Source organism: Physella acuta, unplaced genomic scaffold (genome assembly GCF_028476545.2).
Source record: "Physella acuta isolate Inbredline_101_S28 unplaced genomic scaffold, ASM2847654v3 ptg000897l, whole genome shotgun sequence".
NCBI classification, from domain to species: domain Eukaryota; kingdom Metazoa; phylum Mollusca; class Gastropoda; family Physidae; genus Physella; species Physella acuta.
In genome coordinates, this window is record NW_026732414.1 from 3,935 (window position 1) to 148,113 (window position 144,179).

At 38.7% G+C, this 144,179-nt stretch overlaps 6 protein-coding genes and 1 long non-coding RNA gene across 22 annotated transcripts in view; 3 read left to right on the forward strand and 4 right to left on the reverse strand.

Annotated features, from left to right (window-relative positions):
- Window positions 1-26,517: 26,517 nt before the first annotated feature.
- On the reverse strand, window positions 26,518-45,220 carry LOC131952960 (uncharacterized). Its single transcript, XM_059315902.1, has 6 exons — window positions 45,083-45,220; window positions 37,410-38,166; window positions 30,775-31,110; window positions 28,178-30,385; window positions 27,599-27,628; window positions 26,518-27,453 (listed from the first exon to the last, which is right to left on the reverse strand). The coding sequence occupies exons 1-6, from the start codon at window positions 45,218-45,220 to the stop codon at window positions 27,416-27,418; spliced, it is 3,507 nt and encodes a 1,168-aa protein (XP_059171885.1). The 3' UTR covers window positions 26,518-27,415.
- LOC131952965 (CDP-diacylglycerol--inositol 3-phosphatidyltransferase) lies at window positions 45,181-54,325 on the forward strand. 6 transcript variants are annotated; one of them, XM_059315917.1, is made up of 8 exons: window positions 46,417-46,809; window positions 46,950-46,980; window positions 47,138-47,231; window positions 47,756-47,890; window positions 48,082-48,235; window positions 50,376-50,457; window positions 51,787-51,868; window positions 52,572-54,325. In XM_059315917.1, the coding sequence occupies exons 3-8, from the start codon at window positions 47,192-47,194 to the stop codon at window positions 52,757-52,759; spliced, it is 681 nt and encodes a 226-aa protein (XP_059171900.1). In that variant the 5' UTR covers window positions 46,417-46,809; window positions 46,950-46,980; window positions 47,138-47,191; the 3' UTR covers window positions 52,760-54,325. The 6 variants fall into 6 exon arrangements, with proteins under 6 accessions (XP_059171899.1, XP_059171895.1, XP_059171896.1 ...); XM_059315916.1 differs by lacking the exons at window positions 46,417-46,809; window positions 46,950-46,980 and adding an exon at window positions 45,181-45,314; XM_059315912.1 differs by lacking the exons at window positions 46,417-46,809; window positions 46,950-46,980 and adding an exon at window positions 45,367-45,479.
- On the reverse strand, window positions 54,318-102,529 carry LOC131952961 (sodium/glucose cotransporter 4). Of its 5 annotated transcripts, none has more exons than XM_059315907.1 (16): window positions 102,395-102,529; window positions 91,049-91,147; window positions 90,770-90,894; window positions 81,392-81,460; window positions 81,115-81,219; window positions 79,517-79,576; window positions 78,661-78,765; window positions 77,795-77,903; window positions 74,650-74,730; window positions 74,131-74,363; window positions 72,303-72,438; window positions 70,130-70,385; window positions 67,576-67,738; window positions 61,132-61,353; window positions 56,985-57,111; window positions 54,318-55,520 (listed from the first exon to the last, which is right to left on the reverse strand). In XM_059315907.1, the coding sequence occupies exons 3-16, from the start codon at window positions 90,848-90,850 to the stop codon at window positions 55,309-55,311; spliced, it is 1,959 nt and encodes a 652-aa protein (XP_059171890.1). In that variant the 5' UTR covers window positions 90,851-90,894; window positions 91,049-91,147; window positions 102,395-102,529; the 3' UTR covers window positions 54,318-55,308. The 5 variants fall into 5 exon arrangements, with proteins under 5 accessions (XP_059171890.1, XP_059171888.1, XP_059171887.1 ...); XM_059315905.1 differs by having other exon boundaries at window positions 91,039-91,147; XM_059315904.1 differs by having other exon boundaries at window positions 90,770-90,958; window positions 91,039-91,147.
- An 886-nt stretch (window positions 102,530-103,415) lies between these two features.
- Window positions 103,416-115,857, forward strand: LOC131952962 (replication factor C subunit 2). 2 transcript variants are annotated; one of them, XM_059315910.1, is made up of 9 exons: window positions 103,416-103,653; window positions 106,144-106,255; window positions 107,189-107,295; window positions 107,731-107,832; window positions 109,106-109,206; window positions 109,703-109,860; window positions 112,065-112,130; window positions 112,632-112,826; window positions 114,269-114,322. In XM_059315910.1, exons 1-9 carry the CDS (start codon window positions 103,532-103,534, stop codon window positions 114,281-114,283), a joined length of 978 nt encoding a protein of 325 aa, XP_059171893.1. In that variant the 5' UTR covers window positions 103,416-103,531; the 3' UTR covers window positions 114,284-114,322. The 2 variants fall into 2 exon arrangements, with proteins under 2 accessions (XP_059171893.1, XP_059171892.1); XM_059315909.1 differs by lacking the exon at window positions 114,269-114,322 and adding an exon at window positions 114,932-115,857 and having other exon boundaries at window positions 103,421-103,653.
- A 2,599-nt stretch (window positions 115,858-118,456) lies between these two features.
- LOC131952964 (uncharacterized) lies at window positions 118,457-124,707 on the reverse strand. The gene is made up of 8 exons (XM_059315911.1): window positions 124,689-124,707; window positions 122,949-123,121; window positions 122,451-122,661; window positions 121,596-121,673; window positions 120,996-121,131; window positions 120,071-120,242; window positions 118,868-119,037; window positions 118,457-118,609 (listed from the first exon to the last, which is right to left on the reverse strand). The coding sequence occupies exons 2-8, from the start codon at window positions 123,060-123,062 to the stop codon at window positions 118,471-118,473; spliced, it is 1,020 nt and encodes a 339-aa protein (XP_059171894.1). The 5' UTR covers window positions 123,063-123,121; window positions 124,689-124,707; the 3' UTR covers window positions 118,457-118,470.
- Window positions 124,708-124,887: 180 nt separating this feature from the next.
- LOC131952967 (protein moonraker) lies at window positions 124,888-141,744 on the forward strand. Of its 6 annotated transcripts, none has more exons than XM_059315925.1 (19): window positions 124,888-125,018; window positions 125,216-125,675; window positions 125,793-125,905; window positions 126,050-126,278; window positions 126,459-126,617; window positions 126,916-127,118; window positions 127,873-128,094; window positions 128,298-128,505; window positions 129,898-130,004; window positions 130,098-130,207; window positions 131,256-131,360; window positions 131,988-132,015; window positions 132,163-132,248; window positions 132,531-132,642; window positions 134,633-134,761; window positions 136,053-136,122; window positions 136,218-136,278; window positions 136,377-136,610; window positions 139,457-141,744. In XM_059315925.1, the coding sequence occupies exons 2-19, from the start codon at window positions 125,483-125,485 to the stop codon at window positions 140,505-140,507; spliced, it is 3,420 nt and encodes a 1,139-aa protein (XP_059171908.1). In that variant the 5' UTR covers window positions 124,888-125,018; window positions 125,216-125,482; the 3' UTR covers window positions 140,508-141,744. The 6 variants fall into 6 exon arrangements, with proteins under 6 accessions (XP_059171908.1, XP_059171910.1, XP_059171909.1 ...); XM_059315927.1 differs by having other exon boundaries at window positions 125,415-125,675; XM_059315926.1 differs by having other exon boundaries at window positions 124,888-124,993.
- LOC131952969 (uncharacterized) overlaps window positions 136,967-144,179 on the reverse strand; it is a 9,686-nt gene continuing 2,473 nt past the window's right edge. The window contains exon 2 of the long non-coding RNA XR_009388579.1: window positions 136,967-137,571. This is a non-coding gene — a long non-coding RNA (uncharacterized LOC131952969). The remainder of the gene's footprint in view (window positions 137,572-144,179) is intronic.

A 144,179-nucleotide genomic window follows, 5' to 3' on the forward strand; every position in this document is an offset into this window, starting at 1 on the left:
TTCAAAACTGCAGCTTAAAATGAGCTTTTAATTTTTTTTCTACCCCTTTTGGCGCCCCCCTAGGGTCGGCGCCCGGGGCGGCCGCCCTCCCCTGGCTACGCCTCTGCCGGGCGCCGGGAGGGGTAGCTACGCCTCTGACTCACTCCAGCAGTCTGCAATCAATAGTTAATTTCAGTTTGGACTACCTAATTAAATGCTATTAATATTATGTTCAACATAACTACAATCTACATAATTCATATTAAATATTTTTAGATGAATTATAAAATTTAAATGCGTATACAACCTACACATTACATTTAATTAATCCAAGTTAATTTGCACTCTGAATATTTAATACATAAAAGTATTAACAAATTCCATGCAAATATATATATTTGTGACTTTTTTCCTGTTTTTTTTTCTTCCTACAATCAAACTGAGCACTATGCGTTTATGTTATGAGTGTTGTTTGTTTTTTAATTGTGTTTTTTTCTGTTACCAAGTTGGTACATTTAAAAAAAGATTTACCGTGGCGAAGCAGGGTATGCAGCTAGTTCTTATATAACACTTCGGGGATGGCAACTCGGGATATTGACAAGATTTTTAATCAGTTTTTAAATACATGCCCGGTTCAATTTAGTGAAAGATAGAAGTAAACTTAGAGCTAAAAAAGTGGATATGTAGCCTACCAAATTCAAGTACGGTCATAACTTAAAGTGCAGGTGTAGCAAACAAGCTGCATTGATATTTGAATGGTGGATATTTATTACTATTTTAAAAATGTCCATTAAGCCAGTCTCAGTCATGTTGTCAGATTCGAATACGAAATTTATTTCAATGAGTAGAACAAGGCACGTTAAAGTAAAATGGGTATTTTATTTCTCAAATAAAAAAAAAACTTGCACTCATCAAGTTTCAACACCTAGCCTACAGTTAGAAATAAGCCAACAAACATACCAGAGTAAGGTAGCCATGAGCCACTCAGTTTGGATGGAGCCATCTAACAACTGGCTTCATACAACACTTTCTTCAGGTTGCTCAAAGGCTGATATGTTTGAACAACAAACAAGTGTAAACAAAATTGGCTGCACTTCATTTTATTTTTGAAATATTTGAATATCAAACTAGAGGTGAAGTGTGTCAGGACTAGATGCTTCATCCCACTTCAAATGGTAGACAATTACATTCATACAAAAACCATATATTGCATTACAATTTGAACATCTTAAAGATATCAGTTCTTTTTCAGCAAATAAATAAAACATTCAAATTCAAAAGCCAAATATATTCTACTAACTCTGGTCCAATTTATCTTATTCAAATTAGGACAAAGTATTTTAAATGCCTCTTTTAATGCTTATTTGAACAATTATATTCATTTAAAAAAATTACTCCTCATTTTGCAACCAGCTGAAAATGTAAAACATTTAAATTTTATGAAAAATATCACCAATTTACAAAAATTTTTTATATAAAATAAAACAGATTGGAAATTTTGAATTATAATCTTCATTGTTTTTTAGAGACAAAAACAAGTGAAAATCAAATGACAGTAAAACAAAATTCATAACCAAGTCTGCTTATCATTGAAGTTAAGAGTGGACATTGCATGTTACAAATAGCACATGGCAGGTATTTGAAATCAAACAGCAAATAAATTATTCCCTTGTATTCCCACAGCTCAATGCTTGACAATTTTAGAGATAAAAGGCACACTGTTTCTTGTGCACGCCATTCATTTCATATTACATTTGACCAATAGTTTTCATCCACACAGCTGTTTCAAAAAATAATATTCTTTAATTAATGCTACAATTTTATATATACTGGTATCTTGGTCTGGAAAAAGCCATTTGAAATATCTTGTAATGAAAGGACCTTTTGGTTTTGATACCACTGGACTAAATTGGTTTAACGTAGACATTCAAGCACATAAAAACATTTAAAAATGTTTTACAAGCCTAGTATAATGTTTGAGCATACTTTTGCAAGTTTGTACAAAGTATTATGTTATGATTGTACGTACCATGCATTGCTTCTACTGACAGATTAAAACTTCGTAACCCAGATACAGATAGACCATAAAACAAAGTCAGCAATTATTCCTTTCCCCTAATATCAAGCATGAGCCAACAACTTTTCAAGCATTATATCAAATGCAAAAACATTTCAAAACAAACAGTCACAGCACACGTAATTTTTCCTTGTGCACGTAAGCAAAGTGCATGATCATTCTAGCTATCCAGCTATAATAGTTGACACAACAAAGTAGCCTCCAATGTTTGAAAAATGAACAAATATGTGTAGAAATGGGAGAAATAAAAACAGTGATTGTTGTCATTGCTAGGTTCTGTGTAATGAATAAAACTTTCTTTTAAGGAATGATTTATTTCATCAAATTTTGATGACAGGGTGAATAAACTAGCATAGTGCGATGCTAGTAGCCATTTCAACAACCACATCCATTTCAACAACCACATCCATATCAACTAGCACACCAACCCCCTGCCAACCCAGTAGTAGACCGAAAGAAACTTGGACATTTGAATGCCAAATTGATCAACAGAAAACACTCTCTAAAACTTGTAATGTTTCTCCTCAAGAAATTCTCTCCAGACAACAATCATCAGGGTTATAAACCAGTGGAAACCTTGGAGCACATCTCTTTACTCAGGTTTATAAACCAGTGGAAACCTTGGAGCACATCTCTTTACTCAGGTTTATAAACCAGTGGAAACCTTGGAGCACATCTCTTTACTCAGGTTTATAAACCAGTGGAAACCTTGGAGCACATCTCTTTACTTTGTTATCACCCTGTCTTAGCAGAGCAAAGAGAAGATACAAGTTGACAGTACTTCATTAGCTGCTGACTAAATAAATAGATAGTCAACAGTTTTATTATTACACATTCAGACTATTTGACTTGTTCCAATGTACAATTGTTTACTTTGGCTAACAATAGAGGAAATCAAGACTGTGGCTATTTCCACCAATGGACTTAAGGAAATATAAACACTGTTAAAAAATTATATTAATGCAATTGCATTATAAACAACAACAACAAAAAAAAAACCTATCCAAAACCCTAATTGGTTCAGAAACCTTGATAGCCACTATCTATACTATTGATTCATGTTGATGAGAGTTTTTTTTTATGGAGTTACTTCTTTCATGGCATACTCTGTACATATACATTGGATGTTTGAAAAAAAAAACAAAAAAAAAAACAACTTACATATTTGATCCAAATTTCGATTTCCTATGCAGGTCTCATGTACAAGCCACCATCAACATGTATGTATATCACAAATGTAAATTTCTAAGCCTATTAGATGAACCCTGAGTGTACAAGGAAACATAGCATTAGTGCAAGCATCACATGAAGTCGCGACAGAAAATGCCAAGCAAAAAAAAAAAAAAAAAACACAATAGGAGAAAATCTCATCAAACGCTGCATGTTGAAGATGGTGAAGTTAATTCTTACATGTCCGTAGATGTTAAATAACACATTTTGATTGAAATTAAGCTTTCACCATTTTTTGCTTTTCAAGTTGATAAATCAACAGACGTGAGTTCGTGTTCGCAGTTGCTGGTCTTTGTCTATATTCATTCAGATGATAGCAAAGAAGAGTTGTTCTTTTGTGAAGATAGCATGGAGAAAATAAATAGTTTTTTTTTTTTTAAATTGGATGATTAAAATGGGTTAAAACGGCTGTGAGGGTTTGTACGGATAGTGCATCATCTATGTTTAGGTCAAAATCGAGCTTTCAGAAAGCAGAAAAGATTTAGCTCCCTAACCACTGCCCTCACCAATCGCCATCAAGACTCCATTGCTAGTATAAGTGGTAAATTATATACAATCTGGAGCCTTCAAAGTACTGAGTAAAGACCTGAATAAAGATCACGAGGTTCTGCAGTGCGCTGCTGTCAAACGAATTGTTGTGAATCGTGTTTTTGAATTGAAATCTGAAATCAAATTGTTCTTGGAAATGCAAAGGAAACAAGACCTTTTGGTATACTTAAAACGACATAGAGTGATTGGAGAGAGTATCAAACCTAGCAGATGTGTTCGAACATCAAGATAAGCATAACCTGAAGCTTCAGGGAAAATGAACGAATATTATAACTTTCCATGATAATCTCGGGGCATTTTTATCAAAGCTGCAAAATCGGCGAAAAAAATAAATCTTGGAAATATTGTAAATTTGAGAAACTCTGCAGTGTGGTAGATGAATCTAATTGTTAGATAATTAAAATTTTGAAAGAAGAAATTTCTGGGCATCTTGAATCAAGTGAAAACGAACTGCAGCGCTATTTCTCTGAGCTGAAAAAAAAAGGATTGACGCATTATCCATTCTCTTCTTCCTGCATTCACGATGAATTACAAGATGAATTCTTTGATTTGTAGAATGATTCCGCGTAAGATAAAAAACTGCACACTCAATTTTGGTGTAGTATTCATCATTCATACCCAAACGTAAAATTGATTGACTTTTCGAGAATAGATTTTCAACACTATTTTTCGATTAAAAACAAAATTAAGATAATGATAATGACATAGGTTGGCGTTAACAAAAAATGTTTTAAAAACTTAACCACGAATGTTTAGTGAATAGTATGCAATTTTACTCATGGTATTAAAACAGTTATCAAGAGTAGTTCATATTGAAAGTCTTCTAGAAAATGTTATTTTAGTGCTTATTGATTTCCATAATAATTTCGGCTTTTTAATTCGATGGGGGTCGCGGGTCACTTAATTTTTATAAAAGGGGGTCGCCACTCGAAAAAGGTTGGGAACCACTGTGCTAGAGGAAGTGGTAATTTATTCAAAGTAATTAATTATGAAAATGTGGACATAAAAGTTGATGCAAACTGCAGTGTTCAGATCGTGATTTCCTGGCAAAAAAATTGGCCATAGTAGTTATATTAATTTACATGAATTAAATGTACATATAGTATATAGCACATCTCTGTAAGATCAATTGTAGATAGTATACCATGATGTTTAATGTATGCATTGCACAAAGGTTTTGTTTATGGATTAAAGTATAGCCAAATGTTTGTAACTTAATTCCATTAAAAGTTTGTTAGTCAAGTCAAAGTGATAGACATTCCATCATGCACAACATTTGTACTACTTGTAATTTATAGAAACAACATATTATATATTATCTACATACATACAACATTGAAAAAGCATTATACATTGATAATAGTATTAATAGTCCAAGTTTATTATATGAGGTTAAATAGCTTAGCTCAATACAGAGGTATGGGGGGGGGGGTGGATACATATGTCCCCTATGGGTGTCAAAATGGGTTTAGAAATATTAAAAGCTCATTTTAGCTGCAGTTTTGAATTAACAAAAAATGGGGGGGGGGGGTGTCAAATTGAAAGTTTGTCCCCAGTCGCTTGGAGGGATCACTATGCCTTAAATGACAAATAGAACCCTGTATTAATCCGTGAAAAACATCTGGAAATTACAGCCTTTATTTACATGGTCTTAATAAATTGTATTGGAAAAAAATCATGTAAAATATAAAGCACTGTCATACAAAGAAATCAATCCTATCTATATTTAGACCAACCGAATACATGGAATAAAAGAATCAAAAGAAATGACTCCAAAGTGAAGTATATAACAATACCCCTCAGGTCTATTCTGCCCTACTTGACCAAGTCCCCACTACTTCCTCCTATCAACTGACCAAGTCCCCACTACTTCCTCCTATCAACTGACCAAGTCCCCACTACTTCCTCCTATCAACTGACCAAGTCCCCACTACTTCCTCCTATCAACTGACCAAGTCCTCACTACTTCCTCCTATCAACTGACCAAGTCCCCACTACTTCCTCCTATCAACTGACCAAGTCCTCACTACTTCCTCCTATCAACTGACCAAGTCCCCACTACTTCCTCCTATCAACTGACCAAGTCCTCACTACTTCCTCCTATCAACTGACCAAGTCCCCACTACTTCCTCCTATCAACTGACCAAGTCCTCACTACTTCCTCCTATCAACTGACCAAGTCCCCACTACTTCCTCCTATCATCTGACCAAGTCCCCACTACTTCCTCCTATCAACTGACCAAGTCCTCACTACTTCGGACTTCCTCCTATCAACTTAGTTCTTTAATTATTACCACCTCCCATGCTTTAATTACTGGGAAGCTGCAATGTAGTACTAGTAGCCCTTAACCCACCAACTGGTTCAAATGGATCTTGTTGTGTGGAGTTTGCCATAAATATATAAAACGGCACATAGTACCTTAACCCATCAATAGGCTTGAAAAGTCTGATATCAAACTAAAAATACTAAAATAATTTTGCAATCTTGTCCTTATGTCTGTGTGTGTGTGTGTCTGTAAACACGATAACTTGAGTACCATTACAGCTAGGTTGATGAAATTTCATATATAAGTATATTATTAAAATCGGAGATCCGTATTAACTTTTGAGCGATTTCCGATAACCGGAAGTGGTACTTTTTCTACTTTGAATTTTTCAAAAGCCTATAACTTGAGTACTATTTCAGATAGATAAATGAAATTTTACAAGTAAGTAAAATATCTAATTCTCTACCTTCTGTCAAATTTTGAGTAATTTCTGTTGACCGGAAGTAGTAATTTACGCTATTTCCGATTTCTCAAAAAAAAAAACCGCATGTGAATTTATAAAGTACTAATAATATTGCGCACTATTGTGCACATTTTTTGGTGTGCAATTCTTTTTTCAACGAGATTTTATTCTACTGTAAAAAGTTTAAGTATTTAAAATGGATTAAAAATCATGTCTATAGCCCGAGTCCCATCCCCCTGTTGTTTATATAAGAATATTTGATAAAGTTTAGGGGGGATCACTCCCGGTTTATTTAAAATTTAAAGTACTGAAAAAAAAGCATGAATTTGAATTGATAAAGTGCAATACTTTAAATACTGCCTTTTTTATTTATTTTATACACTGAACGTACTGTTTACTAATTATTAATCAACTTTCCGTTTGCTAACAAACTGGGTTTTTTATAGTCATTCACTGAATCAGGCGCGTCAGCCAGCGCTTGTACGGGGTGCGATGTGGCGCCACGGGCTAAACTGTGGGTGAACGGGGAAAAAAATCACAGGAGAAAAAAAAACAGAAAAAAAAGTCAGTTTTTGCTAGGAAAAAAAAACGATGGAAAAATTTTATCGGAAAAAAAGTCACAGAAAAAAAGTCACACAAATCTGTTTAGAAATATTTTGATTTATTTGTTAATAATTGTAAAATTGTGTTAATTGTTGTGGGTTGTATTTTTCGATAGCATAAATTATTTATAGACGTTAAAAGCATTATGGTTTATAAAAATTGTAAATAAAAATACTCTAAGATAAGTTACACAACAATCTCAATTTGTTACGTATTTAGTTAAATACGCGGTAGAAAAGTTAACTATAAAAGATATTTAGGCACATCATTGTGTTTTGCAGTAGGCTATTCTCTGGTCGGCCTCCCCTTAGTAGGCATTGTCCGAACATAGTGTTGTTGACGTTTTGTGTCAATGACAGCCTTTGAACCTTGTCGGCTCTCTGTTTTGATCCTAAGTTTTGTTATGTAATGAGCGTGATAAATGTGGGCAGTAAAGGTGGTTGAACTAAGCATAATTACTGTTGCGATGAGTTGAGGGCAGTAATTGAGATGACCTTACCATTTCACGGTAATTTAATTAAAAAAACACTATGAAAACCGTGGACATTCTATTAAATTAGGTAGTCCAAACTGGCGAAAAAGTGCCTTTTAGGGTCAGTTTTTGCGGTTTTCAAAAATAAAATTTCACTACTTCTAGTTGTCCTATAAGAATAAAAATTATATGTCAATAAAGTTTAAGCCTTTATCTGTCCGTAATCTGGTATTTTTATTTCTCTAACACATGTTTGAATGTGTTTTATATTTGTTTGAAAAGTATCAGTTACGTCAACAAATTTCACCGTTTTGCGTGTACCGATCTACCCCACACTGTTTCATTTGGTTGCGGCTTCGCGACGAAGCATCGCAGAAGCATAATCTTACTTAATGTTATTTTAAAGAGCGAATTCTAGTCTATCGTTTGATGCATAAATTGAAAAAATAACTTGCTTATTTCATTTTAAAAAATCAGTTTTTAAACTTTAAATGACGATATATACACGAAAACAAACTAATTCTGTTTCAATCTTTACACCGATGTAAAGTTCACTTTTATTTTTATAACTACTTTGTGTTGTAAATTCAAGTCTTTCTGATTTACGGTCGCGAAGCCGTGCCCTCAACAAGCATATAACCCTCGAGTCAACTTTCAGCCCCGAGTGAGTAGTTTTTAAAGGTTGACGACCGATGATGCTAAACGGATTTTACCCTTGCTAGAGCCTTCAAACAATTGTAAGTATCATTTTTAAAGTTTCATTTCCATTTTAATAAATGAATTTTAAGTTTAAATGTCAGTTTGGTTTAATTAGCACACGTTATTAATGTAAATTTGAACGCTACTTGTCCACGGTTTTAGCGTGTGAACTACGCTTGTACAGATGGTGTGTTTAAACGTGAAGCTATTTAATTCAGGACATTCTAGGGACTTAAAATATGGTTGCACTTAACTATTAGATGCTAGTGCTTACTAATTCTTTAAAATCTATCGAATGGGATTAATTATAGGGTCGTATTACTACAGTTTATCTGGACTATCGCGTCAAAATTATGAATCGACAAATTCAAAATGGCCACCAGACATTCCTGGTTACTATGTGGACGAACTCAATTTTTTTTTACAGGGAACGAAGGTTAAATACTTAAAAATATTAATGAAACACAAAAGAAATTTATAATTATAATAACTATACATTTTTATCATTTTATTTAAAACAAAAGACACTACATTTTAAGGACTAATGTGATCAATTTTTAATTTTCTGTTGTGCACTCTGATTCTGATTCCCCTGCTGAATAATGTGGAATGGTCTGCGCCAGTCTCCTTAATAAAATGTACCAGATCAATTTTTAGATGGTGGTGCAATTTATTAAGATTGTACATGTGACTTAAATTTAAATGTTATATTAGTTGTAAGTGTAAGTAGTACTAGTAGTATTTCTCATTAGTTATTTATTTTATATGTATATAGTAACAATGAAGGACATGAAGGACAGTTAAGTTGTCCTATATGATGTTGAGAACTACAGTATGGCATCTTCATCATTGGATATCTCAATCAGTGTGGCACAAACAACGAATATTTCATTCAATAGAATTAATGTTCAAAATATACTATCAAGTATAAATTACTTTAAACAAAAAGGTGTTTTCAGGCTTTTTCATGTTTCCAGCTACAGTCATAGGACAAATAGTAGGCCTACACAATAGGCTAGTAGTAAATCTAATTATATTTTATTAATCACTAAATCAATTATTTATTTCATAGCTGGAGACATTTATGGTGGCCTATCCAGAACTTTCCTTACAAGGGAAGGGAAGAAGGTCAAGCCCCCCCCCCCCCCTCCTACAGTTCCCAAAACATATCACTTACTCTTGATGCTCCACAAGATCAAGGTTGAGGGAAACAAGACATACAAAGATGTGGAGTTGTCGTTTTAAAAACTGTTCCCCCAAAGCAGTTATCAACCCGATAGGTTTGAATGTAGCAGCAACTACTGCATTACTTGTAGGCATCACGTCTTTATTAGATTACATTACTCCACTAAATTTTGATTCTGTTTCTCCTGCTCTAAATAACTGTTGCATTTTTTAAAAATATTATTTTAACTCATGTGAATTTTGAAAATAATGAACACATTCTTCCTGTTAATGTTACCAACAAAATAGTTTTAGGATTATTCTATGTCCAAAGCAAAAACAAAAAAAAAAAATTTTTAAAATGAAAATAAAAGTGACCAAAACGCATTTTTAATTATTTTTTTTACCTTAGAAAGACTCATTTTAGATGACTGAAAAAAATCGGGCATATATATTACAAACTTTGCAGTAACTTTACCAATTTCTACACTTGTATGTTATTTAGTTTAGAAAATATGGGTTCTCAAAAATGGCACTTTTTGAAAATCAGTTTTTTACCAAATTTTGCTTTTTTAAAAAACGCATAACTTTTTTATTTATTAAGATATTTTTATAAAATTTGTGGCATAGAACTTACAATTAAAAGTTCTTTCATGACATACTCACTCCAGAGGCGTAGCTAGGGGAGGGCGGCCGCCCCGGGCGCCGACCCTAGGGGGGCGCCAAAAGGGGTAGAAAAAAAAATTAAAAGCTCATTTTAAGCTGCAGTTTTTAATAATAAACAGTCAAAGTAAAGAAATTTAATGGCTGAGAGCCTTTGCATACTGATTTAACTGTTTTTCACATTGATTGTGTAACTGTAAAACATATATCCTTAAGAAACAGTGACCGGAAAAACCGCTTTCCAGCTTTCCTAGATAGGGGTTGGGGCGTTTTTTCGAAGACTAAAATCGGAAAAATTCACTCAGGATTAGGGAATAAATAACCGATATTACTCAGAAAAGAAACACATTGAACTAAAGCGTATTTTACGATTGTGTTACATAAAGAAAAAGTTGACAAAATCCGATCGTGAATTAAATGAGTAGGCTGTGTGTCTTGACCTACGCGGAAGCCCTGAGACTGAATTACCGAACCTCTTTTTCTCTTCCACTTTCCCCATGGACTTCACACAAGCTCCTGCATAGTGCTGTTATTTTTTGTCTTCCTAATATTGTGTCCTAACCACCACCTTTTCATTCTCCGCTGTCTTTAACCTAGCTCCGAGCCATACAGTAAAATATTCATATTCAGCTATAGATCCTTATTAAAAATTTTTGACAATGCATTTGAATTCCACATCGACTTGGAATGTCAATACGCATTTTATTGCTGCTTGATTCTAATCTGAACGTCATGGACGTCAGCTATTATCATTAAACCGGTTATTATTGCTGCTTCATCCAGTACAATTAGTTCAGAATTTGTTGTTGGCTGTGTGTGAGAAGGCAGCGCGCATCTGATAAATCCAAGACTTCGAGCTGTTGTGTCCGTTGGATTCCAGTTTGTTTCCTCTTGCTTGTTTCATTATACAATCAACCAGTCAATGAAATACCCAAATCGTATTCCAATGTGAACAATACTTTTTCTATTGTATGTTAATTGTATGACCCAGAGGCGTAGCGACCCTTCCCGGCGCCCGGGGACATACTTTCAATTTGGCGCCCCCTTGGGAGCAAATTTTCGATTTGCACCCCCCCCCCTCGAAGTTTTCATTTGCACCCCCCCTCAAACTTTCAATTTGGCGCCCCCCCCTAAGGTCGGCGCCCGGGGACATATGTCCCCCCCCCCCCGCCCCCCTCGCTACGCTACTGGTATGACCCAGAGGCGTATCCAGGTTTTCGTTGTAGGGGGAGCGAAAAGAGCAAAAAAAGGCGCCGAATTTTTAACGCGTTCTATATACGTGTATTATATATATATATATATATATATATATATATATATATATATATATATATATATATATATATATATATATATATATATATATATATATATAATTACTAGCTGTATGTCATTACTTCGCTATGATGTAAAATAAATTGAAAGTAGCACTCTGAAGAAACAAGAAAAAACACACAATCTAGGCCGACAAAACAAAAATTGTTTTAATCTAAAAAAAAAAGAATTTTTAAAAAAAAAATCTACCCTCTACAAGCAAAAACAATGAACATAACACTATCTGTTTTGTAATTCTTGTAAACAAAATTCTTACATAATAATTCCTGGGAAATTATTTAAGACAAGTGAAATAGGGGAAATAATCACTCTCTTAATATAAATATGTATATATCTACACATTTAATTTTAAATGTCAAAACAAATAAATAATTACTTTAGAATATAATCAAATTGTTTAACACTATTCGTGTTTAAAACATGTTTTTGTCTATAATCATAATTTAAAAGATCGTCATCATAAATGCTAAAGTAGTACAGCATAATGAAAGTTTTTAAAATCAGAGTTGGTATAAAAACATGCTTTTCGATACAATAGAAGACATTCGGAATAAAAGCCTACATTTAACTAAACATCCGTCTTTTAGTTCAGATCATATATTTTTAAATAACTACTGCTTCTTTGTGTTCTTTAAAGGTCATTTTTAACATAGTGATAGCTATTGGTTAGATCACTGTATTGATCACACACCTTTTTACTGGTAATTGCAAAAACAATATTCACAGAGTTTTACGTTTAAAAAGCTATTTTTTTTGGCGGCATGGTACTTTGGTACATCACTACGCGTTTTTCACATGTACTTAACATATCAGTTCGGGGTGGGTTGGGGGGGGGTTCAACTTCATTCACCATTGTCCGGTCACTTTAGGTCAACTATCCAACCCAGTGTATACCTAGGTGTGACATTAATGTCGCTCTACACAATTGTAGTGGTGAGGTGTGTGTGTGGGGGGGGGGGAAGATAACCAACTCAGAGTGAACATAGAGTCAGTTTTTAGATGACTGTTCTAAACATACATATATATTACACAAATATATATTACAGAAATAGATTTAAATAAGTAGCAGTGGTATTATGACAATCTTTTTTTTACAGAGGGGAGGGGGGTTGTAACTGTTTCATATAATTTGTAATCGTAATCAATATCGCCCAAACTGTAAGAATACTACTACTTCATCGTGATGACGTTGTTGACCTTGTCAAAATTTCCCCACCACTACGTAGTTAGCTCATCAGTAAATTTAAATAGAGTTGCCACATCAGTTGTATTTGTTTCTGTATTGTAGTATTTATAAAATTAATCACACGATTCAAACTGTATATATAAAGTAATTATGTGTGAAGTTTTATGTATAACATTTTCTAATTCAATTATTCGTAAGCAAATACATTATACAGTTGCCTTAAACTTAACACCCCTCTTGCCAAGTGTACTACCTGTAGAGGTTTTTTAAACATTGCAATGCATCGTAATGGTTATTTTTAGAATGGCAAACTGATGCAGCTGTTAATACGTGTTATAAACGTAGACACTACTAGACTAGTACAATAATGCTTAATTGCTGCATGAAAAGAAATCTTGTGATTTACATAGATGTGCCAACTAAAAATATTTTTTAACAAATATCATTGTTTAAAACTTTGAGTTTAAAAAGTTTCCAAAAAAGGCGCCACTTTGCTGAAAATGGCCAGAGGGGGAGCGGCCGCTCCCCCTGCTCCCCCCCTGCGTACGCTACTGGTATGACCTTAATCTAACAAACTTATAATCCAAATATGTACTATATCATAACAGAGACTGTTCCAAAGATAAAACATAAAAAGACTGTCCTAAACAAATTAGCTTCGCTACAATTTTTTTTCTGACTTTACTAATCATCATTTGTAAAGGATAATGTATCTTAAGGGGAATTTAATTGGCGTCGAGTACAGTTTTAGGGAACGAAAATCATACAGCGTAATTATTAATTTTTTTCCAGACTGCCGCACATACACACATATATATGTAGGGCTTATGTGGGGTGGGCGCCAAACTGAAAGTTCGCCCCGGGCGCCAGAGGCGTAGCGACCCTTCCCGGCGCCCGGGGCGAACTTTCAGTTAGGCGCCCCCCCCATATATATATATATATATATATATATATATATATATACTAGCTGCATCCCGTGCTCCGCCACGGTAAATCTTTTTAAAATATACCAACTTTGGAACAGAACAAAACAAACAAAAACAACACAAAAAACACAACCACAAACGCAACACAACCACAACCACAATACAACCACAACACAACCACAACACAACCACAACACAACTTGCAACACAACCACAACCACAATACAACCACAACACAACCACAACACAACCACAACACAACCACAACACAACCACAACACAACCACAACAAAACTACAACACATCCACAACACAGCCACAACACAACCAAAAAACAACCACAACACAACCACAACACAACCAAAAACAACCACAACACAACCACAACACAACCACAACACAACCACAACACAACCACAACACAACCACAACACAACCACAACACAACCACAACACAACACAACCACAACACAACCACAACAAAACTACAACACATCCACAACACAGCCACAAAACAACCACAACACAACCACAACACAACCAAAAACAACCACAACACAACCACAACACAACCACAACACAACCACAACACAACCACAACACAACCACAACACAACCACAACACAACTACAACACAACCACAACAAAAACACAACTACAACACAGCCACAACACAACCACAACACAACCACAACGCAACCAAAAATCAACCACAACACAACCACAACACAACCAAAAAACAACCACAATACAACCACAACACAACCACAACACAACCAAAAAACACAACCAAAAAACAACCACAACACAAACACAACACAACCAAAAAAAAAAAACACAACCACAACATTAGAATCACCACCAAACCGTTTTTTTTTAGTCATGCAAATGAATGTACGGCAAGTGGTGTTTACTTTTATGGTTCTAAGAAAACACATTGGCAATGTAATTAGAATTACCACCGAAAAACACGCTTTTCCCTGGCGTCCGCGCCCAGAGAGAGTCTTTCCAGCATTCTCTATACTATAATTATAAAATTTCACCATCTGTTAACACCAAAAAACAAAAACAAAAAATAGTGATTTTGAGAAATCATAGACTAATTAGAAAATAATATAAATAATCTTAACATTTTTCTCTTTTAATTATGAACCTTAAGGGGGGACCAGTACTTAAAAATCGCAATTTCATTATCTTTTTGCCTATGTATATTTAATAGTCTAATGCAACTCTAACATCCCATCAATTACTTGAACTAATCTACTGTACTCAAAAATGTGTTGAAATACTTATTTTAGTGTTTATAGATGCCTAGTTTTGATAACATTTTATTTTTTACAAAAATAAGCATTGACACTTTTACGCCTACTCCAAATTTTCTAGAGAAGAAATATTAAAAACTGTCTTACAGAATACAGTGAAACTTGCACAGTCTTTACAATATAGGTTGTTCTTCAAACTGATAGAAGCTTTTAATGATACCTTTCTTTATTTAATTTTTATGGTTGTTTAAAGTTCATGTCTCTCCACAAAGACTCTTTTTTCTAAGTGACTTTGAAAAAAATTCATATTTTAAAAAGTTTGTGTTTAATCTAAACATCCTTCTATCAGTTTGTTCTGTAACCATTTCTAAATGTGGCTTTTACTTTGTGTATTATTATGTCTTATACGTACTGAGATTTTTAGCATACAAAATTGCATATAAAAATACATATAAACTCAACTTTTTGGGGTTCAACATTTGTTCTCAACATGTTTGAGATATGTTATCTTTAAAACATATCAATATCTTTGTTTTAGCTATGTAGACAATGTTCAATTGCTGATCTTTAATAAAATAAAAATTAAGTACCTGTCCCCCCTTAACATAGACTAATCAATGCGGTAGTAATTAAAAAAAAGATTAACTTAAATTATTGTTGAGTTAAATATATTTTCGAATTACCTCCCTTGAAAAAATTACCACAAAAAAAAAGTTGAATTAATTAGCTTTTTCGACCTACTTTTATGGAAATGTATCCATTTTTTCTAGGAATACAAACTAAACTGATATTTGACATTGATCTTTTTAATATGTTTTAGCAATGTGCAAATATTTAATATTTTCATAACGTTATGCAAAAAAATAAACACAGTGGCATTTATAAAATAGCTCTATGCCGTTATATAAACGAATCCTACTCTATTACTTATAATAAGACACTGCGGTGCACTGAAAAGCACAGCATGGTGCGAATGATTACTTTTATCGTTCTAAAAGCTATAGCGATGACGGACGGAAGGAAGGAAGGAAGGAAGGACGTGTGTTTGTGTGTGCGACAGTCTGGAAAAAAATTAACAATTACGCTGATTGTCGTTCCCTAAAACTTCACTGGATGCCAATTAAATTCACCTTAAGATGCCGAAACAAATAAAAAGTAGAAAATCAAAAGAGCTTAGAACAGTGGGCTCCATCGAACCCGAGAGGTTCGTTAATTCAGTCTCAGGGCTTTCGCGGAGGTCAAGACACACAGCCGACTCAAAGGATTCACGATCGGATTTTGTCGTTGTGGACGATACAACTATTAAGGAGGGTTCGGTGATTGCGAATATGAAACTGGTTGGGTTCGGTACTCCAAAAAGTTAAGAACCACTGTTTTAGAGTGTATTTTGTAGAAGGTGCAAGCCTTATTTGGTCTACTTTTGGTCGTGTCTTTAGAACAATTTCGATAATAGTAGGCAAATATTTCAATTTTGAATTATCAGTTAGGTTGAACAAAGTAATAATCAGTTCGATATTCTAATTTTCTTCTCTCTTAAAATTTTGGCAAAGAGTGTCTGAGGTAGATTGTAATGACTGACGAGAAGCCGCGTTGGTTGTTAACAGCCTTTATTATGTACAGACGCCATGATGGCAAGAGAGAGAGAGAAAGTGGCCAGAGACAACTATATATAGATAACAACATGTAAGGGACATCACTCAAGATAACAATATAAATATAATACTAATACAGAGAGTGAGTTCCCTTGACCTCACAATTAACTCAATCTATTACATCCCTTTACCCTTAGAACACAATAACACATCTCTCAATAGAACAATTGATAGTATCCTAAAATCACCAATTATATTGTAACATGAACACTATGGTAGATTACATCCTTACAAACAATGCACAATATGCTACAACATAATCAAAATACAAAACAATAATGTCAAAGTCCTTTTGACCTTTAAAATCATAGGTCTAACTTATTTGGGACTTTGATTGTCCTGTTTGACCTTCTCAGTGGCCTTTGATTTGGTGACTCAATATTCTGACCATTTGGATTCTCTATCTCAGGAGGTCTAGGATTTAAATCATTAACTCCAGAATTTACATTTTCTGACTCCAGACAACTTGGTTCACTCATATCAACAGAACTTGGTTGTGGAACAAACTGAGTTGGTGTGAACTGTTCAGATCTGGTGGGATTGACAGATTCACACTTATTATCTGCACAAGTTATTTTTAACTGGTCTGCATGTCTACGGACAATAAGTCCATCATTTGTTTTTACTTTATAAGACACAGGTCCTGTACATTGAACAATTTGACCTGGTATCCATTTTTCCTTTCTCCCATAATTTCTTAGATACACATTCTTATTAACACCAAATTCTCTTTCAATGAATGTCTTGTCATGATTTAATGGAACTATTTTTGAATTGGCATCTGAAAGTATTAAATGGCAAAAATCTTTTTTCTTTTCTTTTGATGTTACCCTTTTAGTTTCTGTAAGTGCTAATGATGTTAGCAAAGTTGTTTGATGATCACATTCCTTCTTACTAATGTATTTGAAATTGCCATATCACCATAATCATTTATTAAGTTACAAATACTTTGTTTAGGCAACTCTGACTGATAATGGACTGTATCTTCTCCATCTTTTATATTATCTTCACAAAGGTTTTTATTTCTTATTTAATATGGCCTTAAGTCATCATTCACAGACTCTTCAGGCCAACCATTCTTACAGTACTCATATACTTTTATTAAGCACTCATCTTTTTGTGTTTCTCTTTTAATATCATTCACATTTATATTGGAGTTATCCATGATAGTGAAGAGAACAAATACATCTTCTGGTACATAGCTCAGGCTTTGGTTTTTTAAAGGTAATCTACTAAGACCATCTGCACTATTCTCAGATCCAGGTTTGTATTTCAATTCATAATTGTATGCAGTTAGTGTGATAGCCCATCTTTGAATTCTTGGTGAGGCATGCTCAGGTAGGGTTTTGTTTTCTCCAAATAAACCTAGCAATGGTTTATGATCTGTAAAGATGGTGAACTTCCTACCAAACAGAAACTTATGAAATTTCTTAACACCAAAAATGATGCCTAAGCCTTCCCTATCTAACTGAGAATAATTTTTCTCAGCCTGGTTCAAAGATCTACTGGCAAAAGCAATGGGTCTGTCACCCTTCTCATCCATGTGGGACAAGACTGCTCCTACACCATCTGGTGAAGCATCACATGTTAATATAAGTCTTTTCCCTGGGTCATAGTGAGTTAGTAAGGTGTCAGCAGACAAAGCCTCTTTTGCTGTATTAAAAGCAGCTTCTTGTTGTTTACCCCAGTGCCAAGTTGCATTTTTCTGTAGCAGCTTGTACAGTGGTGATAGTTTACCAGACAGATTTCCTATGAACTTTGCATAGTAATTTATCAAGCCCAAAAAAGCTCTTAGTTGTTGGGTATTTTCAGGTTTGGGTGCTTCTTTAATGGCTTTTGTTTTCTCAGGTTGAGGTCTGATACCTTGCTTGCTTAATATATAACCAAGAAAACTAATTTCTGTCAGCATGAATTGACATTTATCTTTGTTTATCTTTAAACCTTTTTCACCAACAATTTTCAATACTTTATCAAGTGTTTTAAGATGTTCAGTGTCATTCTTACCAGTTATGTACACATTGTCAAAGTACACACAAACATTTGGAATATCCTTAAAAATACTGTCCATGACAGCTTGGAAAATTCCAGGGCTAGATGATATGCCAAAACATAGTCTTTCATATTGGTAGAGTCCTTTATGTGTGTTTATTGTCGTATAGACTTTTGAATCTGGATGCAGTTCTAGTTGAGTGTAAGCATGACTAAAGTCTAATTCAGTGAATTTGTCTCCTCCTGCCAAATTCAAAGACATTTCCTCAATGTTAGGTATAGGGTACCTATTTAGCTCTATTTGCTTATTCAGTGTAGTTTTATAATCTCCACAAATTCTTATAGAACCATCCTTCTTTAACACTGGCACAATGGGTGTCGCCCAATCGGAATAGTCTACCTTCTTTATGATGCCATTAGATTCCAATCTACTTAGCTCATTTTCAATTTTATTCCTCATTGCATAAGGTGGAACTCTAGCTTCGCAGTATCTTGGATTTGTATCTTTAATGCTTAACTTCACTGTTCTATCATTTAGTAAACCTGAGTTACCAAAAACACATTTATTTTCAGATATAACTTTATCTAGTGAAGTAAGACTAGATTCTTTTACATTCTTCAATGAACAAATACTCTCCCAATTTAACTTAAGATTACTTAACCAGTTCCTACCTAGTAATGGCGGTCCATTTCCTTCAACCACAAGAAGAGGAAGTTTAACACTTTGACCATTATAACTTACATGAACCATACACTCTCCTATTACCGGAACATTGTCACCAGTGTATGTTGTTAGACACTTGTGACACGGCTGTAGAGACACTGATCCTCCTGTGACAGCGTCAAAATCTTTCTTTGTGATGACTGTTAGTGATGCTCCAGTGTCAAGTTGGAAGCTGATGCTCTTACCGTTGATATTAACTTGTACATTGATGGGAGCATGACTTATTGATTTCACAGAGAACAGGTTGAAATCCGGCTGCAAATCAGTTTGAGAATTTTCACAGGTAGAGTGGTTCATTGGTTGGGTTAGGTAGTCTTGGTGAGAGTTAACATAGTGCTGCCTTTGGTTGCGGTACTGTCTTGACTGGCTAGATTTAGCAACAGACGAAGACTTTGCAAAGCAGGCCTTGGCAATGTGACCTTGCTTACTGCACTTATAACAAGTTGCAGACTTGAACTTGCACCGATGAGATGCATGGGGACCTTTGCATCGATGACATTTTTGATAATTATTACTAGATTTAGATCTAGGATTTGAACGAGCAGGCTGTTTAGCATAAGTTGGAATGCTCTGATGGGGTTGATGTTTATTGACTAACCTGCTGTTTACTGCATGGATCTCTGAAGGTGCTAAAGATCTCGCCGCATCTGATGACTGCTGGAATGACATTGCAAGTTGTATTGCTTTTTCCAATTTTAGATCTGACTCGAGCAGCAACTTTCTTTGAATATCAGGGCTGTTTACACCTGTCACAAACTTTTCACATAGTCTGTCAGACAGCGTTTCTCCGAATTCACAAAATTCACTTAAATGACGTAAAGCAGCAACATATTCTGATATTGACTCGTTTGGTTGACGAGTCCTACTGTCAAATCTAGCTCTACATAAAAACTTTGATGGGGTAGGCGCATGGTGCTCTGTTAGCAATTTGCTCAGCTCGTTAAAGCTCTTGGTAGTTAGACTAGCTGGTGCGCATAAGTCTTTTAGTAGCCTAAATTGTTGAGGCCCTATGACTGTTAACAAAATAGCTCTCTTTTTGGCTTCTATCGTCACGTTGTTTGCTTCTAGGTAAAAGCTTAACCTCTCTAGGTAATCTTGAATGATTTCATCATTCGCATCAAATTCTTTTATTTGGCCATACAGCGCCATAATTCTAGAAATAATTAGCTAATAAGCTCTAGCAAACCTCTTTTTTGCGTAAGTAGGTGCTCTTTCTAGTCGATGTTTATCCTTCGTCGCCAAATGAGGTAGATTGTAATGACTGACGAGAAGCCGCGTTGGTTGTTAACAGCCTTTATTATGTACAGACGCCATGATGGCAAGAGAGAGAGAGAGAAAGTGGCCAGAGACAACTATATATAGATAACAACATGTAAGGGACATCACTCAAGATAACAATATAAATATAATACTAATACAGAGAGTGAGTTCCCTTGACCTCACAATTAACTCAATCTATTACAGTGTCGCTTCCCGTCCACCCGCTCCGACAGTCTGCTATTTTACTGATCGGATAGCGATACAAGAATCAGTGATATTTATTTTTCTTTAATGCAGTGATCCAGGCAAGATGTAATGCAATCAAGTAAAAGTATCTGATCTATCACGATCAAGTTGAGAAAATCGTAAGAATCGTACAAAGAACTAGTCGCGTTATTACTTAGCAAAACTGGGTGCTGAAATCGTACATTAAGTGTTAATACAATTTATTTCTTTTCTAAGTGTTAAAAGAATTATCTAGCAACCGATCCAGTACAAATCCTGCGATTTTTGTTAGTGAAAAAGCGCCCCACCATCTTGGACAAAAATGGTAGAGCGGATTTTAAACGTCACTATCTCTTTTTTATGTTACACAATCGTAAAATACGCTTTAGTTCAATGTGTTTCTTTTCTGAGTGATATCTGTTATTTATTCCTTAATCCGGTGTGAATTTTTCCGATTTTAGTCTTCGAAAAAGCGCCCCCTCCCCCCATCGAGGAAAGCAGTTTTTCCGGTCACTGTTTCTTAAAGATAAATGTTTTACAGTTACACAATCAAGGTAGAAAACAGTTAAATCAGTATGCAAAGGCTCTCGGCCGTTCAATTTCTTTACTTAGACTGTTTATAATTCAAAACTGCAGCTTAAAATGAGCTTTTAATTTTTTTTCTACCCCTTTTGGCGCCCCCCTAGGGTCGGCGCCCGGGGCGGCCGCCCTCCCCTGGCTACGCCTCTGCCGGGCGCCGGGAGGGGTAGCTACGCCTCTGACTCACTCCAGCAGTCTGCAATCAATAGTTAATTTCAGTTTGGACTACCTAATTAAATGCTATTAATATTATGTTCAACATAACTACAATCTACATAATTCATATTAAATATTTTTAGATGAATTATAAAATTTAAATGCGTATACAACCTACACATTACATTTAATTAATCCAAGTTAATTTGCACTCTGAATATTTAATACATAAAAGTATTAACAAATTCCATGCAAATATATATATTTGTGACTTTTTTCCTGTTTTTTTTCTTCCTACAATCAAACTGAGCACTATGCGTTTATGTTATGAGTGTTGTTTGTTTTTTAATTGTGTTTTTTTCTGTTACCAAGTTGGTACATTTAAAAAAAGATTTACCGTGGCGAAGCAGGGTATGCAGCTAGTTCTTATATAACACTTCGGGGATGGCAACTCGGGATATTGACAAGATTTTTAATCAGTTTTTAAATACATGCCCGGTTCAATTTAGTGAAAGATAGAAGTAAACTTAGAGCTAAAAAAGTGGATATGTAGCCTACCAAATTCAAGTACGGTCATAACTTAAAGTGCAGGTGTAGCAAACAAGCTGCATTGATATTTGAATGGTGGATATTTATTACTATTTTAAAAATGTCCATTAAGCCAGTCTCAGTCATGTTGTCAGATTCGAATACGAAATTTATTTCAATGAGTAGAACAAGGCACGTTAAAGTAAAATGGGTATTTTATTTCTCAAATAAAAAAAAAACTTGCACTCATCAAGTTTCAACACCTAGCCTACAGTTAGAAATAAGCCAACAAACATACCAGAGTAAGGTAGCCATGAGCCACTCAGTTTGGATGGAGCCATCTAACAACTGGCTTCATACAACACTTTCTTCAGGTTGCTCAAAGGCTGATATGTTTGAACAACAAACAAGTGTAAACAAAATTGGCTGCACTTCATTTTATTTTTGAAATATTTGAATATCAAACTAGAGGTGAAGTGTGTCAGGACTAGATGCTTCATCCCACTTCAAATGGTAGACAATTACATTCATACAAAAACCATATATTGCATTACAATTTGAACATCTTAAAGATATCAGTTCTTTTTCAGCAAATAAATAAAACATTCAAATTCAAAAGCCAAATATATTCTACTAACTCTGGTCCAATTTATCTTATTCAAATTAGGACAAAGTATTTTAAATGCCTCTTTTAATGCTTATTTGAACAATTATATTCATTTAAAAAAATTACTCCTCATTTTGCAACCAGCTGAAAATGTAAAACATTTAAATTTTATGAAAAATATCACCAATTTACAAAAATTTTTTATATAAAATAAAACAGATTGGAAATTTGAATTATAATCTTCATTGTTTTTTAGAGACAAAAACAAGTGAAAATCAAATGACAGTAAAACAAAATTCATAACCAAGTCTGCTTATCATTGAAGTTAAGAGTGGACATTGCATGTTACAAATAGCACATGGCAGGTATTTGAAATCAAACAGCAAATAAATTATTCCCTTGTATTCCCACAGCTCAATGCTTGACAATTTTAGAGATAAAAGGCACACTGTTTCTTGTGCACGCCATTCATTTCATATTACATTTGACCAATAGTTTTCATCCACACAGCTGTTTCAAAAAATAATATTCTTTAATTAATGCTACAATTTTATATATACTGGTATCTTGGTCTGGAAAAAGCCATTTGAAATATCTTGTAATGAAAGGACCTTTTGGTTTTGATACCACTGGACTAAATTGGTTTAACGTAGACATTCAAGCACATAAAAACATTTAAAAATGTTTTACAAGCCTAGTATAATGTTTGAGCATACTTTTGCAAGTTTGTACAAAGTATTATGTTATGATTGTACGTACCATGCATTGCTTCTACTGACAGATTAAAACTTCGTAACCCAGATACAGATAGACCATAAAACAAAGTCAGCAATTATTCCTTTCCCCTAATATCAAGCATGAGCCAACAACTTTTCAAGCATTATATCAAATGCAAAAACATTTCAAAACAAACAGTCACAGCACACGTAATTTTTCCTTGTGCACGTAAGCAAAGTGCATGATCATTCTAGCTATCCAGCTATAATAGTTGACACAACAAAGTAGCCTCCAATGTTTGAAAAATGAACAAATATGTGTAGAAATGGGAGAAATAAAAACAGTGATTGTTGTCATTGCTAGGTTCTGTGTAATGAATAAAACTTTCTTTTAAGGAATGATTTATTTCATCAAATTTTGATGACAGGGTGAATAAACTAGCATAGTGCGATGCTAGTAGCCATTTCAACAACCACATCCATTTCAACAACCACATCCATATCAACTAGCACACCCAACCCCCTGCCAACCCAGTAGTAGACCGAAAGAAACTTGGACATTTGAATGCCAAATTGATCAACAGAAAACACTCTCTAAAACTTGTAATGTTTCTCCTCAAGAAATTCTCTCCAGACAACAATCATCAGGGTTATAAACCAGTGGAAACCTTGGAGCACATCTCTTTACTCAGGTTTATAAACCAGTGGAAACCTTGGAGCACATCTCTTTACTCAGGTTTATAAACCAGTGGAAACCTTGGAGCACATCTCTTTACTCAGGTTTATAAACCAGTGGAAACCTTGGAGCACATCTCTTTACTTTGTTATCACCCTGTCTTAGCAGAGCAAAGAGAAGATACAAGTTGACAGTACTTCATTAGCTGCTGACTAAATAAATAGATAGTCAACAGTTTTATTATTACACATTCAGACTATTTGACTTGTTCCAATGTACAATTGTTTACTTTGGCTAACAATAGAGGAAATCAAGACTGTGGCTATTTCCACCAATGGACTTAAGGAAATATAAACACTGTTAAAAAATTATATTAATGCAATTGCATTATAAACAACAACAACAAAAAAAAAACCTATCCAAAACCCTAATTGGTTCAGAAACCTTGATAGCCACTATCTATACTATTGATTCATGTTGATGAGAGTTTTTTTTTTATGGAGTTACTTCTTTCATGGCATACTCTGTACATATACATTGGATGTTTGAAAAAAAAAACAAAAAAAAAAACAACTTACATATTTGATCCAAATTTCGATTTCCTATGCAGGTCTCATGTACAAGCCACCATCAACATGTATGTATATCACAAATGTAAATTTCTAAGCCTATTAGATGAACCCTGAGTGTACATCACTTATTTCCTACACAAAAATTGTACTCTCCATTCAAGCCACAATTGTCATAGCAAATATTTAAGAGGGTAGGGAGGATGGGGAGGGTGGGGGCACATGGGAAGGGTGGGGAGGGTAGGGAGGATGGGGACACATGGGAAGCAATAACATTGACCAAATCATTTTAAGATCAACACTACCCAAACAATGGCTGGTCAGAAATTTAAAAGCAATCATAACAAAAAAACAAAGATCTACTTTCTTATACATGTCATATGTAGAGTTGATGTGGGCTAGAAGCTCCCATGTTGGCACCCACCTCAGCAAGAGAAGTAAACATTTCTATTTGTGCTTCATCAACTCCCATCAGATTTACTCACTAATCAATGTCTAACAGCCTACCTACAGTTCTGGCCAGTTTTAAAATCATGATGAAAAGGCTCAAGTAACTCATCTAAAATTTGTTTTTGCCAGCAACCTAATATGTCCTGCATAAACATGCACCACAAATGTGTGCATTTATTTACCCCCCCCCTCAGTTGTAGTTTAAAACGGATCAAAGAACAGGGCTGCCTACCCCCAAAAGCATTTCAGTAACAAAAGCATTGAATTTCTGATCGGCTCCTTTCTGTAACTTTCTAATATAATTTTTTTACCTACCTTGGAGAAATTTCTGGTATGCTAAAAATCAAAGAATACTGACAATTAAAAAATAAAGCCAAATTCTGAATGTAATATTTTATTTGACCCCAGGAAAATTGTATTAAGAACTAAGCTCACATTATCTTTGGTGGTTGGAGCATTTGACTGCTACACTTTTTACACAAAAAAAAAAGATTCAGAGAAGTTTAATCAAAATATTGTCTATGAATGACCAGTCTTTCAATAAATTCATGAAGTCAATTCAAGTTTACAACATACTCCTAACAACCCACGCCTAGGGGAAAGAGTAGTTATGGAAGTGTTTCCTTTAGATTTGCCTTAAGAAACTTTGGAGGTTTAACAACAACAAAATTAATTTTAACTAGCAATAATTTAGATTTTTTTTTAACGGAAGGCAAATGCGTAACCGATCATGCTGCATAATCGTCAAAATAATAAAATTACGGGCAGAAGCATAAGTAGGCAGACATGAGTCACAGGACTGACCAGCTGGATGTTGAACAACAAACTGGTGAGTCACAGGACTGACCAACTGGATGTTGAACAACAAACTGGTGAGTCACAGGATTGACCAGCTGGATGTTGAACAACAAACTGTTGAGCATTGAGCTGTGCCTACAAGGACATAAACAAATGGGGCAGTGTTTGTGATCAGTGTAGACAGTCACAGCTTTCTCTAAGCAGTACATCTCATGTTCTCAATGGCAAGACAAAGTTAGTGGCACATCATGGAGAGGTGAGCACACAAACAGTTCAAAAATAAAATACTTAAAAAAAACTTTTTAAAAAACCACGTTTTTCTTGTGGACTAAAAAGTAGAAAATAACTATTTACATACATTTGATGACAAAAAGCGTGGGTACGTTCACCATCAAATTTCCCGACCCATCTGCCCGACCCACGTTTTTTGTCATCAAATGTATGTAAATAGTTATTTTCTACTTTTTAGTCCACAAGAAAAACGTGGTTTTTTAAAAAGTTTTTTTTAAGTATTTTATTTTCTCCTTTTTAGTCCGTTGCTACACATGAAAAACGTGGTTTTTAAAAAAGTGTTTATAAATACACGGACTAAAAATCTTGAGCGACCAGGATTCGAACCTGGGTTGTCGCGGCCACAACGCGAAGTACTAACCACTATACGATCACGGCCAGCGCGCTCACATCGATTGGGGCCGAAGTAACTGTGTCAATAGGCCTCAAGTGTTGTCGGTATCTTTAGAAATCATGTCCTCAATTTTATGGTCCTTGGGGCGTAATTAAATTAAGCTAATTACGGTCACTAATTGCTAGTTTTTATGATTGCATCTGAAATTGTTAGGCGAAAGTAGAATGCATGCCAAATTTCAGGTCTCTAGAGCAATCAGAAGTGGGCTAATTTTCGATGTCAATTTTAACAACAAACATCCAAACAAACAAACGCGAAGCTGAGTTAAGAAAAACGTTTTAAGAATTGATAAACCACCCACTGTAAACAAGCAGCACTCCTCAAACATACAGCCACTGTCTAGTTGACACATTTAGACAGAAAAAAATAGTGCAACCAATTTTCAGACATTGATTTTAGAAACCAGCATTTAGTCAATGTTTAGTGAAGCAGCAAGCACACAAGACATTCACACCCCAGTAGGCAGCCTAACATCATCTCTAGGCACAAGACATTCACACATCTGCCCACACCCCAGTAGGCAGCCTAACATCATCTCTAGGCACAAGACATTCACACATCTGCCCACACCCCAGTAGGCAGCCTAACATCATCTCTAGGCACAAGACATTCACACATCTGCCCACACCCCAGTAGGCAGCCTAAGATCATCTCTAGCTACGAAAGCCCTTGAAAGTGGGAATCAGACCTGGCAATGTTATGATCAATGACAGGTCAGCTTGTGATGTCATCACCAGTTGCTCCTCACCACAATGTTTCTCATTCTATGCAAATACTAATGCAGCAATCTCAACATTTTTTAATGACATCAAATCTCTGAAATAGTACATCAATTTGTATTTGAAGGCTAGACCAGAAATGCTGGAGCGCTTAAGTCAGCACATGTCTTTGATAAAAGCACTGAGAAAATGAACTTGGACATCAAGTTATTTCTCTACTTCTTCCAATGTCATATATGGAGAATCTAGGAAAAGGAGAAAAAAAAACTGCTCATCTAGGCCCTGCATTCAGAGCTAATCAATTAATTGACTGACACCAAAACATTATGTCACTATACATTTAGTTTCTTCTTACCATTAACTATAAAATGTTAACTAACTACAACTTACCTTTTTTCCTAACATCAACCGCAGACCACCCTAAAAGAAAGAAAACTCATTAAATCAGGGTATTTTTTTTTTCAATATAAGAGGCATACTGGCAGTGTCATGTCATCTGCATGACGTTACCCATGTATTGTGATACCATGAGGCAGAGGTGTAGCTACCCTTCCCGGCGCACGGGGACAAACTTTTTGATTTGCACCCCCCCAAGATTTTGATTTGCATGCCCCTCAGCCTTTCAATTTATTTTTCCAACCCATTTTGGCGCCCCCTAAGGTTGGTGGCGCCCGGGGACATGTCCCCCCCCCCCCCCGCTACGCTACTGCCATGAGGTACCCATGTATTGTGTGATACCATGAGGTACCCATGTATTGTGTGATACCATGAGGTACCCATGTATTGTGTGATACCATGAGGTACCCATGTATTGTGTGATACCATGAGGTACCCATGTATTGTGTGATACCATGAGGTACCCATGTATTGTGTGATACCATGAGGTACCCATTTATTGTGTGCTACCCTCTGAAAAAAAATGCTACCCATATATTTCAAACATAGAATGTATTGAGTGAGATGACTTACTTTTGTGTAGAAATTGACAGATTTCACTTGCCTTCCCATCATGAGTGGTGCTGGGGGGAAGAAATGCTAATTTCCCACAACCCTTACTTGCAACTATTTTCAGTCCATAAACAACAGTCAAGGAGTGTGGGGTGCTGGCCTGCTCCACCACTTGGGTACCTGCTAGTGTCAAACCAGACCCCTGGGGGAGGGGGGGTGGTGGGTGGTTAGGTGAGAAGACCACTGCCACAGAATTGGTTACACTAGTGACACCAGTCCGCAATGATTGCTGGACATGGCCTAAGGAGTTACAATTGATGGATGACGGTGGATTAGACACCCTTGTGATGGATGATAGTGGATTAGATATCCTAGTGGATGCTTCAGTTGCTTTCACAGACATCTCAATGGAACTCCCTTCAACAGAGTCCATTCTAGCTGAACAAAATTGTTTACTATCCAAGGAATTATTTTGAAGAAAATCTTGAGTAGAAAGGCCAGTGGGAATAATGAGACCATTTGTGTGTCCTGCTAACTGTGTACAAACTGAGTCAGCACAAGTCAAAAGCTTGGAAGCCACCTGAGAAATCTGTGGGGGACACTCACTTTTTGGCTCAATGCTCAAATCATAGCCAAAGGTTATTCCAAGGTTTGGAGGGGAAGTGCCAAACCTTTTATCCAAGAAAATAACAGACTTAAGTTTTTTGTCAGAGGTGGTCAGTTTCTGTCCCATCACTTCTTGACCAGAGGTGGTCAGTTTCTGACCCATCACTTCTTGACCAGAGGTGGTCAGTTTCTGACCCAGCACTTCTTGACCAGAGGTGGTCAGTTTCTGACCCATCACTTCTTGACCAGAGGTGGTCAGTTTCTGACCCATCACTTCTTGACCAGAGGTGGTCAGTTTCTGACCCATCACTTCTTGACCAGAGGTGGCCAGTTTCTGACCCATCACTTCTTGACCAGAGGTGGTCAGTTTCTGACCCATCACTTCTTGACCAGAGGTGGTCAGTTTCTGACCCGCAGAAGAAAGACAAGCACTGAGAAAAATATCCGCTTCCGCTGGCAAATTACTTGTGTTATTGCAGTGAGAGGTGTGCCGGCCTGAAGTTAAGCCATCCCCAGCAGTGGCAGACAAGTTGCAGTTGCTGACTGGAGGCAGCTCTAGTGTAGTATTGCTCCCAGCTTCCTGCCTGGGGTTTGACAATTCAGTATCTCGCAAGAAAATTTCTTGACTTCCACTTTTCTGGCGATTCCGATGTATGATGCTGTTTTTTTCAACTTGTGTCTGTTCTTCAGGACTAGAGCCTATAGAATGCCTGCGCTCACGAGGACTACCTTTCCATACAGTGGCTTTTCTTTCAGGGGTACTTGCCAGGTTTGTCTGACAGGTAACTTGGGCGCCCGGTGTGGTGGTGACGCTGCTGGTGACGCTGCTGTTGTGTGAACCACTGGCCACGCCAGACTCTGAGCTAGGACTATCATACTTGCGTGGTGCTGACACCATGGTGGCGTAAGAAATAGGATACACAGGTGAGCTCTGTGTTCTGTGAGTGACTGGCAGAGATTTGACAGACTCTCTATCACTGTCATACAAGGTTTTATTATCTGCTAAGTCAGTTGAAATGTCCCCACATGAGTTGCGTCGAGCTTCTAGCCGAGGACCCGACAAAACTGGAAAAGAAGATGGGCTCAGGTCTCTATTGGACTGGCCGGTGATATGTAAAGTGTTGGTGGCTGTGTTGGACACTGTACTGCTTGTTGGCGGTGACATACTTGGTCGTGGGTGTGTATGGTTGCGAGGCCCAGCGTTTGCTCTGTAGGAGGGAAAATGATTGCTACAGTTCAATCCTTTTAAACCAAGGCGCCGAGTTTTTTTCTTTCTCACTTCTGTAAATGATTCCTCTCTTTTAAGTTCCAGACCAATATCTAGGTGAACTTTTTCACCTGAATTGGACATATTGGATATGTGTTTTTCTTGGCTGTGTTCAGGACATGCATGGAGCCGTGTATTTAGGCCCAGCTTTCCACAACCATCACCAAGTCCAAAATTTGTTTGAACTTGGTGAGTCTCACTGCTGTCAGTTGCCTGCACCATGTCCTCATGCTTAGCTTTCAACTGGTCTTTACAAGTAACCTCCATTGAGTCAGCTACAAGTCCATCTAGTGGTCTGAATACAACATTACCCAGTGTCAAGTTCCTTGAAATTAGAGCTGACTCCTCAAGCACATCTGGAGATAAAGAGAAAGTTTGAGACTCACCCCTAGCATACAGTCCTCATTCCTAATTTCACACCCCAAGCATACAGTGCTCATTCCTAATTTCACACCCCTAGCATACAGTGCTCATTCCTAATTTCACACCCCAAGCATACAGTGCTCATTCCTAATTTCACACCACAAGCATACAGTGCTCATTCCTAATTTCACACCACAAGCATACAGTGCTAATTCTTAATTTCACATTCCAATCTTAGTGCTAATTCCTTCTCCCTTAACACACCACCAGTCAAACACCTTCTCCCCTAACACACCACCAGTCAAACACCTTCTCCCCTAACACACCACCAGTCAAACACCTTCTCCCTTAACACACCACCAGTCAAACAAGAATGTACTACCTGCAGGCCTTCTCTCCTTAAAATGACCATTCATTAGTTTTTTCTTCTCTCCTTTCTTTTTTGTAGCTTTGATTGTTTCTTTGCTTGACTTAGCACAGTCATCCCCAGTTATATATAACAAGAGTTCTTCCAGGGGTTTATTGCCTTTATAATCTTGATATTCATCTGCTTTTGGCCAGGCTGCTTTTTCTTTCCGATGTTTACGTCTTTCAGTGGCAGAGGCTCCATGTTGACTGGTTGTCAGGACAGGTTTGCTGGAGCTCAACAGACGCAGCTGGTGGTAGTTGGACAAGTCCTTGCTCTGGGGGTTGCCATTGACATCCAGTGTTTCATCATCTGAGGAGACATCAGAGATCACAACTAGCATTAGATTTGAGCTGATAAAAACATTAACAATACTATAGCTACTACACAATTTATCATCTATTTTTATTTTGCAAGGATGTCACTATAAGTTATAGTAATTTGTTGACACATTTTCTAGAGGTCCTAAGGTATATCAAAATTAAGAAGCTACTTCTAAAGTAAAAGTTCTAAGTGTTAAGTAGGTTACTCTATAATGTATCAAAAGGAATGTTAAAACTGCATCCATCCTTGCATGGCAGAAAAGCCATAACAAATTTAGACAAATTTTGTGAATTTCAGCAGAACAAAAGCAGAAAGCACATTTTAATACAACGTACTGTAATTTTATTTTTAACTACAAAATAAAAAACAACAAGCCCACCTCTTCCAGCCATCGGAATGTGCCCCCCCCCCCCCCCATTGTGGATGAATAGGGCAAAGTAGAAGTTATTCTCTAATTAAGACTGATACAATATATCCTCTAATTAAGACCAGATCTCATAGGCCTACAATTGACAATATATTCCCTTACTAAGACTAGTACACTATACTCTCTACTTGAAGCAGCACAATACCTAGGCTACATATTCTATCATATAGTTATTTAAAAACGAGTAAATAACTGATAAAGCATAACCTAACAAGCTGTTACAATCAAATAGCACAACACAGACCCACGCATGTGTTTGTGTTGGAACGTGGAGGTGTGCCTTGGTTGCCTTTTGGACCCTCAAATGTTAACTAGAAATGGTCAAGCAACAAGGTACATGGGGAGCAGGTTGGATGGATGGGGCGCATACAACACGGCCAAATGTCTGATGTCACGGCTCGTCGTGTCATATTGTTATATACTACGATACAGCACAATTTCTGCCAAGAGCTGGAGCGAATCAGTGCTTAGACCTAGAGTCTATATTCCTAATGGCGTATCATAGTCAAACCGATCGTTTGCCGCAGGTGTTTCTGTGTCACGAACCGGCGTTAGCCAATGACGTGCAATGGAACTACATAACAACTATAGATGTAAGGGGGGGGGGGGGGGCAGCTCAGTCTAATACATGACCCAATATAGCCTACTAATGAATTAAACTGCCGAATTTTACCATCAACTGATCGACTGCCACAACACCAAACAAAAGCGGCTAGTTATGACACAAGCCTAGGGTACCAGTAGGGCCGGGTTTAACTGTGTTAAATAGCTGGAGGCGAGTAGACCAACACTAGCCTAGTCATTGGTTCGGTACGCTAGTGTCCTTGAACTGCGTAGCACACAGACTACAAGGTCGGACGGCCATTGGCTAAGTTTTTGTACAAGTAGGCCCTATCAGCTACCACGATAAACCACCCAGTAGAGGGGTGGAAGGTTTCTTTTAAAAGCATTACTAATGAGGGGTGGGGAGTTTGTGCTTAACGGGTAGGATAATTTTACAATAATGGACGATGACAAAGGGGGCGGGGAGTGGGCAGATGTAGCTGTGTTGTTAAAGATCGGGTTATGGGTGTTGTTAATAAAGGGAGTGGAGAGTTTATTGGTGTTAATGAAGGGGGTGGAAAGGTTAGAGGTGTTAATGAAGGCGTTTGAAGCAGCTTACAATGGCATATAGAAGAGACTTTCACCTCTTACAGGTTGACTTCCTATCTTAGTCAGTACAAGAAACCAAGGCCGCCCGACTAGAGGCGGAAGGTTTCACCAAACGTGTAATAAACAAAGTGCTGATCTAGACATATGTAGAGCAACAACAGATCTAGACGTGTTTAGAGCAACAACTGATCTAGACGTGTGTAGAGCAACAACTGATCTAGACGTGTGTAGAGCAACAACTGATCTAGATCTAGACGTGTGTAGAGCAACAACTGATCTAGACGTGTTTAGAGCAACAACAGATCTAGACGTGTGTAGAGCAACAACTGATCTAGATCTAGACGTGTGTAGAGCAACAACTGATCTAGACGTGTGTAGAGCAACAACTGATCTAGATCTAGACGTGTGTAGAGCAACAACTGATCTAGATCTAGACGTGTGTTGAGCAACAACTGATCTAGATCTAGACGTGTGTAGAGCAACAACTGATCTAGACGTGTGTAGAGCAACAACTGATCTAGACGTGTGTAGAGCAACAACTGATCTAGACATGTGTAGAGCAACAACTGATCTAGATCTAGACGTGTGTAGAGCAACAACTGATCTAGACGTGTGTAGAGCAACAACTGATCTAGACGTGTGTAGAGCAACAACAGATCCCGGCGATGTATGACCTACATTTGCGAATATGCCACGTAGGCGGCGTTGGGCAGCTTGTCACCCATGTTATGATAGTTGCAGATAGTTGTACAACATCAAGCGTGTCCAGGCCAGCCTGCTCGACCAAGACTTCCCCTAATGTCTAGATGTAAACCCTATTTCTACTTTCCACAACCTCCACATTTCTGAAACCCTAAATAAATCTACCATTATCCTTAAAGACCCCACCCCACACTTTCTGACAATTTTTAGTGTGAGGACAGTGCTTACATTACAATGGTTGTATAGTGTGAGGACAGTGCTTACATTACAATGGTTGTATAGTGTGAGGACAGTGCTTACATTACAATGGTTGTATAGTGTGAGGACAGTGCTTACATTACAATGGTTGTATAGTGTGAGGACAGTGCTTACATTACAATGGTTGTATAGTGTGAGGACAGTGCTTACATTACAATGGTTGTATAGTGTGAGGACAGTGCTTACAATGGTTGTATAGTGTGAGGACAGTGCTTACATTACAATGGTTGTAAAGTGTGAGGACAGTGCTTACATTACAATGGTTGTATAGTGTGAGGACAGTGCTTACATTGGTTGTATAGTGTGAGGACAGTACTTACATTACAATGGTTGTATAGTGTGAGGACAGTGCTTACATTACATTGGTTGTATAGCGTGAGGACAGTGCTTACAATGGTTGTATAGTGTGAGGACAGTGCTTACATTGGTTGTATAGTGTGAGGACAGTGCTTACATTGGTTGTATAGTGTGAGGACAGTGCTTACATTACAATGGTTGTATAGTGTGAGGACAGTGCTTACATTGGTTGTAAAGTGTGAGGACAGTGCTTACAATGGTTGTATAGTGTGAGGACAGTGCTTACATTGGTTGTATAGTGTGAGGAGAGTGCTTACATTGGTTGTATAGTGTGAGGACAGTGCTTACATTGGTTGTATAGTGTGAGGACAGTGCTTACATTACATTGGTTGTATAGTGTGAGGACAGTGCTTACATTGGTTGTATAGTGTGAGGACAGTGCTTACATTGGTTGTAAAGTGTGAGGACAGTGCTTACATTGGTTGTATAGCATGAGGACAGTGCTTACATTGGTTGTATAGTGTGAGGACAGTGCTTACATTGGTTGTAAAGTGTGAGGACAGTGCTTACATTGGTTGTATAGTGTGAGGACAGTACTTACATTGGTTGTATAGTGTGAGGACAGTGCTTACATTGGTTGTATAGTGTGAGGAGAGTGCTTACATTGGTTGTATAGTGTGAGGAGAGTGCTTACATTACATTGGTTGTAAAGTGTGAGGACAGTGCTTACATTGGTTGTATAGCATGAGGACAGTGCTTACATTGGTTGTATAGTGTGAGGACAGTGCTTACATTGGTTGTAAAGTGTGAGGAGAGTGCTTACATTGGTTGTATAGTGTGAGGACAGTACTTACATTGGTTGTATAGTGTGAGGACAGTGCTTACATTACATTGGTTGTATAGTGTGAGGACAGTGCTTACATTGGTTGTATAGTGTGAGGACAGTGCTTACATTGGTTGTATAGTGTGAGGACAGTGCTTACATTGGTTGTATAGTGTGAGGACAGTGCTTACATTACAATGGTTGTATAGTGTGAGGACAGTGCTTACATTGGTTGTATAGTGTGAGGACAGTGCTTACATTGGTTGTTAAGTGTGAGGACAGTGCTTACATTACATTGGTTGTATAGTGTGAGGACAGTACATACATTACAATGGTTGTATAGTGTGAAGACAGTGCTTACATTACAATGGTTGTATAGTGTGAGGACAGTGCTTACATTGGTTGTAAAGTGTGAGGACAGTGCTTACATTGGTTGTATAGCATGAGGACAGTGCTTACATTGGTTGTATAGTGTGAGGACAGTGCTTACATTACAATGGTTGTATAGTGTGAGGACAGTGCTTACATTGGTTGTATAGTGTGAGGACAGTGCTTACATTGGTTGTATAGTGTGAAGACAGTGCTTACATTACATTGGTTGTATAGTGTGAGGACAGTGCTTACATTACAATGGTTGTATAGTGTGAGGAGAGTGCTTACATTGGTTGTATAGTGTGAGGACAGTGCTTACATTGGTTGTATAGTGTGAGGACAGTGCTTACATTGGTTGTATAGTGTGAGGAGAGTGCTTACATTGGTTGTATAGTGTGAGGACAGTGCTTACATTGGTTGTATAGTGTGAGGACAGTGCTTACATTACATTGGTTGTTTAGTGTGAGGACAGTGCTTACATTACAATGGTTGTATAGTGTGAGGACAGTGCTTACATTACATTGGTTGTTTAGTGTGAGGACAGTGCTTACATTACAATGGTTGTATAGTGTGAGGACAGTGCTTACATTGGTTGTATAGTGTGAGGACAGTGCTTACATTACAATGGTTGTATAGTGTGAGGACAGTGCTTACATTGGTTGTATAGTGTGAGGACAGTGCTTACATTGGTTGTATAGTGTGAGGACAGTGCTTACATTACAATGGTTGTATAGTGTGAGGACAGTGCTTACATTGGTTGTATAGTGTGAGGACAGTGCTTACATTGGTTGTATAGTGTGAGGACAGTGCTTACATTGGTTGTATAGTGTGAGGACAGTGCTTACATTACATTGGTTGTATAGTGTGAGGACAGTGCTTACAATGGTTGTATAGTGTGAGGACAGTGCTTACATTGGTTGTATAGTGTGAGGACAGTGCTTACATTACAATGGTTGTATAGTGTGAGGACAGTGCTTACAATGGTTGTATAGTGTGAGGACAGTGCTTACATTGGTTGTATAGTGTGAGGACAGTGCTTACATTACAATGGTTGTATAGTGTGAGGACAGTGCTTACATTGGTTGTATAGTGTGAGGACAGTGCTTACATTGGTTGTATAGTGTGAGGACAGTGCTTACATTGGTTGTATAGTGTGAGGACAGTGCCTACATTGGTTGTATATCATGAGGACAGTGCTTACATTGGTTGTATAGTGTGAGGAGAGTGCTTACATTGGTTGTATAGTGAGAGGACAGTGCTTACATTGGTTGTAAAGTGTGAGGACAGTGCTTACATTGGTTGTAAAGTGTGAGGACAGTGCTTACATTACATTGGTTGTTTAGTGTGAGGACAGTGCTTACATTACAATGGTTGTATAGTGTGAAGACATTGGTTGTATGAGGTACATACCTATATAATGTATAATGACTGAGTTTAATATCTATATGTCTTATGACTGAAGTACATAGCTTTATAATGTCTAATGAATGAGGTACATAGCTTTATAATGTCTAATGAATAAGGTACATAGCTTTATAATGTCTAAGGACTGAGGTACATAGCTTTATAATGTCTAATGAATGAGGTACATAGCTTTATAATGTCTAATGACTGAGGTACATAGATTTATAATGTCTAATGACTGAGGTACATAGCTTTATAATGTCTAATGACTGAGGTACATAGCTTTATGATGTCTAATGACTGAGGTACATATCTTTATGATGTCTAATGACTGAGGTACATACCTTTATGATGTCTAATGACTGAGGTACATACCTTTATGATGTCTAATGACTGAGGTACATACCTTTATGATGTCTAATGACTGAGGTACATACCTTTATAATGTCTAATGACTGAGGTACATACCTTTATAATGTCTAATGACTGAGGTACATAGCTTTATAATGTCTAATGACTGATGTACATAGCTTTATAATGTCAAATGACTGAGGTACATAGCTTTATAATGTCAAATGACTGAGGTACATAGCTTAATAATGTCTAATGACTGAGGTACATAGCTTTATAATGTCTAATGACTGAGGTACATAGCTTTATAATGTCTAATGACTGAGGTACATAGCTTTATAATGTCTAATGACTGAGGTACATACCTGCCTATATAATGTCTAATGACTGAGGTACATACCTACATATAATGTCTAATGACTGAGGTACATACCTGCCTATATAATGTCTAATGACTGAGGTACATACCTACATATAATGTCTAATGACTGAGGTACATACCTTTATGTTTAGCTCTTGACTTGTCATCCTTGATGGCAAGACTTGGGAGCCGCTCCTGTTGTTGACTGACCAGACCAAAGTTGATGGTTTCTTCCACTGGATGGGGCTGAGCTGTGCTGGGGATGTCTGAGTCATCAGATTCATCACTTGACTGCTTGTTGGGCTCTGGCATATAATCCCAGAACTGATGTTTGCTAGCTTTACTAATGGACAACTCTGTGTAAGTCTGCATCTCTGTCCCCTCATCCAGATTGTATTCATCATTAGTCACAGAAGCTTCACTGCGAGGAGATTCTATACAAGAGCCTCCGCTACTGGAATCTAGCTTGACCTCTTCATCATATCTGGGATTTTTTGTCTCTGTAATCCGTATCTTGCTCTGGCTTCTAGATGGCATGTAATCAAAACAAGCATGCTCATAGTCGCTGCCATCATCCTCAACACTTTCAGAAAATTGACAAGAGGCTAAACCAGAGTCTTCATCCTTAAATGATGGAACCACTTTAGAATGCGAGTTGCCATGAATTAAGGGTTCTGTTTCATCCCCATTGTCTATTCCCACATATACACCGCCCAGTTTTTTCTTGACATTGTGCTGATTGACATTTGTAGGAGGCATCAAGCTCCTCCCACTGTGCTGACTCATGCTGGCACGTCCTGGAGCCAGACTGAAATTGCGAGCGTTACTGACTAGTTGGCTGAACTCATCTTCTGGTAGCTCAGATATCTTTCTTGCTTGCTCTTTTATTTGGTCCAGCTGCATAAAAAGTTGGCAATTAATTGGGTACATATACACTGAACATAAAAAAATTAATTGGGTACATATACACTGAACATAAAAAAATTAATTTGGTACATATACACTGAACATAAAAAAATTAATTTGGTACATATACACTGAACATAGAAAAAAAAACACCTCTCACACTAGTGAACATGTTTTTTACAGATATAATTCAAATCCACTCCAGCCAATGGACATCTTTATCTACTTGTACAACAAGAGCAGAGCATACAAAGAGTCAAGATGCTGTCGTGGCATCTATTTTTAACACTTTGATGCTGCTGTGTTTTTTGTCGTCCCCCCCCCCCCCCCCCCCCATGCTTACAAGTTGTGTTTTGAACTAATCAGCATATTTAAGTTCAATTTAGCATTGGTTGGTTTATATTAGAAGAGATAACTTTGGTTTGTAAATTCAATGGTAACTTGTGACCTACTAGACCTAGAGTTTCTATAACAACGGCACATGGGCTGCTGAAGACGTCAGTAGTGGGCCATAATGACAAAGCAATTATTTTGACATTAAAGCAAACCCTATTCTTTAATACAAACGATTACAACGGCACAAACTCAACCTAAAATAATAAAAAATACTTCTTATTACTTTATCACTGTAGCATATATTCAATAGAAACGTCACTCCTACAAGATAGGGTAAACAGATAAAATAGCACAAATTTCTCAAGATATATACAGGAATTTCAAAACAGAATTCTGCAAATGTTCAGATTTTTTCCAGACATAAATAGTAAAATTAAATACAGCTACTAATGCTGAAACAAAATTACAAATATTTTAAGGCCTACTCAATTGTAATTATATATATTTTGGGGGGGCGGGGGTTAGCGCGGGGGTTGGCGCCTGCGAATGTTGAAGCTCTAACGCTGAATATTGTAGTACCCTTTACCTGCTATGCAGGATGCCTGATTAACAGATACCTATTGCTAAGATAGCCGCTCTGGAACTCTGGGCACCAAACCATTTATTGAAAAAAATCGTAACCCCGTGCACCACCCACAAGAAATTTTAATTTTTTTCCCTGCAGAAACCTCCCCTGGAGTGTTCTTATCAACTCCCCAAAATTTCATGCCGATCAGAAGAACAGTGTCAAAGCGCAATCAAATTTATTTTCATATACTGTAAATAGAGAAGAATCAAATTGAGCCCTGCTGGGGTGTCACCCTTGTGAATTTGAAATTTTTCTCTCGCAGAAACCTCCACCGGAGTATTTTCAAGAACTTCTTAAAGTGTCATGGAGATCTGATGAAAGTAATGCATAAAGACTGACTCACACACATTGCTTTATATATATATATATATATATATATATATATACACACACACTGGAACAGGGCATTACCCCCCACCCAGTGGGACACCCCCCCCTCCGGATTAGTGTTATGGTCAGGGCCATGGCTAGGGCTTGATTTAGGGGGTTATGACAGGAGAAAATGTCCAGGGGTAATTCACACATTTATACACACACACATATACTAGTTCCTATTGGACGCCTATAAATTAAGTGGACGGGGAACCAGTACTTGGCTGCAGCTATTAGGCTGAACAGGCCATCAAAATAAAATGCTGAAACATGCTCGTAGACTGACTATCACAGTCAAGCCAGAGCTTGTGAGAAACCTGGGGTCTGGCTAAGCAGACCGCTGGTGTGAGGTTGGGTAAAGTGATGGTTGCTAGTTTATGACTGGAACGCTCATTGACTGGCCAGTACTGACTGAATAAGGCCTATATATATATAAATATGTAGGCCTATATATATTGTATTTAGTAGCCCACGTATGAGGGCATACACAAATAATTATGGCAGTGTTTTTATCATTGAACAGAGTAAAGTCATTTTGATCACAGACACAAATCTCTGAGAGCTTAGGGCCTAGTTTTAAATTAATCTTATGCTCATTGTGGTGAACAATCAGTTATAGTACTGTGTAGTGTAGGGCTAGAATCTTCACTGTGGTTATAGTACTGTGTAGTGTAGGACTAGAATCTTCACTGTGGTTATAGTACTGTGTAGTGTAGGACTAGAATCTTCACTGTGGTTATAGTACTGTGTAGTGTAGGGCTAGAATCTTCACTGTGGTTATAGTACTGTGTAGTGTAGGACTAGAATCTTCACTGTGGTTATAGTACTGTGTAGTGTAGGACTAGAATCTTCACTGTGGTTATAGTACTGTGTAGTGTAGGGCTAGAATCTTCACTGTGGTTATAGTACTGTGTAGTGTAGGGCTAGAATCTTCACTGTGGTTATAGTACTGTGTAGTGTAGGACTAGAATCTAGAGTAAATAATATTTCACACAACTACTAATGCCTAATACTTTGTATGCGTTTAATGTATCTAGTGGCTAGACTACTAACTAGAGTCTAAAAATGAAATGTAGCCTACTAATTAATAAATAACTATTGATTCAATACTTGAGTATAAAAATGTCTGATAACAGACTTCCAAAAATAGATGAGTTAAGTCATTAATAGAATTGTAATCTCTGGTTTGGCCAGCAATTAGGGTTAGGGCTATGGTATTGATACGACTAGGGAAAGGTTAGCATTGCCATTAGCATGTCACATTTGTATTTAGTTATCTACCAGTAATCTAACACTTCTTTTTAATTTTCATGAGATGTTTGACACTGGTATAATCACTAATTATTATGTAATAATATGTAGTAAAATATAGAACAAGTACAGTTGAATCTATTAAAAACAGGCCTATATATAACAATCTATAATAATTAGTTAGGTTAACTAGCTTATTAAGTTATATGAAGTTAAGTCATTACTATCAACTTAACAAGATTTCAGAATGTTATACTATAAGCATAATATAGTTAAATATAGTATAGACCTAGAGGGCCAAAACGATAGGCTAATTAGACCTATTAAATATTAATTATATGGACATAGTGGAGCTATATACTAGATTTTCTCACTAAATCTAAAATTTACTCAATTTTCAATTTAAACATTGACCACCGAATGATAGACATCCATATTACACCGAATGATAGACATCCATATTTTATCCATTCATTAGGCACTAATTTTGAAGTTTTTAGTTTGTTTTGAACTAAAATATAACTTAATTTAATATTTATTGTCACTCAGTGCCATGCACGACACCTCTCCATGACAACAAATATTATATCACTCTTACGAGTTCCTCACTAGTGATCACCAAATAGTGGTCACATGGTTTAAAAAAACAATTAGGTTGTCATTCAGATGTTGTGTCTTAAAAAAAAAGTGCTTGCAATATTTGATTTATTTTTTGCATAGACTGATAAACCTACTAGTTCTACAAGCTCCAATTCATTTATCTATTCTCTGGGCTGATTTTATAAAAGTTCTATTAATTTTAATGACACTGAGTTTTAAATTTAGCCTTCATTCTCCAAAGCAAATTTTAAAATGCTTTTCTGGCATATTTAGCCTTGCCACCTAGGCCTATAGCTTGTATTTTGTAATGTAAAAATCCGCCATTTTGCTTGTGGTAAACATTTTTAAAAGTAATTCTAAGAAGGTCACTAGAACTAAGACGAAAAATCATCGCAAGTCATGCATCCGGTCTGTACGCCATATTGTTATTAGCAACCCCCCACGCCTCCAGGCTAGCGAGCAATACTAACTATATACTAATCACTATAGCATATGGTCATATAGAATAGCAATAGTAACTATAGTATATAATAGATAAGTACTATTAAGTACATTCTATAGTAATTTATAATGCTATAACTAAGCCTATATAATTATATAGCTAGTAGGCCTAGATTCTATACAGTAATAATATAGTATACATTTACTATAGGCCTACATCTAGGACAAGGTAAATCTAGAGAATCTAGACTATTCTTAATCTTTACTCAAGTCTGACTGTAACAGTGCAATTCTGTTGTAGATCAGACCTAAAAGTTAAAAGAAGGTCTAGACTCTCTAGGTTTAAAATCTAGCTAGATCTACAAGTAACAAGCTACACTAAGCTAAGCTCTAGACAGACACTCTAGCTAGTGGCTAGAGTAGACCTAGAATCTAGTGAGTGTATAGTAGGCATTTTGTTGACAATTTCAAAATGATTTTTTAATTTAAAAAAGTATCAATAATAGCTAGCACACTAATAAACTAAGCCAATTTAGCATATATTAACTTTCTGTTAATGAAAAAAATTCCAAAGTCAGGTCGGCCTGTGGCACCCTTCACTGAACTTGACTAAAGGAAAAAATATTTGACCTGTGACCTTCATTAAAACAGAATTTACTTATGTTTTTTTTAACTATTAGTAAACATGTGCTTAATATTACCCAATAAGTAAAAAAATTTGACAATTAATTTTAATTACTGTTGTAAAGTGAGATAAACAGCTTAATAAACACGTGTTTTCTTGAGGGGGTGTGACCCGGGTGTGGCACATCGCATTGTAACTTTTTATTTCTGTGTTTTATGACTATTTGTTCACAATCAGCATGCTATGCTTTTAAAATTGATAAAGGGTAAGTATACTAAGCTACAAAACCTGAAATCTAACTAATATATTTTCAGTTTAAAAAATAATAAAAACGATCATCAATGAAGAAAGCGTAAACATTCTATTTTTAGGTGTGACATAAAAAAAACTGTCATAAACCTAGCCAAATGATTGGATTCTTGCGCTGCACACATTTTCCCGCGCCTCGTGGTCACCAAAAAAGGTTATAATAAAATGGCATTATTACTTGAACGGACCACATCTCATACCGACCATAAGTTATTACCACTTAATTGTAATATGTGTAAAATTGATACTTTCAAGTTTCATATACACATAGTCTGGTTTATTATACACGAGGAATTTTAGAGTTATTTGATTCGAAAGATGAGAATTATATAGAGCTAATTTCACTAAGGCGCCGCTTGCAAGACAAACAAAGAAAATAGGCCAAAAGTAGATCCGACAATTCTTAATTAACAGACTTAATTAAATAGAAACAGATAGTTCCGATTTCTAAAATTAACGATGGCTTGGTAATCATTAGTTTTATCCCTCTACACATTAGTGAAAGCGAAACTGGTCGCCATTTTTGGTAAGCGCATGAGCCGTGAGATGGCTTTAAAACAACAAACCCGGAAGCTGTGAATCGAACGGCCTAGTGTATAGTATAGGCATACTGTCTGTGTATGTAGTATGTAGAGATGTAGACACTGCTACTAGCCTACTACTACACTTTACTACACTATCACTCACTATGTGAAGTAGATCTAGATTATGTGAGCTGTCACTCTTAGTCTGAGACACTCTTACTAACTTACTTAGTACTTAGTCTGTAGATCTAGATTCTAGTAATGAAGTGTTAGATCTATACCAGCTAAATCAGCCTACTTACTAGTATTTCTCACTAGCCCGGGGGCGTGGCCGGTTGCTAACAACAATATGGCGTACGGACCGGATGTATGACTTCCGACGATTTTTCGTCTTAGTTCCAGAGACCTTCTTAGAATTACTTTTAAAAATGTTTATCACGAGTAAAATGGCGGGTTTTCACGTTATAAAAACATGCTATAGGTGGCAAGGCTAAATTTGCCAGAAAAGCATTTTAAAATTTGCTTTGGAGAATGAAGGCTAAATTTAAAAGTCGGTCTCATTAAAATTAATAGAACTTCTAAAATATCAGCCCGGAGGTCACAAAAATGAATTGGAGGTTGTAGAATTATTAGTTTTATCATTATATGAAGAAATAAATCAAATATTGCATGCACTTTTTAAAATAAGACACGACTTTTGAATGACAACCAAATTTATTTATTTTTTTAAACCACGTGACCGCTATTTGATGATCACTAGTGGGGAACTCTGGGTACATGGCCACTTAAAAAGTCTAACTTATTTGTGGTTTTCTTTACGTTCAAGCTTAAGAAGAGTTATCATGGAGAGGTGTGTTGGCCATGGCAGTGAGTGTCAATAAATATTAAATTAAGTAATTTAGTTTAAAATGAACTAAAAACTTCAAAATTAGTGCCTAATGGATTAAATATGGATGTCTATCATTCAGTAGTCATGTTTAATTTGAAATTTGGGTAAATTCTAGATTTAGTAAGAAAAACTACTACTTACCCTACTAGCTAGGGTCTAGAGTCTAGATCTAAAATTCTAGATCTAGAGAGTAGATAGAATTAGAATCTAGATCTACTGTAGTTACTACTAGACAACTAGAACCTAGATAGATGTACTAGATTAGAACTAGATCTAGACCTGAAATAGATCTAGATCTAGACTAGACTAGAGACTAGATCTAGAATCTAGTCTAGTGAGTTCACCCATTGCAACGGTAAAAAAAAATAATCGGCTGTTGTTTTTACCAAGATAACTGCGGCTAACTTTAAAATTACATCAATGTTAGGCTTGTGTATAAAGAAAAAGGGAGACTAAAATGTGAAAAACAGAGGTTCAATGATTAGCTAGTGAAATAAAACAATTATACACACAAACAAGGCCAAAACAAGTTGTAGTGTAACAGTGTTACAGGGCCTCCATGGCCATACTTCCCGGACCCGTGATATTAATAATGAATATGGTAATTTATTAAGGTCACCATTTCACAGAACACAGGAAATGACATCCGACTTAAGGGAAGTAACAATGAAAATCGAAATATTTTTCTGTAACGTAGCCAACATCATAAAGAATTTAAAAAATCTAGATCTAAATTAATAGCACTAAGTTAGAAGAAAAATGAAATAAAAAGCTAGACTACTTTCACCCAACATACGGTTATCTCTAAACTAGATCTAGCATAAATCAAAGTAGATCTAGAATCTAGATCTAACTGCATTTTGAAAATCTGCTGACTGAATTTCCTCCAGTGTCCATTAAATGAATGATTCGTATTTCATACAGAATCTTACCCTAATTTTGTCAATGGTTTTGGGAATTAAGTGATCATATATAGATAAAACTTGTTCAGCGTCAATATTGCGTAAGGCACTACCAAGGAGGAACGCGTATTTTGTATCTTCTTCTACATTTTCTTGCTCTGAATCCATCTTTGAATGGCCATATTGAAAATAATAGCCTACCGTCGCCAAGCAAAATTCTCACGAGATTTTTGGCGTCGCACGAGTTCTTAAAATCTTCCGGGTTAGGCTAGCCAATATTTATTATTATAAGTTATTAGATTTAGATCCAGCTTTCTAGATATGTAGAGCTAGATCTAGATCTAGATTACATTAGAATCCAGATCTATTCTAGATCTACAATCTAGATATTAACTAGTGTATAGCATAGGCCTATAGGCCTAGATAAGTATTATATAGAAGATTCTAGGCCTATATTTACATTTCATTTTAAATGTTTAAGCAAAATTAGTAGGCCTAGTACTAGTTAAATAATAAATTACAATGGAGACAAGCGAGTTGACGAGATTCCTTCCATAGTGTTGTTGATATGGAATAAAAACGTGCTTTTTAGATTTAGACCGTAAAAAAAAATAAAAAATAAAAACTTAAGCCTAAAATTAATTTAGAAATTTTATATTTTTAGAATAAATGCTATAAGTATACAAGTTGCAAATCCAGAGAACTTGAAAATAATTTGTTGAGTTTAAGACTTTAAGGCTACATCTCTATTTATTTTCATCAAGCCTAAGTTATAACCGGATGTTTCACTTTCGTAAGACAAATATTGATTGGCTGTACAGTAACTTAGTGATCGATAACTATTTGTTTACAAAACTTTGCAGATCAAGTTTTTAAATAACAATGCAAATTTAAAACCCCATGACCTAGTTTTCTATTTTTAGCTTACAATGTGTACAATAAAATTTGTGTCTGCCTATCCAATAGCAGGATGCCATTGTTTATGTCGCCATTACACGTGAAAACCAAATTGTTTTTGCTTTTTTTTAAATTTTTATTTAGTTACCGAAAATATTAAAAACATTAAATACGTCCAATCTTTAGTAAAGTCCGAAAAAAACCAGACAGACAGGATTTTATAACCATATTAATTGTAACTACGCCGTGCAAGATTTTTAAATTAATTTATGCACCTCTCAAATACCTTTGAGACTTTTCTCGCTTGTGTCCATTTCAATTAAAATCTAGATCTAGATTCTAGTAATTGTAAATACTAAATATTAAAATAATTAGAATCTACTAGTAGATCTAGATCTAGTAAAATTACTCCAATTAGTCAATAAGTGTTAGATTAGATCTAATCTAAATTTTCTAGATCTCTAGATAATATATTATTATATATTATATAAGTATATAGATCTAGAATAAGGGTAATCTATTGTTTTGGGTACGTAAAATCGCCCGCGGCTATTAATGTACGAAAACGTTACCTCATTGTCAAGGCTTTAATAGAAGTATAGTGTCATATGTTTGTGTCAAATATTATAGATAAATGAATAATAAACCTAAATCAATGGCTAAATATATCGATATAGGCCAGAAATTAACTTTAAGCAGCAGTGTCTGAGAGCAAGATTTGCTATATACACAGCAGCCATTTGTAAAATAGAGTGGCTTCCCCCTGAATCTTGCGCTAAAAGCTTATAAAAATAAAACTTAAACAAGATGGCTGCTATAGTAAATGAGCATGGTTGCATCTGTTGGAAACATCGCTAGTCTTCATTTATTACGGAAACGTTTTAATTCAATTGTTTAAAAACAGGTACATAAATGAACCAAGGAAACATTTTTGTATTTTAAAAAACATAAATCCTCCTCAAAATGTGAAATAATTATTAAAATTTAAGGAGTCACCTGGTTTTCACATTACAAGTCGCGGGCGATTTTATGTACCCAAAACGATAGATTACCAGAATAAGATATTATAATTTATTAATTATAGGCCTAATAACCTAATAGATTAGAAAAGCTAGTAAAATTAATTAGTATACTAGATTCTAGATCTATAAGTAGATCTATATTCTTTAAGATCAACATTTTTCTTAGATCCAGTGAACAGATTTAGATCTAGATCTCTAGGTGCAGTGACCATTCAACAGGATGACGGAAAATATTTATTTATTCGTACCAAACATTATTGGTAAGTCAAAGTCAGTTGGCCTCTCTAGAGTCTAGTACTCTAGGTTGACTTAAAAATTAAGCTAGATTCTAGATCTATTTCTGTTTCTTGATTTCACTGATTAGACGGCCAAACTGGTTTTTTTTTTGCACTCTGGTGCTTAGGAATGTAGGCAATAAAATATATAGACTAACATTGTATGTAATGAAGACAATAAGAACAATCCATTAAATTAAAACAAATCCTTTAAGTACAGTTCCCTTAACTTCAGTCCCTTAACTTAAAGACAATTCCTTTAGTTAAGTACAATCATTTAACTTAAGTACAATCCCTTAACTCATCCACAATTTCTTAACTTAAGGACAATCCCTTAAGTACAATTCCTTTAACTTAAGTAAAATTCCTTAAGTACAATCCCTGACCTTAATACAAGATTACTATTACCATATAATAGACAATTTTAGCCTCAAGACATTCTTTAGTACTTGTAGCTTCATTCTGTTAGAGTGGATATAACTAATTTGATCATTTTTTTTTCTTTCCAGATTACTTGAGAATTTTGTTTGCTTTTATTTCATTTTACTATATGCCCACTGAGCCAAGCACAGCCACTGCGTTTTATCTTTTGAGTGGATTTCTTGATGCCTTTGATGGCCACTTGGCTAGGATGTTGAATCAATGTATGTTTGATTGGCTTTCTTCTGGTGCATATTAGAAACCAAGATTAATTTCACTAGATTAAAATCTCTTAAATGTAAGCTTAACAATTTTAAAACCAAAGGTTCAATCTCTGACCCATTCCCTCCCCCCCCCCCCCACCCCCATAAAAAAATGAGCTTTGTGCATCTGAAGCACCTGATGCTTTTTCTAGGTAGTAAACTTGGAGCCATGTTAGACCAGCTGACAGACAGGATCACAACAATGTGTTTGTGTGCCACCCTCTGCCACCTGTACCCCAACTACATGCTCTTCTTCCAGTTTGCTATGGCCCTGGATATCTTTAGCCACTGGATGCACTGTCAGAGGTAACTAGATGTACATACTTGTGGCTAGATGTACATACTTATGGCTAGATGTACATACTTATGGCTTAATGTACATAGTTATGGCTAGATGTACATACTTGTGGCTAGATGTACATACTTATGGCTAGATGTACATACTTATGGCTTAATGTACATAGTTATGGCTAGATGTACATACTTGTGGCTAGATGTACATACTTATGGCTAGATGTACATACTTGTGGCTAGATGTACATACTTATGGCTAGATGTACATACTTATGGCTAGATGTACATACTTATGGCTTAATGTACATAGTTATGGCTAGATGTACATACTTGTGGCTAGATGTACATACTTATGGCTAGATGTACATACTTATGGCTTAATGTACATAGTTATGGCTAGATGTACATACTTGTGGCTAGATGTACATACTTATGGCTAGATGTACATACTTATGGCTTAATGTACATAGTTATGGCTAGATGTACATACTTGTGGCTAGATGTACATACTTATGGCTAGATGTACATACTTGTGGCTAGATGTACATACTTATGGCTAGATGTACATACTTATGGCTAGATGTACATACTTATGGCTAGATGTACATACTTATGGCTAGATGTACATACTTATGGCTAGATGTACATACTTATGGCTAGATGTACATACTTATGGCTAGATGTACATACTTATGGCTAGATGTACATACTTATGGCTAGATGTACATACTTATGGCTAGATGTACATACTTATGGCTAGATGTACATACTTATGGCTAGATGTACATACTTATGGCTAGATGTACATACTTATGGCTAGATGTACATACTTATGGCTAGATGTACATACTTATGGCTAGATGTACATACTTATGGCTAGATGTACATACTTATGGCTTAATGTACATACTTATGGCTAGATGTACATACTTGTGGCTAGATGTACATACTTATGGCTAGATGTACATACTTATGGCTAGATGTACATACTTATGGCTAGATGTACATACTTTTGGCTAGATGTACATACTTATGGCTTAATGTACATACTTATGGCTAGATGTACATACTTATGGCTAGATGTACATACTTATGGCTAGATGTACATACTTATGGCTAGATGTACATACTTATGGCTAGATGTACATACTTATGGCTAGATGTACATACTTATGGCTAGATGTACATACTTATGGCTTAATGTACATAGTTATGGCTAGATGTACATACTTGTGGCTAGATGTACATACTTATGGCTAGATGTACATACTTATGGCTTAATGTACATAGTTATGGCTAGATGTACATACTTGTGGCTAGATGTACATACTTATGGCTAGATGTACATACTTGTGGCTAGATGTACATACTTATGGCTAGATGTACATACTTATGGCTAGATGTACATACTTATGGCTAGATGTACATACTTATGGCTAGATGTACATACTTATGGCTAGATGTACATACTTATGGCTAGATGTACATACTTATGGCTAGATGTACATACTTATGGCTAGATGTACATACTTATGGCTAGATGTACATACTTATGGCTAGATGTACATACTTATGGCTAGATGTACATACTTATGGCTAGATGTACATACTTATGGCTAGATGTACATACTTATGGCTAGATGTACATACTTATGGCTAGATGTACATACTTATGGCTAGATGTACATACTTATGGCTAGATGTACATACTTATGGCTTAATGTACATACTTATGGCTAGATGTACATACTTGTGGCTAGATGTACATACTTATGGCTAGATGTACATACTTATGGCTAGATGTACATACTTATGGCTAGATGTACATACTTATGGCTAGATGTACATACTTATGGCTAGATGTACATACTTATGGCTAGATGTACATACTTATGGCTAGATGTACATACTTATGGCTAGATGTACATACTTATGGCTAGATGTACATACTTATGGCTAGATGTACATACTTATGGCTAGATGTACATACTTATGGCTAGATGTACATACTTGTGGCTAGATGTACATACTTGTGGCTAGATGCACATACTTATGGCTTAATGTACATACTTGTGGCTAGATGTACATACTTTTGGCTTAATGTACACACTTGACAACTAAATGTTGACAATAAACCATTTTTCTCTTTCAGTGCTGTACAAAGAGGGAGCACAAGCCACAAAAAAATCGACCTCTCTGCCAATCCCATACTGAGGTACTATTACCACAGTCAGGTAATACCTTGTTGCATTTCTTCCTTGTATTACCACAGTCAGGTAATACCTTGTTGCATTTCTTCCTTGTATTACCACAGTCAGGTAATACCTTGTTGCATTTCTTCCTTGTATTACCACAGTCAGGTAATACCTTGTTGCATTTCTTCCTTGTATTACCACAGTCAGGTAATACCTTGTTGCATTTCTTCCTTGTATTACCACAGTCAGGTAATACCTTGTTGCATTTCTTCCTTGTATTACCACAGTCAGGTAATACCTTGTTGCATTTCTTCCTTGTATTACCACAGTCAGGTAATACCTTGTTGCATTTCTTCCTTGTATTACCACAGCCAGGTAATACCTTGTTGCATTTCTTCCTTGTATTACCACAGTCAGGTAATACCTTGTTGCATTTCTTCCTTGTATTACCACAGTCAGGTAATACCTTGTTGCATTTCTTCCTTGTATTACCACAGCCAGGTAATACCTTGTTGCATTTCTTCCTTGTATTACCACAGCCAGGTAATACCTTGTTGCATTTCTTCCTTGTATTACCACAGCCAGGTAATACCTTGTTGCATTTCTTCCTTGTATTACCACAGCCAGGTAATACCTTGTTGCATTTCTTCCTTGTATTACCACAGTCAGGTAATACCTTGTTGCATTTCTTCCTTACTGCTGGTTATGCCTGTAGGTTTTAGGTCACATGTATAGGTTATTTCTGTAGGTTTTAGGTCACATGTATAGGCTATGTCTGTAGGTTTTAGGTCACATGTATAGGCTATGTCTGTAGGTTTTAGGTCACATGTATAGGTTATGTCTGTAGGTTTTAGGTCACATGTATAGGCTATGTCTCTAGGTTTTAGGTCACATGTATAGGCTATGTCTGTAGGTTTTAGGTCGCATGTATAGGCTATGTCTGTAGGTTTTAGGTCACACAAAAAATGTTGCAGGTAGTAGGACAAGTTTCCAAGTTGCAGGTCATGTCTGTAAGTTAGGTCCCAGGTCATGTCTGTAAGTTAGGTCCCAGGTCATGTCTGTAAGTTAGGTCACAGGTCATGTCTATAAGTTAGGTCCCAGGTCATGTCTATAAGTCAGGTCATAGTGAATGAACCCTTCTAGCCACTTTGTTTACTGATATCAAAACTACAAGTTTACTACTAATGAACCCTTCTAGCCACTTTGTTTACTGATATCAAAACTACAAGTTTACTACTAATGAACCCTTCTAGCCACTTTGTTTACTGATATCAAAACTACAAGTTTACTACTAATGAACCCTTCTAGCCACTTTGTTTACTGATATCAAAACTACAAGTTTACCACTAATGAACCCTTCTCTTCTAGGCTGTCTTGTTCACCATGTGTGCAGCTAATGAATTATTTTTTTGTATGCTGTATTTAAACTACTTCAGTACTGGACCTATCAGTAAGTTGTAGATCAAACACTCAGTTGTAATTAGTGTGCGTCATGTGGAGTTAGTGTGTACACAGATGTCATGTGGATCTAGTGTGTACACAGATGTCATGTGGAGTTAGTGTGTACACAGATGTCATGTGGAGTTAGTGTGTACACAGATGTCATGTGGATCTAGTGTGTACACAGATGTCACGTGGAGTTAGTGTGTACACAGATGTCATGTGGAGTTAGTGTGTACACAGATGTCATGTGGAGCTAGTGTGTACACAGATGTCATGTGAAGTTAGTGTGTACACAGATGCCACGTGGAGTTAGTGTGTACACAGATGTCACGTGGAGTTAGTGTGTACACAGATGTCACGTGGAGTTAGTGTGTACACAGATGTCACGTGGAGTTAGTGTGTACACATATGTCACGTGGAGTTAGTGTGTACACATATGTCATGTGGAGTTAGTGTGTACACAGATGTCATGTGGATCTAGTGTGTACACAGATGTCATGTGGAGTTAGTGTGTACACAGATGTCATGTGGAGTTAGTGTGTACACAGATGTCATGTGGAGCTAGTGTGTACACAGATGTCATGTGAAGTTAGTGTGTACACAGATGTCACGTGGAGTTAGTGTGTACACAGATGTCATGTGGAGTTAGTGTGTACACAGATGTCATGTGGAGTTAGTGTGTACACAGATGTCATGTTTTCTCTCTCTAGTCCCCATCATTGGTGTTGGGCTATGGAAGCTGATCTGGGTGATGTGTTTCCCGCTGGCCGTGTTGAAAATGTTGATCAGCTGCATTCAGCTGGGAGCTGCCTGTGAAAACTATGCCATTATGGACAGAGAGGACCGGTCGAAACAAACTACAGGACAGACTATAGAACAGCAGAAAAAATTGGAATAAAAATTGCCCGGACAAAAACTATCGATGAAGGGATGATACAACTTGGACAAGATGGCATGCCCATAGGCAAGATGGCATGCCCATAACTTTGGCAGTCAGCTATGGATGAGTCATCAGAGTTTTTCTTTCTCATACTTTGTTTGACCTGCAAGACTTGTACCATAGGCTTGCCATGTTTGTATGTAAGGAGAAAATTTGTTCAGGCCGTCAATAGTTTGTATGTAAGGAGAAAACTTGTTGGCTGTCAATAGTTTGTTTGTAAGGAGAAAACTTGTTGGCTGTCAATAGTTTGTATGTAAGGAGAAAACTTGTTGGCTGTCAATAGTTTGTTTGTAAGGAGAAAACTTGTTGGCTGTCAATAGTTTGTATGTAAGGAGAAAACTTGTTATGGCCGTCAATAGTTTGTATGTAAGGAGAAAACTTGTTGGCCGTCAATAGTTTGTATGTAAGGAGAAAACTTGTTGGCTGTCAATAGTTTGTTTGTAAGGAGAAAACTTGTTGGCCGTCAATAGTTTGTATGTAAGGAGAAAACTTGTTCTGGCCGTCAATAGTTTGTATGTAAGGAGAAAACTTGTTGGCTGTCAATAGTTTGTTTGTAAGGAGAAAACTTGTTGGCTGTCAATAGTTTGTATGTAAGGAGAAAACTTGTTATGGCCGTCAATAGTTTGTATGTAAGGAGAAAACTTGTTGGCCGTCAATAGTTTGTATGTAAGGAGAAAACTTGTTCTGGCCATCAATAGTTTGTATGTAAGGAGAAAACTTGTTGGCAGTCAATAGTTTGTATGTAAGGAGAAAACTTGTTGGCCGTCAATAGTTTGTATGTAAGGAGAAAACTTGTTGGCTGTCAATAGTTTGTATGTAAGGAGAAAACTTGTTCTGGCCATCAATAGTTTGTATGTAAGGAGAAAACTTGTTGGCAGTCAATAGTTTGTATGTAAGGAGAAAACTTGTTGGCCGTCAATAGTTTGTATGTAAGGAGAAAACTTGTTGGCTGTCAATAGTTTGTATGTAAGGAGAAAACTTGTTCTGGCCATCAATAGTTTGTATGTAAGGAGAAAACTTGTTCTGGCCATCAATAGTTTGTATGTAAGGAGAAAACTTGTTCTGGCCATCAACAGTTTGTATGTAAGGAGAAAACTTGTTGGCCGTCAATAGTTTGTATGTAAGGAGAAAACTTGTTCTGGCCATCAATAGTTTGTATGTAAGGAGAAAACTTGTTCTGGCCATCAATAGTTTGTATGTAAGGAGAAAACTTGTTCTGGCCATCAATAGTTTGTATGTAAGGAGAAAACTTGTTGGCCGTCAATAGTTTGATGTTGTAACAACCAATGCTTGGCTTGAGCCCAAGTGTCATGTGTAGTAGCTTTACACCTTTTATATTTCTTCCTTTGATTGTTCAACAGCCAACTTGTAACAGTTCATTTGTCCATACGCGTGTCAAGTTGTTTTGTCAGTGTCAGAATATTGTTTAATGTAACACACAACACATTTTAGATGAAGTGTTTTGTTATTGTAGTGTTGGGAGAGATTTATTAAAAAAACAATAAAAACTTGAAAATAAAATTTCCCAAGATTAATTTTATTGATAAATAGAAATACTGTATACTGGTAATGGACCATTAATATTTAAAACTGTGGAACATAACTGGAAGAGTAGCCAGATATTTTGAATAAAGCTGTGACAAGTACAGTGAGATAAGTTTTAGCCTATTTCCTTTGTGGCAATTTTTTGGAAATGAAGGTTTTTTATTAATCCATTTTTTTATGATGCAACTTAAAAGTATATCAAACTGTAGTACAAATAAACAGAATCATGTCTTTAGTTAGAGATAATAAACATAATTTTGTTTTTGAAATATTGAATAAAATCTATATATTCCAAGATAATGGGATAGGCAATATTTCAAGTATGATTAATAAACATCTAGCTATTACTAGTATTACATACCATACTTAACTTCCTAGGTAAATTTAATAATTTCCTATCTGAAGTTATTGAATCTAATGGAACATTTCAGTGAACATGGCAAAATAACATTTCTGGTACACAAGTTCAATCAAATATATTTCAAATCCCAAACTTGAAAGTATTTTGATGAACCGGATTGGTCTACACTTGTGGTCAAACAATGTTCAAACTTAGATATTTGTTTTTCTAATGAGCTATACACTTTTTTTTATAACCAAGCTTAGTTAATTTATCCAAAATTATAAATGAAGTTGTTTCCCATGATAAAGGCTCTAGAAATAAAGTTGGTGTCAACTGTTTAAGAAGATTGTTCTGGTTGTTTCAGCCAAACAAGCACAATTTAAAACTGAACTTTCTAGCAAAGCCAGGTAGATGCTCAATGGGTTGATACATTTTCATTACAATTTACAAAAAAAAATATTTAAAATAACTGCTAAAAGTAAATTCTGTTTCTAAATTAGGTTTGTTTAAGTCAGTGCCATCCTCTCCACTTTCTACTGGGAGTGAGTGCATAGTAAGACAAGACAACTCTTTTTTTCTAGTGGATAAATTAGCATAAATTAGCAGTAGTCATCAATATTTAAGCAAAGAAACCCCATAAGAAGGCAGCCACACCCATCAAAAAGAGGGCGTTGATATTGAGGAACCTTCTCCAGGCAGCCTGCTCATGTATGGATGTTTGTTTCTCCTCTATGGCTTTCATCTCAGCCTCCGTCAGCTGGTGCTCCTCCATCTTTTCTATGCCACAGATCCACTGGCCAGCTTTTTTATACCAAGGGAGGCTATCATAGTCTGAAACAATCAAGGGAGGTTATCACAGTTTAACAGGTTAAAGAAACAGGTCACTGAGTTAGTTGAAACACCAAGACATGGGTATCATTATAATATTAAAGGTTTCACCTATATGCTGTCTCACTATGTTACCTGAGGTCTCACCAATATGCTGTCTCACTATGTTACCTGAGGTCTCACCTATATGCTGTCTCGCTATGTTACCTGAGGTCTCACCTATATGCTGTCTCACTATGTTACCTGAGGTCTCACCTATATGCTGTCTCACTATGTTACCTGAGGTCTCACCTATATGCCGTCTCATTATGTTACCTGAGGTCTCACCTATATGCTGTCTCGCTATGTTACCTGAGGTCTCACCTATATGCTGTCTCACTATGTTACCTGAGGTCTCACCTATATGCTGTCTCACTATGTTACCTGAGGTCTCACCTATATGTTGTCTCACTATGTTACCTGAGGTCTCACCTATATGCTGTCTCACTATGTTACCTGAGGTCTCACCTATATGCTGTCTCACTATGTTACCTGAGGTCTCACCTATATGCCGTCTCATTATGTTACCTGAGGTCTCACCTATATGCTGTCTCGCTATGTTACCTGAGGTCTCACCTATATGCTGTCTCACTATGTTACCTGAGGTCTCACCTATATGCTGTCTCACTTTGTTACCTGAGGTCTCACCTATATGCTGTCTCGCTATGTTACCTGAGGTCTCACCTATATGCTGTCTCACTATGTTACCTGAGGTCTCACCTATATGCTGTCTCACTATGTTACCTGAGGTCTCACCTATATGTTGTCTCACTATGTTACCTGAGGTCTCACCTATATGCTGTCTTGCTATGTTACCTGATACCTCACCTATATGCTGTCTCACTATGTTACCTGAGGTCTCACCTATATGCTGTCTCACTATGTTACCTGAGGTCTCACCTATAAGCTGTCTCGCTATGTTACCTGAGGTCTCACTATGTTACCTGAGGTCTCACCTATATGCTGTCTCACTATGTTACCTGAGGTCTCACCTATATGCTGTCTCACTATGTTACCTGAGGTCTCACCTATATGCTGTCTCACTATGTTACCTGAGGTCTCACCTATATGCTGTCTCACTATGTTACCTGAGGTCTCACCTATATGCTGTCTCACTGTTACCTGAGGTCTCACCTATATGCTGTCTCACTATGTTACCTGAGGTCTCACCTATATGCTGTCTCACTGTTACCTGAGGTCTCACCTATATGCTGTCTCACTATGTTACCTGAGGTCTCACCTATATGCTGTCTCACTTTGTTACCTGATGTCTCACTATGTTACCTGAGGTCTCACCTATATGCTGTCTCACTATGTTACCTGAGGTCTCACCTATATGCTGTCTCACTATGTTACCTGAGGTCTCACCTATATGCTGTCTCACTATGTTACCTGAGGTCTCACCTATATGCTGTCTCGCTATGTCACCTGAGGTCTCACCTTGGTGCTCTGTCTTAGGTTCCGCCATGGGTTCAGGCTTCTGGTCAACCTCTAGCTCTGAAAGGTCAACTCTTTGTCTGGTACTGTAGCGGTTCCAAAACAAAAGTCTCTCCAACTGGGAATGAGTGAACATTTGTACCATCTTCATTTGTTTTACTAATTAGCTCCAGATGTTCAGCTTTATAAAATTACAGAACTCACATAAATCATCTTTGTTGTGTTAGGTTTGTTTCAGTGGTGAAAGTTTTTTTCAGGCTATTTTCATTAGTGTTTCCCCCCCTTACCCCCAAAAAATAAGTGACCCAACCCCAAAGTTTCAAGTACCCCCACCCCACAGAAAAATTTATGAAAAAAAAAAAAACCCACTTGTGGTGAAACTAAGGAATAAAAAAGACTCCTCCTCCCTGGGTTCTATTTTTTGGGCCCACTATATTGGCCTTATATAAATAAATAAATATATATGTATAGGCCATATATATATATATATATATATATATATATATATTATATATATATATGGATATCAATATATATTAGCATGACTTACTAATAATAAATAAAATTATTCCCTTATTTATTTAACCATTATTGTAAAGAATATGCATTATATATTATACTAGGCATACTGCCTAGCTTCGCTTAGGTTTTTAAAAGGCATTTGAGAATTTGAATACTTAATTATTTAGCGATGGATTGGGTGTGGAGTGCTTTAATAAGTTTAATAAGTTTAATTTAAACAGTAATGCTAACTTTAGAAAAAATGTTTTTGTTAGTCATTTACATGCAGATTCGTAAATATTATTGGAAAGTACGCAATGTATAACTAAAATGGAATTAGAACTACACAGGTTTCATGAACAGTATATCTCATAGTTTATATTACATTGCCTTTAGAAATTAATTAATTTATTTAATTAGCATACTTAACTAAATTAACAACTTAATTTTGTACTAAAACAAATGCTATACTTCGTCATTTTCTGTTTCTGTTTAAAATAGTATACAATTATTTGAAAAATAATAATTTTAAAAACGTTACCTCCCTTGAAAACTGAACGTATGACGTATGTCATTGTTTACTTATATTGTTTGCTTATATAAGAAATTACGTTATATGAACATATTTAACGACTATAATGGCTGTTTCCGACGGGAATAAAGTTTTTTTGTTACCCTCCATGGTCGGTCTACGACGTCACATAATATTAAGGGGATCGTTCGTCAATTTATTTATATATATATATATATATATATATATATATATATCTCATATAAGGAGAATTTCACTCAAGATCATCTTTTAGCCCTCGTCGAGGGCTTTGAGTCTGACCAACAGTTTTTCCATACGGCCTAGTCATCTATAGTAGTGTATGCAAAAACTTAGCATGATGTACAGACATTAAGTAACCTAAAAATTGTGTTAAAATTTCCCTGTTTTTCCCATAAAATACAAAGATTATATAGGGAAATACAACTAGTCAGTTTTGACCGCTTTACGAAGTTTTCCCAGAATTGCCGAGTTTTTTATGAAACCCCTAGGTGTTCTTCTACCACCTCACAAAATATCAAGGGGGGTCGTCGGAGGAAATTTTTTTTCGTAATAGAGCTCATATAAAGAGAATTTCACTCGCGGTCACTTTTTAGCCCTCGTCGAGGGCTTTGAGTGTAACCGACAGTTTTCCCTAAAGGTCAAGCCATTGACCTAGGAGCATGCAAAACATTAGCCAGATATACTGAGCTTAAGTACCCTAAAGTCTGCCTTGAAATGACCCTCTGTTTTTCCCATAAAATACAAAGATTATATAGGGAAATACAACTGGTCAGTTTTGACCGCTTTACAAAGTTTTCCCAGATATGCCGAGTTTTTTGTGACACCCCTAGGTATTCTTCTACCACCTCACAAAATATCAAGGGGGGTCGTCGGAGGAAATTTTTTTTCGTAATAGAGCTCATATAAAGAGAATTTCACTCGCGGTCTCTTTTTAGCCCTCGTCGAGGGCTTTGAGTGTGACCGACAGTTTTCCCTAAAGGTCAAGCCATTGACCTAGGAGCATGCAAAAAATTAGCCAGATATACTGAGTTTAAGTACCCTAAAGTCTGCGTTGAAATGACCCTCTGTTTTTCCCATAAAATACAAAGATTATATAGGGAAATACAACTGGTCAGTTTTGACCGCTTTACGAAGTTTTCCCAGATATGCCGAGTTTTTAGTGACACCCCAAGGTGTTCTCCTACCACCTCACAAAATTTCAAGGGGGGTCGTCGGAGGAATTTTTTTTTCGTAATAGAGCTCATATAAAGAGAATTTCACTCGCGGTCACTTTTTAGCCCTCGTCGAGGGCTTTGAGTCAAACCGATAGTTTTCCCTAAAGGCCAAGCCATTCACCTAAGAGTATTCAAAAAATTAGCCAGATATACTGAGTTTAAGTACCCTAAAGTCTGCGTTGAAATGACCCTCTGATTTTCCCATAAAATACAAAGATTATATAGGGAAATACAACTGGTCAGTTATGACCCCTTTACGAAGTTTTCCCAGATATGCCGAGTTTTTTGTGACACCCCAAGGTGTTCTCCTACCACCTCACAAAATTTCAAGGGGGGTCGTCGGAGGAATTTTTTTTTCGTAATAGAGCTCATATAAAGAGAATTTCACTCGCGGTCACATTTTAGCCCTCGTCGAGGGCTTTGAGTGTAACCGACAGTTTTCCCTAAAGTTCAAGCCATTGACCTAGGAGCATGCAAAAAATTAGCCAGATATACTGAGCTTAAGTATCCTAAAGTCTGCGTTGAAATGACCCTCTGTTTTTCCCATAAAATACAAAGATTATATAGGGAAATACAACTGGTCAGTTTTGACCCCTTTACGAAGTTTTCCCAGATATGCCGCGTTTTTTGTGACACCCCAAGGTGTTCTCCTACCACCTCACAAAATTTCAAGGGGGGTCGTCGGAGGAAATTTTTTTTCGTAATAAAGCTCATATAAAGAGAATTTCACTCGCGGTCACTTTTTAGCCCTCGTCGAGGGCTTTGAGTCAAACCGACAGTTTTCCCTAAAGGTCAAGCCATTTACCTAAGAGTATGCAAAAAATTAGCCAGATGTAAAGAGGGTAAGTGCCCTAAAAGCCGTTTTCAAATGACCCTATGTTTTTCCCATAAAATACAAAGATTATATAGGGAAATACGACTGGTCAGTTTTGACCCATTTTCCGATTTTTCCCAGATATGCCGAGTTTTTTGTGACACCCCAAGGCGTTCTCCTAACACCTCACAAAATTTCAAGGGGGGTCGTCGGAGGAAAAATTTTTTCGCAATAGAGCTCATATAAAGAGAATTTCACTCGCGGTCACTTTTTAGCCCTCGTCGAGGGCTTTGAGTGAAACTTACAGGTCTGCCCTACGACCAAGCCATTTACCTATAAACATGCCAAAAATTAGCCAGATGTAAAGAGGGTAAGTTCCCTAAAATCCGTTTTGAAATGACCCTCTGTTTTTCCCATAAAATACAAAGATTATATAGGGAAATACGACTGGTCAGTTTTGACCCATTTCCCGATTTTTCCCGGACATGGCGAGTTTTTTGTGACACCCCAAGGCGTTCTCCTACCACCTCACAAAATTTCAAGGGGGGTCGTCGGAGGAAATTTTTTTTCGTAATATAGCCCATATAAGGCGCCGGGCAGTCGAGGTCAGTTTTGACCCCCTGTCCGTAGACTTTTCGGCCAACCGTATTCGGCCTTCGTGTTCTATCGCCCGAAGGCACCATCGTGCCAAATTTGACGCGCCTGCGGCGCCGGGAAGTGCCCTATCGGGCACCTGACCACTTTGCTTTATATATATAGATAAGTAATATAAGATAACAATACACACAAAATAAGGACCAAACTCTTTTCTTTAGGGCTTCAAATAATCCCATTTTTAAAAAATCTGAAATTCATTTATTTTTCAAACTCATTTTATTATATATCTAGCTGTCTAAAAAAAACTAAAATCATCAAAAAGTGAAAATATAAATCTGGCATGCCGGAATTACGGCCCACTAAACGCTGCAAGTGCAAGGACAATTTTGAACTGCTAGATCTATAGCATACATGAACACTTGTATTACAATGAAGTTGGAACTGAAAATGTCTACTTACATGCACATCATCAATTGGCGCAGTTAGCAGACTAATGACTACTGTCACCAGGGTGACGATGACAAAAAGTATGATTCCAAAATGGAGGTAATGGACTTTACTGATAATGTCCGGCTTTTCAGATTTGTATTCCTCCCCGCATGGATAGTTTGTGTAGGCATATTCCCAGGCAAACCGTACCAAGCCAACTACCAGACCTACCATTAAACCCCAAAAAGCACCCTGGAAAAAATACAAATGGTTTCTTCATTTTAATATTCACACTTAAAAAGAAAAAAATCAAATTAATTACAAACCTTAGTTTAGCGTTGATTATTATCCCGGATTGGTATAGCAATAAAAAATGAAATCTGTCACACAGTTCCGAAATCCACGGAAATACTGTAAACCATACTGCTTTGAATGATATTAACTATTATTTAGACTCTCACTATTGTATGTCATTATACTGTACTTAGAGTGAGGGTACAAATTACAAATGTTGCTTCATTTTATGAGGCCTAATTAATGGACACCAGCGAGAAAAGTCTCAAAGGTATTTGAGAGGTGTATAAATTCATTTAAAAATCATGCACAGCGTAGTTACAATTAATATGGTTATAAAATCCTGTCTATCTGGTTTTTTTCGGACTTTACTAAAGATTGGATGTATTTGATGTTTATAATATTTTCGGTAACTAAATAAAAAAAAAAAAAAAGCAAAAACAATTTGGTTTTCACGTGTAATGGCGACATAAACAATGGCATCCTGCTATTGGATAGGCCGCCATTGATTTTATTGTACACATTGTAAGCTAAAAATAGAAAACTAGGTCATGGGGTTTTAAATTTGCATTGTTATTTAAAAACTTGATCTGCAAAGTTTTGTAAACAAATAGTTATCGATCACTAAGTTACTGTACAGCCAATCAATATTTGTCTTACGAAAGTGAAACATCCGGTTATAACTTAGGCTTGATGAAAATAAATAGAAATGTAGCCTTAAACTCAACAAATTATTTTCAAGTTCTCTGGATTTGCAACTTTTATAGCATTTATTCTAAAAATATAAAATTTCTAAATTAATTTTAGGCTTAAGTTTTTATTTTTTATTTATTTTTACGGTCTAAATCTAAAAAGCACGTTTTTATTCCATGTCAACAACATTGGGGACGGAATCTCGTCAACTCGCTTGTCTCCATTAGTCGCTAAACCATCTGTATGAAGTCTGGAACTTTTCCAAAAAAAGTCTGCTTTTCTTTTCACAATAGTGTACGAACCCTGATCCTACTCTAGTCATTTGTACTATTTTTGTAATCATTTTGGATAGGCCTAGCAGCTACCTAGATCTAGAGTAAAGTGGCGTCTGCGGACAGACGTAGCAAAAAAATCGGCACTCCTGATTTCCATAGAGCACCATTCAGTAACCGTTTCACATAGAAACAAACCGAAAGTACTGTGTTATTCCGCATTTTTTCTAGTTTAATCACGTATGAGTCATTTTGTATTCATACGCATAGCATTGGATGTATTAACATTTTTAGTGGTGAGACTCTAAGCGCACTTTTGAAAAAATATTATTTGCTGTGCGCACACTTGCTACTTAAGAGGATATGCGCATTTTTTTCCTACGTTTTACAATTTAATATCTAAAGCCTTTTGAATACTTTTATCATGTTTGGCATATAAAAGTAAGTATTAAACAGCAAAAAAAAAGGGTTGAAAACAATTTTGGTTGTCATGGAAACCCAAAAAAACCTCCGCCAATTTGAATTTTTTGGTACTTTTAAAAATGCTAAGGCTTTTTTATTTATGCACCTTTAGCAATCAAATTTAAACTGATCATATTTCAGTATATATTAAAACTTTTGTCACGAAAACTTTTTGAAATAGCTACTAGTAAGAATTTTACAAAGTCTAAAAAATCGTCTCATTTTAGTTTTCAAATGTTTCAAAATTTGCATATTTATTACCAAATACTTTTTTCTATGAAAGCTATCATAATTCCCTCGTGACAAAAGTTGTATTTTTGCATGAAGAACAATTACTGAAAATATGGTGGCGATTGTTTAATAAATAAAAAAGTAGTAGGCTTTATAGTGTTAAAGAGAAAAAAATTTTTTTAGGTGTTTAAGTTACCATTTTTATGACCCTATTAATTAAAAAATATTCAATTTTTCCCAATCTTACACGCTCTCTATGAAAAGTTTTATATCCCTCATCATATTGTATTTGGCACCATCTGAAAGCTGGATTTCTCCTTTATTTGATAATTTTAATTTCCATCATCTTGCAAACACCCAAAGCTTACAATCGGCTTTGCAGTTTACACAGATATGTTATTTTTGTGACCTACTTTTCGTTACTTTTGGCCGCCCGACACCGTTAATGTCCCGTAACGCCCGCTGCCGCCCGCTTACAATACGCATAGAAAAATTAAATTTGTTTCATTAAAATTTGGCCTACAAATCCTAATTTTTAACTAAACAGGAAGTCGGATAGTTGCAGCATCCTTTTCCGGTCTTCTAATTTCAATGGCGCTTTTGAAAGATAAAAAATAATAGTTTCTTTCTATCTCGAAATTTTAGATTCATCTGTCCTATTTTTAGTAGATTTAATATTAAAAATAAAATAAAATAATGCCTCTAAACGTATCTAGGCATGTATTTTATGAATTATATATCTTAAACGTAACCAAATTGATATTTAACTGTTAAATTCGATGCATAGTTGTTTAGACAAAAATAAATAAAGTTGACTACCAAAAATGACCTGTTTTGAATTTTCTCCGACATTTTTTATTTTTATACTGTACTTTTACCGAATATAATATATTCTATTTAATACTGTTGGAAAGCCAGGTTTATTCCCAACACTAAGCAGTACTTTTTATCTTAATTTTCAATTTCATTTAGACAAAAACAAATATTTTGTGAAACTATTCACTTGATCATACAGAGTTATGCTCCTTGCATTGGGCCGTCATGGGTGGAGTTTTGGTAGAATGAACGGGACATTAATGGTTAAAGTTATTATTTTCTTAATACAAAAATGGACAAAGTTTCCAAAAGTGCAAGAAACCCATCAGGACAAGAAACAAGAAATTTTCTGATTTTTTGCCGTGCATATCTCCATAAGCGGACAAAGCATATTTTGTTCGTTTTGCTTCTATTTAAATAATTGAAATAAATATGTGAAACATATCAATAGTGTTGTTGATTGTTTTATAAATTAATATATTGGAAAACAAAAAATATGAAGAAATATGAAATAAGTAACATCTAGACTAGAATTTTTCTAAACCGAGATATAGAAATACAACATCAATTTACAGTTATTAAACATGCAGCGTAGAAATTTAGAAGCCGCTTCTCTTACTGATAATTGTTTGATTTGATGGTTACTATGGCAGTTTTAACAATTTCAGGGTCATGTGAGACCAGATCAGTGTTTCTTCCAGACTGTTTTCTCCGGGGGGGGGGGGGGGGGCACTTGATATTTTGAAGAGGAGGGGTGGGGGGTTGACACTGATAAAAGTATTTGTTTTCTATATAAATTATAAATTCTATATAAAGAGATGCCTGGAAGAAACTCAGGACCCGATTGAGATTTTATTTTACTTTTTGCTTGGTGGTAGACATGTTTGTAGAGATTGATGATGGTCTAAAATATTTTTAAATCATATAAACATTTTAAAAAAAACTTATAGATTTAGACTTAGATTTAAATATAGATCTAGAGTATCAAGATTATTTCAAAGCTCCTTTTTACTTAAAGTGTAAGTAATATACTCTGATTTTTCGTTTGGTGTCAGCAAAAGGTTAACCCTCCAAAAAGTATATCCTCTGAAGTGGACACCCCAATTTTTCTTCAAAGATAGTTTAAATAACCTTAACTATGATATTTATAGCTTTCTATATATATATATATATATATATATATATATATATATATATATATATATATATATATATATATATATATATTTATAGTTAACCCAGTTCTATAAGGTATGATTGGTTTGATTTATTCCTCTAATCCGGGGCCTAGTGCTCTTCATCTGGGTGATGTTACCTACATAAAATGTCATATCTTGCAACTTTGAAAAATTCCAATAGAATTCTATAGGAGTAAAATAAAAGGACTTGACGGACATGCAGTAGTTTATACAATTATTATAGTAAACAAAAAGCAGCAAGGTGCCCGCACGGGAGAAACTGTCCGCATACACCACTTTACTCTAGTTCTAATTAATTGTCACAAATCCTCTGCAAGTCAAAAACATTAAACTTAAACAATAAACTACTTTATTATTTATATATTTTATTTATTTTTAGATCTACGAATTTAAATCTACTCTAATATTTATTCCTGTTTACTTATGTTGATTAAACTTAAAAAATTAAAAAGATTAATTTATTACAATCGATTTTATTTTGTATTTCAATGTGGACCGCAACAGGTGACACCATTTAGGGGGGTGACACCAAGACAAAAAAATTGCAATATATACAGAATAAATATGTTTTTTGCCAGTACAATAGTTGATTAATTAGAGTCAAAAAGTGAAGGGAGGGGGTGGGGGTGACACCATGATGTAAAGATGCAAACTATAGAGAAAACAATGCTACATCCAGCTGCATAAACGACCAACTATAGATAAACATCATTATAATTAAATGTGAACACTTCAAAGCTGTTACGGGGGGGGGGGGTGACACCAACTGCAAAATGTACAGATAAAAAAATGAGGGGGGGGTGACACCATGAGATGCTGCAGTGGGTGACAACCGACCTAGCGACGCCACTGCCCTACATTAGGTCTCTTATACAGACTCGTTTTTCAATGTTGGCTACTGTCCTGGTCATTCGCAGCTTGGGGTTTGAATGCCGTGTACACAGTCCCAGAGGTCACATGACATGGGAAACACTGCTCACCGAAGAACTTAATAAAATACTTAAAAAAAACTTTTTAAAAAACCACGTTTTTCTTGTGGACTAAAAAGTAGAAAATAAATTTTTCTTTTGTTCTTCCTCGAGCTGTGCAGGTTCTTGTGATGACTGACAAAAAACGTGGGTACGTTCACCATCAAATTTCCCGACCCATCTGCCCGACCCACGTTTTTTGTCAGTCATCACAAGAACCTGCACAGCTCGAGGAAGCACAAAAGAAAAATTTATTTTCTACTTTTTAGTCCACAAGAAAAACGTGTTTTTTTTAAAAAGTTTTTTAAAAGTATTTTATTTTCTCCTTTTTAGTCCTTTGCTACACATGAAAAACGTGGTTTTTAAAAAGTTTTTTATATAGTTTATTTTCTACTTTATCTAATGACTTAATTAGTTTTGACTTGACTAAGTGTTTATAAATACACGGACTAAAAATCTTGAGCGACCGATACGCTTTAAACAGAGAAAGGGCGTAATTTAATTAAGCCTACATGCCGTGACCAGGATTCGAACCTGGGTTGTCGCGGCCATCACCCGAAGTACTAACCACTATACGATCACGGCCAGCGCGCTCACATCGATTGGGGCCGAAGTAACTGTGTCAATAGGCCTCCAGTCTTGTCGGTATGTTTAGAAATCATGTCCTCGATTTTATGGTCCTTGGGGCGTAATTTAATTAAACTAATGTAGGTCTCTAATTGCTAGTTTTTATGATTGCATCTGAAATTGTTAGGCGAAAATAGCCTGCATTCCAAATTTCAGATCTCTAGAGCAATCAGAAGTGGGCTAATTTTCGATGTCAATTTTAACAACAAACATCCAAACAAACAAACGCGAAGCTGAGTTAAGAAAAACGTGTTAAAAAGTAACATCAACAGTCCCTGTCTGTGGGACCCATAGTATGTGTTATACATAAGAAATTAATTAGTCATTCAGTTAAGTCAATTGACCCACGGGCCAAATTTAAAAGAAATTGGTCGGTTAGAAGTGCCTGAAATTTTCATCGCCTGTTTTGATCTATACAGACACTGAGACAGGATTAAGACAGACAGAGGAAGCAAGTTCAATAAAAGCTTGTAAAAAGGATATGAAACTTGTACTTTTAGATTTTCTTGAAGAGGATAAAGTTGGGATATGTTATTAATAATTTGCATGAAAAGGTTTTTATTGTGATACCTTAAATCCTAACCCCATGAAGCCCAACTCTAATCCCAATCCTAAAGGCGGATAAGAAATTGTTTTTATGGTGTGATTTAAATATTCAAATGTCTAGTCATCAGAAATAGGTCACAAGTGGTGAGGCTTAACATTTTTGATGAGCACTTTTTGCAGTAGTGGCGGGGCTTATCAAGGCAAGATCCGGTTACAGGCCTTATTGTCGCATTGGGATAATATAATACAATATTAACATATTAAAATTCTTGTAACAAACCAAAATATTGTATTAACAAAAAGCTTTGATTCTGATTGGTAGGAAGATGTACAATTAGGAAACAAAGATGTACAAATATTACTTACATGCTCATTGGTTCTTTTCCAAAAAATAGCCAGGACATAGACGGAACATATGGGTGGAGCTAAAAAACTGGTGATAGCCTGGATGTAATGGAAGAGTTCCGTGACGCTCTGCACCACAGGGATCCACACAATGCCAACACCCACCAGTATAAGCACACACAGTCTGTACAGACATACAGCTGGCTACAATAAGCTCACTTTAAAGTAGAGCAAGGTCACTTACAGCTACAAGAAGGTCGTTTCATAGCACAACAAGCTCACTTTATATCAGAGCAAGGTAACTAAGGTATAAAAAGATTATTTTATATACCAGAACAAGGTTATTTTATGGTACAACGTCTTTTTATATCAGAACATGGTCATTTTATAGCAGAACGTGATCACTTTATCATACTTTATGGTACAATAAGGTCATTTTATAGCAAAACAAGGTAACTCAAGTAACTGTATGTATGGTAAAAAAAAGTCACTTTACCATAAGGTCACTTTACAGTGGAACAACGTCACTTTACTTCTAAATCTCTATCATGAGCTCCACCTCTCTACCTGCCAACTAGAGCCCCACCTCTCTACCTGCCAACTAGAGCCCCACCTCTACCTGCCAACTAGAGCCCCCCTCTCTACCTGCCAACTAGAGCCCCACCTCTCTACCTGCCAACTAGAGCCCCACCTCTCTACCTGCCAACTAGAGCCCCACCTCTCTACCTGCCAACTAGAGCCCCACCTCTCTACCTGCCAACTAGAGCCCCACCTCTCTACCTGCCAACTATCATGAGCCCCACCTCTCTACCTGCCAACTAGAGCCCCACCTCTCTACCTGCCAACTAGAGCCCCACTTCTCTACCTGCCAACTATCATGAGCCCCCACCTCTCTACCTGCCAACTATCATGAGCCACACACCTCTCTATCTGCCAACTAGAGCCCCACCTCTCTACCTGCCAACTAGAGCCCCACCCCTCTACCTGCCAACTATCATGAGCTCCACCTCTCTACCTGCCAACTATCATGAGCCCCACCTCTCTACCTGCCAACTATCATGAGCCCCACCTCTACCTGCCAACTAGAGCCCCACCTCTCTACCTGCCAACTAGAGCCCCACCTCTCTACCTGCCAACTATCATGAGCCCCACCTCTCTACCTGCCAACTAGAGCCCCACCTCTCTACCTGCCAACTATCATGAGCCCCACCTCTCTACCTGCCAACTATCATGAGCCCCACCTCTCTACCTGCCAACTATCATGAGCCCCCACCTCTCTACCTGCCAACTAGAGCCCCACCTCTCTACCTGCCAACTATCATGAGCCCCACCTCTCTACCTGCCAACTATCATGAGCCCCACCTCTCTACCTGCCAACTAGAGCCCCACCTCTCTACCTGCCAACTATCATGAGCCCCACCTCTCTACCTGCCAACTAGAGCCCCACCTCTCTACCTGCCAACTAGAGCCCCACCTCTCTACCTGCCAACTAGAGCCCCACCTCTCTACCTGCCAACTATCATGAGCCCCACCTCTACCTGCCAACTAGAGCCCCACCTCTCTACCTGCCAACTAGAGCCCCACCTCTCTACCTGCCAACTAGAGCCCCACCTCTCTACCTGCCAACTATCATGAGCCCCACCTCCCTACCTGCCAACTAGAGCCCCACCTCTCTACCTGCCAACTAGAGCCCCACCTCTCTACCTGCCAACTAGAGCCCCACCTCTCTACCTGCCAACTATCATAAGCCCCACCTCTCTACCTGCCAACTAGAGCCCCACCTCTCTACCAACTATCATGAGCCCCACCTCTCTACCTGCCAACTAGAGCCCCACCTCTCTACCAACTATCATGAGCCCCACCCCTCTACCTGCCAACTATCATGAGCCCCACCTCTCTACCTGCCAACTAGAGCCCCACCTCTACCTGCCAACTATCATGAGCTCCATCTCTCTACCTGCCAACTAGAGCCCCACCTCTCTACCTGCCAACTAGAGCCCCACCTCTGTACCTGCCAACTATCATGAGCCCCACCTCTCTACCGGCCAACTAGAGCCCCACCTCTCTACCTGCCAACTAGAGCCCCACCTCTCTACCTGCCAACTAGAGCCCCACCTCTCTACCTGCCAACTATCATGAGCCCCACCTCTCTACCTGCCAACTAGAGCCCCACCTCTCTACCTGCCAACTAGAGCCCCACCTCTCTACCTGCCAACTAGAGCCCCACCTCTCTACCTGCCAACTATCATAAGCCCCACCTCTCTACCTGCCAACTAGAGCCCCACCTCTCTACCAACTATCATGAGCCCCACCTCTCTACCTGCCAACTAGAGCCCCACCTCTCTACCTGCCAACTAGAGCCCCACCTCTCTACCTGCCAACTATCATGAGCTCCACCTCTCTACCTGCCAACTAGAGCCCCACCTCTCTACCTGCCAACTAGAGCCCCACCTCTCTACCTGCCAACTAGAGCCCCACCTCTCTACCTGCCAACTATCATGAGCCCCACCTCTCTACCTGCCAACTAGAGCCCCACCTCTCTACCTGCCAACTATCATGAGCCCCACCTCTCTACCTGCCAACTATCATGAGCTCCACATCAGAGGAAGTTTTCCTGATGCGCCTCCAGATGTCCATAGTGAAGATGGTGCTGCTGCTGTTGAAGATGGAGGTCAAGGAGGAGATGAGGGCGGACATCATGACAGCCAGCATCAGCCCCCGCAGGCCGTCCGGCATCAACTCCAGCACCAGGGTCGGGAAGGCGATGTTGCTGCAGCTGTCCTGACCACACACTTTCTGGCACACCTCGGGGTCAGCGCAGCCCACACGGTCTAGGGCAGACAGAGAACTATCAATGTCTAGGGCAGACAGAGAACTATCAATGTCTAGGGCAGACAGAGAACTATCAATGTCTAGGGCAGACAGAGAACTATCAATGTCTAGGGCAGACAGAGAACTATCAAGGGCAGACAGAGAACTATCAATGTCTAGGGCAGACAGAGAACTATCAATGTCTAGGGCAGACACAGAACTATCAATGTCTAGGGCAGACAGAGAACTATCAAGGGCAGATAGAGAACTATCAATGTCTAGGGCAGACAGAGAACTATCAATGTCTAGGGCAGACAGAGAACTATCAATGTCTAGGGCAGACACAGAACTATCAATGTCTAGGGCAGACACAGAACTATCAATGTCTAGGGCAGACAGAGAACTATCAATGTCTAGGGCAGACAGAGAACTATCAATGTCTAGGGCAGACAGAGAACTATCAATGTCTAGGGCAGACACAGAACTATCAATGTCTAGGGCAGACAGAGAACTATCAATGTCTAGGGCAGACAGAGAACTATCAATGTCTAGGGCAGACAGAGAACTGTCAATGTCTAGGGCAGACAGAGAACTATCAATGTCTAGGGCAGAGAGAGAACTATCAATGTCTAGGGCAGACAGAGAACTATCAATGTCTAGGGCAGACAGAGAACTATCAATGTCTAGGGCCGAAGAACCTGTGTAATCTAGTCTAGGTTAAAGATCAAAAGTGTAAAAGCATTGGGGGGGGGGGGGGGGGGAGGGCGAAGGGAGTTTATTGATGTCAATTCAAATTCATATACCAAGTCTTCAGCTTTTTGAGTCCCCATTTTATCCAGTCTGTGTGCTATAAATAGAAACTAATAAACGCTACACTTTGATTTTATGACACTCCAAATTTTATCGTGAATGTACCTGTGTAAACTTATGATCGTTAATGTACTTGTGTAAACCTACCACCTTGAATGTACCTGTGTAAACTTATGATCGTTAATGTACCTGTGTAAACCTACCACCTTGAATGTACCTGTGTAAACCTACCGCCTTGAATGTACCCGTGTAAACCTACCACCTTGAATGTACCTGTGTAAACCTACCGCCTTGAATGTACCTTTGTAAACCTACCGCCTTGAATGTACCTGTGTAAACCTACCACCTTGAATGTACCTGTGTAAACCTACCACCTTGAATGTACCTGTGTAAACCTACCACCTTGAATGTACCTGTGTAAACCTACCACCTTGAATGCACCTGTGTAAACCTACCACCTTGAATGTACCTGTGTAAACCTACCACCTTGAATGTACCTGTGTAAACCTACCACCTTGAATGTACCTGTGTAAACCTACCACCTTGAATGTACCTGTGTAAACCTACCACCTTGAATGTACCTGTGTAAACCTACCACCTTGAATGTACCTGTGTAAACCTACCACCTTGAATGCACCTGTGTAAACCTACCACCTTGAATGTACCTGTGTAAACCTACCACCTTGAATGTACCTGTGTAAACCTACCACCTTGAATGCACCTGTGTAAACCTACCACCTTGAATGTACCTGTGTAAACCTACCACCTTGAATGTACCTGTGTAAACCTACCACCTTGAATGTACCTGTGTAAACCTACCACCTTGAATGTACCTGTGTAAACCTACCACCTTGAATGTACCTGTGTAAACCTACCACCTTGAATGTACCTGTGTAAACCTACCACCTTGAATGTACCTGTGTAAACCTACCACCTTGAATGTACCTGTGTAAACCTACCACCTTGAATGTACCTGTGTAAACCTACCACCTTGAATGTACCTGTGTAAACCTACCACCTTGAATGTACCTGTGTAAACCTACCACCTTGAATGTACCTGTGTAAACCTACCACCTTGAATGTACCTGTGTAAACCTACCACCTTGAATGTACCTGTGTAAACCTACCTGTATAAAGTACTCTGGCGATCATCCCTGGGAAGACAATCAGCCACATGGGGAGGAACTTGAGGTAGCCGGCTAGCAGACAGCCAGCTTTAGCGTGGGAAAGATTTTTTGCTGCTAAAGCTCTTTGTACGATCACCTGGCCGTGAATAAATTATGTGGGCACGTGTCATCAAATAGCAGACTAACGCAGACGCATGAAATAATACAAATAGCAGACTAACGCAGACGCATGAAATAATACAAATAGCAGACTAACGCAGACGCATGAAATAATATTTCAAATATCCAATACTAAAATTAAAAGGCGCTGCTGAGTTGCTGCAAATAAAATGTTGTAGTGGCGCGTCATCACCATCTTAAAGCGTCCAATGAGCCTAGCCCTCCTTCTTCTTCTTCGTTCTTAATTTTAAGTGTTGGAAGGGATCGAGCCTTGTCTTCCAGAGGGTTTGAACTCGAGACTTTTTTTTTCGAATTTATCAACTATGACCTTTTGCCGACTCGACCGCGCCTCCATCACAATTAAGGCTTAAGGATTACGTGTCAACTGGTTATGCGCCATTGAGGCCATTGACTCCGATTTCAGCCTGCTTCTCTTTTTGGATTTGCTTCCATAGCCTTTGTCCAACCAAGAACAAACTACAAGGCAGCAGTTGTTTGATTTTGGAGTTGTCTCTCATAGAAGAGTGGCTGGCCCGAGGGTTCGAACTCGAGACTTCTCGGTTTAGCAACCATGAGCTTTAACCGACTCGACCACGCCGACCCCTAGCCTAGCCCTAAAGTACCTGATCTAAACACCAGTACCTGATCTAAACACCAGTACCTGATCTAAACACCAGTACCTGATCTGAACACCAGTACCTGATCTAAACACCAGTACCTGATCTAAACACCAGTACCTGATCTAAACACCAGTACCTGATCTAAACACCAGTACCTGATCTAAACACCAGTACCTGATCTAAACACCAGTACCTGATCTGAACACAACACCAGTACCTGATCTAAACACCAGTACCTGATCTAAACACCAGTACCTGATCTAAACACCAGTACCTGATCTGAACACCAGTACCTGATCTAAACACCAGTACCTGATCTAAACACCAGTACCTGATCTAAACACCAGTACCTGATCTAAACACCAGTACCTGATCTAAACACCAGTACCTGATCTAAACACCAGTACCTGATCTAAACACCAGTACCTGATCTAAACACCAGTACCTGATCTGAACACAACACCAGTACCTGATCTAAACACCAGTACCTGATCTAAACACCAGTACCTGATCTAAACACCAGTACCTGATCTAAACACCAGTACCTGATCTGAACACCAGTACCTGATCTAAACACCAGTACCTGATCTAAACACCAGTACCTGATCTGAATACCAGTACCTGATCTGAACACAACACCAGTACCTGATCTAAACACCAGTACCTGATCTAAACACCAGTACCTGATCTAAACACCAGTACCTGATCTAAACACCAGTACCTGATCTGAACACCAGTACCTGATCTAAACACCAGTACCTGATCTAAACACGAGTACCTGATCTAAACACCAGTACCTGATCTGAACACCAGTACCTGATCTAAACACCAGTACCTGATCTAAACACCAGTACCTGATCTGAACACCAGTACCTGATCTAAACACCAGTACCTGATCTAAACACCAGTACCTGATCTAAACACCAGTACCTGATCTGAACACCAGTACCTGATCTGAACACCAGTACCTGATCTAAACACAACACCAGTACCTGATCTAAACACCAGTACCTGATCTAAACACCAGTACCTGATCTAAACACCAGTACCTGATCTGAACACCAGTACCAGACGGACGAGATGGTCAGGCCGACAAAAACACCTGGCCAGGGAAGGTTCCCATCATCAGCCGAGCGAACAAAGTTGTACGAGTTGCTGGGGGGCACGCCGCAGTTGGTGTACGAGTAGTTGTCGTCCTTCCCCAGATGCTGGAGCGTCGTGTTGGGGTAGGAAGAAAAGTAGCGATGTCGGAGTTCTTCGTAGCCACCCACTTTCACAAACCCTGCCAGATGACACGTTTGTTGACACAAGTCAAGTTTGTTGACACAAGTCAAGTTTGTTGACACAAGTCAAGTTTGTTGACACAAGTCAAGTTTGCCGACCTACCCACACGTCAAGTTTGTTGACCTACCCACACGTCAAGTTTTGACCTACCCACACGTCAAGTTTGTTGACCTACCCACACGTCAAGTTTATTGACTTACCCACACGTCAAGTTTTGACCTACCCACACGTCAAGTTTGTTGACCTACCCACACGTCAAGTTTAGCTTGCTGATGCTGACCTACCCATTATCATCAAAACAAAAGCTCCAACCACCATGATGATCGTTTGAATAAAATCTGTCCAAATAACTGCAGTTAGACCACCTGTAAAAATATAAAATCCCACAAATACATATATATACATATATATACAAGCTGTATGTCATTGCTTCGCAATGATGTAAAATAAATTAAAAGTAGTACTCTGAAGAAATAGAACAAACACACAATGTAGGCCGACAAAACAAAACAATTTATCAATCTAAACAAACAAAAAAAAACTAAATATATACAAAATACAACCAAAAACAACGAACGCAATACAATCCGTTTTGTAATCCTTGTAACTTGTAAAAAAAAATAATTTGACATAATAATTTCTGGAATATTAATTAAGACTAGCGAACTAGGGGAAATAATCACTCCCTTAAAGTTAATATAGATATGTATATTATTCCTACACATTTAATTGTAAATATCAAAACAGATCAATAATAACTTAAGTACGTAATAAACTAGCTTAACACTATTCGTTTTTACAAAAATATGTTGTTTACAATCAGAATTAAATATATCGTCATCATAAATGCTAAAATATTACAGCATAATGAAAGTTTTTAAAATCAGAGTTGGTATAAAACCACGATTTTCAAAATATATAGAATAAATACTTTAAAAAAACTTTAAAAAAAACCACGTTTTTCTTGTGGGCTAAAATTTTAAAAAGTAGAAAATAAATTTTTCTTCCGACCCTAGGGGATCTACCAATGACTGCTCGTAGAGTTTGTGCTTCCTCGAGCTGTGCAGGTTCTTGTGATGGGGGGGGGGGGGGGGGGGGTTCAACTTCATTCACCATTGTCCGGTCACTTTAGATCTATCATCTTACCCAGCGTACACCTAGGTGTGACATTAATGTCGCTCTACACAATTACGGCCTGTCCCGTTGTGGAGGTGAGGGGGGAGGGGAGATAATGAACTCAGAGTGAACATAGCGTCAGTTTTTAGATGACTGTTCTAAACATACATATACAATTATACATATATACTGATTCTGAAATAACTTTAAATAAGTAACAGTGGTATTATAAAAATAATTTTTTACAGAGGGGTCCATGGGGGGGGGGGGGGTTGCCGCCTACGCCCAGGAGCCCCACACAATTGAAACGGCAGCTATGGCACCTGTAGGCGGGAGTCTTGCCGTGGCGCTGCTGGCTGGTGTCATCCAATTGTTTGTAAACAATTGAAACGGCAGCTATGGCACTTGTAGGCGGGAGTCTTGCCGTGGCGCTGCTGGCTGGTGTCATCCAATTGTTTGTAAACAATTGAAACGGCAGCTATGGCACCTGTAGGCGGGAGTCTTGCCGTGGCGCTGCTGGCTGGTGTCATCCAATTGTTTGTAAACAATTGAAACGGCAGCTATGGCACCTGTAGGCGGGAGTCTTGCCGTGGCGCTGCTGGTTGGTGTCATCCAATTGTTTGTAAACAATTGAAACGGCAGCTATGGCACCTGTAGGCGGGAGTCTTGCCGTGGCGCTGCTGGTTGGTGTCATCCAATTGTTTGTAAACAATTGAAACGGCAGCTATGGCACCTGTAGGCGGGAGTCTTGCCGTGGCGCTGCTGGTTGGTGTCATCCAATTGTTTGTAAACAATTGAAACGGCAGCTATGGCACTTGTAGGCGGGAGTCTTGCCGTGGCGCTGCTGGTTGGTGTCATCCAATTGTTTGTAAACAATTGAAACGGCAGCTATGGCACTTGTAGGCGGGAGTCTTGCCGTGGCGCTGCTGGTTGGTGTCATCCAATTGTTTGTAAACAATTGAAACGGCAGCTATGGCACCTGTAGGCGGGAGTCTTGCCGTGGCGCTGCTGGTTGGTGTCATCCAATTGTTTGTAAACAATTGAAACGGCAGCTATGGCACTTGTAGGCGGGAGTCTTGCCGTGGCGCTGCTGGTTGGTGTCATCCAATTGTTTGTAAACAATTGAAACGGCAGCTATGGCACCTGTAGGCGGGAGTCTTGCCGTGGCGCTGCTGGTTGGTGTCATCCAATTGTTTGTAAACAATTGAAACGGCAGCTATGGCACTTGTAGGCGGGAGTCTTGCCGTGGCGCTGCTGGTTGGTGTCATCCAATTGTTTGTAAACAATTGAAACGGCAGCTATGGCACCTGTAGGCGGGAGTCTTGCCGTGGCGCTGCTGGTTGGTGTCATCCAATTGTTTGTAAACAATTGAAACGGCAGCTATGGCACTTGTAGGCGGGAGTCTTGCCGTGGCGCTGCTGGTTGGTGTCATCCAATTGTTTGTAAACAATTGAAACGGCAGCTATGGCACTTGTAGGCGGGAGTCTTGCCGTGGCGCTGCTGGTTGGTGTCATCCAATTGTTTGTAAACAATTGAAACGGCAGCTATGGCACCTGTAGGCGGGAGTCTTGCCGTGGCGCTGCTGGTTGGTGTCATCCAATTGTTTGTACACAATTGAAACGGCAGCTATGGCACCTGTAGGCGGGAGTCTTGCCGTGGCGCTGCTGGTTGGTGTCATCCAATTGTTTGTAAACAATTGAAACGGCAGCTATGGCACCTGTAGGCGGGAGTCTTGCCGTGGCGCTGCTGGCTGGTGTCATCCAATTGTTTGTACACAATTGAAACGGCAGCTATGGCACCTGTAGGCGGGAGTCTTGCCGTGGCGCTGCTGGCTGGTGTCATCCAATTGTTTGTAAACAATTGAAACGGCAGCTATGGCACTTGTAGGCGGGAGTCTTGCCGTGGCGCTGCTGGTTGGTGTCATCCAATTGTTTGTAAACAATTGAAACGGCAGCTATGGCACCTGTAGGCGGGAGTCTTGCCGTGGCGCTGCTGGTTGGTGTCATCCAATTGTTTGTAAACAATTGAAACGGCAGCTATGGCACCTGTAGGCGGGAGTCTTGCCGTGGCGCTGCTGGCTGGTGTCATCCAATTGTTTGTAAACAATTGAAACGGCAGCTATGGCACCTGTAGGCGGGAGTCTTGCCGTGGCGCTGCTGGCTGGTGTCATCCAATTGTTTGTACACAAAGGGGCTACAATCATGGGGTTTTGTTTCATGTAAAGAACATGAATACAATTGTTTGTAAACAAAGGGGCTACAAACTACTATCATGGGGTTTTGTTTAATGTAAAAAAAAATGAATCCAATTGACCTCCAATAGTGAAGAGGGCAGCCACTGCCAGCAGGATTATGATTGCCACATACAGGTTCAACTCGGGCATGGCTTGAGTCAGGAAAATGGCCCCAGAGTAGAGGTCAGCCTAGGGGATTAACAGATTAAAGAGATCAGCCTAGGGGATTAACAGATTAAAGAGATCAGCCTAGGGGATTAACAGATTAAAGAGATCAGTCTAGGCGATTAACAGATTAAAGAGATGAGATTCATAATGGCCCCAGAGTAGAGATCAGTCTAGGGGATTAACAGATTAAAGAGATGAGATTCATAATGGCCCCAGAGTAGAGATCAGCCTAGGAGATTAACAGATTAAAGAGATGAGATTCATAATGGCCCCGGAGTAGAGATCAGCCTAGGGGATTAAAAGATTAAAGAGATGAGATTCATAATGGCCCCAGAGTAGAGATCAGCCTAGTGGATTAAAAGATTAAAGAGATCAGCCTAGGGGATTAACAGATTAAAGAGATGAGATTCATAATGGCCCCGGAGTAGAGATCAGCCTAGGGGATTAACAGATTAAAGAGATCAGCCTAGGGGATTAACAGATTAAAGAGATGAGATTCATAATGGCCCCAGAGTAGAGATCATCATAGGAGATTAACAGATTAAATGATTAAAGAGATCAGCCTAGGAGATTAATATATTAAAAAGATCAGCCTAGGAGATTAAAAGGTTAAAGAGATCAGCCTAGGAGATTAACAGATTAGAGAGATGAGATTCATTTTTTACGGCAAGCATTTTTTTTAAATATTTTTTTAATGTAAGATTTAAAAAAAAAAAAGAGTTAACTATAAAACCGCCTTCTAAATTTTGCTGCCAATAGCGACTTTGATGATACGTACTGAAATCTTGGTGAAGACGTATAAAATCAGGGCTAGCACGGACAAGTAGATCCTGATTCTCTGGCCCCCAAAACGTTTCCTCAAGTATTCCGGCATGGTAAACACCTGTACATTCAAGGTTTTTAAATTAGTGTGTAGTGGTGTGGAAGTATTATGGGGCGAATGTTTTTATTATTTTTTACCTAGTTAGGTGGTGTTTTTTGTAGTTTTGTTTCATTTATTATAACTAAACAAATTAAACACAAATGTAGCGCCGTTTTTACTTTCTCGTATACGAAGTATAGCGGAAATATTTTAATCGTGTAGAAAAATAGAGATTTTCACAAATCTCGACGTTTTACACGTCCCTGAATCGGAAAAGCATTCTTTTACAATTTTGTCCTTATATTTGTATGTGTCTGTCTGTCAACACGATCACTTGAGTACTGCTACAGCTAGGTCGATTAAATTTCATATGTAAATATTATATCAAATTTGTAGTTCTGTTTCAAGTTTTCAGCAATTTCCGGTAACCGGAAGTGGAACTTTTCTACTTTAAATTTTTTAAAAGCCTATAACTTGAGTAATGTTTCAGATAGATATATGAAACTTCAGATGTAAGTAAAAGATCCAATTCTCTGGTTTCTATCAAATTTTGAGTAATTTACGTTGACTAGAAGTAGTAATTTACGCTATTTCCGATTTTTCAAAAAAAAAAATGCATGTGAATTTATAAAGTACTAATAATATTCCGCACTATACTATTATACACATATTGTTTGGCGTTCACTTGGTGCGCAATTCTTTTTTTCTACTAGCATTAGTATTAGGTTTAGCATATCTGTAAAGGCAGACGGATGGTAAATAAAAACCTTACCCCCGCAGCTATGTAAACTGGCACAAAGAACCATCCTAAGATCATTAGGATAAAAATAGCCTGAAATAAAAAGTAGGAATTACGAACCAGTCAAAGTCATATTGATATTATGTATAAAAAATCTATAAGCTGAAGACATATAGATATATTTAAACAAAATAATCTGTACATATTTAGATAAAAACAAAGCGAAAAACCAACTCAACTGTTGAACTAACCCTTACCACTACCACTACAACTAACGCTACCACTACAACTAACCCTAACCTAGCGTTCAATAAATGTGAGCGGGTGAATGGATTATTTATTTTGTATTATTTTATTGTGTGCGAATCTGTGCGTGAAAGGTCCACTGGACAGCTGACCACTGAGCACTGACCGCTCGAAAGTCGATCGTCGGTTGTTTTAGTTTTAGACAGTAATGAGTATATTTTAGTTGCCTCGAGGTTTAGGCTGTTTAAAATTAATGTGTGTGCTGTTTCGTGCAATGTCATGTTGAGTATCGCTTGCTTGGTGTCTGCCTTCATTGGGGCCCTAGCGGAGTGTGTTAACTTCAATGTTATCAATATGGATGTTGTATAGGTAGACCAATGGCTTCGGGCTGCTCCTGGTGTAGGAAAGATTGGTTCTACAATGAATTTGGTTTAGGGGTTATCCATAAATGACGTCACACTTTTTTTGGACGATTTTTACCTCCCCCTCCCCTCCGTCACACGTCGTTACAAAAAGCAAGACCCCCCCCCCCCCTCTAAAATGACGTCACACCTCAGCCTACAACCCCCCCCCCCCCTCAAAATTGCAGTCGAATTTTTTTTAAACATCGATATTTTGCCAAAATCTTGTCTAAACTATTACAATTTATTAAAACTGTTATCTAAAACGCGAAATAACGTCTAAAATTCGTTTTCTAACATTGCTTTTTCATAATGCAAAAATGTGACGTCGCAACATCTGACCCCCCCCCCTCCCCCTCATCACACATTGTCACAAAATTACGGACCCCCCTACGAGTGTGACGTCATTTATGGATGACCCCTTACACGTTATTTTAAAGTTGCTAGTTCTTTGTTAGACAGTGGTTAGTTGTGTTTATGAGAATTGCTTTTAGAATTGTAATAGTAGGGATTAGTTTTACTCGAGGCTTTAGACAGATATCTTCAGTAGAAGTTAGTAGTATTTAAACATATGTATATATTGAATCAATTGATGTACATATTTTTCCACGCATTTTTCTTATTTTCTTTTTCTCTTCCCCCCCCCCCCCCCCCTTCCCATGAGGTTGCTTGTGCAACTTGGCTGGGTGTTTTGTTACGTTAAATTGTTTGTGTATATTGTTTTGTATATATTGTTTTGTCCCGTTGAGCTTTGTTTAGTCGTGTTTTGTGTATTCTGTAGTTTTTCATCTTTCTTATTTTGATTGGTTCCATGTAATAAATTTAATTAATTGTTAAAAGTTTTTTTGTTTTTATTTAGGCTAAGGTTAAGGTTATTAACCAGTCGGGTTTAGCCGGACTTGCACTGACCGGACTATAGTTAAATAAGCCTAGAAGGGTAGATTTTAGTTATCCCCCCTAGCAGGGCTTACAAAAAGAGCCTACATTGAGTTCAAAGACGGCTATGCCTATGCCACTTGAGGCGCCTGAACCTGCGAGTCCCACAAAGTGGCCGGACCCGATGTTGCTGGCAAATAAAGAGGCGCCGACCTGCAAGAGAAGGACAAACGTTTGAGAGCATCAAAAACACAACTTGTCACACACAACTTGTCACACACAACTTGTCACACACAACTTGTCACACACAACTTGTCCAGCCAATGACATGTGAATGATTGACCTATCAATTTAAAGTGAATGTTTGATCTACTTAGTAACTTACTGGAATCCAGTGCATGGAGCGTCCAGCCAGAAAATACCCCCCGACAGAGCCTCGATTCTTGCAGGAGGACTGGCGGTAGATAAGAGTAGATGTTAGAGCAATCAATCAAAGTCACGCAGTCATGTCATACAGGTAGTCGTGTCATACAGTCATGTCAAACAGGTAGTCGTGTCATACAGTCATGTCATACAGGTAGTCGTGTCATACAGTCATGTCATACAGTAGTCGTGTCATACAGTCATGTCATACAGGCAGTTGTGTCACAGGGGCGGAACTACAGTGCCGCCAGACCCCGCAATGCGGGGGGGCCCACGCCATTTAGGGGCCCACGGCCGACCCTAATAGTTTTTATTATAGTTAAAAAAAAATCTAATTTTCTTGCAATTTTTGACTTGATGTTTGTTCTGTAAAACGATTACCATAGCTGCGGTTTGATTATCTTTATTCTATAGACGCCATCTCCACGCTCTTGTATATTCTTTTTCCCTTTCTTTTTAAACCACTGTGAAAGCCAAGTCCTCTCTCTTCTACAATTAAACTTAACAAAGATAAGCTAACGTTCAAACCATTTCCATAACTTATTTCCCTTTTTTAAATAGTCAAATTGGGGTGCTCATAAGCTCCTTTTAATAGATGTGTACTAAACAAATTAAAAAGCAATTACTTCTCTTACTAAATATTTTTTCATAAAGTACTTACTAAAGAATGACCTTGTATAAAAAGGAAATGCATTTAAAATTAATAATATAAATACAAAAAAACCCATAAAAATAATCATAACACGAGACACGTGCATTACTTCTACAAAGATTTCATATTTTATATTCTTTTGGCCAGATAGATGTTAAGAGAACCCATAGCAGATAAAATGAAACTGATTTTCTCAAAACACACTAATGCACTTACACACATGACGTTTTGTAGTAATTTGTTTTAATTGAAAAAATAACTTTTTTTTCAAAATTCGAACAGGCCAGCAATGAGTATCCTATGCTCTGTTCGTATTTTCTGTTTGTGTGTATATATATATATATATATATATATATATATATATATATATATATATATATATATATATATATATATACTAGCGTACCCGCCCCCCGCGCGTTGCCGCGGGGATAGAAGAAAGTTTGACGAAATATATTAGAAGGATTTCACCAACGCGTTATCAATTATATGTTCTTAGACGCGTGACCTTCTTTTCTAAAAATGAGTTATTTAAATGTAAACAATGCCTGCGCTTGGATCTTAAATATCAGGACACGGGTTTACCTACACTACCGCATGAAAACCTTGAGTGTACATTAATCACTCACCGAAATAATATGGTAGAACACACTTCGGTGACCGCCCCTGTTTCAGAGACGTAGAGGGGCGCTCTCAGGGCCCCCACCCCCGATTACACTACCGCATAGGCGCGGCGTACGACCCCTGGCTCCTTAAAACTAACAGGCGCCATCGGCCAAATAGCATCCTGTTAATAATGATGCAGATTTCGCCATTCGCTAAAGTGACACAAATGAACAGGATTTTTTTCTTTAACACGTAAAAAAAAATAGTTGACGTGTTTTAAATATCAGTGTGACTGATGCAATATGCTTGCGTTACTACTGGTCTATTATTAGATGCTCAATCTCAATTTCTGACTGGACTGTCCAATAATAGATGCTTATTGCATCATTCGCAAAGTGATGAAAATCTACAGTAGCGTAGGCTCCTCATATTCAAAAAGTTATTTTTTTTATCTTTCGCAAAGGTGACGAAACTGTACAGAAGGATTTCCTCGCGTTACAAAGTTATTTTTAGAAGCTTGTTTTAGTTTTACCGCTGAATATAGTAGTACCCCTTTCTCGCTATGCAGGACGCTCGATTAACGGATGCTAAGTGCCAACATAGTCGCTCTAAAACTCTGGGCGCCAAACCGTGTATTGACGAAAGTTGTACCTTATATGTACCCATAAGAAACTTTAGTTTTCTTTTTCGCAGAAATATTCTCGGGAGTATTCTCATCTACTCCCTAAAGTTTCATGGCACTCGGATGAACCGCATCCGAGTTTTATTTTTTATATACCGTGTATAGAGAAAAAAAATCGCCCTCCCCCCGGAGGGCGCCGCCCTTGCAATATTAAACAATATTTTTTTGCAGAACCCTACCATTGAGTGATCTAATCATCTCCCCCTAAGTTTCATGGTACATGGTTGAACGGTGTGAAACCGAAATAGACTTTAATTTTATAAACCGTAAATAGAGAAAAAAATCGCAGCCTCCCGTGGCGCCGCCCTTGCGAAATTATAAATGATTTTTTACAGAACCCTTTCCTAGAGTTTTATAATGAACTCCCCAAAGTTTCATGCCTATCGGATGAATGGTGTCACAGCGATTCACTTTTATTATTTTTATATACCGTATATAGAGAAAAATCGGACCCTCCCGTGGCGCCGCCCTTGCGAAATTTAAAAAGGATTTTTTTTTTACAGAACCCTTCCCTGAATTGTTCTAATCAACTCCCCCAAAGTCTCATGGCTATCGGATTACGGTGTCACACCAAAATCGACTTTTATTTTTATATACCGTATATAGAGAAAAATCGGACCCTCCCGTGGCGCCGCCCTTGCAAAATTAAAAATGATTTTTTTACAGAACCCTTCCCTAGAGTTTTATAATGAACTCCCCAAAGTTTCATGCCTATCGGATGAACGGTGTCCCTGCAATTCACTTTTATTATTTTTATATACCGTATATTATAGAGAAAAATCGGACCCTCCCGTGGCGCCGCCCTTGCGAAATTAAAAATTATTTTTTTACAGAACCCTTCCCTAGAGTGGTATAATGAACTCCCCAAAGTCTCATGGCTATAGGATGAACGATGCCAAACCAAAATCGACTTTTATTTTTATATACCGTATATAGAAAAAAACAAATCGCGCCCTGTGGGGGCGCCACCCCTGCGAATTTGAAATATTTTTTTTCGCAGAAACCTCCCCAGGTATATTCTCAACAACTTCCCAAAGTTTCACGGCGATGTGATGAGAGGTGTAGTAATGCATAAAGGACAAACACACATACATTGCTTTATATATATATATATATATATATATATATATATATATATATATATATATATATATATATATATATATATATATATATATATATATATATATATATATATATATATATATATATATATATATATATGGGAGGGGGGGCCTAAAAAAAATTTGCGGGGTGGCCATTTTTTTCTAGTTCCGCCACTGTTGTGTCATGCAATGTGATGGCTGAAAAGTCCAAAGTGTCAAGGTCAGTGACTGGTCAAAAGCGCCGTCGATACTTCCTGAATGAGTATATTAATAATAATAATATATATATGTGTGTGTGTGTGTGTGTGCTTTTTAATATTTTTTTCTAATTTATGTATACATGTATGTGTGATTAATTGGTTGAAATTTACAAAAACCGCAAATGATAACAACGTAGTTGGCAGATAACAAGTTAAAGGTCAAATCCGAACCGAGCTATTATGTAACTGTTGATACACAACCGGTGTGACTGAAATGGGATTTGACTGTCAACAAGATGTGATACTTTTTGTAAACAAGTAGACCGTGAGAAGCGGAGTGATACAATGTGTGGACTTGTGACATATTTTCATATTATTCTTGGAACAGTGATCATTCACAAGAAAAGGTTGAACAAAACCTAACAAAGAACGTCTCACGTCTGTCACGATTGTCATTGTCGGCAGTTTAGAAACGAGAAACACAATGACATGACAACAAGATCAAGGAATAATAATCACACTTTATCCACTCAGTGTTATAATATATATAGCTGATCGAGGGAAGTACCACGTAAGTGTTGTGTTGGGACTACCACGTGTGTGTTGGGCCTTCAAAGTCTCTGCTGGTCTAAATAAAACGTGTTATTGGGTAGAGTGAGAATGGAACCGAATATTCGACGAGAAATGTATCCACAGAGATGATGCAGTTGCTCTCCCTTTCTTCACGTTTTAAAAACCTGTCGGCTGGTGACTGAGAGAATCGATTTCTTGCTATCTGACGATACCAAAGTTTCCCGCTGGATCTGGTGTCCCAGCAACACCCTAACGTGGTATCGAACATAGAGATCGTCACAACTCACCGTTTGATCTGACAAGAGTTTGTTTTTATTACACAGAAAAACTTTTTTATAAAGCTTTAGTTCATCCTAAAATCTCCGACAAATTAAAAGGCAGATAAGGGCAGTGGCGTAGCTAGGATTTTCGGGCCCCTATGAAAAAATTATCAGTGCCCCCCCCCCCCCCCTCCCTCCCCCGTAAATATGCCTAGGAGAAACTCTGTTCGTCAGCTGTTAGGCAACAACTGAGGGAAACGACGAAATCAACTGCTTCTTCCGTTGTAGGGTTTTAAATAATATAAATATTCTGTACATTTTATACATCCTAGTTGTTTATTTATGCTATATTATTATGTAGGCCTACAACCTCGTAGTTTTGTAAAAATGCTACAGGCTTATGGTTAATTTGTGTTTGTTTTTCAACGACCCAAACACATGGGGTTACAACACGGGGGCAGAGGTGCGGCAAACAACATTTAGACGTGACACCATGACGAAACATGTAAAATTTAATTAAAAAATTATGTTGTATCCAGCTAAAATAATAAAAGATAAGTCAGAGAGGGGTGACATCCCACCGAAAATGCAAAGCTGTTGGGGACGATAGGGTGGCATCTTTAGTAAACGCGTTAGGGAACACTCGACCTTGCGACGCCACAATCACTTTTTTTTTAAACTGCTCATAATTTATTTAGATCTATTTTTTTCTTATGCTCGAGATCTATTTTAGCTGCTTTGGTATGTTAGATACTTAGGATAGCTACTGTCCCAATGGGCATATCTACAATTTGTTTCATAACAAATTAATAACATCAAAATGAACACATAATGAGATTAAAAAATGCCATCAAAATACATCAAAATCTCCTTCCTGATCACAGTGGAATGTTAAAGAATGTTTATCTGTAGTAAGCATATCCATCCGCGTTGCTGCGATCTAGACCCACATACCAGTGTAATGAAACAATTTTTAAGGGTTTCATCAACGCGTTACCAATGGTGTATTTGTAGTCGTGTGACTTTGTTTTCTAAAATTGAGATAGTTAAAAGGTAAACAACGCCACTGTTATTTTTTTTCGGATCTTTGTTGCGTGGCGCGGGTTTGTCCACACTACCTGTCAGACGCCCTTGGGCGTGCTGTATGAAAGCATTGACTGTAAGTTGATCATTCTCCGTTAATAATGAGGTTGAACACCTTTCAGCGACCGCCTAAATGTGTCGCGGGAGTGACGTGTTCCACTACCATAGGTAGACGGATGCTACCCCTGTTCGGTCTAATCATCGAACGTAGATGCTCACAGGGGGGGAGGGGGGGGGGGGTGCTCCTGTGCTTTGTGTCATCCGGGGTCGCCGAAGCCTGCACCTGTTGCAGTTTGGTCGTTGAATTAAAAGTTCCCCTGCAGGACGCGTAACCAACTGATTGCACACAGATAGTCGCTGGCTATCATGGGGCGACCAACCTTTACTACTGCTGATGCGCTGGAGGACACCTCTTATCGATTTAGTTATTGATTTTAGTAGCCATCCGTATCTTTAGTGAATGGCGCTCATTAAACGTTCATAGGCGCTGTTGAGCTCACGGGAATTCCCAGGGCGCACCAGGTTACGCGACCGACGGGGCACCGGCTGATGCACGGTCAAATTTGACCGATGCGCCGGTCATTCAAATTAACGGACCCCAGGTGCAAAAATAGCCGCTGGGAAACTAAGTGGCAAACAGCACCGCCTTACTGCTGGGGCGCCGCCATCAAAAAATTAAAATTTAATGCTAGAAACCTTCCCCAGAGTTTCTTTCAGGCACGTTTTCAGAAAAATGTCTGGCGAAAAACACTACCTGGATTATCCTCAACAACTTCCCAGATAATCTTGGCGATTGGATGAAACCATATACTTATAGGGTTAGTAGCGCCATATGGGCCCTGTACGACCCCCCCCCCCCCACACACACACTGAATGGCAATGCATATCACTTGCTCATAGTGAGAGGGATGACACGGTCTGATCTCTATCCCTTGCTCATAACTTCTCTCAGAGCAACCATTTTATCTGAGTCTTTTTGTTAAGAGCCATTTTATCGTGAGTCTTTTTGTTAGGAGACACCTCCTGAGCCGGTGATATCCGTAAAGAAAAAATAAAATAAAAATTAAGAGCTTCTAAAGTAAATTGATATAGGTCTTAGAATAATATTATTGATCATAGGCGGGGGGGGGGGGGGGGGGGTACGGACCGCACCAGGTGACACCATTTAGGGGGGTGACACCAAAGCAAAAAATAGAAAAATATATAGAGAAAAACTTGAGGGGGGGGGGTGCAAATCGAAAATTTGAAAGTTTGTCCCCGGGAAGGGTCGCTACGCCTCTGGGGGGTGACACCATTAAGTGCCGCACCGGGTGACACCCGACCTCGCTACGCCACTGTTATTGATTACTAATTTTACTATTCTGGCGAAACATGTCTATGTTTTTATATGAATAAATGTTATTTCATATTTAAAGCTATTTATTTTAAATAACAAATCAACTTTATTTACCTAATCCTAATCAAATGCCGAATATTGAACTAAAAATCTTGTGGCTCTTTAAAAACTGGGAAAGTTTGTAATTTGTAACTTTTGGCTATTGCGTATCAAAAGGTTGCCGACCCCTGGGCTAGGAGAATGACGGGGAGTTAGGTGTGGATTGCTGTTCATGTGTCTATTTGCTTTATGTGGATATGCAAGTGTAGCACTATAGTATAACAAATCATCCAATCTCTGTTCCCAAGTTGGTACATTTAAAAAAGATTTACCGTGGAGGGGTACGGGTGTGTAGCTAGTCAAATATAGTGTTCACATAATCAAATATAGTGTTATAATGATTCTAGATACATAATCAAATATAGTGCTATAATGGTTCTAGATACATTCATTTTTTGATAAATCGGAAATAGCGTAAATTACTACTTCCGGTCAACGGAAATTACTCAAAACTTGACAGAAGGTAGAGAATTAGATTTTGTACTTAAATGTGAAATTTCATTTACCTATCTGAAACAGTACTCAAGTAGTTATAGGCTTTTGAAAAATTTAAAGTAGAAAAAGTTCCACTTCCGGTTATCGGAAATCGCTCAAAAGATGATACGGATCTACGATTTTGATATAATACCTTTATATGAAATTTCATCAACCTAGCTGTAACGGTACTCAAGTTATGGTGTTTACATACACACACACATACACACAGACATACGGACAAGATTGCAAAACTATTTTTTCCGACGCAGGCAGTTGTAAAACGTCGAGATTTGCAAAAATTGAGATTTTTTTTTTTTGCACGATTAGGCCTACAAGACTTTCTTTATACTTCGTATATACGAGAAAGTAAAAATGGCGCAAAGCTCCAACTGATGTCTGCCGAGATTTCTCTTCTCCCCTTCCCCGTGGTGTAATGTAAACCGCCGACGTACAAAATGTATTAAACCACGTACGTTTAATTTAACTTTAGCCATTTCGTAGATTATAAATATAATAATAAAATTATTTAGCGTGAGTTGAATTTATTTTTAAATTACCTCCCTTGGAAAATGACAAAACAGTTTAATTAATTCGTTTTTTCGACCCTATTATTATTAAAATGTATCCACTTTTTCTAGGAATCTAAACGAAAATGATATTTGACATTGATCCATTTAATTATTTTTTTTTTGCAAAGTGCGTGTATTTAATATTTTCTTTACGTTATGCGAACGAGTAAAAACAGTGGCAACTATAAAATAAATTTAAGTCGTTATATAAACACACCCTAGTATATTACTTATAATAAGACAATGCGGTGCACTGAAAAGCACTGCTTGGTGCGATGTTTACTTTAATGGTTCCAAAATCTATAGCGATGACATGAGGAAGGAAGGACTGACACACTAACAGCCCGCTTATATTACAGACTAGCCGCATACCCGTGCTCCGCCACGGTAAATCTTTTAAAAATGTACCAACGTGGGAACAAAACAAAACACAACACAAACACAAAAGAAAACACAAACCCAAAAGAAAAAATAAACCCAAAAGAAAACACAAATCCAAAACACAAACACAAAGAAAACATAAACACAACACAAACACAAAAGAAAACACAATCACAATGTAAACAAACACAAGGCAAATACAAACGCAACACATTAACACAATAGAAAAAACAAACGCAAATAAAAACATAGTGCTCACAGTCTAGCCCGTGGCGCCAAATAGTACCCTGCCCGAGCACCGGCGGACGCGCCTGATTCAGTGAACGACTATAAAAACCCCAGCTTGTCCGCAAACCGAAAGATAGAATAATAATTAGTAAAAACTACGTTTAGTGTATAAAATAAATAAAAGGCAGTATATAAAATATCCGTGTTTTACCCACAATATTGCACTTTATCAATTCATGCATATTTTCTCAATAGTCTAAATTTAAAAAAATTTACAATAGAGTTTCATGACTAAAACCATTGCGCAACTAATGAACGAGATGACGCGTCAATAATAGTGCGGAATTGTTGATTAAAAATTATTCAGTGAATAAAATAAATAAAAGGTTGCCTTTTATCAATCCATGCTAATTATAATATTCTAACAATAATGTCCTCTTACACATCCGCATAATTTGCATTCACATTTTGCTAATTTTATTATTGCAACAATATTTCCTTCTAGGAGGTCCGCAGATTTCGCATTAACATTTTTTTATTAGCGTAAGTTGAATTTATTTTTAAATTACCTCCCTTGGAAAATTACAAAACGGTTTAATTAATTCGTTTTTCGACCCTATTATTATTAAAATGTATCCACTTTTTCGAATGTAAACGAAAATATTTGCGTGTATTTAATTTTTTTTTACGTTATGCAAAAGAGTAAAAACAGTGGCAACTATAAAATAAATTTAAGTCGTTATATCAACAAACCCTACTCTATTACTTATAATAAGACACTGCGATGCAAATAAAAAGTACATGTGTAATGGTTACTTTTTATGGTTCCAAAATCTATAGCGATGAAGGACTGACACTACTCAGCCGCGTATATTATAGATTATGTATCTAGAATCATTATAACACTATATTTTATTATCTATCTAGAATCATTATAACACTATAACTGATTATGTATCGAGAATCATTATAACACTATATTTGATTAAGTATCTAGAATTCTTATAACACTATATTTGACTATTTGTACAAACAACTACTGTAACAAACCATGATCTATATTCCGACTGACAGACATGTGTACTCACCAAAATACCGACCGATATGACGGCCACAAAATAGCCAGCAATCACCACCCAGTCCCCCCAGTGGAGACGATCCTCCGCCATCTCAAGTCAATTCTTTCCTTCAACCACAATTCTTTGCTCCACCACTGGGAATTACATCTTCAATTTTTTCATTCAAAACACAAACTTGGCCAACTGTTTATTGTCAACCTATGTCAACCTATGTCAACCTTTGTCAACCTGTGTCAACCTATGTCAACCTGTGTCAACCTATGTCAACCTATGTCAACCTGTGTCAACCTATGTCAACCCTGGAGCCAATGGTCCAGCTAGTGAGATCAGCGCACATCAAGTTTTTCTGTCCACATGTGTTCAGCTCGACATCCGTGTACAAATAACCTGGAAATTAAAAAAAAAAAAACATTTGACGTGAGGGGAAGGGGCGGATACAACTCCAAAAAACTGCTGAGAAACGAAAGTATGCGGGTGGGGGGGGGGGGGGGGGATGTCAAAACAGTCGCAATAAGTCACCCTAACTGGCCTAAAGATCTTCTATTGATGTTATATATATAGCTGTTTATTTATAGTTGTATCAATATTTGGTTACCACATCTATCGCGATCTTTGCTGCAGAAAAAACTGGTTCTCGGAAAACTGCGCAAACAGAAAACTGCGCAAATACAAACTAAGTATACTAATACACTTGAATCGAGTCATATTTCGTAGAAGTGTTTAAGTTTTATTATGCTACAATGTACATGTGCCCACTCTTTGTTCATGTCTATAAATGCTCAATTCCAGGAAACAAAAATGCCCTTGCTCACTTTTCCGTTGCGCATGTTCAGGTCACCGAAAAAACAGTGTTTCTTCCAGACTTTTTTCTCCGTGGGGGGGGGGGGGGGGGTACTTAAAATTTTCGGGGGGGGGGGGCGGTAGACTTTCTTTGAGGGGGGGGGCGGGACACTGTTAAAAGTATATATTTTCTATATAAATTACATAAATTTCGTTTCGTTCGCGGGGGGGGGGGGGGGGGGGGGGCGGTAGAATTTTTTTCGGGGGGAACTTCGCCCCCCCCCCCCCCGAAGAGATGCCTGTAAGAAACTCTGCCGAAAAACCTACGTCCGTTGGGGAGGGGTGAGGGAGTACAAAAACTACGTCACTATGTGGGGACAGGGGTATAAAAAAAATTGTAGGAAATTAAGGCACATGAAGAAAGTCACAAAAATGTATATGCATGGAATTTGTAAATACTTTTATTTACACATTTTAGATGTGTGCGTAGGTTATATTCATATGGTAATATTTGCAATACGTAAAAATAAATTGCCTTTTAAGTATGTAAGTTTTAATTCCGTTATACATATATCATTAAACTACGTCACTCTGTAGTTCTTACAAATGGACACCATTATGTAAGACTAGCTCCACCATTATGTGAGACTAGCTCCACCATTATGTGAGACTAGCTCCACCATTATGTGAGAGCTCCACCATTATGTGAGACTAGCTCCACCATTATGTGAGACTAGCTCCACCATTATGTGAGACTAGCTCCACCATTATGTGAGACTAGCTCCACCATTATGTGAGACTAGCTCCACCATTATGTGAGAGCTCCACCATTATGTGAGACTAGCTCCACCATTATGTGAGACTAGCTCCACCATTATGTGAGACTAGCTCCACCATTATGTGAGACTAGCTCCACCATTATGTGAGACTAGCTCCACCATTATGTGAGACTAGCTCCACCATTATGTGAGACTAGCTCCACCATTATGTGAGACTAGCTCCACCATTATGTGAGACTAGCTCCACCATTATGTGAGAGCTCCACCATTATGTGAGACTAGCTCCACCATTATGTGAGACTAGCTCCACCATTATGTGAGACTAGCTCCACCATTATGTGAGACTAGCTCCACCATTATGTGAGAGCTCCACCATTATGTGAGACTAGCTCCACCATTATGTGAGACTAGCTCCACCATTATGTGAGACTAGCTCCACCATTATGTATTAGAAACCTTTTTCTCTCTCCAAAACAAAAGAATAAATCCAATACTTCTAGACCCGTCCAGCTACCTATGGGGTACATTCGACTGAACCCCCCCCCCTCCCCGATTAACTGGAGAATTTCTTATCAATGGTTTTTTTTTAAAAAAAAAAACAATAAAAAAGTGCGCAGTTTTTTTTGACAAATGACCTTGAATAGTTTGCTATTATCTGATAAACTAATGTTCTGAGAAATTCTAATCACGTGATGCGGTCGATTTAAGTTTATTAGATAAGAACCTAAACAGTACTTTAATGTATCGGGCTAACTATATCTCCCCCCCCCCCCCCCCCGTACCCACGACATTTGATATCAGTGGAATGACATGAGTTTTCACGACATTGATACTGATTCATAATGTACATCATTCTAAGCTCATTCCCGTAATGCATACCAATCTAAGCTCGTGTTTGCATGTATTAGCCCATTGTCTTTTTAAAAAGGTTTTAAAAATTTTAAAGACGAAATAAATGATGGAAACCATAACAAGAGAGCAAATATGACAGGTCAACTTGCCACATTGGCATTTTCAAGTTTTTCGTTTGGCTTGAAAAGAGTGGCCAGATGTTTTGTAAGGTTGGTACCCGAGCTAGCCGTGACTGGTGACAGGTGAGGTGTACATTTAACCCACATCAGGTGAACATTTCACAACCTACATCAGGTGTACATTTCACAACCTACCTCAGGTGTACATTTAACCCACATCAGGTGTACATTTAACCTACATCAGGTGTACATTTCACAACCTACCTCAGGTGTATATTTAACCTACCTCAGGTGTACACTTAACTTACCTCAGGTGTAAATTTAACAACCTACTTCAGGTGTATATTTAACCTACCTCAGGTGTACATTTAACCTACCTCAGGTGTAAATTTAACAACCTACCTCAGGTGTACATTTTACAACCTACCTCAGGTGTATATTTAACAACCTACCTCAGGTGTACATTTCACAACCTACCTCAGGTGTACATTTAACAACCTACCTCAGGTGTACATTTAACAACCTACCTTAGGTGTACATTTAACCTACCTCAGGTGTACATTTAACAACCTACCTCAGGTGTACATTTAACCTACCTCAGGTGTACATTTAACAACCTACCTCAGGTGTACATTTCACAACCTACCTCAGGTGTAGATTTAACCTACCTCAGGTGTACATTTAACAACCTACCTCAGGTGTACATTTAACAACCTACCTCAGGTATACATTTAACCTACCTCACGTGTACATTTAACAACCTACCTCAGGTGTACATTTAACAACCTACCTCAGGTGTACATTTAACAACCTACCTCAGGTGTAAATTTAACAACCTACCTCAGGTGTACATTTAACCTACCTCAGGTGTACATTTAACCTACCTCAGGTGTAAATTTAACAACCTACCTCAGGTGTACATTTCACAACCTACCTCAGATGTATATTTAACCTACCTCAGGTGTACATTTCACAACCTACCTCAGGTGTATATTTAACCTACCTCAGGTGTACATTTAACCTACCTCAGGTGTAAATTTAACAACCTACCTCAGGTGTACATTTCACAACCTACCTCAGGTGTATATTTAACAACCTACCTCAGGTGTACATTTCACAACCTACCTCAGGTGTACATTTAACAACCTACCTCAGGTGTATATTTAACCTACCTCAGGTGTATATTTAACCTACCTCAGGTGTACATTTAACAACCTACCTCAGGTGTACATTTAACCTACATCAGGTGTACATTTAACAACCTACCTCAGGTGAACATTTCACAACCTACCTCAGGTGTACATTTCACAACCTACCTTCGGTGTATATTTCACAACGTACCTTATCTTACTCGGCAGAACTATATTTTAGAGCAAGTAATTATTCTTTGGCATGTTTACATTATGAAAGGGAGCAAACTCAACCTTTTAATAATATTACGGTTTAATGTTGTTTTTTTTTTAATGGCAGAGAGGGTGCTTAGTGTAAAAGGTCAGTAATTTTTCACGTCCACTACAATTTTGAATTTCAAACCGCCCCGCCCCGTTGTACAGTTTGGACGAACTAACCCCACCCCTACGTCATTGTCCAGAGTAGGTAGTAGTTTTGTCAAAACTTGCAGGTCCGTGGGCTGGAGTCACAATGTGAGTGGACGTCTATAGAAGTCCGTGGGCTGGAGTCACAACCTAGTCATTGATTGAACAGTGAAAATATGTTTGCCAGGCTTGACAGGCAGAGTTATTGCTCCTGATAAGTTTTTGTCTCTGCCACCACACCCAGGGCCAACAATGGGTGAAAGTTTAGTGGAGCAGGCACAGAGCTTGTGATCAGCGACAGTAAATACCGTTTCGATAGGCCAGGCAATGGTGCAGGTAGTGGGACACACCTCTGCATGTACCCCTTTAGTGATCGGAGAAGTGGTAATTTTATTTTCTCCGCCAAGACGTGTCCTGTCCTTTTACTACATGAATTGTCTGGTATGTGAAGTGGACAGTGTAAAGGTTTTATTTTTTTTTCCCCTAGCCTGTATGTATGACAACCCTATCCTGTATGACAACCCTACGGCCAGTAACGTGCAGGTTGTTGGGATACGGGAGCGACGACTGTCTGGATATGTCGGTTGGTGGATTTTGTAGTTCAGTCGCGACGACTGGATATGTCGGAGTTAAGGGCAGGTTAACCCCCCCCCCCTTCCAAAACAAAATACATATTTAAGTCAGAAATGTTGATTTTTCAAAAAAATCAATTGTTTCTGAAACTACACTCAATTTTCGTATAATTATTTTGCCTAATTACGTATTGCTAGTATTTTTATAATTTTTTTAATTAGAGTAATGACGTAATTTACCTATTTTAAGCAACATTTGGCAGCATAAAAATTAAAAACTAACTAAAATAAATGCCGAGTAAGAGGCTCCATATGCATTTTTGTCACTTGGAGGTTTTAAAAATGACGCTTTTTGTATTGTTTTCGCTTTATCTCGTTTTTTTTTCAAATTTAGTATATTTTTCACTATTTAGCATTTTTCTCAAAATGTTACTTTTTAACAAAACCGTACCAGTTAAATCACTATAACTCAAAAACTACTTGAGATATTTAGCTGCAGTTGTGCACACATGTTCACCAAACACTGCTTGTAACGTTGAACTAGTATAATTTTTATATCTTTGAAACTTCCCATTTTATAAAATCAAAAGCTATTTTACCCTAAAAATGACACTTTTTACTTTCTCGTATATACGAAGTATAGAGAAAGTATTGTAATCGTAAAAAAAAAAATCTCGATTTTTACAAATCTCGACGTTTTACACCTCACTGATACGGAAAAACATAATTTTGCAATTGTGTCCGTATGTCTGTGTGTATGTCTGTGTGTAAACACGATAACTTGAGTACCGTTACAGCTAGGTTGATGAAATTTCATATAAAGTATTTTATTAAAATCGTAGATCCTGATCAACTTTTGAGCGATTTCCGATAACCGGAAGTGGTACTTTTTCTACTTTGAATTTTTCAAAAGCCTATAACTTAAGTACTATTTCAGATAGATAAATGAAATTTCAAATGTAAGTAAAAGATCTAATTCTCTACCTTCTATCAAAATTTGAGTAATTTCCGTTGACCGGAAGTACTAATTTACGCTATTTCCGATTTCTCAAAAAACGCATGTAAATTTATAAAGTACTCATAATATTGCGCACTATTGTGCACATTTTATTAGGCGTTCACTTGGTGTGCAATTCTTTTTTTACAAGATTCCATTCTATTATAAAAAGTTTAAGTAATTAATAATGGATTACAAATATTGTCTATGTCCTGAGTTGCCATCCCTCGTAGTTTTATATTAGAATATTTGAGAAAGTTTAGGTGAGATCACTCCCGGTTTATTATAAAATATTTTCACAAAACCATAACTTTTTAGCCATTTAATTTTTTTGCAATTTTTTGCATATTCTATGTTAGTTACAACTTATCACAGGGGTTTAACCTGCCCTTAAACATGGACTAAGCTGGTGACACACATATTCCACAGCATATACAAATATGGTAATATGTGTCAGTCAGGATGTAAATAGTCGCTTTCTTTAACCAACAGTTTAGTACAAGCGCTGACCTCAAGATAGGCGCATCTATGGTTATCATTTATTTTGTTATGTATAGGGACTGTTCCTGCTTGTTTTATTGCACTTCTTGGGTTGAGAAATTGCCATTGTCCCGACAATGCTCCTTCCACCCACCCCCCCCCCCCCCCCTGTATACGTCGATCACGTGGTTTTACAGATCTCCCAATCGCTTATCACACACACACACACACACACACACACACACAGTGACACATGAAAAATATTTATTGATTTCAAAGTTTTACAACACACTTCATGTCATTGTCAACACTTTTTAATTTATGGTTGTACGCAGTCGGGTAATATACGCACTATCTGCACACAGTCGGGTAATATACGCACTATCTGCACCTATTATACTGGCAGTAGCCTATACATTTTACTGTAATATACTGCCTCTATGACATAACTTCAGACACCAGACATAATTAAAAAATGCATCTCTCTCTCTATTTATATAATGCAATATATGTGCGTGTATGTCTGTGTGTGTCTGTCTTTTATGCATTACTACACCTTTCATCCGATCGCCATGAAACTTTGGAGGAGCTGATTAGAACACTCCAGGTGAGGTTTCTGCTAAAAAAAAATTTTTTTTTAATTTCGCAAAGGCGGCGCCCCGGGAGGGTGCGGTATGTTAAAAAAATATTTAAGTCGGATGCGGTTCGACACCGTTCACCGGAGTGCCATGAAACTTTGGGGAGTTGATGAGAGTACTTACTAAATGGTTTCTGCGGGAAAAAATTCAATATTGCACGGGCGGCCCCCGGCAGGATGCAATTTGGCGCCCCGGGCTATCCCTTGAGCGCTATGGCGCCTAAGTTCGTTTTAAACAGTGCGATAGACTTTGTATATAATGGGGCATTATAGTCATTCACTAAATTGAATCAGGCGAGCCCGCCGGCGCCCCGACAGGGTGCTATTTAGCTCTCTGGGTTATCCCGTGAACACTATGGCGCCTACGTTATTTTTTATGGGTGTACTCGGCGACCCTGCCGTAGTAGGCGCCCCACCTGGGCGGTCACCGAAGTATGTTCTACCTCACTATTACGGTGAGTGATTAACGTACATTCAAGGCTTTCATGCGGTAGGTAAACCCGTGCCCCGATAAATATGATCCAAGCGCTGGCATTGTTTACATTTAAATAACTCAGTTTTAGAAAACAAGGTCACACGTCTAAGAATATAGGATTGGCAACGCATTGATGAAACCCTTCTTATATATTTAGCTAGTTTCTTAAAAACATTAAATGCTGTCACCGCTCAACTGCCTAGACTCAGGGACCGATTTATTTATCAATGACTTCTATCACAACAGAAGGAGGCGAAGAAAATTCTGTCGCAGAAACAAAAGTGATTTGAAGAACAGTTTCTTGATTTCCCTTCATGGTGTTGGAACAAAAAATTTAGCAGACAATGACAAAAGCACGTCGTAGTGGTCGCGCCAGTGAAGGTAACATATTTTAGCCTCGATATGACACGACATTGCCAGATAATTGTTCACGCCAACAGCCATTATAGTGTAGTGTAAGAGTCGCTGTACAGGCGGTGTCCAGTCACGCCAGCTCCAACATTCAGTCAAGACGTGAGGTGAGCGAAAAACTTGGATTCGTCAAGCTGGGTGTACACCGGCACATGACGTCACGGCCTAGTTTCATGAGAGGGCGCAGTGGCTGCTCATTGTGTTAATCATGTCAGGGGTGGCTCGTTTTATCTAGTCAAGTCAGGGGTGGCTCAATGGTCTAGTAAGACATGTCAGGGGTGGCTCAATGGTCTAGTAAGACATGTCAGGGGTGGCTCAATGGTCTAGTAAGACATGTCAGGGGTGGCTCAATGGTCTAGTAAGACATGTCATGGGTGCCCGAACGAAATGAAATGTATATAATTTATATAGAAAATATATACTTTTAACAGTGGCCGCCCCCCCGAAGAAAGTTTACCGCTCCCCCGAAAATTTCAAGTGCCCCCCGGAGAAAAAAGTCTGGAAGAAACACTGTGCCTGAATGGTCTAGATCAGGGGTCTCCAAACTTTTCAGTCCGAGGGCCGCATTAACTATAAAAATTCAGTTCGGGGGCCAGTTTATGTCTTTGATTTTTCTGGGCAAAGATCCTCAGCCATCACCAACAAACATTTATTCCGTGGACAAAAAGATCTCCGCGGGCCGGATGAGACGACCTCGCGGGCCGCATCCGGCCCGCGGGCCGTAGTTTGGAGACCCCTGGTCTAGATTGTTGTGATTCATCGGTGTGTTCCCACACACCTCTGTTTGTGTCACCTGACCTATATTGTCTACATCCGGGTTGTTTGCACTACAAAACAAACCTCTCGGGCCGTCAGCTGTTGTGTTGGTATCCTTAAGTTTATCATTGACGTCTGCACTAAATAGGCTTCAATCTAATGTTGACTTTTTAAAATATCTCTTATATAGAGAAGCCTTTATTTTAAAATATCTCTTATATAGAGAAGCCTTTATTTTATTTCACTCCATTATCTTTAGGTGCTTTCATGACACGCCATTAAACAGCTTAAAAATTTAGGTTGTTAAGTGATGGGGTTGTCAGTCTACAAGTGATGGGGTTGTCAGTCACTCTCAAGTGATGGGGTTGTCAGTCTACAAGTGATGGGGTTGTCAGTCTACAAGTGATGGGGTTGTCAGTCTACAAGTGATGGGGTTGTCAGTCTACAAGTGATGGGGTTGTCAGTCACTCTCAAGTGATGGGGTTGTCAGTCTACAAGTGATGGGGTTGTCAGTCTACAAGTGATGGGGTTGTCAGTCTACAAGTGATGGGGTTGTCAGTCACTCTCAAGTGATGGGGTTGTCAGTCTACAAGTGATGGGGTTGTCAGTCACTCTCAAGTGATGGGGTTGTCAGTCTACAAGTGATGGGGTTGTCAGTCTACAAGTGATGGGGTTGTCACTGAAAAGATGTCTACATGACAAATGTCATCAAGAGTTTAGCACGAATTATGTTACACAGAAATCGTATGCATTATACAAGAATGAATTTCGTCATTGTTATATTTTAATATTGGACTATACTACTTATGACTATTGATATTCAACGGATTAAAACCTAAGAAAAACATGAAAAATAAATATAAATAAATAAAACGTTCGAATAACAAGCTTCCTAAATTTTACTAACTGTATTCAATAAATAATATGATGACCCACTCTTTTCTTTAGGTATTTAAATAGTACAGTATTATAATAGATTTACAGAAAATCATTTATTTTCTCCTTTTTACTGCATTGTAACATAAAAGCTTGTTATTAAAACGTTGTTTTGCATTTTTTACAAGCTTTAATTTAACTTGCCTCCTTTGTCTGTCGTGCTTCGTCCGTTATCGATCGAACGAAACTGTCGAGCGAAATTCGACCACTCCTAACCGACCAATTACTATGAAACTTGGTACGTGGGTCAAGACCCTATGCTAATGCAATCTGACATCACATTTAACTTAATTGGATGTTCAATTTATTTTTAAAGAATTAATTTAAAATTTCCTATACAAAGTCCTGTTTACCGCACTATTATATGCACATTTTTTATTCATTTAGTGCGCGATTGTTTCTGTCAAGCAATTCTATTGTATTAAAAATTTAAAAAATAAGTTTGAACCGAACAGAATTTCTTCCAGGAAAATTTTCTCGGGGGGGGGGGGGGGCCGAAAATTTTTTACCGCCCCCCCCCCCCCCCCCCGAACGAAATGAAATTTATATAATTTATATAGAAAATATATACTTTTAACAGTGTCCGCCCCCCCCCCCCCCGAAGAAAGTCTACCACCCCCCCCCCCCAAAAAGTTCAAGTGCCCCCCCCCCCCCCGGAGAAAAAAGTCTGGAAGAAACAGTGGAACCGAATCAGTCCGTTAGAGGTGGTTGAAATTTCGCTCGGCGGACGGCAGTTTCGATCCATTACGGACGAAGCACGCCATAGGAAGCGAGTTAAGTAAGAGCTTGCAATAATGATGTAGACTAAAACTGGCTAAAAGAGAACAAAATATCTGGCCAAAGACCGGAACAAGTGCTTCGATGTGTGAGCGTGTGGTGTGTGTGGTGGAAAATATCCACACGGTGAACGGGAAAAAAATCACAGATTTTGCTAGGAAAAAATCACAGATTTTGCTAGGAAAAAATCACAGATTTTGCTCGGAAAAAAGTCACCGAAAAAAGTTACAAAAGAAAAAAAAATTCGGAAAAAAAAGTCACAGCAATAAAGTCACAGAAAAAAGTCACAAAAATCTGTTAATAAATGTTTTGATTTTGATTGTTGAGAATTGAGAAATGTGGGTGCTTATTAATGTGGGGTTTTTTATAGCATATTTATAAACTTTATACGAATTGTGGTTTGTAACACTAATAAGTAAAAATGCTATAGCGTAATTTACACAGCAACCTCAACTTTTGTAATGAATTTAGTTAAATACGCTCTAGAAGTGTTAATTATAAACGAAATTTAGGCATATCATTGTTTTTTGCATGTTTTTTTTTTTTTTTTTGCTTGGTTGGCTTCTCCTCACTCGGCCTTGTCCGTCCATATTGTGTGATGTTGACGTTTTGCCTCAATGACAGCCTTTGTACCGTGTCTGTTTTCTATTTTTATCCTTTGCTTTGTTATGTAATGAGCGTGATAAATGTGGGCAGTACAGGTGGTTGGCTTATCGATGCAACGAGTTGAGGACAGCAAGTCACATAAACTTCGTGTTTATGCCATTCGCGCTAATTTAAAGTTAGTATTTAACAAACACAAAGAAAAAAAAGAAGGTTGGAACATTCAATTAAATTCTATTAAGTATTTATGTATAAAAAAATTAAAACGTAAATACTTCATACTATATATTTACGTGTGCTATAAATATCACTATATGTATACAACCTATGTACATTTGTGACATTTTCCTGTTTTTTTTTTCTGTTTTTCCCCCCTGTGTTTTTTGCCTGTGACTTTTTTTCCTACAATATCATTCACACAGCAGCAAGCAGACGAGACGGGAACATCCACACGTTCTAGACAAATCAAATATTCATCTCATGTAAAGTCACTTGTCAAATAGAGGCTCTGCGAAACGTGTAGCAGTCAACAAATGTTGACATGGAATGTGTAGCAGTCAACAAATGTTGACATGGAATGTGTAGCAGTCAACAAATGTTGACATAGAATGTGTAGTAGTCAACAAATGTTGACATGGAATGTGTAGCATTCAACAAAGTTGACATGGAATGTGTAGCAGTCAACACATGTTGACATAGAATTGTAGCAGTCAACAAATGTTGACATGAAATGTGTAGCAGTCAACAAATGTTGACATGAAATGTGTAGCAGTCAACAAATGTTGACATGAAATGTGTAGCAGTCAACAAATGTTGACATATAATGTAGTAGTCAACAAATGTTGACATGAAATGTGTAGTAGTCAACAAATGTTGACATATAATGTAGTAGTCAACAAATGTTGACATGGAATGTTTAACTTACCTTATCCACCTGCGAGAGAGACTTCTGTTCAGTCAAGCAGAGAAAAAAGACGGCCACAAAAGTTTGGAGAGAACAAGACGGTGAAGAGTTTGCAGGTGTTGTCGCCGCGTCGTCTGCCGGCTCGCTAGCTGTCACGTCTCGTCGTGTCCGCGCCTTGCATCGCAAGCCGTCTGCTTGCGACATTCAGCAAAAATTTACGTCTGTTGGAGATGTTCATTAAAGATTTGATTTTCAACCTCAGCCGTCACTTGATTTTTCTCACCATTCTGACCTTGTCTAGATCGTCCGTCCGTCCGTCCATCCGGGAACGGAAAAAAAGTCACAGCGCAGACATATATATTTTTTACGCAACAGCATGTGTTAGCTACTGTATAACATCACTACTGTAGTAGATCTTTCTGCTTTTACCGTCAAGTCAAAAATGCAAGAAAATTTTTTTTTTTAAACTATAAAAATTTATTATGGTCGGCTATGGGCCCCTAAATGGCATGCCCCCCCCCCCCGCATTGCGGGGTCTGGCGGCACTGTAGTTCCGCCCCTGAGTCCGCTCCGGGCGCCGGAATAGGTCGCTACGCCTCTGGTCAGAACAAGTAGGCCAACTAAATACTATAAATGACTATTCAGTCGTCACGACGAGGACTGTAACATAACATTTAAGCGAACAAACAGGCAATGCAAACAGATTACATGTCTGATGCATTTCATAAAAAAAAAAATGAAAATTTAATCAAATTGACCACGCTTAAGTATTGAGTATACAACATAGAAATCGCATTCAAGATTCTTTTATGAGCATTCCTAATTTACGTAATCAGTTTTAATGTTAGATCTAGATCTAGATGAGAAATAAAAATAAACGGTCCATACTACTCCATGGGGTAGATGAAGTAGATATATTTTATCTATTTTTGTAATTGTAACCTTGCCATTTGGGGGTATTCTGTGATAAAGTTTACGCCCTGTCTTGGATTTACCTAACATAAGCTATGTAACCATCGGGATGGGTGGGATCAGACACGCCGTACAGATCTGAATCCACGATCTGAACAGACTGAACTTGAAGCCTTTCGCGATCCCCAGCAGACGTGAGATCTCCGAGTTCTTCTTTTCAAGAGTTAAGAAACGGTTTGTTGAAAGATGGCGGGAGTCGAACAAGAACCCATGGACCTCGGAGAATCGAGTGGTTTTTCGTCTGAAAAACCAAAGGGTCAAATATCCGAACAGGATAGTAAAAAAGCAGGAAGCTATGAAACACCCTGGTTAATATAAATCCTTCATAGTATTTCATATAGAGATATCTAGATCTATATACATACAGTTATCATTTTTAATTTTAAATAGGTAGGCCTACAAAAAAGGGTAATCTATCGTTTTGGGTACGTAAAATCGCCAGCGATTTGTAATGTGAAAAACAGGTGACTCCTTAAATTTTAATAATTATTTTACATTTTGAGGAGGATTTATGTGTTAAAAAATTCAAAAATGTTTCCTTGATTCATTTATGTACCTGTTTTTAAACAATTGAATTAAAACTTTTCCGTAATAAATGAAGACTAGCGATGTTTCCAACAGATGCAATCATGCTCATTTACTATAGCAGCCATCTTGTCTAAGTTTTATTTTTATAAGCTTTTAGCGCCAGATTCAGGGGGAAGTCACTCTATTTTACAAATGGCTGCTGTTTATATAGCAAATCTTGCTCTCAGACACTGCTGTTTAAAGTTAATTTCTGGCCTATATCGATATATTTAGCCATTGATTTAGGTTTATTATTCATTTATCTATAATATTTGACACAAAAGTATGACAATATACTTCTATTAAAGTCTTGACAATGAGGTAACGTTTTCGTACATAAATAGCCGCGGGCGATTTTACGTACCCAAAACGATAGATTACCCAAAAAAGACAGCATCACTTCATTCAAGTTTTGAAGTTAGCATTCTAGCCTAGCGGAGCGGCTGCGATGCTCACTAACTTTTAAATTTCGTTATTTTTCGATTTAAACATTACCAATGAAAACTAGAGATCAATCTCAAGTTGGTATAAATTTCGAGCCGTCCATAGAGGATTTCATAGTGTCAGCCGACAACCAATCAAATGCGCCCTTTCTATGCAGTTTGGTTGGCGGCTGACGTCATGCAACGCGTTTTTGGAGCGAAAAAGGGCAGAAAAAGCCATTTTTTTTCTACGTTCTTTTGTCAACCGGCAAGAGAAAACTCATAGCACAGTGTGAGCAGGTGCTAAATCTAGTCCAAGTTCTTTGTTAGTCCAAGTTATAGACCTAAGTACTAAGTATTGTATAGCGAGGCTCACTAACTTGAAAGCGTCGCTGGTTGCTAAAACAACATGGCTACCACACCTTGGCCTACGTTTGGGCAATTTTTTTCTGCTGTGTTTGAGAGACCACCTTAACATTAACTTTAAAAATAATTATCACGCGAAAAACAGCGGTTTTTTTCACGTATTTTAAGCCATCTGAAGATGACAAAGCTATTTTTGCCAGAAAAAAAAAATTAAAATTTGCTTCCGACAATTTAGGTCAAACGTAAACATGGGTAAAGTTTTAATTGCTTAAAAACTTAAAATATCGGTCTCTAAGGTTCCAAAATTGCTCGCTAAGGTAGGGTATTATTGGATTGATCTGTTTCTGAATTAAAATTGTAAATTTACCGTCCTCATTTTGAGAAAACGGAATCACAAACATGTCACTAAAACAATATTTATTTTGTGAGGGACGTCATCGCTATTGATAAGGAAGCTGTACAGTAGTATCCTCTGTCGTTATATAATTGTTTTCTTTTCACTTGACACTCTTTTTCGGCCTATTTTGCTAGCGTTATTAGGCTAATTAAGCCCAATTATGGATATTTTACCTGGCTTTTGGATTATACTATGACTCTAAAAGCCCATAAATCAGAGCGATCTGTAATTTTTTTTTTTTATCCCTGGAATTAGTAGTGAGCGTTGGTCTTTGTGTGCTTATTGAGCCTTAATTATTTATTGTTAAAAAATTATTTAGGCCTATAGCTTAATTAATTTGTCTTAGGCCTAATTTTTATTGATTTCATAAATTTTAATTAGACTAACTATATTATTTTCACTGCTCTTTGTTGATACTTTTATTAGGCTTAATAATGTTTATATTATTAAGATTTTAGAGGCCTAATAAATTAACTGATTTTAGTGTTGGGTCTAGGTTTACATTACTAATTAGTACTTAGTAAACCAAGTACGCATGGACTAGGACATGTGTGTGCTGTGCCGGGGTTGTGGCGGGCGATGCCTCTCTCGCTGACAAACCAGCGCGAGCGAGCGAGTCGTGTGTCACACTTGGCCTGTGTCGATGTTTGGAATGCATAGGCATAGGCCTAATTCTCGCTCTCTGGTGATCAATTTTAATGCGCTGACATTTGAAAAATCAAATAGACACACATCTTAATTAAACACATTTAATTTGAAAACCATTTTTCTGACAACAAAACAGGAAGACAGCTAAGTAGGCTGTTTAAAATAGCTTAATTATAGGTTTAAATAATAATAAAAAAATATAACAACAAATTAAAAGACAGGAAACTATGAAAAAACAAAGTTGTGTCAGTTGATTCGATGAATTTGCCAGATGGTAAAAATCTATTTCCATTTTTTTTGTCTCTAAATCTAGTTGGGCTCTAAATTTGGTGTTTTTTTTTAACTTGTAATGTTTATACTTCATTTAAACGTCATTTTAAAAAAATATTTTTATCTAGGGTTGAGAAATACCGGCCAGCTAAGCTGCAAGATGTGGTGGGAAATGAAGAGACTGTAAGCAGATTGGCTGTTTTTGCTAAGGAAGGCAATGTTCCTAATGTCATTATTGCTGTAAGTTTAAATAGGGAAGGCAATGTTCCTAATGTCATTATTGCTGTAAGTTTAAATAGGGAAGGCAATGTTCCTAATGTCATTATTGCTGTAAGTTTAAATAGGGAAGGCAATGTTCCTAATGTCATTATTGCTGTAAGTTTAAATAGGGAAGGCAATGTTTCTTTAAGCTTGTAATTATTTTACTGAAAAAAAATTATTTTTTGCACTCAATTTTTTTCAGCACTCCTGCGACAAAATGACTCATATCTTTATGCTCATTGATGTAAAATCCACACATTACATTGATAAAAATTAATCGTAACTGAATGCCCCACACACTAATATACATTTTTAAGTCATTATTTATTTATTGAAGAAAGATAATTACTGGGTTTTAAAGAAGAAAAAATAGAGTTAATTTTTTTCATGCAAAAAAATACGCTTTTGTTGGAAAAATTAATGATAAGAATTATTTTTTACGAATTTTTATTTAATAGTAAACGAAAAAGTATGTTTATTTTACTACAAAATCATTTATCAGATTAGTATCATCATAAATACTTTAATTTCGGTTAATTTTATAACGTGGTGACATACATGTTTAGACGCAACTGAACGTCATTCCGCAATGTTAAAAAAAATATCGTTTTGCGAGTGGTTTTACACAATTTTTACCATAAAATACAAAATCGACCCAGCGAGAAAACTTCACAAGAAATAAATACAACAAAGAATGGCCCCTCTAGCATTATCATGACCTAGATTTACGTTTTAAAAGTAAAAAAAAATAACGAATTAAATAGAGACAATTTTATTGGGCGCTGGGAGCGTAGCTATGGTCTTAATGAGAATTATGAAGGCAATGTTCTTAATATCATAATTGTTTAAGTTAAAAAAAATGACCTATGCCCCTGAGACTTACACAAGTTCCCTCTCATTTGTTTTCTCCAGGGTCCCCCAGGTACAGGTAAAACCACCAGCATCTTGTGTCTGGCTCGAGCTCTGCTAGGACCTGCCTTTAAAGATGCAGTGCTAGAACTGAATGCATCCAATGACAGGTGGGAATTCTTGCTGGTGTGTAGCAGAGGCACTCTAAACTTGGTTTACCTATCTGGTTACACAAAGTATAGCATGATAGAGCATGTCTTAAGTTGGTTAGGGGCATCTGTAATATGTTTCTTAGTCCATATAGCTCTAATGGGTACTAAGCATCAGGGAAAGTAAAAGCTGCTCGAAATGTTGAAATATGAACTGAACTTTACCTGTGTTCTGAATTGATGTGTCCTTTAATATTAGAGGAATTAACATGTCCTTAAATGTTACAGAGGAATTAACATGTCCTTAAATGTTACAGAGGAATTAACATGTCCTTTAATATTAGAGGAATTAACATGTCCTTAAATGTTACAGAGGAATTAACATGTCCTTAAATGTTAGAAGAATTAACATGTCCTTTAACGTTAGAAGAATTGACATGTCCTTTAACGTTACAGAGGAATTGATGTGGTGAGAAACAGAATTAAGATGTTTGCCCAACAGAAAGTTACCTTACCCAAGGGCAGACATAAAATCATCATCTTGGATGAAGCTGACAGGTTAGTAGGTCTGCTCACACTCGCACACTTGTGTAGTGAACGGTTCCCCTGAGATGTAACTTTTATGGAACTCTGCCTTTTTCCATTATAGGAAAGTTGTTTGCACATTCATTTAGGGACTTTTATAAGCCCGGAAATGTGCAGAGACAAGTGCGGTCCTCATTATATTACATTTTTTCTCCTGAACTTGACTGACACTTTTGGCTACAGGTCACCATAACACAAACGACCTCTCACTTGTTTCTCATGGTCTCACTGACAGTGGGGCCTGCAACATGTGACTACGTGAAGACAATTTTTTAAGTTCTATGTGCACTCTTATTTAAATATGTAATTTCAGCATAGTTATTTTGAGCTAATTACTGAATTTAAAAAATTCCCAGTAGATAAAACATCAAAATAAAGTAGCTATAGGCGGAAAAACAAAGAGTGTGTGCAGTGTTGGTCAGGGTGCAGATAGGCAGGCCACACTATGATCTAGTAACACAATCTACTTTGAAATAAGTTTAATTTTTAAATTATTACTTTTGACACAACATTTAATTAAGAAAATTGCTGCTGACACTCTTCTAGAAACACACTCACACACACCCCGGCTTATTTTAATATGTGGGCGGTTACATCTCTGGGTCCCACCCACTCCTGTCTGCCCACACACTGTCTGCCCACACACTGTCTGCCCACAAACTCCTGTCTGCCCACACACTGTCTGCCCACGCACTCCTGTCTGCCCACGCACTCCTGTCTACTCACGCACTGTCTGCCCACACACTGTCTGCCCACACACTCTGGTCTGCCCACACACTCCTGTCTGCCCACACACTCCTGTCTGCCCACACACTGTCTGCCCATGCACTCCTGTCTGCCCACACACTGTCTGCCCATGCACTCCTATCTGCCCACACACTCTGGTCTGCCCACACACTGTCTGCCCACACACTCCTGTCTGCTCACGCACTCCTGTCTGCCCACACACTGTTTGCCCACACACTCCGGTCTGCCCACACACTCCTGTCTGCTCACACACTGTCTGCCCACACACTGTCTGCCCACCCACTCCTGTCTGCCCACACAAGTTGTAAAACATTGTATTTTGAATTGTGTCACCAGTAACATGTAGTTTTTGGAAAATAATTTTTTTTGTACCCATAATTAATATTGAACATTTCTGTTCCTTCAATTCCCATGTCCTTTGTGTAAGTTTGAAATGTCCCAACATTGAATGTAACTTTGAGATGTCTCAATATTGAGTATAACTTTGCTGAACATTTAGCATGACAGATGGTGCCCAGCAAGCCTTACGACGCACTATGGAAATCTTCTCCAAGACTACACGCTTTGCATTGGCATGCAATTCATCAGAGAAAATTATTGGTAACCTACTGTTGACTTTGTTTGATTAGTCACCTATCTGTGTGTTAGATGTCTCACCTAACTGTGTTAGATGTCTCACCTACCTATGTGTTAGATGTCTCACCTACCTGTGTGTTAGATGTCTCACCTACCTGTGTTAGATGTCTCACCTTCCTGTGTGTTAGATGTCTCACCTACCTGTGTTTGATGTCTCACCTACCTGTGTTAGATGTCTCACCTACCTGTGAGTTAGATGTCTCACCTACCTGTGTGTTAGATGTCTCACCTACCTGTGTGTTAGATGTCTCACCTACCTGTGTTTGATGTCTCACCTACCTGTGTTAGATGTCTCACCTACCTGTGTTTGATGTCTCACCAACCTGTGTTAGATGTCTCACCTACCTGTGTGTTTGATATCTCACCTACCTGTGAGTTAGATGTCTCACCTACCTGTGTGTTAGATGTCTCACCTACCTGTGTTAGATGTCTTACCCAGTTGTGCTTTGTATTCTTGTAGAGCCCATACAGTCACGCTGTGCAGTTCTGCGCTATTCCAAACTAAGTGACTCTCAGCTGCTGGCAAGAATCCTAGAGGTGGTCAAGGCAGAGGATGTCAGTTATACAGACGACGGCTTGGAAGCCATCATCTTCACAGCACAGGGTGACATGCGACAGGCGAGAATTTATTGAATCGCACAATTTTGTTTGTGTTGAATTGTCCAGTCTGGGATGTGACTTTTCCTATTTTTTAGCACAATTCAGATTTTTTTTATTGGTTAGAGCTGCAATTTTCCTATGCAAATTTAATTTTCTCCTAATTTTTGTCACAAAATTTTTTTATCACTGACTTTTGCTGACTTGTAAACAGTTTTAGAAATCTAGGAAAAAACCAAAATGACTTCTACAAATACAGTCGTCATGCATGTCCCACAAATTCTGACTTAAGTTTCACATTTGGCCTATTGTTCACACTCCATTCAAACAGAGGGTCAAATATGCGACAATTACATTAGCTCTGACTTTACTAGCTTAAGATTACACCTCAGTCTTATTCCAAATTTTGTCATATTTTAGAATTATTCTAAATTTGCAAAAAAAATTTAGTAAAATTTTCAACTAATATTTTCAGTTAAAAAGCCAAAAGTAATCTAAAATCTAGCATTTCTTTAAATAAAGTGTCCATCTCCCAACCTTGAACTCTTAACTGTTAATCTCTCATGTCAACAAGCTATCAAGCTATAGCCTAATTTATCTACTGGTATTTTAACTCACCCACAAGCTTCCTATCATTGCGCTCCGCTTATATTTTTTTTCGCAACTTCAATTTAATTTTGAAAACTTTCCAAAGTTTACTCTGGTTAAAAATGGTTACTGGCAAAAAAACCCAGATAAACCATGTTGAGTCTTGGTATGAAAAAAAAATTTCCTATTTCTTTATGGTCAGGTCACATCCCTCTCTAGTTCTGTCTGTGTTGATTCAGGTCACATCCATGTCTAGTTCTGTCTGTGTTGATTCAGGTCACATCCCTGTCTAGTTCTGTCTGTGTTGATTCAGGTCACATCCCTGTCTAGTTCTGTCTGTGTTGATTCAGGTCACATCCCTGTCTAGTTCTGTCTGTGTTGATTCAGGTCACATCCCTGTCTAGTTCTGTCTGTGTTGATTCAGGTCACATCCCTGTCTAGTTCTGAGATCTGTCTGTGTTGATTCAGGTCACATCCCTGTCTAGTTCTGTCTGTGTTGATTCAGGTCACATCCCTGTCTAGTTCTGTCTGTGTTGATTCAGGTCACATCCCTGTCTAGTTCTGTCTGTGTTGATTCAGGTCACATCCCTGTCTAGTTGTGTCTGTGTTGATTCAGGTCACATCCATGTCTAGTTCTGTCTGTGTTGATTCAGGTCACATCCCTGTCTAGTTCTGTCTGTGTTGATTCAGGTCACATCCCTGTCTAGTTGTGTCTGTGTTGATTCAGGTCACATCCATGTCTAGTTCTGTCTGTGTTGATTCAGGTCACATCCCTGTCTAGTTCTGTCTGTGTTGATTCAGGTCACATCCCTGTCTAGTTCTGTCTGTGTTGATTCAGGTCACATCCCTGTCTAGTTCTGTCTGTGTTGATTCAGGTCACATCCCTGTCTAGTTCTGTCTGTGTTGATTCAGGTCACATCCCTGTCTAGTTCTGAGATCTGTCTGTGTTGATTCAGGTCACATCCCTGTCTAGTTCTGTCTGTGTTGATTCAGGTCACATCCCTGTCTAGTTCTGTCTGTGTTGATTCAGGTCACATCCCTGTCTAGTTCTGTCTGTGTTGATTCAGGTCACATCCCTGTCTAGTTGTGTCTGTGTTGATTCAGGTCACATCCATGTCTAGTTCTGTCTGTGTTGATTCAGGTCACATCCCTGTCTAGTTCTGTCTGTGTTGATTCAGGTCACATCCCTGTCTAGTTGTGTCTGTGTTGATTCAGGTCACATCCATGTCTAGTTCTGTCTGTGTTGATTCAGGTCACATCCCTGTCTAGTTCTGTCTGTGTTGATTCAGGTCACATCCCTGTCTAGTTCTGTCTGTGTTGATTCAGGTCACATCCCTGTCTAGTTCTGTCTGTGTTGATTCAGGTCACATCCCTGTCTAGTTCTGTCTGTGTTGATTCAGGTCACATCCCTGTCTAGTTCTGTCTGTGTTGATTCAGGTCACATCCCTGTCTAGTTCTGTCTGTGTTGATTCAGGTCACATCCCTGTCTAGTTCTGTCTGTGTTGATTAATCCAGTTGTGTGTTGCTTGCTAGCTCCCCTCACTGCTACCCCTGATCATCACATTATCAGTAGGGCCAGCTAGCATCAGTTTCTGTTTGAGCTTCCATTTGATCTCTATTTGAAATTTTGTCCCCAGGCTTTAAATAATTTACAGTCCACATATCAAGGCTTTGGACATGTCAACAGTGAAAATGTTTTTAAGGTAAGTTATTAACATTTCTTTTGATGTTGGTCCTCTCACCATTGACTGGCCCACTGGTCATCTCACCATTGACCGGCCCACTGGTCATCTCACCATTGACCGGCCCACTGGTCATCTCACCATTGACCGGCCCACTGGTCATCTCACCATTGACCGGCCCACTGGTCCTCTCACCATTGACTGGCCCACTGATCATCTCACCACTGACTGGCCATCTCACCATTGACTGGCCCACTGGTCATCTCACCATTGACCGGCCCACTGGTCCTCTCACCATTGACTGGCCCACTGGTCATCTCACCATTGACTGGCCCACTGGTCATCTCACCATTGACTGGCCCACTGGTCCTCTCACCATGGACTTACTTTTTGCATAGTAAAGAAAAGGGTTACGCTGTAACATTCAATTCCTGACATCTACCTTGCATGGAAAGATTATAGTTCAGAATTTTTTTGTGTGTGATGACCCTCAATCAGTGCTAATTAGTTTGTATTGTACAGGTGTGTGACGAGCCTCACCCAGTGCTAATTAAAGATATGCTAGATCAGTGTGTCCTGGGTCACCTGGATGATGCCTACAAGGTGATGGCCTACCTGTGGAAACTAGGCTACTCACCTGAAGACATTATCACTATCATATTCCGGGTCTGTAAAAATCACAGCATGGCTGAGTACCTCAAGCTGGAGTTTATCAAGGTAAGTCTGTCTCACCAAAAAGTTTTTATCAAGGTAAGTCTGTCTCACCAAAAAGTTTTTATCAAGGTAAGTCTGTCTCACCAAAAAGTTTTATCAAGTTAAGTCTGTCTCACCAAAAAGTTTTTATCAAGGTATGTCTGTCTCACCCAAAAGTTTTTATCAAGGTAAGTCTGTCTCACCCAAAAGTTTTTATCAAGGTAAGTCTGTCTCACCCAAAAGTTTTTATCAAGGTAAGTCTGTCTCACCAAAAAGTTTTTATCAAGGTAAGTCTGTCTCACCAAAAAGTTTTTATCAAGGTAAGTCTGTCTCACCCAAAAGTTTTTATCAAGGTAAGTCTGTCTCACCAAAAAGTTTTTATCAAGGTAAGTCTGTCTCACCCAAAAGTTTTTATCAAGGTAAGTCTGTCTCACCCAAAAGTTTTTATCAAGGTAAGTCTGTCTCACCCAAAAGTTTTTATCAAGGTAAGTCTGTCTCACCAAAAAGTTTTTATCAAGGTAAGTCTGTCTCACCCAAAAGTTTTTATCAAGGTAAGTCTGTCTCACCCAAAAGTTTTTATCAAGGTAAGTCTGTCTCACCCAAAAGTTTTTATCAAGGTAAGTCTGTCTCACCCAAAAGTTTTTATCAAGGTAAGTCTGTCTCACCAAAAAGTTTTTATCAAGGTAAGTCTGTCTCACCAAAAAGTTTTTATCAAGGTCTGTCTCACCCAAAAGTTTAATGGGAAACAGTGAGTGACATGAAGGTGAAATGGTTTAAAAAATGCCCCACCCATTTGTCCTCAGGAGATTGGATGGTGAAATGGTTTAAAAAATGCCCCACCCATTTGTCCTCAGGAGATTGGATGGTGAAATGGTTTAAAAAATGCCCCACCCATTTGTCCTCAGGAGATTGGATGGTGAAATGGTTTAAAAAATGCCCCACCCATTTGTCCTCAGGAGATTGGATGGTGAAATGGTTTAAAAAATGCCCCACCCATTTGTCCTCAGGAGATTGGATGGTGAAATGGTTTAAAAAATGCCCCACCCATTTGTCCTCAGGAGATTGGATGGTGAAATGGTTTAAAAAATGCCCCACCCATTTGTCCTCAGGAGATTGGATGGTGAAATGGTTTAAAAAATGCCCCACCCATTTGTCCTCAGGAGATTGGATGGTGAAATGGTTTAAAAAATGCCCCACCCATTTGTCCTCAGGAGATTGGATGGTGAAATGGTTTAAAAAATGCCCCACCCATTTGTCCTCAGGAGATTGGATGGTGAAATGGTTTAAAAAATGCCCCACCCATTTGTCCTCAGGAGATTGGATGGTGAAATGGTTTAAAAAATGCCCCACCCATTTGTCCTCAGGAGATTGGATGGTGAAATGGTTTAAAAAATGCCCCACCCATTTGTCCTCAGGAGATTGGATGGTGAAATGGTTTAAAAAATGCCCCACCCATTTGTCCTCAGGAGATTGGCTGGTGAAATGGTTTAAAAAATGCCCCACCCATTTGTCCTCAGGAGATTGGATGGTGAAATGGTTTAAAAAATGCCCCACCCATTTGTCCTCAGGAGATTGGATGGTGAAATGGTTTAAAAAATGCCCCACCCATTTGTCCTCAGGAGATTGGCTGGTGAAATGGTTTAAAAAATGCCCCACCCATTTGTCCTCAGGAGATTGGATGGTGAAATGGTTTAAAAAATGCCCCACCCATTTGTCCTCAGGAGATTGGATGGTGAAATGGTTTAAAAAATGCCCCACCCATTTGTCCTCAGGAGATTGGATGGTGAAATGGTTTAAAAAATGCCCCACCCATTTGTCCTCAGGAGATTGGCTGGTGAAATGGTTTAAAAAATGCCCCACCCATTTGTCCTCAGGAGATTGGATGGTGAAATGGTTTAAAAAATGCCCCACCCATTTGTCCTCAGGAGATTGGCTGGTGAAATGGTTTAAAAAATGCCCCACCCATTTGTCCTCAGGAGATTGGATGGTGAAATGGTTTAAAAAATGCCCCACCCATTTGTCCTCAGGAGATTGGATGGTGAAATGGTTTAAAAAATGCCCCACCCATTTGTCCTCAGGAGATTGGATGGTGAAATGGTTTAAAAAATGTTGCGCCCATTTGTCCTCAGGAGATTGGCTACACACACATGAGGCTGGCTGAAGGTGTCCAGTCTCTGCTCCAAATGTCTGGTCTGCTGGCCAGGCTCTGCCGCAAGTCAGCTGAACCAAATCATTTCATGCCCTGAACATTGCTGTCTGATTGGTTGATACATTTATTAAGGCGACTTAATGTGGACATTTTGTCGATGATTTCTTGTTGGTACAATTAGACAGGTTACTTCATGTGGACATTTTGTAGAGAGGATTTCTTTGGTGGATATGCTCTAAAGATGATTTGTGTGGATATGTAAACAGTGAAGCAGTGTATAAAATTTTTTTATTTATATATATATTAAAAAACAGTGAAAAAATGTGCTAGTTTTTTTTTTTTTTAAATTGTTTATGTTGTAACAGTAATATTAACCCTTCACAGTTACATGCACTCAAAATTTGCCAAAGATTTTTCTTAGTGGTACAGTCCACTGCTCACCCAAACTGTATTGTCCATTCATTAATCTAAGTAATGATAGTCCCCGGTAACTAGATTTTTATTGTTTTATTTACATCTTCTTCCTATTTTTCTAATAGTAGCTGTTCATTTTCTAAGATCTCTTTTCCAAGTTACAGGCAGTTAGTGAAATTAAAACTAATAAAAAACCTCTGCTGTTGAATCTGGCTGTAAATATGATACAATGAAAATACTGGGGGGAAAGTAGTACAAGTGACCAAATTTTTTCAGCATTTAAAAATTTTTTTTCTAAGATATTTTTATTTATTATTTGTACATTTTTACTTTCTTGTGTATGAATTATAGAGAAAGTATTGTTATCGTGCAAAAAAAAATTGAGATTTTTGCAAATCTCACCGTTTTACACCTCCCTGAGTCGGAAAAACATAGTTTTGCAATCTTGTCAGTCTGTGTGTGTCTGTAAACACGATAACTTGAGTACCATTACAGCTAAAAGATCTGATTCTCTGCCTTCTGTCAAATTTTGAGTAATTTCCATTCACCGGAAGTACTAATTTACGCTATTTCCGATTTCTAAAAAAAAAACGCATGTGAATTTATAAAATACTAATAATATTCTGAATTATTATATATATTTTGTTTGGCGTCCACATGGTGAGCAATTCTATTTTCTATGCGATTCTATTATTTAAAGTTTAAGTAATTAAAAATAGATAACAATGTCTATATCCTGAGTTGCCAATAAAAAAAGTTTAGGGGAGATCACTACCTGTTTATTAACTATTAAGGGGATATGCTATGTTTTTTTTCTATTTTTTACAGTTTAAGATCTAAAGCCTTTTGAATACTTTTATCATATTTGGCATATAAAAGTAAGTAATAAACAGCAAAAAAGAGGGTCGAAAACAATTTTGGTTGTCATGGAAACCCAAAAAACCTCCGCCATTTTTGAATTTTTCGGTATTTTTAAAAATACTAAGGCTTTTTTATTTATGCACTTATAGCAATCAAATTTAAACTGCTTATATTTCAGTATATATTAAAACTTTTGTCACAACAACTTTTGAAATAATTACTAGTAAGAATTTTACAAGGTCTAAACAAACCCCTTTTAGTATTCAAAAGTTTCAAAATGTGCATATTAATTACCAAATACTTTTTTTCTATGAAAGCAATCACAATTCCCTCATGACAAAAGTTGTATTTTTGCATCAAGAACATTTACTGAAAATAGTGTTGGCGTTGTTTAATAAATAAAAACGTAGTAGGCTTTAGTGTTAAAAACCTGCGAACTGAGAAAAACAGCCAAAAGTAACGAAAACTATGTCAGGAAAGTTATGTATCTGTGTAAACTGCAAAGCCGATTGTAAGTTTTGGGTGTTTCTGAGATGTAGGAAATTAAGTTTATTAAATACATAAGAAATCTAAGTTTTCAATGATGTCAAATACAATATAATAAGGGATATAAAACTTTTCATAGAGAGCTTGTAAGATTGGGAAAAATTGATTATTTTTTAATTAATAGAGTCATAAAAATCGTAATTCAAGCACATACATTTTTTTTTTCTCTTTAAAATTATTATTTTTTAATACAAAAATGGACAAAGTATCCAAAAGTGCAAGAAACCCATCATGACGAAAAACAAAAAAACTGTGATTTTTTTCCGCGCATATCCCCTTAAGATTCAAATATACTGATACTAGGCAATTTTTCTGTAGTATCATTATGGTTTTTTTTTAATGCACCAATTTTTTTGCCTGGAAGAAAGTTTTTTCCCCCAGACAGTAAAGGGTTACCATGCCAATAGCAGAAGTAGAATTTTGCCTTTTTTAAAGACAGCCTAAGAGTTAAAATGTGTGTCCCAACAAATGTTTTCATTGCCTTAATGAAAATATCTCTAGATTGCTAATAACATTTAGCTTCAATAATTTTTGAAATGTCATTTTTGTTAGTGCTCCTTCCCGCCAGTTTTTGTGATTGAATTTTAGTGTGTATCAACTAAGTCCTCTTTTGTTGCTCTATTTCAAGTCAAAAGCCAAATCAGTGTTTGAAAAATATCAAGTTTTACATTTAGTTCAGATAATAAAAAAGTTTTCAAACATTATTTCTTTTCAATTAACAAAACCAAGCATGACATTTTGATACAATTAAAACAAAATCAAGCATGACATTTTGATGCAATTAAACAATTAAGCATGAGATGTTTCAACAAACAAAAAAACCATGACCTGGGGTGGACTGCTGACAACAGAGCTGTAATTATCCTAAGAATTGTGTTGGCATTTTTAAATAATCTGTTTCGACATTTTACAGATTTTATTAATGTATGCCAGGGCATAAAATGCAGACTTTGAGAAAAAATGCACAAAGATTTAATGGGGGGGGGGGGGGTGTTAAAATTGTATCCAAGTGACAACCTGGCATACAGGTGTATCCTAAGTGGCAACTCCAGAAGAACTGTACAGAGGTCTTTATTTAATGCAGCCTCTTTTAATGGGGTCCATTTGGTAAGAACATTTTGTCAATAATTTGGTAGCTCTATGCATTAGAAACATGCTGAAAAAGTTCAGCTTTGTATTGCAACATCAAATGGCTGTGTCTTGTGTTGGAAGCCTGTACTTCAAGTAGATAAATAGCCAGACAGGAAGTGAAAACTATACAACAAAAACTTACCCTACTCTAAACTACAACTTAAGTTTTCAATGTGGCTACTCACTGGCTGGGTGTGGCTACTATAACTGTCTTTGCCTGTCTCTATTGTTTTCAATTTTATTTAACATGCTTCATATTTTTTATTATTATTTACACATGAATGTACAAAGACAAACATTGAATGGGTTTGTACAGTAGATAATGCACTCACCTGGGTATATACAAACTAGAGTTCAAACTTGACATCCGATGCTGGGATATTGGAATACAACTAAATTTGGAATTACAATCAGCATTGAACCCACTCAGTAGGACATTAGGATTACATATTGAAAGAATCAAAGTGAGAATCAAACTGAATTGGAACTAAAGTTTAACCACTAACCCTGATAGGATTTTAGACAATTGAGAATGAACAAAGCAACATGGAGATATCAACTTTGGCTTTATGGAGGTCGAATGCTTGGTCTAAGCTTGGCTTTTTGAAGCTCTTGTGTTCTTTTCTTTCTCTCCACGGCTTGGTTGCCCACACTCAGGTGTAAGGCGGGGAGGCTGACATTTTCTTTCACATACGCCAAGTCTGGTCTGGGGACAAATAGAGAAGACATCAGTTCCTTCAGTCAGGAGGATAGAGCTGACCCCACCTCAAACTGACCCCACCCCAAACTGACCCCATCCCAAACTGACCCCACCCCAAACTGACCCCACCTCAAACTGACCCCACCCCAAACTGACCCCATCCCAAACTGACCCCACCCCAAACTGACCCCACCCCAAACTGACCCCACCTCAAACTGACCCCACCCCAAACTGACCCCACAAAACTTTTGCGGCACTTCTTACATTTTTCTCATTGGGTTCTTGAGTGGGATTCTAGGCAGGCTAGATCTACTTCCTTTCTCCCCCTCCTTCCTGTCATCTGCTGCTATATAGGCTTTAGCCATTAAGAAGGCATCAGGCGTCCACTTATGTGAGTAAAGTACATCACGCAGGTCTAACTTGAGTCTGTCCAACTGCAGGAGAAACTTAGAGGTTAGCTGTGAGTAAAGTACATCACGCAGGTCTAACTTGAGTCTGTCCAACTGCAGGAGAAACTTAGAGGTTAGCTGTGAGTAAAGTACATCACGCAGGTCTAACTTGAGTCTGTCCAACTGCAGGAGAAACTTAGAGGTTAGCTGTGAGTAAAGTACATCACGCAGGTCTAACTTGAGTCTGTCCAACTGCAGGAGAAACTTAGAGGTTAGCTGTGAGTAAAGTACATCACGCAGGTCTAACTTGAGTCTGTCCAACTGCAGGAGAAACTTAGAGGTTAGCTGTGAGTAAAGTACATCACGCAGGTCTAACTTGAGTCTGTCCAACTGCAGGAGAAACTTAGAGGTTAGCTGTGAGTAAAGTACATCACGCAGGTCTAACTTGAGTCTGTCCAACTGCAGGAGAAACTTAGAGGTTAGCTGTGAGTAAAGTACATCACGCAGGTCTAACTTGAGTCTGTCCAACTGCAGGAGAAACTTAGAGGTTAGCTGTGAGTAAAGTACATCACGCAGGTCTAACTTGAGTCTGTCCAACTGCAGGAGAAACTTAGAGGTTAGCTGTGAGTAAAGTACATCACACAGGTCTAACTTGAGTCTGTCCAGCTGCAGGAGAAACTTAGAGGTTAGCTGTGAGTAAAGTACATCACGCAGGTCTAACTTGAGTCTGTCCAACTGATGGAGAAACTTAGAGGTTAGCTGTGAGTAAAGTACATCACGCAGGTCTAACTTGAGTCTGTCCAGCTGCAGGAGAAACTTAGAGGTTAGCTAGTAAAGAATTTTTTCATTTCAGATGAGCAGTTCTACAACTGTTTACATACAGATGAGCAGTTCTACAACTGAAATGTTTACATACAGATGAGCAGTTCTACAACTGAAATGTTTACATACAGATGGTTTTAAAAGCTGTGACAGCAGAAATTTTCCCAAAACTAAAAGCAGACATTCAGTAAAAAAAGACAACAGACATTCCCTGTGACAGACAACACATTCCCTCGGACAGGCAGCAATTCCCCACCTCATGGCTTTGTTGGGCGTTGACCTGCTGCAGATGTTTGATCATGGCTTGAGACTGTGCGAGTGTCAGTGGTTGAGTGACGTCAGCTACTGGCATGCTGACAGTGGAGGTCTCAATCTCCACTGTCTCACCCTGATTCCTCTCAAACCTCATGGCATCAATGGTTCCCTTCCTGCATGTAGACAAGTTTGTGACATCATGACAACTGTGTCTTCAACTCTTTGAATGTTGTCATGTCAACTTTGTCATCATGTCAACTATGTCATCACCTCAAATGTTAGATGTTGTCATGTCAACTATGTGTTATCACATCAACTGTTTGTGGCTAACATGGGAACTACAAAGTGAACCAACCACTGAGTGCTGAATGATGAACTGAGACAGAACATTTTGAGTTGACCAATCATTGACTTACTGTCTCTCCTGTCCAATCATTGACTTACTGTCTCTCCTGTCCAATCATTGACTTACTGTCTCTCCTGTCCAATCATTGACTTACTGTCTCTCCTGTCCAATCATTGACTTACTGTCTCTCCTGTCCAATCATTGACTTACTGTCTCTCCTGTCCAATCATTGACTTACTGTCTCTCCTGTCCAATCATTGACTTACTGCTGTCTCTCCTGTCCAATCATTGACTTACTGTCTCTCCTGTCCAATCATTGACTTACTGTCTCTCCTGTCCAATCATTGACTTACTGTCTCTCCTGTCCAATCATTGACTTACTGTCTCTCCTGTCCAATCATTGACTTACTGTCTCTCCTGTCCAATCATTGACTTACTGCTGTCTCTCCTGTCCAATCATTGACTTACTGTCTCTCCTGTCCAATCATTGACTTACTGTCTCTCCTGTCCAATCATTGACTTACTGTCTCTCCTGTCCAATCATTGACTTACTGTCTCTCCTGTCCAATCATTGACTTACTGTCTCTCCTTTTGTTCCTCTGCTTGCTGTAGTAACTGGGTCAAATATTGATTTTTCTTCCTGGATTCCTGAAGAGCATTTTTAAGTTCTTTAATTGCTTCCTCGAGAAAAATTATTTTCATTTCTTCTGTTTTGCCTGTAGAAAAAAAAACAGGGAGTTTGTTACTTTGACAAATAAATATTTCTAAGCTCACACATTTTTTGATATGGGGTGGTGAGTGACATTCCCTCTAAGGGGAAAAGGCTAGTGTGCAATTTGTATTTTGTGTGCGCTGTGTTCTAAAAGTGTGATACAAGGATATACATATTTTACAAAATGACTGCGCCACAGGTTCAAAACTACTGCGGGGCAGCGCACCTTAGAGGGAACATGGATGGTGAGTGAATAGGGGTGGTGAGTGACATGGTGAGTGAATAGGGGTGGTGAGTGACATGGTGAGTGACATGATGAGTGAGGATGTCACTCACCACCCATGCCACTCACCAATTATGTCATTCACCAATAGATTTCTAACCAAAATTTTGCAGCTACAGCTAAAACATTTTTTAGCTGCAGCTTAATTGTCTTTGACAAGAATATGACCTCTCTCTTGACCTCACCTGAACTGGTTTTGTCAGTCCCACCTTCTGTGTCTGTAGTTAAGGGTTTCTGACTCATGACAATTTTAAACTGCAAGTCTGTAGAGGAGCAGCAGAATTTTAATCTTAAAGTAAACAAATCTTATATCAAGCTTGATAGTCTGTGTTTTGTATGACTTTTGTATAGATTTGACAGCTGTGTTTGTCATCACTACCTAGTAATTTAAAGATTTGACAACTGTGTTTGTCATCACTACCTAGTAATTTAAAGATTTGACAACTGTGTTTGTCATCACTACCTAGTAATTTAAAGATTTGACAACTGTGTTTGTCATCACTACCTAGTAATTTAAAGATTTGACAACTGTGTTTGTCATCACTACCTAGTAATTTAAAGATTTGACAACTGTGTTTGTCATCACTACCTAGTAATTTAAAGATTTGACAACTGTGTTTGTCATCACTACCTAGTAATTTAAAGACACATGGGAGCTCCAACAGGTTTTACAAGAAGTGATTCTTGTGTGCAGGTTGTTGGGTCAAAGGTCACCAGGTCTGGGGTTGTTGGGTCAAAGGTCACCAGGTCTGGGGTTGTTGGGTCAAAGGTCACCAGGTCTGGGGTTGTTGGGTCAAAGGTCACCAGGTCTGGGGTTGTTGGGTCAAAGGTCACCAGGTCTGGGGTTGTTGGGTGAAAGGTCACCAGGTCTGGGCTTGTTGGGTCAAAGGTCACCAGGTCTGGGGTTGTTGGGTCAAAGGTCACCAGGTCTGGGGTTGTTGGGTGAAAGGTCACCAGGTCTGGGGTTGTTGGGTGAAAGGTCACCAGGTCTGGCATGTTTGAGTAAAATGCTGAAATTGGAAGAAAAAAAAATTGCAAACCTTTATTTTCTTTCTTGAGTGCCTCCACCTCCTGGTGCAGTGAGTGAAGCAGCTCAGCATGTTGCTGGCGCAGGAAGAGCAAGCTCCGCTCTAGGTACTCAATTCTTTGTGTGGGGTTCAGGTCACTGCCAGTGGCGTCTGATGGATCACTAGTAAAGCCAAGGTCAAGGTGAGCTCTGGGATCCCTCACAAAACGCTTTGGGTAATGAGCCTGAAAGCAGCAACATAATAACTTGATTAATTACAAATCTAACTCCAGTGGGGGGGGGTGTCTTCTGGAGATTTTTTATGGAACACAAATTACAGCCTATACTAAATAACAAAACATGAGATAGAAACAAACTGTTCAATGAACTTTTTAAAAAGTGGTAGTACTTTTGTTTATCTAGTGATCAAACCGCACAAAATGTCAGCCACAATAACTAGGAGATCAACCAACATGTTGCACAAAACAGCAAACAACATGACAAAAATAAAACAAGTCATCTGACTGGTTACCTTGTCCAGAGCATTGACCCGAGACCACTGAGGGAGGGTGTTGAGAGGAGGAACTGTGTTGTTCATGGCCGCAAGTTCAAGGACACGACCATGGGCGAATTCTTGTTGGATCATTTTCTTGTGACCACTAGCAGACTCCACCAACTGGAGAGCTTCAACAGTTTTCAGTTTGCCTGTCACATGTAAGATATCAAAATAGGATGTGTGCTGTAGCACTCTCTGCTATGACTTTGTGAAAGAACAGCACAGGATTTTATGTCTGAGAAAAGAAAGGGGGGTGAGTGGTGCCCTTTGTGTAAGGATAGTGTGGGGGTGAGTGGTGCCCTTTGTGTAAGGATAGTGTGGGGGTGAGTGGTGCCCTTTGTGTAAGGATAGTGTGGGGGTGAGTGGTGCTCTTTGTGTAAGGATAGTGTGGGGGTGAGTGGTGACCTTTGTGTAAGGATAGTGTGGGGGTGAGTGGTGCCCTTTGTGTAAGGATAGTGTGGGGGTGAGTGGTGACCTTTGTGTAAGGATAGTGTGGGGGTGAGTGGTGCCCTTTGTGTAAGGATAGTGTGGGGGTGAGTGGTGACCTTTGTGTAAGGATAGTGTGGGGGTGAGTGGTGCCCTTTGTGTAAGGATAGTGTGTGGGTGAGTGGTGCCCTTTGTGTAAGGATAGTGTGGGGCTGAGTGGTGCCCTTTGTGTAAGGATAGTGTGGGGGTGAGTGGTGCCCTTTGTGTAAGGATAGTGTGGGGGTGAGTGGTGCCCTTTGTGTAAGGATAGTGTGGGGGTGAGTGGTGCCCTTTGTGTAAGGATAGTGTGGGGGTGAGTGGTCCATAAATGATGTCACACTTGTAGGGTGAGATGGGTCAGTAATGAGGGGAGGGGTTCAGATAGTGTGATAGCACTTTTGCATTCATTAAAAAAAAGTTATGTTATAAACTGAATCTTAGCCATTATTTCGCGTTTTAATAACTTGTAATAGAAATTGATTTAAATACTGTATGTTAACCAATATTAGTCAATATTTATTTTAGAAAAAAAAATTCATCTGCAATTTTGAGGGGGTTTGTAGGCTGAAGTGTGATGACATTTTAGGAGAGGGGGGGGGGTCTGGATTTTTTTGATGATGTGTGATGGAGAGAAGGGAGTTGGTAAAAATCATCCAAAAAAGCGTCATGTATGGATGACCCCTATGTACTATGTAATGCATGTAAATCTACCATGTAAGGCAGAATATATGTACTACTATAAAGAAAGTTCGCCAATGTTGTTTATCTATAAAAAGCAACGTATGTGTCACACATTGTGTGTCTGTTTGTCTTTTCTGCAAGTGTATATGCTAATTATTGATGCTATTAAACATTGTTCCAGTTCTTCTTACTACCTTTAACTTTAGTAAATCTAATATCTTATTTTACTAGATCTAGAATATATTTGTCACGAAGTGTACTGTATTTAAATTTTAATTGACCGTTTAAATGAAAATAAAGTCAAGTGCATTAAACTAATGTTTTAACTTAAATTAAAGTTTAATTAACAGAAAATGTATAACAATTAGTAGATCTAAATATTATTAATAAAGTCGTGTGTAGATCTAGTATTACTAGTAATTAATGTTTTTTTTTTTTTAATAAAACAAAAAAAAACTTGCAGAAGTCTCAGTCAGAGTAACGATTTTTGAACGAATGTAAACGAAACTCAACAAACATTACCGGATAATTTCCGACGCTATATCGTGAGATTACCCCCCATCAACCCACCTCATCTCTCTTCGATTGCGTCCTGTTAAAATTATAAGCTGTAATGTTATTAGCGCAGCAGAATGGAAATGGAATGTACTCACTTCGTCGTCAATGACTCTCCGCCATTATCATAACTCACGGGACACTACTCAGAAAATTACAATTATTAGTCTAGATCTAGAATCTAGATTCTATTTACAGAATCTATTTCCGGTGTACACAATTCAAGCTCCTACTTGCACAATCGAAACGATCTAGGATTCTAGATTTTGATTAGAATCAATCTAGATCTAGATCTGTTTCTTACAGATAATTGTGTCATAGTTTAGAATCTAATTACTTAACTTAGTGTGTCATAGTCTAGATTCTAGAATCTACTTTACTTTAACTTACTAGACTAGATTTACTTACTTCAACTTACGTAAACTAAAACATCATCATAGGCCTAAATCGGATTTATTAAAATTTAAATCATTACAATTCTACATCGATTCGAGATGTTTTCAAAACTGTTTACTTAATTTTAAACTTTATTTATACTGAAGTCTAGAGTCTAGATCTACATTGTAATAATTGATAAAACTTCAAACAAGAACTTGACTTGAGTTTTTGGAATTCCCTTCGCTTGATTATAAATATTTATCAAAGTTTGATTAATTGGGCACAATATCAAAGAAAAACACTACTCTAGAAAAAATGGTTCTTGTGGTGCATACAATTTTTTCCTCTTTATATTTCCATCAGGCCTATATTTATCTTTGCAAGTTTATGTTTCCGTTTTAGTTTACTATAGGCCACTCAAAACATAATTTATGAATGTTCCCAGTAAACTTAGCAAGATGCCATCGATCATGCCTTATGCAGTGCCCTACCAGAACCAGTTACAGTTCAATTTGGGGGTACCTGTGACTACAGGAAACCTAGCCGTTCAATTTAGGCATCCAGCCCCCATCATTGTGGAGAGAAACTGTGGCCAAAATGGGCTGCCCATTAAAGTGCCATCAGGTAATGTTTTATTTGTGTGATGTCATTTTATTTGGTGTTGACTTTCTTTTATTGTATTATTCTTCTGACTTAGAAATGTCTGAAGAAGATATTAAGCAATCAATTTACATATTCCAGCAGCTGGGTCAGCGCCCAGCCAATCAGCTGTCAACTTCTCCTGTCTGTCTGAAGAAAAGATGGCCGTCATGTCTCAGCTGGCCAGACGAGATTTAAAAAACAGAAATTTGCAAGTAAACGTAATTTTTTTTCTTATTGAGTTTGAACCAATATGTAGTTCTTTAATTATGGCAGTCTTAACTGATTTGATTTGGTTTTTCCTTTCTCTACAGAAGACAAGTCAGCCTGATTTGATTTGGTTTTTCCTTTCTCTACAGAAGACAAGTCAGCCTCCCAGTCCTGAATGTGTGCAGCACCTTGTACCCAGACCTCAGCAGCCTTGCACCCGCTCACATGTCCACAAGACACGAGGATTGAACAAACCTCGGCACCCACTAACTGTGAAAGAAAAAAATGGTGTCTTTGGTGCGGTGCAGACACCGCCTCCAGTCAAGCCAACAACACATTATTTAAAAGATGAGACATCTTTCCTTTCAACCAAAAATGGTAAAAAGCTGAGACAGCCAATAAAACACTAGATAAATCATCAGCACAAATAACTGCTTGCAATACAATGATGAAAGGTGTAGAAGAGAATTATTTTGATGTAATCCAAAATTTGGTAAATCATCAGTAATAAACCATGTGTTCAGTTGTGAATGAAAATGTCACCATCTGTATTTTTAGTTTCCCTCAACACTAGCAAAGACTCGGACATGTTTTTCCCAGCCAAAATTCTACCAGCAGGAGTTAGCTCCCTGCCCCAAGATGAGATCAGCAAGATACAAGGAGAAATGTTGACATTGCTTCAAGTGCTGCAAACTGTCCAAGAGAGGGCACTCTCTGGTGAGTAGCTCTCTTTTCTCAAAACAAATAAACAATCAGTCCAAACATAAGGTCCTCGACCTTTGTATGACACATCTAAGCCAAGTATCATCTTGTGGCTGAGATTGTTGACTTAATAAATTGTTCTCTCTTGACCTTTGTATGACACAACTAAGCCAAGTATCATCTTGTGGCTGAGATTGTTGACTTAATAAATTGTTCTCTCTTGACCTTTGTATGACACAACTAAGCCAAGTATCATCTTGTGGCTGAGATTGTTGACTTTATAAATTGTTCTCTCTTGACGGGATGCCAACAGAGCACAGCCTGGCATTCCTGCGTCTGCCAGTCAGGTTGAAAGAGAAAGCCGGCTACCTGCCGGAGGAGGAGAACCTGGAGCGTGCACTGGTCAGGCTGGAGGAGCAGAGGGTCAGGTCAGCCCGCAATGTTTACAACCTCAAGCAAAAAGTTGGGCAGCTGCAGAAGGAGGCGGCCTCTCATGTCAACAAACCACTGAAACAGGTGGGTGGGGGGGGGGGGGGCAACTGTCTGTCACCTGTAATGTTGAGCTTCAGTATTGTTTAACCATTAATGACCCATTCATTCCACCAAAACACCACCCTTTACGGCCCAATATAAGGAGCATAACTCTGTATGATCAAGTGAACAGTTCCACAAAATATTTGTTTGAAAATTAAGATAAAAACTACTGCTTAGTGTTGGGAATAAACCTGGCTTTCCAACAGTATTAAATAGAATATATTATATTCGGTACAAGTACAGTATAAAAATAAAAAAATGTCGGAGAAAATTCAAAACAGGTCATTTTTGGTAGTCAACGTTATTTATTTTTGTCTAAACAACTATGCATCGAATTTAACAGTTAAATATCAATTTGGTTATGTTTAAGACATATAATTCATAAAATACATGCCTAGATACGTTTATAGGCATGATTTTATTTTATTTTTAATATTAAATCAACTAAAAATAGGACAGATGAGTCTAAAATTTTGGGATAGAAAGAAACTTTTTGTATCTTTCAAAATCGCCATTGAAATTAGAAGCTATCCAACTGAAACTATCCAACTTCCTGTTTAGTTAAAAATTAGGATTTGTAGGCCAAATTTTAATAAAACAAATTTTATTTTTCTATGCTTATTGTAAGTGGGCATTACGGGCCATCATGGGTAGTGGGCGTTATGGGTCATCAATGGTTAAGTAGACTTGAGCAGTGATTGATGCCATGTACCAGACTTGTCTTCTCAAATTGCAGCAGCTGCTGAGTGCCCATCTGATGACAAACCACCGCATAGCTCTGAAATGTTTACAAGCTTTTGTCAAGCACCTGCCATTCCATGAGCTGGAGCGCGGTCTCCCTGCTGTCTACCACGACCTGGCATCTGTCATACAACAACTGGCGGCACTATCTGCTGTCAGCAGACAAGAAGACTCTCACACTCACAGGCAGTTGGCAGCCATCTTGGATCACATTCAAGTAATTTCTGATTATATCTGTTTGCTTATTTACCTTCTCTAAAAACTCCTGCTAGTTGAGCCTGTCATGTACCTGCGGCAGGTTTGTGGCCCTGGCAGGTACTGCAGCAGGCGGATTGACCTGTTCCATACCTGTGACAGTCCAAATGTTTTGATTTAAATGTTCTGATGTGACAGTCCAAATGTTTTGATGTGACACTTCAGAACTTAAACAGCCAGTGGTGTAGACAGCTGAAGACTCAGCCAAGCCAAGATAGGAAGGTCAAGGATTGGGTCAGTGACACAAAGCTGGAGCAGAATTTGTTGCTGAACAAAAACAAAGTCAGCTTTGGATTTGTTCCTAGACCCACGGCGCAGCGGAAAAAACAGCGCAGAGGTGCTGGCAAAGAAAATAAATTGGCTGCCTCAGATGGTAATGTGATGTTGTGTAGATGGTGATGTTGTGCTTACCTCAGATGGTGATGTGATGTTGTGCTTACCTCAGATGGTGATGTGATGTTGTGCTTACCTCAGATGGTAATGTGATGTTGTGTAGATGGTGATGTTGTGCTTACCTCAGATTGTGATGTGATGTTGTGCTTACCTCAGATGGTAATGTGATGTTGTGCTTACCTCAGATGGTGATGTTGTGTAGATGGTGATGTTGTGCTTACCTCAGATGGTGATGTGATGTTGTGCTTACCTCAGATGGTAATGTGATGTTGTGTAGATGGTGATGTTGTGCTTACCTCAGATGGTGATGTGATGTTGTGCTTACCTCAGATGGTAATGTGATGTTGTGCTTACCTCAGATGGTGATGTGATGTTGTGTAGATGGTGATGTTGTGTAGATGGTGATGTTGTGCTTACCTCAGATGGTAATGTGATGTTGTGTAGATGGTGATGTTGTGCTTACCTCAGATGGTAATGTGATGTTGTGCTTACCTCAGATGGTAATGTGATGTTGTGTAGATGGTGATGTTGTGCTTACCTCAGATGGTGATGTGATGTTGTGCTTACCTCAGATGGTAATGTGATGTTGTGCTTACCTCAGATGGTGATGTGATGTTGTGTAGATGGTGATGTTGTGTAGATGGTGATGTTGTGCTTACCTCAGATGGTAATGTGATGTTGTGTAGATGGTGATGTTGTGCTTACCTCAGATGGTGATGTTGTGTAGATGGTGATGTTGTGCTTACCTCAGATGGTAATGTGATGTTGTGTAGATGGTGATGTTGTGCTTACCTCAGATGGTGTTGTGATGTTGTGCTTACCTCAGATGGTGATGTGATGTTGTGCTTACCTCAGATGGTGATGTGATGTTGTGTAGATGGTGATGTTGTGCTTACCTCAGATGGTAATGTGATGTTGTGTAGATGGTGATGTTGTGCTTACCTCAGATGGTGATGTTGTGTAGATGGTGATGTTGTGCTTACCTCAGATGGTGATGTGATGTTGTGTAGATGGTGATGTTGTGCTTACCTCAGATGGTGATGTTGTGTAGATGGTGATGTTGTGCTTACCTCAGATGGTGATGTTGTGCTTACCTCAGGTGGTAATGTGATGTTGTGTAGATGGTGATGTTGTGCTTACCTCAGATGGTGATGTTGTGTAGATGGTGATGTTGTGCTTACCTCAGATGGTGATGTGATGTTGTGTAGATGGTAATGTTGTGTAGGTGGTGATGTTGTGCTTACCTCAGATGGTGATGTTGTGCTTACCTCAGATGGTAATGTGATGTTGTGTAGATGGTGATGTTGTGCTTACCTCAGATGGTGTTGTTAAGACGTCTGGTTCTCTAAAGTTGATCCATTTACTGTCATAGAGAGAAAGTCACAGCTTCAGAAAGGAATTGCATACCTGCTGCAAAATAAAAGCACAGGAGATGGCATATCTTATCAAGAAAAACTTGGCAAGCCTGCATTTGAAAAGGTAATCTATTGGAATAGAAAGTTGTTTCCAAGTTTAGTGTGACCGTCAGCACACAAGATGGAGATGTTTGAAGGGTCTTGTGCTCTACCACAGGTACAGGTGGGCAGCAGCTGGGATGATTTGACCAAACACTACTTGACTTCCACTGTGGCTACCAGGTCAAAAACAGCACAGAGGTCAAGTTCTGCCCCCAGCTCTCCAGAGTAAGTTTTGGTTTGGTTTGGACTTCTCTTTTTTTCTTTACAGTCTTTTTACTTTCTCGTATATACAAAGTATAGAGACAGTCTTGTAATCCTGCAAAAAAAAAAAAAAAAGATTTTTTGCAAATCTCAAAGTTTTACAGCTCCCTTAGTGGGAAAAACATAGTTTTGCAATCTTGTCCGTATGCCTCTGTGTGTGTCTGTAAACATGATAACTTGAGTACCGTTACAGCTAGGTTGATGAAATTTCATATATAAGTATTTTATCAACATCGTAGATCCGTATCAACTTTTGAGCGATTTCCGCTAACCGGAAGTGGTACTTTTTCTACTTTCAATTTTTCAAAAGCCTGTAACTTGAGTACTATTTCAGATAGATAAATGAAATTTCACATGTAAGTAAATGTAAAAGATCTAATTCTCTACCTTCTTTCAAATTTTGAGTAATTTCCGTTGACCGAATGTAGTAATTTACGCTATTTCTGATTTCTCAAAAAATGCATGTGAATTTATAAAGTACTAATAATATTCCACACTGTTATGCACATTTTGTTTGGGGTTAACTTGGTGTGCAGTTCTTTTTTCTACGAGATTCTAATTTAAAAAGTTTAAGTATTTAAAATGGATTAAAAATCATGTCTATGTCCCACGTTGCCATCCCTTGTTGTTTTATATTCGAGAAAGTTTAGGGGAGATCACTCCTGGCTTATTTGTAAGAATTATTACAGGCAATCTTGTTTTTTACGGATTGTTACAGATACTTTAGATATTTGTAAGGATTGTTAGACACTATATGGCTTTTAACAGGTTGACATGTAATGCTTAATTGTATCGGAAGAAATCCCTTCAAACATTACAATTAAGAATGAACATGAAGAAGAACATAAGGATAGTTACATATTTGCCAGAAATTTGTTAAAAGTTTTGGATGTTATTCAGGTTTGACAAATTGTTTTAACTTAATTTTTTTTTCGCATAACTTCTGTACAAGTTTACTAAATTATTTATTGTAATTTCTCATAATCAGTTTGTGTCTTTTCTCACAACAAAGTAGGAAAAAGGAAGTGAACTTTGACCTGCATAGATCTCCTTCCCCACCAGCTTTCAGAGTATCAACACCTTTCTATGTGGGGGACATGACAACAGCAGATGTCAGGTAAAGGGACACCTTTTTATGTGGGGGACATGACATGTCAGGTAAAGGGACACCTTTCTATGTGGGGGACATAACAACAGGTCAGGTAAAGGGACACCTTTTTATGTGGGGGACATTTTGAGTGACCTTCAAAGTCATGAGGTGTTACTTCATATTTTTAATTTCCTCTGGTTTCTTAAATAGAAATAATTTAAGTACCATTTCAGTTAGGCGTACAAAATTGTATACACAGGTGTAAGATCTTATTCTCTTGCATTTTTCTAATTTAAAATAAACCGGGAGTGATCTCCCCTAAACTTTCTCGAATATTCTAATATAACACTACGTCATGCCAAGTTTCAGAGAAATAGAGTTGATTAGAAATGGTCAAAATTTCACTCACCAGTTACAATCCATGATCTACAACAGAAAAAAGCATGACAGAGGAAGCAAGTTAAACAAAAGCTTGTGAGACTAATAAAAAATATTTATACTGCACAGCAGCACAGGAAGTGCCATACACCAAACTGTTATATTTATATAAGAATATAGGAGAAAGTTTAGGGGAGATCACTCCTGCTTTATTAGAGAATTTTTTTTGTCTTGAAAAGGGAAATAATTCAATATTTTAAAAATCTTTTTATTTAGAGAACATTTTCCAGTGGGACTGTCAAAGGTAAGTTAAAAAGTACTTACATTTGTTTTCTTTACACAATATTTGTTTTGTTTTAAATTAAATGTTTACATATTTGCTTGTTGACACATTGAACTAAAATTTTGTTCAACTTAAAGTTTTGCAATTGATTTTTTCAAACCTCACAAGTCAGGTGTCAGCAAACTCCAGCCTAGTTTCTCACATGATACCCCTGCATCCAATCAAAGGTCACTTTCTGAAGGTCACAGGCTCAGGTATTTATAGCTGAATCAAATGTTTGTAGCCACACCATCAGCATCTAACTACACAAAACATCTGCCTAGTTGCAAGTATTACCTTATTTGCCACACCATCAGCATCTAACTACACAAAACATCTGCCTAGTCGCAAGTATAACCTTATTTGCCACACCATCAGCATCTAACTACACAAAACATCTGCCTAGTCGCAAGTATTACCTTATTTGCCACACCATCAGCATCTAACTACACAAAACATCTGCCTAGTCGCAAGTATTACCTTATTGTTACCAACAGATCAGCTGATGTATCCAATTCTTTCATTGATGAAGTAGAGCATCGCTTACTCCAGAGGTTAAAGGTCAAGCCAGGTCAAGGACAGCAAAAGATAGTGAGCCAAGGTTTACAGGTAACCAAAGCTTTTGTCTCTATTGGCGTGGCCGAGGTTTACAGGTAACCAAAGCTTTTGTCTCTATTGGCGTGGCCAAGGTTTACAGGTAACCAAAGCTTTTGTCTCTATTGACGTGGCCAAGGTTTACAGGTAACCAAAGCTTTTGTCTCTATTGGCGTGGCCAAGGTTTACAGGTAACCAAAGCTTTTGTCTCTATTGGCGTGGCCAAGGTTTACAGGTAACCAAAGCTTTTGTCTCTATTGACGTGGCCAAGGTTTACAGGTAACCAAAGCTTTTGTCTCTATTGGCGTGGCCAAGGTTTACAGGTAACCAAAGCTTTTGTCTCTATTGACGTGGCCAAGGTTTACAGGTAACCAAAGCTTTTGTCTCTATTGGCGTGGCCAAGGTTTACAGGTAACCAAAGCTTTTGTCTCTATTGGCGTGGCCAAGGTTTACAGGTAACCAAAGCTTTTGTCTCTATTGACGTGGCCAAGGTTTACAGGTAACCAAAGCTTTTGTCTCTATTGGCGTGGCCAAGGTTTACAGGTAACCAAAGCTTTTGTCTCTATTGGCGTGGCCAAGGTTTACAGGTAACCAAAGCTTTTGTCTCTATTGACGTGGCCAAGGTTTACAGGTAACCAAAGCTTTTGTCTCTATTGACGTGGCCAAGGTTTACAGGTAACCAAAGCTTTTGTCTCTATTGACGTGGCCAAGGTATACAGGTAACCAAAGCTTTTGTCTCTATTGACGTGGCCAAGGTTTACAGGTAACCAAAGCTTTTGTCTCTATTGGCGTGGCCAAGGTTTACAGGTAACCAAAGCTTTTGTCTCTATTGACGTGGCCAAGGTTTACAGGTAACCAAAGCTTTTGTCTCTATTGGCGTGGCCAAGGTTTACAGGTAACCAAAGCTTTTGTCTCTATTGGCGTGGCCAAGGTTTACAGGTAACCAAAGCTTTTGTCTCTATTGGCGTGGCCAAGGTTTACAGGTAACCAAAGCTTTTGTCTCTATTGACGTGGCCAAGGTTTACAGGTAACCAAAGCTTTTGTCTCTATTGGCGTGGCCAAGGTTTACAGGTAACCAAAGCTTTTGTCTCTATTGGCGTGGCCAAGGTTTACAGGTAACTAAAGCTTTTGTCTCTATTGGCGTGGCCGAGGTTTACAGGTAACCCAAGCTTTTGTCTCTATTGGCGTGGCCAAGGTTTACAGGTAACCAAAGCTCTTGTCTCTATTGGCGTGGCCGAGGTTTACAGGTAACCAAAGCTTTTGTCTCTATTGGCGTGGCCAAGGTTTACAGGTAACCAAAGCTTTTGTCTCTATTGGCGTGGCCAAGGTTTACAGGTAACCAAAGCTTTTGTCTCTATTGGCGTGGCCAAGGTTTACAGGTAACCAAAGCTTTTGTCTCTATTGGCGTGGCCAAGGTTTACAGGTAACCAAAGCTTTTGTCTCTATTGGCGTGGCCAAGGTTTACAGGTAACCAAAGCTTTTGTTTCTATTGACGTGGCCAAGGTTTACAGGTAACCAAAGCTTTTGTCTCTATTGGCGTGGCCAAGGTTTACAGGTAACCAAAGCTTTTGTCTCTATTGGCGTGGCCAAGGTTTACAGGTAACCAAAGCTTTTGTCTCTATTGGCGTGGCCAAGGTTTACAGGTAACCAAAGCTTTTGTCTCTATTGGCGTGGCCAAGGTATACAGGTAACCAAAGCTTTTGTCTCTATTGACGTGGCCAAGGTTTACAGGTAACCAAAGCTTTTGTCTCTATTGGCGTGGCCAAGGTTTACAGGTAACCAAAGCTTTTGTCTCTATTGGCGTGGCCAAGGTTTACAGGTAACCAAAGCTTTTGTCTCTATTGGCGTGGCCAAGGTTTACAGGTAACCAAAGCTTTTGTCTCTATTGGCGTGGCCAAGGTTTACAGGTAACCAAAGCTTTTGTCTCTATTGGCGTGTGTTGACAGAGGTGTACAGGGTCAAGTCTAAGCTCTATTGCAAACATACAACTGTTATTTTTTTCTAGTCTGATGACCCAGCTATACCAACTAGGTCAAAGGTTAAGGTCACAGATGATGAAATCAAATCAGCAGCGGTGACATTAATGGATGCCCCAACCTTAGAGAACATCAGCCTGAGGCTAACAGAGATGCAGGTCAGTGGAGGGGAACCATTAGCACAGGTGGGTGGAGGGGAACCATTAGCACAGGTGGGTGGAGGGGAACCATTAGCACAGGTGGGTGGAGGGGAACCATTAGCACAGGTGGGTGGAGGGGAACCATTAGCACAGGTGGGTGGAGGGGAACCATTAGCACAGGTGGGTGGAGGGGAACCATTAGCACAGGTGGGTGGAGGGGAACCATTAGCACAGGTGGGTGGAGGGGAACCATTAGCACAGGTGGGTGGAGGGGAACCATTAGCCCAGGTGGGTGGAGGGGAACCATTAGCACAGGTGGGTGGAGGGGAACCATTAGCACAGGTGGGTGGAGGGGAACCATTAGCACAGGTGGGTGGAGGGGAACCATTAGCACAGGTGGGTGGAGGGGAACCATTAGCACAGGTGGGTGGAGGGGAACCATTAGCACAGGTGGGTGGAGGGGAACCATTAGCACAGGTGGGTGGAGGGGAACCATTAGCACAGGTGGGTGGAGGGGAACCATTAGCACAGGTGGGTGGAGGGGAACCATTAGCACAGGTGGGTGGAGGGGAACCATTAGCACAGGTGGGTGGAGGGGAACCATTAGCACAGGTGGGTGGAGGGGAACCATTAGCACAGGTGGGTGGAGGGGAACCATTAGCACAGGTGGGTGGAGGGGAACCATTAGCACAGGTGGGTGGAGGGGAACCATTAGCACAGGTGGGTGGAGGGGAACCATTAGCACAGGTGGGTGGAGGGGAACCATTAGCACAGGTGGGTGGAGGGGAACCATTAGCACAGGTGGGTGGAGGGGAACCATTAGCACAGGTGGGTGGAGGGGAACCATTAATTACAGTGCCTTTACTTTCCTTAATATAAGTCAGACACCCATCATGGCTGGGTAGACTAGAGTCAGGCACCCATCATGGCTGGGTAGACTAGAGTCAGGCACCCATCATGGCTGGGTGGACTAGAGTCAGACACCCATCATAGCTGGGTGGACTAGAGTCAGACACCCATCATGGCTGGGTGGACTCTGTACGTGCTCCACTCAGGGACCTGAACTCAGAACTTTCTAGTTAGCAGAATAATGCCCTAGCATTTGACCACACCATCTCATGCTATGCTCAGTAAAGACTGATAGAGAACTGATAGATGGGTGGATTTCATCCTTGACATGAGGGTCTCATGCTTGACATTTGTGGTGTGTTGCATTTGACATTTGAGTATCCTAAACAAAACAGCTACCCATGTTTGTTGACTATAAATAACAAATTTGTGTATAACCTTGATGACATTTTGTACACAGCGTGAAGAACAGGAGATAAGAAAGCGCTGGTCAACTCTCAAGTTTATCAAGCCCAGAGCCAAGATGTCCAGTAAGTTCAAAGCTGATTGTTTTAAATGAATGATAGAACCAGTCACTTTGATTCTCCCTCAATCTCATTAACCCTTGGCTTCCTTTAAATTTAAGATGAACCTCCACACCAGCCCCCTGCCATTGAGGTAGCTCGACTTCCCCAACCTACTGTCAGGTAACAAACAATTTTGTCTTAGTGACATTGTCAGTGTTGTCATCATCTCACTAAACCAGTCCAAAAGTTTTCTTCATGTGACCAAACTTTCTGACCAGCGAGGTCCCAAACTGGCCAGTAGAACCAGTTATCTTCACCAACTGCCTGGCCAAGCCTGTGATGAGACAGGTCCACACAATCAGGACAGAGCCTGTACACAAAAAACAACTGGTCAGCCTGAAGCAGACCAGCGTGGAGAGGATCATGCAGAGTCGCAGCACGTTCCAAACTTTCCTGAGGAAAAGGTCCCATCACCCAACTGGTCGCTTTGACCCGTGGAAACTTGTTGAACAGTGAGTGTCGTGTGTCGTCGTCCCCCCCACACACACACACACCAAGACTGAGTTCTTAAACACAAACATTAAATACTAATCACAAACCTATTTCAACCATTACTACCCAAAAATTTAAACTATTTACTGGTAGTTCCTTGTTGACCAAGCTTTTTACCACACATTTTTCAACAGTACTTACATCATTAGTATATATAACTTATATACTTATATCATTAACATATAAAATATTCATATACACAAAAAACTTAAAGCAAAAAGTAATACCATGAAAATAAGATTTACAAATAATAAATCTAAACACCACATAAGAACATTTTTTAAAAACCCAATTTACTTTAATGAGGAAAAAAGTATTTCAGTTTGAACTGATTTATTCAGTATACCTTTTACATTGATATCATCGTAAATTATTTCTTGAAACATGCTTAACTTTTTAAAAAACTAAAAAAATTATCTGCTAGTAACTTTTCACTTCATAGTTTATATAATAAAAAGGGCTCGTAATGTAATAAGCTCTGTACCATTAAAAAGTTAATTTTAAGCCCTCTAATTCAACGTAAGTTTTATAGTTGTTGACATTATACAATATATCTCATTTACTGATTTAAAAAATTTCACGGCGTTTGAACAACAGATTTTGACACTTCTCACATTCAACTCGTGGACATTTTTTAACCATTCAACAAATTTCTTTACAAATACCTGTGAAATAGCCTTTAGAGGGATACTAAACCAAAAAAAATGCATAATAGACTAAATATTTTAAACAACGAAGCAATTCAATAATTAGCATGTGATTCTGACATCGTATAAATTTTTTATTTGCATATTCAGAAAGGTGGTCCTTTTTTCTGTTAGAACACTGTTAATCATCTCTACTTCAGCTGGCAGTTGATTTGTCCATTGCAATAGAACATCATTTCTGATGGTTTTAGGGCAGCAAATTCGCAGGATCTTTCTGAGGCATGAGTTAATAAACGTCATCAATAATTTTTTTAGTACTTGACTGTTTTAAAAAATTAGTCTGACACCCCTAATAATACTTATATATGAAATGACATCAAATTAACTGAAATAGTACTCAAGTTATTGTGTTCACAGACAGACAGAAAAAATAGCAAAACTAAGTTGTTCCAACTCATGGAGGTGTAAAATGTCGAGATTTTTCAAAATCTAAATTTTGATTTCAATACTTCCTCGATACTCTGTATATAAGAAAGTAAATATAGCATTTTATGAAATAAAATCAACCTTCCATTCAAAAATTGAAAACTTATGTAAAATAGACAAAATATATAATACAGTTGACCAAAATGTAAACATTGCCTCACCCTATGAATGTAGAAGCACTTCCTTCTAGAGCTTATGAGTGCACTATTGGCAAACAAGGGCAGCAAAGTGGTTTGAAGTTCACTGCCAACAGACAGGCTGCCACCAAGACAGGCTGCCACCAGACAGGCTGCCACCAAGACAGGCTGCCACCAAGACTAACTGCCACCAAGACTAACTGCCACCAGACAGGCTGCCACCAAGACAGGCTGCCACCAAGACAGGCTGCCACCAGACAGGCTGCCACCAAGACAGGCTGCCACCAAGACTAACTGCCACCAGACAGGCTGCCACCAAGACAGGCTGCCACCAGACAGGCTGCCACCAGACAGGCTGCCACAAGACAGGCTGCCACCAAGACTAACTGCCACCAAGACAGGCTGCCACCAGACAGGCTGCCACCAAGACTAACTGCCACCAGACAGGCTGCCACCAAGACAGGCTGCCACCAAGACTAACTGCCACCAGACAGGCTGCCACCAAGACTAACTGCCACCAAGACTAACTGCCACCAAGACAGGCTGCCACCAGACAGGCTGCCACCAAGACTAACTGCCACCAGACAGGCTGCCACCAAGACAGGCTGCCACCAGACAGGCTGCCACCAAGACAGGCTGCCACCAAGACTAACTGCCACCAAGACAGGCTGCCACCAAGACAGGCTGCCACCAGACAGGCTGCCACCAAGACTAACTGCCACCAAGACAGGCTGCCACCAAGACAGGCTGCCACCAAGACTAACTGCCACCAGACAGGCTGCCACCAAGACAGGCTGCCACCAAGACTAACTGCCACCAGACAGGCTGCCACCAGACAGGCTGCCACCAAGACTAACTGCCACCAGACAGGCTGCCACCAAGACAGGCTGCCACCAAGACTAACTGCCACCAGACAGGCTGCCACCAAGACAGGCTGCCACCAAGACAGGCTGCCACCAGACAGGCTGCCACCAAGACTAACTGCCACCAAGACAGGCTGCCACCAAGACAGGCTGCCACCAAGACTAACTGCCACCAGACAGGCTGCCACCAAGACAGGCTGCCACCAAGACTAACTGCCACCAGACAGGCTGCCACCAGACAGGCTGCCACCAAGACTAACTGCCACCAAGACAGGCTGCCACCAAGACAGGCTGCCACCAGACAGGCTGCCACCAGACAGGCTGCCACCAGACAGGCTGCCACCAAGACTAACTGCCACCAGACAGGCTGCCACCAAGACTAACTGCCACCAGACAGGCTGCCACCAAGACAGGCTGCCACCAAGACTAACTGCCACCAAGACAGGCTGCCACCAAGACAGGCTGCCACCAGACAGGCTGCCACCAGACAGGCTGCCACCAGACAGGCTGCCACCAAGACTAACTGCCACCAGACAGGCTGCCACCAAGACTAACTGCCACCAGACAGGCTGCCACCAGACAGGCTGCCACCAAGACAGGCTGCCACCAAGACTAACTGCCACATAAGAAAGACTAACTGCCACTTAGACTAACTGCTTTGTTTATGTTCCAGAGTTGCTGATGAGATCCTCCAGGAATGTCTACAAGATGTGGCCAGCGAGGTGGAGAGTGTCAATGAAGACATCGCTAGTCACATGTTCCAGACAGAGTTCAAGGTGGACCCGAACCAGTTTCCAGGTCATGGTCAGCAGGTAGGGGTCAAAGATCACACAGTAACGTTTGCGACTGACATGCAGGATGTCAGATGGAACTCTCTAGGGGACCTGGGGGTGGAGCCAACACTGATGGGGGTGGAGCCAACTCTAATGAGGCTGGTCCCCTCCTCTTCCAGAGATTCCTCCCCTGAGCCAGGTGTGTCTCACAGACAAGACTCTCCATCAGCATGCCAGCAATCTTCTGCTGACCACAGTAGGAGTGAGGGCAAGAGTGACCACAGTAGGAGTGACCACAGTAGGAGTGAGGGCAAGAGTGACCACAGTAGGAGTGAGGGCAAGAGTGACCACAGTAGGAGTGAGGGCAAGAGTGACCACAGTAGGAGTGACCACAGTAGGAGTGAGGGCAAGAGTGACCACAGTAGGAGTGAGGGCAAGAGTGACCACAGTAGGAGTGAGGGCAAGAGTGACCACAGTAGGAGTGAGGGCAAGAGTGACCACAGTAGGAGTGAGGGCAAGAGTGACCACAGTAGGAGTGAGGGCAAGAGTGACCACAGTAGGAGTGAGGGCAAGAGTGACCACAGTAGGAGTGAGGGCAAGAGTGACCACAGTAGGAGTGAGGGCAAGAGTGACCACAGTAGGAGTGAGGGCAAGAGTGACCACAGTAGGAGTGACCACAGTAGGAGTGAGGGCAAGAGTGACCACAGTAGGAGTGAGGGCAAGAGTGACCACAGTAGGAGTGAGGGCAAGAGTGACCACAGTAGGAGTGAGGGCAAGAGTGACCACAGTAGGAGTGAGGGCAAGAGTGACCACAGTAGGAGTGAGGCAAGTTACCCCCTGGCGAGTCAAGTAAAAGAGAACAGTGATGACAGCTTTGAGAGAGGGAGCAAAGATGAAGAGAAATATTCAGATGATGGTTTTGAAGAAACTGACGATGATTCTGCTAATTAGTGACATTAATAAAATGGGGACTTTTATTCAGATATGTAACTTTGTATTTTCTCTTGAAATAAATTCTCCTGCAAGTGCTGACATGATCACATAACTGGAGTAAGTTTTTGATTTGATCTTTAGGTCACCACAGTCTTGGCATTTGTTTGTCTATAAAATGTGTTAGTTACATCTAGATTTAAAGTTTGATGGTGAAAGTGTCTGCAGAAAAAAATGCCTGCCCTGATCTATTCTTGTATTGATCAGCTGGGACAGTCAACTGGGTCGAACAGATTTTAACTGACCTCCTTAGTGCAAGTTTTTAAGTCATCATTTATCCAGCAGTTCTTGGCTGAAAATAGCAACATCAGAGATGGCAATTTTTTTTTGTATGATTTGGATTGTTTGGATAATTAAAACCTATAATTGTTTGCAGCCAGGCCACTTAACACAATGGGACAAGACAAATTACATTCCTGAACATACAGACTGATTCATCTTAATTTGGAATGTGATCATTTTGATGCACAACTTTTTATTTCCACATTAAATGTTTTTTTTTAAAATGTATAACTTTTTATACAACTAATCTGATAATCTAATTATATCATTTTTATAAAGTGGTTGAGCTTTTATAAAATGACTGAATGCTAAACTAGAATTAAACATGTATGTGTCTAACTTATAGATGTAGCCACTACTTTAAATTGCTATCTAAATGGAAATCATTATACTGCAGGAAAAGAATTATTTTTGCTATCAGAAACAGTAGCCCTTAAAACATTTATGCTCTCTGAAAATTATTTGACCAGCATGCGTCTACAGTACAGTGATCTGTGTCCGAGGCTTATATTTGCTGGCAGTGCAAACAAGATAAAAGGTTAGGAAAATTGTATAGGAACTGATGACAGTAGATTACATCTCATTAAGTCGATCTGTTTGAAGTTTATTTTAGGAATTAATTGTCAAGCGTAGTGCATTTATATATCAGTTTGGTTTCATAAACAAACGTAAGAGTTCATGGGCATAGCTTATATTAAAATAAATTAACATGTAAAATGGATATAATTTCTATAATTTAAAAGAAACGTTTAAAAGAGATATTGTGTATTAAATTGCAAACAGATTTATTGTATAATATTAATTAGTTTATATTTTATTTTGTAAGATGTAATGAAATGTGTATGGAGCTGGAGAAATTATTTTCTTAGTTTCGCTGACCCTGAATCCTTTTATTAAATTAAATTTAACATGGATTAGAAAATCTGTTGTTCTGTTTTTGTGATGAGTGTTCTGTATTTGTTGTGTGTGTTGTTATTTTGATTAAATTTATGCTCTGTCCTCTTCTGTATATTTCAAAATGAACTTTTTTTTTTACAACGCAGTAAACCAGGATTGTTGTGAGTACATACATATAAACACACACATATATAAACATATATTAATACATTTATATATATATATATATATTTAACTTGAGCCTTATCTGGATTTGCTGCTCTCTCTTACCCGAAACAAAAACCTGCTTGTGTCGCCGGGGTAAGGGCCCCCAGACTGTTAATGCCAGGGTAAGGGCCCCCAGACTGTTAATGCCAGGGTAAGGGCCCCCAGACTGTTAATGCCAGGGTAAGGGCCCCCAGACTCTTAATGCCAGGGTAAGGGCCCCCAGACTCTTAATGCCAGGGTAAGGGCCCCCAGACTGTTAATGCCAGGGTAAGGGCCCCCAGACTGTTAATGCCAGGGTAAGGGCCCCCAGACTGTTAATGCCAGGGTAAGGGCCCCCAGACTGTTAATGCCAGGGTAAGGGCCCCCAGACTGTTAATGCCAGGGTAAGGGCCCCCAGACTGTTAATGCCAGGGTAAGGGCCCCCAGACTGTTAATGCCAGGGTAAGGGCCCCCAGACTGTTAATGCCAGGGTAAGGGCCCCCAGACTTAATGCCAGGGTAAGGGCCCCCAGACTGTTAATGCCAGGGTAAGGGCCCCCAGACTGTTAATGCCAGGGTAAGGGCCCCCAGACTGTTAATGCCAGGGTAAGGGCCCCCAGACTTAATGCCAGGGTAAGGGCCCCCAGACTTAATGCCAGGGTAAGGGCCCCCAGACTGTTAATGCCAGGGTAAGGGCCCCCAGACTGTTAATGCCAGGGTAAGGGCCCCCAGACTTAATGCCAGGGTAAGGGCCCCCAGACTTAATGCCAGGGTAAGGGCCCCCAGACTGTTAATGCCAGGGTAAGGGCCCCCAGACTCTTAATGCCAGGGTAAGGGCCCCCAGACTGTTAATGCCAGGGTAAGGGCCCCCAGACTGTTAATGCCAGGGTAAGGGCCCCCAGACTCTTAATGCCAGGGTAAGGGCCCCCAGACTCTTAATGCCAGGGTAAGGGCCCCCAGACTCTTAATGCCAGGGTAAGGGCCCCCAGACTGTTAATGCCAGGGTAAGGGCCCCCAGACTTAATGCCAGGGTAAGGGCCCCCAGACTGTTAATGCCAGGGTAAGGGCCCCCAGACTTAATGCCAGGGTAAGGGCCCCCAGACTTAATGCCAGGGTAAGGGCCCCCAGACTGTTAATGCCAGGGTAAGGGCCCCCAGACTGTTAATGCCAGGGTAAGGGCCCCCAGACTTAATGCCAGGGTAAGGGCCCCCAGACTTAATGCCAGGGTAAGGGCCCCCAGACTGTTAATGCCAGGGTAAGGGCCCCCAGACTCTTAATGCCAGGGTAAGGGCCCCCAGACTGTTAATGCCAGGGTAAGGGCCCCCAGACTGTTAATGCCAGGGTAAGGGCCCCCAGACTGTTAATGCCAGGGTAAGGGCCCCCAGACTCTTAATGCCAGGGTAAGGGCCCCCAGACTCTTAATGCCAGGGTAAGGGCCCCCAGACTCTTAATGCCAGGGTAAGGGCCCCCAGACTCTTAATGCCAGGGTAAGGGCCCCAGACTCTTAATGCCAGGGTAAGGGCCCCCAGACTTAATGCCAGGGTAAGGGCCCCCAGACTCTTAATGCCAGGGTAAGGGCCCCCAGACTGTTAATGCCAGGGTAAGGGCCCCCAGACTGTTAATGCCAGGGTAAGGGCCCCCAGACTGTTAATGCCAGGGTAAGGGCCCCCAGACTTAATGCCAGGGTAAGGGCCCCAGACTTAATGCCAGGGTAAGGGCCCCCAGACTTAATGCCAGGGTAAGGGCCCCCAGACTGTTAATGCCCACAGGCTCCTAGCTCATCCATTATGCCACTTACTAAAGACAGAGGCGGTCGACCCTAAGGGGTGCTATAAGAGTTTTAAAAAAAAAAAAGCTCATTATGAGTTGCATTATTCACAATCAAACTTCAAGAAATAGTTGATTTTCTAGGCTAATTGAACTAGTTTTGATACCAAAATAAAAACTGATATGGGACAGTGACTAGCAAAATATAAATGGAAGGGAATGCAAAAATGATGGTTCATCCCAGGTGAGAGAACGGGTCGTGATTTTGAGTGGGACTTGTACAATGTTAGCAGCCACTGGAGAAATGGTCTTTAATTTGTAAAACAATTTTTAAAAGGCTTTTACTTATATCAGAAATTTTTTGGCAATTCTTAATAATGTACATACTTTGTGTTGTTTTTTTATTTCTTTTTTATTTATTTATCAATAGGTGAAAAAAGCGAATTTATGCAATTGATTATGAAATAGGCGTTACTTATTTTTGAGGTTTGAAAAAATGGGT

What these genes read in the sequence shown, in the direction of transcription:
- LOC131952965 (XM_059315916.1), top strand. Translation starts at nt 47,192, where the DNA reads ATGACGGAAAATATTTATTTATTCGTACCAAACATTATTG. An exon ending in ATTCGTACCAAACATTATTG is followed by an intron (nt 47,232 to 47,755) that starts GTAAGTCAAAGT and finishes TTTTCTTTCCAG; the next exon opens with ATTACTTGAGAATTTTGTTT. An exon ending in GGTACTATTACCACAGTCAG is followed by an intron (nt 50,458 to 51,786) that starts GTAATACCTTGT and finishes CTTCTCTTCTAG; the next exon opens with GCTGTCTTGTTCACCATGTG.
- LOC131952967 (XM_059315925.1), top strand. Translation starts at nt 125,483, where the DNA reads ATGAATGTTCCCAGTAAACTTAGCAAGATGCCATCGATCATGCCTTAT. An exon ending in TAGTGAGCCAAGGTTTACAG is followed by an intron (nt 132,643 to 134,632) that starts GTAACCAAAGCT and finishes ATTTTTTTCTAG; the next exon opens with TCTGATGACCCAGCTATACC. An exon ending in TGAGGCTAACAGAGATGCAG is followed by an intron (nt 134,762 to 136,052) that starts GTCAGTGGAGGG and finishes TTTTGTACACAG; the next exon opens with CGTGAAGAACAGGAGATAAG.
- LOC131952964 (XM_059315911.1), bottom strand. Translation starts at nt 123,062, where the DNA reads ATGATCCAACAAGAATTCGCCCATGGTCGTGTCCTTGAACTTGCGGCC. An exon ending in GACTGACAAAACCAGTTCAG is followed by an intron (nt 121,132 to 121,595) that starts GTGAGGTCAAGA and finishes TTTTTTCTACAG; the next exon opens with GCAAAACAGAAGAAATGAAA. An exon ending in GAGGAACAAAAGGAGAGACA is followed by an intron (nt 120,243 to 120,995) that starts GTAAGTCAATGA and finishes GTCTACATGCAG; the next exon opens with GAAGGGAACCATTGATGCCA.
- LOC131952960 (XM_059315902.1), bottom strand. Translation starts at nt 45,220, where the DNA reads ATGGATTCAGAGCAAGAAAATGTAGAAGAAGATACAAAATACGCGTTC. An exon ending in GTCAAGAGCTAAACATAAAG is followed by an intron (nt 31,111 to 37,409) that starts GTATGTACCTCA and finishes ATGTCTCCTCAG; the next exon opens with ATGATGAAACACTGGATGTC. An exon ending in GGTTGATGTTAGGAAAAAAG is followed by an intron (nt 27,454 to 27,598) that starts GTAAGTTGTAGT and finishes TCCTTTTCCTAG; the next exon opens with ATTCTCCATATATGACATTG.
- LOC131952962 (XM_059315909.1), top strand. Translation starts at nt 103,532, where the DNA reads ATGGCGGGAGTCGAACAAGAACCCATGGACCTCGGAGAATCGAGTGGT. An exon ending in TTCCTAATGTCATTATTGCT is followed by an intron (nt 106,256 to 107,188) that starts GTAAGTTTAAAT and finishes TGTTTTCTCCAG; the next exon opens with GGTCCCCCAGGTACAGGTAA. An exon ending in TTCATCAGAGAAAATTATTG is followed by an intron (nt 109,207 to 109,702) that starts GTAACCTACTGT and finishes GTATTCTTGTAG; the next exon opens with AGCCCATACAGTCACGCTGT.
- LOC131952961 (XM_059315907.1), bottom strand. Translation starts at nt 90,850, where the DNA reads ATGGCGGAGGATCGTCTCCACTGGGGGGACTGGGTGGTGATTGCTGGC. An exon ending in TAGCCGTCTTTGAACTCAAT is followed by an intron (nt 79,577 to 81,114) that starts GTAGGCTCTTTT and finishes TTTTTATTTCAG; the next exon opens with GCTATTTTTATCCTAATGAT. An exon ending in ACGTCTTCACCAAGATTTCA is followed by an intron (nt 77,904 to 78,660) that starts GTACGTATCATC and finishes TTAATCCCCTAG; the next exon opens with GCTGACCTCTACTCTGGGGC.